We start from the raw sequence: 139,745 nt of genomic DNA, 5'->3' as shown, positions 1-139,745 counted from the left end.
AGAGCTGTTAGATAATGAATGGATTTTGGTGCCACACCCTTAAGGCGATAGAAAAATGACGGAAACTCGAATATTTCAAATCCAAACTTTAAGATAAAGAAGATAAAACGGTAAATAAAGTATATTTTTTGCATCATTTTGTTACTAGTTGCTACATAAAATGCTTTACTGAATCAAAGCAGAATTTACCGATTTACAAAAAAATATTGTGGAGTGGCGCACCCCCACATCCCCCTGGTAAGTTCATCCCTGAACCCAACCTTTCAGATTCTGCTGCTTTTTCGAAAATTTTAGCAGTTTAAGAAATTCCGAACTATTTGACTAGGGAAGATTTTTGTAAGTAGAAAGCATAATTTGTTGGGGAGACGAGCGAGCGTGAACCTTCAATTGAGTTATTCAATTGAGTTGTAGGTCTATGCTCGCTCGTCTCCCTGACAAATACTGCTTCCTACTAGGGGTCTGCAGATCCGCGGATTGTATTTCTGTACATGTACTGTGGATCCAGAGACCCTTGTGAATGTCAGATTTCGAAGATTTTGTGGAGCGGGTTTTGGGTTTTCGGAAAAAAGGCACATGCGTGCTGGATCAAGAAGATCACTGCAGAATTTTGAGAAGCTTTGATTGTCCTTATTGTATGGTTTTGAACAAATTTTATTCAATTTTCATAAGAATTGGCGCAGTCTGTGGTTTCTATTGAATAGCTGCGCAATTGATGGGAAAATATAACAGAATGGCAGAATATGCGATAAAACGTAGCGAGTTTGTGGATTTCATAATTCCCATACAGCCCCCTCTACTTTTGTTTGCATGAGCTCTGGATTTCGTTTCAGACCAATCCTTTGTTGATAAGAATCGAAATGAAAGCAGGTCACGGGGAAGGCAAACCGACTGCCATGCTCGTAAGTTTCTTTCCAAGATTTTGACTTGTTCACTAAGCATACGAAGGTAAGCCTAGGAGATTTACTCAGGTGGTCATCAAAGCTAATGCCCTGGGTACCAGAGACACATAAATTCGAGACTGAAAACAGAAGCAAGGAGTGGAGAAGCGGAGGAGCGCTGTGTACGCGCTCGAAATTTTATGGCTCTGGTACCCAGAGTAAAATGCTAAATGAAGACTAAAGATGCGGGGACTACTGAATCATTCAATAAGATCCAATTAGACTTGCTTCTGATATTGGCATACACAGAGTCAGGCAGTCTTTCTAAAAACCTAGCGGACTGTCCGTTTGAGTCTCCCATAATGACTCTCAGAGTATTTCACATTCGCTCAATCTAACTACAAGAGAACCTCTTCTACACAAAAGGGCGTAGCTATCCCCCGCAGCTAATTCACCATGAGCTGGTCAATAAATTTTCAGTTGGTCCACAAAATCCTGTTGGTAAAATCGTCCATCAGTAGGTTAAATGACACCTAAATCTTTTTTCAAGCTATGCCAAAGATTATACAACACCAAGCATAAAAGTTAAAGAAAGTTTAAGTAAGTATTTTATATTATAGATCATTTTGTCAGCGATTGCATTTACTCATTTAAAGATGTTCTTGTTGCTTTTAGATCGAGGAAGCGGCCGATTCATATGCATTTTTGGCAAAGAATATCGGGGCTGTTTGGAAGAACTAGGGTGCAACTACGCTGTCTAGGCCTGGTGAAGGGGGCGGCCAAACTGGCATTTGATTAGTTAGGGGGGAACAGAATCAATGGGTGGTGCATTAGCTAAATCGGCATGATTTTTTAGGTAGAGAAATTTTTTAAAATATGTGAGTTTTAATGTTTATCAAAAGTACGCTATGACAATTCTAGGTTTCTGTTCATATCTCTCTTTTGTGTTAACCAGAAATGAAGTCGTAAAATTTTAACAAGGGGGGCTCTATAAAATTTCTAAGTTGCTCTTGTCATGTAATAATTGCAATTTTAATATGGTGAGGTTTGATGTTTTCTCGAACATTGGTTGAGCAGCCAGGTACATTGACTGTGTTGAGTGGCAGCTGGGATGTGAGCTTCGATACTGTGGGAAGAGTAGGCCGGGGGAGGGGGGTCTTTTATTGCAAGTGAAGAGGCAAAACGTTTATATTGCTCATGGGTTCAAGAAAATCCGCCACCATGGTTGGCGGCGAGAAAAATTTCGAAATATGGCATTCTAAGAACGGCAAGAAATGCATCTAAAATATTTATGGCATCGATAAGGAAGCATCGATAACTTTTTTTTAATAATAATGACCCATTGGTTGATTTTTGAATTGAAACACTTCCTCTCGTGTTAACAAAACAGAGGCGATTTATCAGCTAATGAACTGTGCTACTAAAAATGTCATGCAGAACTGTTATTCAGTGGACTTTGAAATTATTCTTATATTCTTATTTAGTTTGCAGATATAGAAAGATCAATTTTGAAATAAATACAACTTTGAGAACAGCAAAGCCTAAAATTATCCAAAAAGTATCCAGTGTTGAACAAATTTGTATTGTTTTTATGAAAAAGGGTGTAGTGCATAGAATGTTAAAACTAGACAGGATAGAGTCAAATAATAGCACCGTTTGTTGATTCAGGCATTTCTAAATGCAATAAAAAACCAACTGTCTATATAAAACTATCTATTCATAAAGTTACGAACAGAGACCAAAATACAGAGGTTTCATGGGGAGAGAACCAATAAACATGCGGCGATATCTCTGCCATTTCGTAACACACTACCCTGGGTACCAGACTCACTATATAAAATAATAGAGAGTCTGGTCTAGTGCGCCCCATTCTCGTTCTGGTGAACTTACTTGAAAGAACTGAAGTCTATTTAACAGACTAGGCCTGTGAAACAAGACTGTCAGATAAATAACAAAGTACTCAGTAGTCAGAGGAGTTTTGGGAAATCTTGAAGCAAATGTATTTTATATAGTTCGGTAAAGTCGACATTATTAATACAGCGGTAATAGACTTTTCTGCCTCAAGATTCCAATCAAATCAGGTTTAAAACGCCATTTGGTAGCAAAAAACATATGCGAAGCATGAAATTAAAGTTAGCACAATGCAGTTATTTAATGTTAATCATTATTTAATTTCGTATACAGCTTAAAATAAGTCTTTTGTAAGTTTCCTCATAAATTGTGTGTACTTTCAAAGTCTACTTCCTCACTGTGAAGGCAGCGCGCTTGGACATCGCGGCGGTTAGAATCATCACGTTGGAAGTTCACCACAGGAAATATGGCCAATACGACAAGCGAAGCCCCGTATGCCGGGCGAAATATTAGCCATAACTGATTTACTTGTGTTTGTTGTTGTTTGTTCTCGGCGCCTTGCGGTGTTTCTTATTTACTGCCTTTCACTACAAGGCCTAATTTCTTTGCAACGAGAGGCACAGCCTGAAATATCAGAGACTTTCCAAAGCCAGTTGGCAATATGACAAAGGTGTCTCTTCTCTCTACAAACAAGGCTTTCAATGCTGTTCTGTGTTAAGTTCCACAACATGCGGAAAATATTCTTTGAGTACAGTTATAACAGCATCTTCAAACTAAATCGTTACAGTCGCTAGCATTTATTTATGTTCGGTTCTGTTCAATGTTTTACACCAGAGCTACGTTCATTGTTTCGCCGTGACCTTTGAACGTACAGAAATCTGTACACTCGCTCCTGATTGGTTAATATCAGCACACCAGAACGAGAATGGGGCGCACTAGACCAGACTCTCTATTTTATTTCATATATAGTGAGTCTGGTACCCAGGTAGTAACACACTTGCCTGATTTTGCACATTTAGAGGTATTTCATGATGCTTTCTCAGATTATGGGATCCAAATTAATTATGAGAGCTATTTTATACGTTCGTTGTAAAATTCGCATCTCATGTTTCTACAAGCCCCTACCCTCCACTCCCCCCTCCCCCTCCTCCCCCTCCCCCTCCCCCTCCCCCTCCCCCTTTTGTTAAAAATGTTGGACCCATACTTCCGCATATTTTCTGGTAAGTACCAAAGTCGAACCACTTTCTTTACGAGAAGCCTACTACTACCACCACCTTTTAGACAAGTGTATTTTAGAAATTGGGAAAATTTCCTATATTCTGATCTGAGAATGGGCCAGGAAGCAGAAGCTGTGTTGCAAAAGTCGGAAAATCACAAAGTGATTTGCACACGGAACTTTTATTTTGCACACGACACGATGCCTTGTTCTTTAAATGGCCGTGGCTTGATTGAACCTGTTTCATCAGACCCGTTGCAATTGTCAAAGTAGAATGAGCAGTAAGGACTTGTTAGAACTGGGAAAAATGAATCAAGACAACGATTTAACGATCAACAGTGGTTACGAAAATAAAGCTTTCCTGGAATTTTCCAATGAATTCCACGAAGGAATTGCCAAAAGGTAAGCAAGAATTCACTCGTTACTTCGATAGAAGAAGGAAGAGAAGCGATCCCCTCGCCTTGATGATAACATATTATAATTTATATACCTAGATGTAGATAAAATGTATTCATTTATTCACTTAGCTGAAAAGTAGCTTGTAATTCTTTGTGACGTAATCTCTTGGTTATTGTTATTTCTTTGAAGTTTTTTATCTAGACCATAATTTCACAATAATTCAAGATAATTCTTTGCAAAAGAGTTTCTTCCCAATTTAAGAAAAAGAAGTGACTCTGAAACAAGGGATTTTAGCGACTGAGCCTCCGTTGTGACATCCTGACGGCTGGTACCAGTTTGTGTTCAACCTGTTGCCTGTGTATCATATTATATTTTGTCAAATCGCACTTATCAACGCACCTGTGCCTGCAAAGCTTCAGTCTGATTGACTTCTTTTCATCGCCTGTTAATGCCGCTTGGGGAGACACGAACTTGTTGTTGTGAAATTAAAAAACATAAATGGAATGGAAGGTAGAAAAGAAGGGTGTAATAAGTTTTCATGCATTTGTTCCAGCTTCCCTGATCAATCTGAACACATATTAAATGCTTTGACCAACTCAACTTCGATGGATGTCGATGAAACGTTACCCCTGCTCCTGGATGGGCCTAGTGGTAAGAAAACGAAGTTGCCAAATGTGAGGATTAAGCGGGAGGGAAGTATGGTTAGTGTTATTTCTGATGAAGTCAGCTTCGTCCAGCGATCATTTGGAAATTCCTTTTCGTCTTATGGGGCCAATGAGAGTCATGAAGACCAAAAAAAGTTGCACTGCCACACGAAAAAGCCCGACAAGACTGGAACAAAGTCTGCCCAAAGAAAGCTTACGATAGCAAGCATCGTTTGTTTGGTGTTTCTAATCGGAGAATTTATCGGTGAGTCTAAAATCTAAAGTCGCAATTGCATTTTTCTGATTTGCAGTGTCTTAAAAATTTCTCCAACTATGGCTTGACGGCAAATTGCATTTATTTTTCCAAAATTTATGGCTTTTATTTTTTCATAATTTTCCTCCACAGATCATGTATTTAATTTAATTTTTTTATTTTATTTTCCTAGAGACAGACATTAAAATTTTTTCTAACATTATTCTTTAGTGCCAAAGTTTTACTTTTTTTCCCTAGAATGTCACAATTTCAGGGAGGCCAAAGCCATACTTTGCTGTTACCCCCTTCTTTAAGCTGAAGTATTTATACCAAGGTTGTGGTATCAAAGATAATGATGCCATAGGAGTTTGTCAACTGATCTAGAGCCCCCTCTCTTCAAAATGTGCTTCTGTTTCCCTGAACCTGGCCAAAGATACATGTGTTACATGCAGGCACAGAATAGGAAATAGGCAAAGGGTAACTCTCGTTGGTTCCTTTGTTGTTTTTGAAGCTGAGTCAACAATAGAATTCCTTAATTCCCCTTTAACCTCAATTTCATTAGATGAACTTAGCCACAGATTGACTTAGCCATGGCAAATTATCATTCATTAATCAAATATAAACAAATTATCATACATAATTGAATTTGTTCACTGTCATGAGGCATTTCGTCTCAAATAAAGTTGTCTACTTTCATTCTTTTTTAAAATTTCCCTGACAGATACATGCTAAGCATGGTATAAGTTAGCTTTTTCAGGCTTCACCTGATAGGCAGGAGTTCCCCCTTCTGCCTAATTCCTATTCTGTGATGCAGGCTTCAGTGGGGATGGGGGGGGGGACTAGACCCTCCACTTTTTCAGAAACTTGTTCCTTGAGATTCTCGGAAATCTGATGAGAAAAATTTGGAGGGGTGGGAGGGGGGCTTATGTACATAATCTAGATCGTTAGAAGCTTATTTTGGCATGAAGCCATAACATTCTTTTCCATGAACAATTATCACATTGTCAGTAATATTGTAGATTACCGTCGTTTGTTTCTTGATATTGTCTACAATGCTAGAAAATCTTCTTTTAATAAGCAGCGAGAGATATATTTCCAACATAATTGATTTATCAACTCTTCGAACCAATTTGCCATCAAATTGAGGAATGTGATCCTATAGTCCATTTATGAAACTGCTAAAAACTTGGTTAATTAATTAGAACTTTGTATCCTCTCAAAAACTTTCGAAAACTATTCATACCTTGAATAGATCCTTGAACAGATTGATTTTGTGACAGTGTAGCTTTTTAAAGTTTTTACTAGTAGCACTTGATTATAGGTCTTTCACTTTTACTCATGTGAAATTGCCAGTTTCAAAACTCTATAAATCAAAACATTGCCAATGGTAAATTAAGTGACATTTCTTGATTCTCACAGCTTAAAACAATACTTTAATTCAATTTCATATCAGTACTAGGGGACATTTTCCAGCCTTAAGTCCTCAGTCCCATCACAAATTAATGATGTTTAAACTTGTGTGTTTTTGAACATTCCAATTATTTGATGGAAGGCTATAAGCTCTTTGTCCACAATTATGTAACTCTTTATTGTATTACACCTATTTTGTTTCATAAATAAATCCTCTCAGGAATATAGAAACAGTCTAAAATCCCCACTACCTCAATATTTACTCTAGTCACAATAATTAATCTAATTAATCATAATAATTAATCTGCAAACAGTAGGCCTACCAAAGGTATTTAATGGCCTCTCACATGTAAAACGTTTGTTATTTCAATCCTATTAAACAGATTAAAACAATGTAACAGCTGCAAAATGTAATGTAAATCTGTTTATCAAAACAAAGGCAAGTAAGAACAAAACTAAATAAAAATGCATAGTCCATTTATTCTGTCCAAGAATTGTCTTGTTTTCTGTAGATAAAAGACTCAAATATTATTTTTAAATGAATTTATTTTACTGTACTAAAAATTTTGATGTTTCCTTACTGTCTTCACCAATGACTGTTATCGATATGTTTGTGGTGAGACTTTCTTGTAGGAATTTTTTCATGAATATTTTGCATAGATTAAAATATAAATGAAAATCCTTGTTCATGTTCATGATCAGTCTTGTTCATGTTTGCCCAGTTTGGAACGTTTGCCCACTGTGAGTTGTTGCCCAGACAGGTTCCTGTATATTTTCAGATCCAGAACTAAACTAAGTCCACCAACTACTTTATAGGCTATTGGTTTTGGTCAACAAATAGTATTATGCATTCACCCAAGTGTTAAAGCTGTCTGGATGTTGCTATGACTTGTGAGGCCTGTAACAATATATACAGTCTGTAAAGCTTCCCTTGTTTGAATAGGTCTTATTTTACATCTTATCGTCATATTATTTAAAAATGGCACAAATTCAAGAGGATCACTTCAAATAATTGGTAAAGAATGGACTGCAAACATCACTAGGGGCTATGACGTTAAAGAGACATTGTTAGCCCTGCTGAATAACAGTATTAAATGTCTGCATGAATTCTATCTAGCATCTATCTCAGTTGTGTTGTAGGCTAGTCCTCCTAATGTGCGTTCCTAATTAATTACCCCTATTAATATTGCTATGCAAGTAGCATGTTTTCAAAGCGGTTTTTTTTCTGTATTCATTGTGTGGATACATTTTGCAAATTGATGTTAATAACACTTTCAAACAAAATTCAAACAAATGTTATGTTTCTATCCTCTCATTTTTGGTTGATTTTATAAATACAGTTATTTTTTATAATTGGTTTCAATTCCTGTCTTTCATTAGTTACACATATTGTCCAACGTGTTGAGACACCAATATTTTATTTATTTGAAATCATGAAATCATTAGATAAGATATTAAATTTTTATCCCAAAACATTGTATTGGTAGGTAAATAGTGATGTAGCTTTCAATAGATAGTTCTTTCTTAATGCTGTTTCTTGCATTCTTTATGTTAGTATGTCCTGGAAATATTTAACATATTATGTTGGTACCTCACCCAAGAGCTATGTTTCTATTTTCATTGAAATGAAATATCTGAGAAGCCAGTTGTCCAACTTCACCTCTTAATACTTGGCTGATCTTTTTAAGGTGGATATATTGCAAATAGTTTGGCTGTCATGACGGATGCAGCTCATCTTCTGTCTGACTTTGCTGGCTTCATGATCAGTCTTTTTGCAATCTGGTTAGGATCTAGAAAGGCAACCAAGAAAATGTCATTTGGCTGGCATCGTGCTGGTAAGAACTCGAAAGCAACTTTATTTTTTAATTTTCATTACAGTTAGTTTCATTACATTTCATTTAGTTTTGCTACCGCCTATTTCAGTTACAGGGAAACATGCTTTAAACAATTGGTCTCCAGTGGTAATTTTTCTCTAGGCTCGTGGCACTGATTGGTCAACTATACCGGTTTTGTGCTTGCGTTTTTCTGATTGGCCTATTTCGATCCACAACTGGGTATATATTTTTCATCGTGTTCTTTCGGACCCTTATTCTGAAGTTTTATGCTCTGAAGAGTGTCAGACGAAAAAAGCTTTTAGTATGTTGTAAAATGTTTGTTTTTTTCAAAGCCATTTTCAAATTCTGTACCGCAAAAAATTGTTCAAATCATATTATCCTAAAATCTAACAGAAACTCATATTTGTTTTGATGTTTTTTTAGAGTATGGATGTTATTTTCATATTGATGATATTCTATTTGCTTTTGTTGTTCTCATGTTAACACATTGTTGTAAATTCCAGAGGTCATGGGTGCCCTGTTGTCAGTTCTAATAATTTGGATTTTGACTGGCATCTTGGTGTATGAAGCTGTTCAAAGACTTGTGGCAGGGCATTTGAAGATTGATGCAAAGGTTATGTTAATCACATCTGGCGTAGGAGTTGTCATTAATATTATGTAAGTATATATACTTTTATATATAATTCTATTAATTCTTGACAATTTACAATTCCTTTTTTATTTATTTGATTTTTTTATTTTATGCTTGGTTATTCTGAAAGAGTGTATAAAGGAGAAGCAATGTACTAAAATGATGTATGTACTACACTTGACTACACTCAGAGTTAGAAAGGAAAAGTTTGGAAACGATAGTCAAAACGACGGCTCACATTGGCCAAGGGCCTAAGCCGACAAATTTGCGAAACAATTTTACTAGGTGAAGGGGCCTTTGTTGCTAGTGACTTTGGCGGGAAAATAATGCCCCATTTCAATGGCTTTGGAATGAAAATAAATTTGAAGGTTTATTCTATTGTTTGAGAATAAAAACGTGGGAAAACATTGAACTAATATTCAGACATATACTGTAAAAAATGAAGCCTTGATAAAAAATCATGATAAAATGTAGGCAATTTTGATGAAGGACAACATACTAAGTTCATACTTAAATCTGGACATGTTTACCTTTGTTCTGACAGTAAGATTGTTACTGGTAAGATTCTTTTAGGTGAGATTTTAGCCTGTAGATTATTGATCATGAAACAGGTTACACACCGTTTAAAGGTGAACACCAATTTTTTTTTACTATTATCCTTACTTAACTGTTACATCCTTTTTCATAAAAGCTTCATTTCATTGTCACCTTTTGTGAATGCTTCAGAAATTTTTACAGGAACTGTTTTGAAGCAGTGCTTCAATTTTTTATTTGAATTCTTACTTAAAACAGCAAACTAATTATTTAATTTTGTTTTCAACTGAAACTCAGAAAGATGGTGAATGCCGTTTTGTGCCATTAACTATTGTTCCCAAGTCCCTTCACCTAGTAATTTTGTTTCAGAAATTTATTGCCTTAGGCCCAGGACCACTGTCAGCTGCCATTTTAAAATATCATTGCCATAATTTTTTTTATCCAAAGGGTATATAGTGTAAAGGTAAACACCAATTTTTATTACAAAACAGTTCTTCAAAAAGTGCTTCATTTTTTCGGGCATGGTGATTTAAAAAGAGCCATAGCTCTTACTCCCCTCCAGTTTCTCCTCAAATGCTGGAGAGGAGCTACATATTGCTCTTCTAATCTTATCTTTATCTACAAATAGCTTATTTAGAAATTACTAGGAGAGCTGCCCCCCTGTTAAAAGTCTTATAGCCAGGCCTAGTTTTTCATTTTCAACTTCATCTTGTTGCAATTGACTTCTGGAATGGGACAGTCTCGTGTTATCTAGAATTTCAGTGTATTTTAAGTGAGCCCTATAATCGCTGGACAGCCCTAGCAAAGCATTGTATAGCAAACTGTATCATTTTCAATCATGTTCTTGTGGCTGGTAGCTACAGCTTCATTATAGCAAATAATTTGTTTTATTTTCTATTGATGCTTAGACTTGGGCTTACTCTGCATGGGGAGCACGGACATTCACATGGGGGACATGGCCATAGTCATGGGAGTGACTCTAGCCTTGAATCCAGTCACAGTCACATGAACACAGGGAGTAAGGGAGCCAGTGATGATGTGGAGATTCAAGACCCCAAAAAGCACAAGAAACATAAGGACATCAATGTCAGGGCAGCTGCTATTCATGTTATTGGTGATCTCGTTCAATCTGTTGGAGTTTTTATTGCTGCCATTCTCATTTATTTCAAGGTACTTTTCTATAATGTGCTTGTATATAATTGCTTCCTGCATAAAGATTGAAATTACCTATGTGGTATGAAAATCAATCACCCAATTAGCTTGTGAGCTAAATATTTTTGACATATTCCCACTGCCCCCCCCCCAGGTGTCCACCACTGTGTATACTGCTTTGTCATAAATTCTTTTTTCAGCAACAGAATATAAGAAACAGCATCTTGCCTATTCCTTCTGTATTGCTGCCCATTCACCCTGTTTATTTTGATTTGGATGTCCTATCTATACCAGACCTCATCTATTCTTGACTTCAAAGAATACAGTTGCTTTGCGATTTTAATTGATTAGCATGCTTTTCTTGTTATTTTTTAGCCAGACTGGGGGATGGCAGATCCAATCTGCACTTTCTTGTTCTCTGTTTTGGTTTTAATAACAACTTTTACAATTATGAGGGACATCCTATTAGTTTTAATGGAAGGTAAGTGATTCACATTCTTTTTTTATTGTCTTTAAGATTTTATGGTAAGAAGTTATTAATTTTCCATTCACTTAATCTCCATTGATAAAAAACCTGCAAAAGATAGTATACCAGAAATGGCAGTTTGCAAAATTCTGCTGCAAATTCATTCAATACGTTATAAAACACATTTCAGAATGGCAGAAATGATGCATCAACTCTTTAAACTTGACCTTACAATGTCCTATTTATCCTTACGAATTTGCATGTTTTGTTATAAGTTGTCAAATTTGGTATTTGCACCAAAAAAGATTAGATTTGAAGAACATCAGAAGTGCAGTGTTTCTTGTTAACATCTGTTTGTTTGTTGTTGGCACTTTAAGGAAGTTTATGGAACTTGATGATTTATCTGGGAGAAATGCATCAGACACAACAATATCAAGCACGTTTAAAAGTTAATATATTTAAGAATTACTGTTCAAATATCCAAATTGTGATATTTTGGACAATACTGGAAATCCTTGCAGAGAGGAATTAACTTTTTAATAATTGTACTTTTTTTGAGTTTTGTATTTAATGTGCATATGGGAATGGCAGGGTCAAAGAATGTTCTTATGCAAAAGGCTATTTGATGATAAAATTATCTGGAGATCCTTGGCAATAGAGAATATCCCCGTAACAAAACAATAGACTGTTTAAGTGACAATGCTAGGCTAAAATTGGTTCTAAACAAAAGGTGCTTTTTCAACAAATATATGCTATACTAACTTTGCCTATACTAACATGACTTTTTACCCATGGCGGCTTGCAGTGGTACTAGTTGTACCAGTTTAGTACCATTTTTTTTAAAGCTTGAATATTTTTGTATTGTAATGATTTTGCTTTTTCTTATGATAATTGAATTAATGACAAAAAAGGGAAGATCAGCGGAATACACCATATCTTAATTCTGACTTTCTCATTGAAAGATTGGCATTGAATGTGTGTTAATGTACAACACGATACTAGACCTCATTCATCCAGTACTGCAGAAGTCTTTACCATTGTCATTTGTGACTCAACGTGACGTAAATCCGTTTGTCTTTCGACAATCCAACAATGAAAAAATCGTTCCCAGTACTAGATTCCTCTTCCTAGTGATAAAATACTGCGAGGCCATTTAACCTCTGCAGCTGGCAATATCACATGACGATATCAATGCCAATATCAAACAAACCGAGGTATTGTGTGAAAACTTCTGACCCGCCAAATGTTTTCCAGCGACCACGCCCCTGCACCACCCTCTCTAGCTGGTTCGCTCTTCTAATTTTTTTTGCTTTTCTACTACATCTTATTTTCGTGCCAGCCGCCACTGCTTTTTACTGTTGATTCATGTCATTATACTAAGAATTGGTTCTGTTTTTTTATTTGGTCACTTGAAGACCAAAATGTTTCCGAAAATAGTTCATCCATCCGCCAGTTACTTACTTGCAAAATGGAAGAATTTTCATTCTCTTCTCATATTGTCATTGAACCTTGATAATTGAAAGTTTGTTGTGTATTTTTCAGGAACACCAAGAGGCTTGGATTTCAAAGCAGTGATGAATGATTTAGAAGAAATCAGGGAGGTGAAGATGGTGCACAACCTGCATATCTGGTCACTTACGATGGGAAAACCAGCTTTATCAGTTCATTTGGCAGTTGGTATGTCATTTTCTGCCTTGCAGTAGCACAGCAAATTTTTTCTTTCAGTATGATGGGATAACTAATTATTGATAAAGCCATAAGTTTTTGGTGCCTTGACCTCCAATCATTTTTTTAAATTGCACGGAAAAGCGGAAAAGTGTCATACTAAAGTACTTTTCGTTTGACTCTCGTCAGAGTTCATTTTTGCTTCATCATGTGCAAAACTCAACTGTGGCCCAGTCCTCGAAATCCTTTTAATTTATTCATGCTTATGAAGAATTTTCTTGTAAAATAAAGCAAAAAACTGATTGGTCTAAAAGCAAATGTCCCCTGTGTTTGGTAGCTGCATCAAGGAGCCTGAGTTACTGATTTCCTGTCGAAAATCTTGCAATATTTTATTTTTTTGTTCATTCTTTATAGAATTACATATTCTTTATTATATCATATAAGTTGGACGAAAGACCGTAGAGCGGCTTTTTATTATGCCAGTGTTTTTCTTGTGAATGTTTTAAACGGACGACCATACATCTCTTTAACAGCAGATGGCAATTTTATTGTGACTTGCAGAGGCTCAAGAGATTTATTTAATATAGTTCACTGGCTCCTTTTTTGCTTTTATTCTAACCAAATATCCTTACAATTTCTTTTTTTCTTATTCAGTTTCCTACATACCCTACAATCTACAATGCCCTACATTTTCTTGCAATCTGTTTTATTCTATTTTATTTCAACAGGCGAGAACCGGTCCACGCAGAGTGTCTTGAAGGAAGCGTCTTTGTTAATCGCCAAAAAGTATGACATTCACCATACAACCATTCAAGTAGAGAGATTTCACGAGCAAATGGACAACTGTTCTCTTTGTAAAGAACCAAAAGATTAGGATTTGCTCAATGGAGGCCTAGCTTACGCTGGATTTGTAACAGAAAGAAGGACTTGATTCGCTTGCGCTGTTCTCACAATGGTATACTTCTTTCGAAAACGACGGTCTTTCAAAAGCAACCACTTCCATGAAATGACCAATTTGTGATTCACCCAAGCCAAACCTTACTTTTTAATCTCAAATCTAAATTCTCTTTAAACAGAAACTTTGTTATGAACTAGTCATTAGCATCAGCAGGTTGGATTAGGTTCTACATCTTCGAATCAAATAACAGATGAAATCTCACTCTTTGACTGCTAAAGTTGTACCAGTTCTTCTTTATACATTAAATCTCCCTTTTTACAACCGAAATAAACAATTAGTTATCAGATAAATCGTATTGAATTGCAAATATTTTATCAAAAGCGAAAATGTGCAAGAAACGTAGTTTTTAATGTATGCAGTTTTCAAACAAGTAGAAACGCAGAAACTTGTAATTTCGATGTGAAAAATCTTTTTTATAGCATGAAATTTTCCTGCAATACATTAAGCAATGTTGCATTTTACGAGTTTTATAACGAAATCGCGTAATAAATTTGAATAGTTTTTCACCATCATTTTTTTAAAGGCATTTGTAGATTATGGCACCGGGGGTCTGTCCTGTACGAACTAGTTTTTGCGATTTTTGCATTATATCATAAATGTCGCTTTGTGCTAATTTTTGCAATCTAAATTCTAATAGTTTTTATCCGCGTCCTTTGAAGTTGTCAGTAAACTATAAGCACATGCAAGACTTCCAAAAAATAAATTTTGCGATTTGGGGTTTTTGAAAAAATTGTCCAGATTTATTGTCAATGAAGTTATTTATATTCGTAAACTCTTTTCTAAATATCGTTGTTGTTTGTCGTTGTCTTCTCATCTGGTGGTCTTTAAAAATTCTTTTCTGCATTGTTTACAAGTAGAATACAAGTATGTAACCTCTTGGGAATGTGTGTGCCGCTTTACATTTATTTATGCATCGATAATTATCAAAAGGCCTCCAATTCAACTATTCACGTTCCTATGGGAAATGATATGTTTAGAGATTTGCGTTTGGTATGGTCGTTTTAAACAGTGAAGTTTTTTCGATTCACTTAACAGCTGTTGTTTTGGGATTTAGTTTGATTCCTTAGAGTATTGCTATCCTTGCTTGTTTATTTTGAATTGGTGCAAACCAAGCGACAGCAATGCCATGCCATAATTTTCGATTAGACAATACGAGAGAAATGAGTGCATATGACAGGATGCATGGAAATGCAAGGGGTGAAGAAATGGATAAGGAAAGAAATGGCAAAAACTCTTTCCAAAATAACACGGAAAGTAAATTTTTTGGAGTTAACGCTACTCTACATGAAAAGTGGAAGCACTCGATCGAAGGTTAGAAACTTCTGTTGCAGCGGCCTAAGGTAATGTTTTTGTTCTCACTTCCAAACAGTAACATTTCTTGCTAGCCGTTTTGGGAATAAAGAGGAAATTAATTTTAAAACCGGGTTTTCTAAACATTTACGGTTAGTTTGTCTGACTCGAGCCTACGTATCGTCAGCCAAGAGTAACCAGTTTATCATCAGATTTGAAACTAAATTCGTAAATGTTGAACGTGTTAGACTAAATAGACGCAGGGAAAATTGGAGGCTTAGAATCGAAGTGGCAATGTTAACTGTTGTTCCTAGTAAGTGGATTCTAAAAAACGGCAACTGCTCTGGAGGCAACAGGGAAAAATATGCTACATTATAATCATAAGAAAGTTGTGATATAAAATAACACATTTCATAAATAAAAATTATTGTTAATAATATATTCTCTTTCGTAACATTGATATAATCTCTCTGTTCAGCTTTGAGCCTTCTGTCTTCTCCATGCCTCGTTTACAAAAATTAGCATAGTCGTTTTTATTCATTACTTGGTTGCAGCTATTTCTGTTGGAGCCTCCTTTGCACGAGGCATAGTGCTCCATGTAACGCTTAATAAAAGTCAGCGTCGCGTGACTTTGTGACAGTATTTGAAAATGGAACTTCTTTATATCAAATTTATCTCCCAGCTTCTCTTCCAGATTCTTCCTTGCTTCAATAATAACTTGCTGGCCAACCAAATAAGAAGTAGCTTGACCTGGCGTACCTATCAAATAAAGTATTGAGGTAATGAAAATTTGTTAATACCTGTCATTGTTGCCAAAAAAGGTTTTGAATTGTTGCTTACGTTTTTAGCAAGTTTGAAACATTAAACTGCATGATGTAATTTGTTTTGGGATAAAATGCCTCTCCATTTCACAAAGGACCGGAGTAAAATAAATAGACTTTGATCCATTCAAGGGTCTCAAGGCCTTGGCGTTTCTTCTATCTGACTTGGAGTCAAAAAGAAAATCTCGTGTAACAACCATAAACGAATACACCCAAGCACTGGGCACGCACGAACAACGAACAAGAGTCACGTCCAAACATTTGACACGTCCGGACAATGTACACGTTCAATTAACAGACACGTAAAAGATACTGACATATACTAGAACCCGAAAAAAACTAAACAACGGAGATTTTCAAAAGAATGGACAAATAACGTTGTCCCAGAATGTCGTTCCTGCAATCAAAGCATGGTGAAAGATGCCTTCAGATAGCGGACATTCCCCAAAGTGAACAAAAGCTCATTAAATGCTTTCGCTTTTCATGCCCCTGTTCCTAATGTAAGCCTGTGAGATCTTAGGTGTCAGGAAAATTGGGTTGTTATCGTGAAGGTTAAAGAGTAGAACCAGTTTTGTTACAAAATATTTTGTCTTTTACCCTACCTTGGTACCGCGTTATCTCCTTCTTCACCATATCTGTAGAATCCCAAGCATATTTAGAGAACAGTGCCAATGCCTCATCCCTTGTCAGATTTTTGTAATGTAGGCCAATATCAACAATAACTCGAAGGGCCCTCCAAAGCTAAAGATCAAAATGTTAATACGATCATTAGAGTTTAAAGAAAATGTTTATATCACGAAAGATTTCCAATAAATAGGCGCTGAATACATTCAAGCCCCGTCTTCGCAATTCTTGATAGAGCTTAAAGACATTATTTCATTACTGTGCATATTTTAGCATGTATTAAGGAGCAGTCAATGGAACAAAAAAGGAATTTAGTTATGAAAATTTATGCTCTTGGTGACTCCATCAATTGATTCTCCAAGAATAGTTGAGTAATGACATTGAAGAAAATCAAAGAAAGTTCAGAAATGGCTGCCTAAAAGAAAATCTTCGTTGTATATTTTGTTTTCATTGATTTTAGGTCTTCACCTTTCGTTCATTTGAATAAAAACAAAACAAATGTATTAAAGATTTGCATCTCTAATAAAACATCTTAGACAAGCAAAGTGAGATAGGCACAAAACTGAGATGGGAAAAAAATTAATTTTAGCAAATCTATGCTCTCAGTGAAACAGCCAGCCTAAACTCGCTACACTTCACCAAATGTTGCGATTTGTATTTTCAAAGGTTATCGATAAAAGGAGGTTTTTAGCAAAATTCGCAATGGCCTTACCTGCCATTTTGTCATTCCAAACTCTTCTAGTTTATTGTCTTTATATAAGTCCAAGTCTTCCGGTAAAAGGGGGTTCTCTGCATACAGCCCCCATCCTTCTGCAAAAGCCGTGTTATGGCTTATCATGTCATCCAGCCAGGTTATGATGTCATCGCAGGGATCAGCAAAGTTTTCCAAATAACCTTGGCTCTGAAAAATCAATTTCGACTTCAGTGCAGTGTCGGCAAAACTAGTTACAGGGGCGTAACTAGGCCAGTAAGTTTGGGGCGGGGGTGAAAAGGGTTTCTGCTCTGCAGACCTCGAAGCAAAGTTATGTCTATAGGATGCTAATGAAAGCTTTACCGATGTACATTTTTTACCAAGGATAAATTTACAAGCAATAAAAACAAATTCAAAACTTAATTGTCTATTAAATATTTATTATGTTTTCGGCTACATGATAGCGACGACGCCACAAAATTTAACCTGGGGCCTGAGTATCAAGTTTAGTGAGGTGGGAGGACCCACCATGGTTGGGTCCGATGCAAAAGTAAATTTTGAAATTGTACCTTGTAGAAGGGCTAGAAATGCACCTCCCAGGCTAAAATTTAGCTAAATACTATACTACTTATGAAGGAAAATTCAACGCTTCTCAGAAAAAACTGATTATTGTTTATGATAAAACTTTTGTCATGCTAAAACTCAAGTGACAGACGTTGGGAAAGAAAAGAAATTGTGACCTTTCGTTTCTGATTGCACATCGACGTAAATAAGTTAGTTAGTAAACCAAACAAAATCGGTATCTAAACAGTTTGTTCTCCTTTTCTCATAAACTGTTTTAGAAAATAAAAGAAAATAACGGTAAAAATCCTTATCTTGAAAAAGTGGGGAATGTACAACTTAAATTGCTTTGTGTGGACTCAACCTTGCATTAAACATATGCGTCAATCATCGTTGCATTTTCCGTTAGCTTTAATGCAATGCCAAGAAGGGAAGAGCATCGCAAATATGATATATCTATTTCAAAATTCCTATACGGGCTTTTTACGAACTTCAGAGGTGGCGTTCCTGCGCTGCAAAAAATTATTTATCATGCCATGTGAAATCGACTATTTTTGAGATTGGGGGGGGGGAGGGGGTGTCACACCCTCCCACACCCCCGGGGTTTTCGCCTCTAGGCAGGAACAACGCCTGTTTTTGTCTAAACTGGTCAACATCTTTCCTTTTAACAAATGACCTGGAAAGAGGTTGGTCATATTCTTTAAAGGCTTGCTTTGGGGAAACACCACATTTAGAAGTTTATTGCACTTAAATGTTTCACAATTTGCTTATAGATTAGCTCTATTGAATCCCCACTCTGCCTGCCTCCACTCGTTCAATGATTGCTTTCTTATACTTGCAATATGTAAAACCACTGGCGCGCAGAACAGTCTTTCTTTAGTTGCATCTCCAGTGAGTAGCACAGGGTGCTTCTACGTTTCATGCCATCCATTCAGTGCTCAATTAACGGGGTAGGGGGATGCTTATCAATTATTCGAAAATATTCCCACCCCTAAACGCATTAGCTGATTGAATTCATATTTTTCATTTCAACAAGATGCCATCTTAACTTTATCCTGGGTACCACTGACCCACTTTTTCACCGACCCGCTGTTTCACTAAGGCTCTGGCACCCAGGGTATTATAACTCGCGTGAGTTGAAAACTACAATTAACTTTGTGGTTCATGTAGATGGTCTCAATTCCCATCCAACTCTAAATATTGAAATATCCAAATCTAAATATTGTAATATATAGCAAATCAAAAACTTCTGTAAACCTATTTTTGTATTTGGTAACCAATAGGAAACTTTTTGCTTGTAGAATATGTTGATAATAATAAAATGTATCGTTGCATGAGACAACTATCTCTTTCAAGACTACGTTCTTGTATACTTGTGGTTCAACGGAAAATGAGGCTTTTTTGGTTCTTGAAGTGGATGAGAATTTTATTGAGAATGAAATCAGCTTTGCTTTTGGGTCAGCATTTTCAGATATTTTTTGTGTTGAACATTATTTGAAATTTCAAAAAAACATCCAGTGCATATTGCATAGAAGCTTGTGTTTTCGATTTTTTTTATTTTTTTGGGTAAAGTACACAAGAATCTGCAAATAAGGTTCAAATTTTCAGGCTGGATTGGTTTCCTGACAGATAATAAACATATTTCAACTTGTGGGGGTATAAATCAACTAGCCTCTTATACGCTGGTGTATACTGTGTTTCCCCTTTCATAAACAATATCACTCAGATTAATAAAAAAGATTTCATTAACACTAGCTTTTTATTCAGAAAATGTGTTTACCTGAAGATGGTGCCCTGGCCTCGCCTCATGTCCGTTCGTTGTCGTGTCCTCGTGTTTTGGTCCGCTCTTTTCATTGAAAAAAGGAATAAAGTATTTTCCTGGGTCGATACAATCTTCGTCTCCTTCAATGTAGCTTGGTACCCCAGCAGACGGATTGAAGTCTGGTACGAGTTTGACGGGACACGATGGCACACTCCGGCGTTCACCCGAGTGGAAGAAGAGACTTGGCAACTTGCTGTTGATCTTTTGCATCACATCTCTAGAGAACTTGAACCATTTTTGCAGGGCCTCCCATCGTTTGGGGCAGTAAATCATTGCCGCTTGTGAATAAAAACACGGGTGAGTGATTTTGGAATATTTGCAAGATAAAGTACAAATTTGAAAATAGTATCCTGTTAACCTAAAGTTGTTTCTGTACCCGAAGATGAAAACGAAGTCAGTTTGCCGCAATTCGAGAAGGAATAAATAAGAGACATGCGATGAAATAGCATGGGGAACTATTCACCGCCCTTTCCTCAAAATCCAATGTTTACAAGTAACAATTTTTTTTCTTTTTCCTTACTTCTTTCACTTGAACATTTGCTTTGGGCCTCATCGCCAGTTTCATTTTTTGGAAACGGTCCTTCGTTGAAATATTCTTCTGGTGAAGCAGCAATTTCTTTGAACTTTTTAATGCTGGTTTCTCTTTCTGAAGCATTGGAAATTTCTTGTGCTAATTTCTCCATCTTGAATAAAAGTTTATTTTCTGTCATAAAATAGGTGGCATAAACACGAATGATAATTCAAATGTAATTTACTCAGAACAATCGTCATTACCCTGTTCTTTCATTAGATTTTTGGATTTATTAGTTAATTAATTAGCTAGTTCATTCACCCAGTTTTATCGGCCATTCATTTTTTTTTTCGTTCTTTCATTCATTCTTTTATTTACTAGCTCTTTCAATAATTATATTTGTCGTTTAAGAGCTTATATCTAATAGTGATGATGTATTCAAAAGGTTGACAAAAATCGATACCAACAAGATAAAATCTTTATACCAACTATAACAACATATTGATTCAATGAATAACAAATTACACTTTTAATAACAAGAATCTATAAATTATATGTGTATAACGTATAAGCTACCCCTGCAAGCCACAATCCTTGCCAAAACGTCATGAAAGAACGCAACATAACGCTCTCTTTACATCTCCCGACCACCCAACTTCCAACAACGCACAACTTCCACCTCCTCCTCCCCGTAAACAATGCTGATTAGCAAATTTTTTATTCGTTTTTGATTGCAGCGAAGCTTGGCACATCAGAACAGATATTTTTAAAGCACACACATAAATATAGTAAGCACTGTTACAGGCGAAGGAGGCGGAGAGCGGAGGGGAGGTTGGTGCTTGAAATATTAAGGAAGTTTTTCAAGTGATTGGCAAGGATTGTAGTAACGCAAGCTAGGGGGCCTCTTGCCACTTTAAAGTTACCTTGGGGTAAAAGATATCCAGCACTTTTTGTCCTTTTTGGTATATCTCCTCGACAGGCAAATTGGTAGTTGTGTAGTAATGGATCAGTTGTTCGTAAATTTTCTTCCCATCAATGATTTCGCCTGTTGGTAACTTCATTGTAGACCTGACAGAATTGAAAAATTGTCCTTATTATGAATATTTTGCATAAAAGCGGTCGAGAACATCAGTTTGGTTTGAGAGGGAAGAGATTGAATCCGGGTTCTTGCAAGAACTTGCATTACGAGGCCACTACACACGCGCCAGAGACGATTCTAGACTTAATAATCTTGGAAATCTCACGAATACACTCGTAAAATCATGCCTAAGTACAGCTTGTCAAACGCTCAGAAATAAAAGTATTATGCGAACCCCGGCTTCATCTAGCAACCGGCCTAAACGAATTTTTCAAAGTGTAAATCATAAAACTTAAGGCCACTGATCATTTTAAGCCCTGTGAACATTGTGACAAGTGACTGAAAGCTACGTTCCCGGTAGCGTGAAAAAAAACACGGTCAGTGAAATTCCGACCTTTGAATTTTTTTCTGATGATGAATAAGTAAAAGGTTGCAAAACTAAGTAAAAGTTAACATAAAATCAAAAGAATCTGACCCATAAGCAAAAAACTATGGTTGTTGAAACATTTCATTTTGTCAAACATCTTGCTTCTTTGAAGTTTTGATAGCACAGTTCAAACAGTTTTTAACACTTTTGTCAGGAAATTTTGACATTCGTCGCAAAATTTACTTGTTTGTGGGGTTTTCCCCCTTTCCCCTCCTGAAAAATGAATTTCCCCCTCTGTTGTCTTACGTCTTGTATTTATCAATAAATGACTTACTTCACATCCTTCTTCCCGTTATTGTACACATCGCTCAGAGGCAGAATGCTTAGGCCACTGGCAATGTCACTGGTGACGCAATGCTTCATGTGGTCATCTTTCAAATAATCGATGTATTCTTGCCACGGTTTGCCAAAACCCTTTACTAAAGCTTCTTCCAGAGATTGTCTTATGGTTAAGCCGTTTTTTTCTTTCCATTCCTTTTCAGCACTTTTCTCGACCATCGTCAAAAAACTTCCCTGTGTAATCATCCATCCAACAAAATCATCCAGTATGCCTTTAGGCCCATTCTCTAACAATTCAGGATAAGCTTGCTCTAGCGCATCTATGCTTGCGCGGCAAACTTCGCGCGGCTGCACCATGCCAGCAGCTACCCCTAGCTTCAAATTTTCTTTCAGCTGATCAAAGGTTTCACGAAATCCCATGATCCATTTGGTCACTGTTTCTATGTCACTCACAGTCTTTGGTTTAAATCTGCGCAGGACAGTCCTTAAATGTGTGCCTACGTCACAGCTAATGTGATTACAAAGATAGTCCGGGCCTAGCATCCAGGTCCCTTCATAGTAATGTTCCAATGGAAAATCAAAGTTATGTTGTAAAAAGTACTCTAATGAAGCTAGTGCTCTCGCTTCACGCGATTTCAATTTTGCATCCGATATTTTCAGCGTTTTCAGCTTTTTTAACAGCTCCGCTGCAGCATCCGTCCTTTCTTTGCGTTTTTCTGGCCTTGCATCGAACGGTTTAAATGTCTTACGAACGGTTTCGCGGTCAACGTTAGGCATTGTGCCAATAAGAAATGGATGAAGGTCGTAATACCGCTTTTTAACCTATAGAAACAAAAAGAAGTTTTAAAACATCAGCTATTTTTTTTGAAAATCTCATTGACACTAGAAGTCAGTAATTCACTGTTCACTGTCCTCAGAAAAGCAATCTGCTTAGATTGACAAAGTTACTGTGAATAAAGAATTTAAAAGAAAATAAAATGAAATCATTTAATTTCGAAAAAGATGAGAAAAATAAAGAGGAGGTTAGGAAACTGTCTGTGGTATAAGGTTAATCCCGTAAGGAATAACTGAATTTTTCAAGAATCAAACTGTACTTAATACATGCATTTAATGCGCATAAGGGAACGGCAGGGTCAGAGGACTCTACATTAGCTTCTAAGATCTTATATTAGCTATTTCTTTGAGATTTATTTAGGACTGAAAACATCAATTCAACACAAATTTTGCGGTAGCAAAAACTTGCATCCATTATTGAAAATCAAGATTCATCATGTCGTATAGTCTCAGCCAATGCTTCGGACCATTTTTCATTAAAAAATTAAAAATAAATTGATAGTAATAATAACCTTCAATACTTGCACTGTTTCTGTTCACGATTTCACAAACATTGATTGCATTTTGTTTAAAGAAGGAAAGTTTATTTCTTAGGAAAACCACAAACGTAGACAAGATGCAAGAATATTGCTCGACAGCAATTTACAAATATCTAAAAGCAGCAGAAATACTGAAGGTTAATCAAACATTGACATACCTCTTCTAAAAAGTCTATAAATTTGCTTTCTTTTGACTCTTTTGAGAAAACACAATATGCCTTCTTTGTACTCCTTTTATAGCTTGGATAATCAGAATTTTCTCCATTTTCTTCTTGCACTATGTATTCGCTAATAACCTTTGCATACGCTGCGAGAGCAACTTGAAAGAAAATCAAAGCAACAACAATGTTGTGTATCTCCATAATTCTTTTTAGGTTTGCTTTCGTTGCATCATTTCTCTAATCAATAAAACATTTTTCCGAGTTATTAATGTTAAATTTTCGTGTTATCTCTCCTGGTTTGTTTGTGATTTCTCCATTGGTTTAGCAAAGATTGATTTTGGTTTTGTGCTGACTTGTTTTAAGCTTCAATCGTACCAGTTTATCAGCGCTACGGCAATCGTTGGTGCCTTCACGCATGACTACACATCTGCTCCCATTGTTGTCGACTGCCCACGAAACATTTGAACCATGTTACAGAAATGACATCGCTACATTTATTCTTACTAAGGAAATTTTAAAAGTTTTTAACATTCTTCGTTTATTTCTATGAAGAGGTCCCAAGATTCCTATATTTTACCAAAATTGCCATTCTGGATGCATTAACCTAGGACTATGGTTTGTCAAACTATAGCATAATTCTTATCAGCACAAGCTAAGTATATGACAGCCAGCCAAAATAACTGCAATTAATTTATCTTAAAAGCATGAACATTTCAAGGTAGTTAAGATAAGCATGCGGTTTTTGGACGATTTCCTATTGAAAAACCTCCCATTATCAATTCAATGCTTCGTCTTGTCACTGAACAAATCTGTTATCGTTTTTCATTGAACTGAGTATTGCTAAAAATTGCAAAAAAACTGCAAATATAGCAATTGCTAAATTAACATTCGCTGAAACTTACGCTTTGTGAGCCTAAAAATTAGCCTTAAGTAAGCCTATTAGAAGACAATCGTAGAGACAAGAAAATGCGATGACAATCGTAAGGAACAGATACGATGATATCTTAGAGATATGTAAATTTAAAAGTAAAGGCAAAGTTAAAATGCTGACCAAAAATCGTACAAACCAACCAAAGGAGACAGAAGAGCAAGAAAAAGCCAGCTTTCTAAGCCATTTTGTCAAGTTGGCCTTCAACAAAAATAATACACGTATGTTTTTTATAAGAAGCTAAGGTCCGGTGCTGGTAGGCAGTTTCTTAAATTCTCTAGCCATTTTGCTATCAAACGTTCCTTAAATTTTTCTTAAATTTCTTAGGTAATGAATTACTTAAACGTACTTCCAGAGTAAAGTAAATAGTTCACTCAGAGTATACAGAGTTATCCATTAAATAGTATACAGAGTTATATTAACAAAGTGATCAAGGAATTTGGTTTTCCTAGAATGACTAACTCTGCTGAGATCTGTAAACAGTTAAGCTTATTGAGTTTCATCAATGTCAAGTTGAAGTCAAAACAAATTATTAAATGGAAACTTATTTAATGTGCAATTTACTGAGAATGGATGCAAACTGCATGTCAAGTGTAGGGTTGCAATATACAATGATGTTCAATGTCAAGACTGTTTCGAGTGTCAACTTGGAAAATTAAAACTGCAAATTATAAAAGATTCTTAGCTTTCTAAATTTGGGTAGGGTTGTTTCTTAACTTTCGAAAAATTGAGCCCACCGTTTCTTATAACCTGTTTCTTATAAAAAAGTGAGTGTACATCTATTATTAAAGACCAAGATGCAGCCCGACATTTAGGTCACTGAAGTCAATTAAAGAATTTGAATGCATCAAAGGAAATTCAACTATATACACTCTCGGATACTGAATAAACAATCAAATGAAAAGGCATACCCTATTTGTTTGATATTGCAATCGAATCGAGTTTTAGCTGTAGCCTTGTCCGACATGTATGGAAGCTTGCATAAATCATTCCTATTTCAAAAAAGAGCGACATACAAAAATAGAACGGCAGTTGAATAGGTCTAACGTCGAATATAATGAAAATTGCTGTTTACCGGTCTTTCACAAAGTGCTCGATGCCGTGGAAGCAGAAGAAGAGGACGGTTCTAAGTTGCAACTCGGAGTTTCATGCTCAATGTACTAATCAGGTAACTTGTGTTTAAAATTATGGAGAAAGTAATCAATATTAAGTCGTTGCTCAAAGAATCGTTTATTTTTATCAAATCAAGATGGATTTCGGCAATATTGGTTGTTCTTATAACACCATACCTTAAGCATCAGAGGATTTGACATTTTACCTCAGTAGTTTACTGAATGTGATGAGTCAGTCACTAATTCAATCGGGTAAATTCTACATTGCTTCCTGCTGATTCCGTGTTTTCTGCACGTTAAAGAAGACCTAAAAAACATCTCTTAATTCATAACAGGAAAAACAGACTAATAAAGGAATTAATGAACAACAACAGCCTTCCTATAGGGTAGTCGATGATTTATGGATAATAAATTCAATATGATGTATGAAAAATCTGTGATTGGTAAATTTCTCAGTTGTTGATTACTGGCAAAAATGTTAAAAAAATCGACTTTGCGATGGCAAAGACAGTGTAGAAGCTAATCAAAGAAACAAGCCCATGAAAAGTGGAGGAAAAGTCCATGGAATGGTAATGGACAGCAAGCTAAAGGTCGATAAACACATATATCTTGAATGCCTCATTGGAGTGCTTGCAATAATCCAGAGAATAACGATTTAATATGTTTTTAAGTTATATAGATGGAAATTGCACCAATCAGGCGTTAGCTTAAATCAACTGTCGCTGTGTTGTACCAATTTATGGCTTAAGCTGAACATTTACAAGCAGAATGAATGCGTGGTTGGTCTGACCATCTCCCATCAAAACTCTTCAGATAAAGGGTTATGAATTAAAAATAGATTGAATAAATGCAGACTGGGAGTGAAAAAGAATATCATTTGCCAGCAAATCACGAAGAAGTAGAACAACCAGCTTGCCAGTTAGCAACGTTGCTCCGAAGAGGGGTTCTTGACGAAAGTGAGGTTTATGATCAAAATTTTGAATTTTATGTGAAAAGGCGATTTTTAACCTTTTGTCACTTCACTCAGTTATTTTGTCATCAAAATACATAGACTGTTTGCAAGTTCAACAGGAAATTTGGTGTAAAGTTGGCCTCGCTGTTCCAGGAAATTTTCTAGCTATGACGATGAATACTAGGCAAGGAAACGTTGAACATGATTTAAATGATGAATTGAAAAAACTTAAAACAAAATTCACGCATTTTGAAGTTACGTATGAAGTGCCATATCTATCTCTCTACTCCTTCAAGGATTATTCCTATATTGCTTTTGATCGGTCAAAATTTTTTATAGGGAATAACACTTTTTTGAGAGAGGGCACTTTTTCAAGGGTGGGCGCTTTTTAAACTTTTGATGGTTACAGGGGGACGCCATTTCGAGGGCGGCGCTTTTCGTGGCTTGGTGCCTTTCACAAGAAATACGGTATTTGATAACAGGCCCTGCCAACATGATTTCAGCTTTTACCCATCCCCTCCCAGCCCAAAAACAATTTTCAGTCTCCTGCTATGTTTACCTGCTGTTAATTACGTCATACATAAATTTTGAACATTCCAGATTATGGGAATCATCAACAAATTATCAAATTTAAACGGCCATAAGGCAGAAAATATGCGAAAAATTTAGCTGTTTTTGCACTTTTAGAGGCAAATAAACGTGTTCCTTTTGCTTGTTTGCTCAAAATCGAAAAATTCTCAAAACAAATTTTATGCAATCATTTTACCCTTCTATTGCTCAAATTTGTTTCAATCGTCAAGAGAGACAAGTCACACAGCTTGCCTTGGCCAATAGTAGAAAAGAATGAACAATGTTTGAGAAAGTTGGGTTTGGTTTAAGGTAGTAATTCACACTTTTAAAAACTTGCACTGAGGCAGACACATATGGACATAAATAAAAGGTTCCTTCATGTAACACATTCAACTTTTCAAGAGTGAAAGTTGAAGATATGATGCAATTGAAAATTAAGATTTTTTTAAGAAAAATATTAATTATGCTAATTAATGCAAATTTTAACGACGCGCTCTTTTTTTCTTGGGAAGTCGATAACTTTTTAATGGAATCTCCTATTCAGCTCAAATTTTTACTGTGTATTCCACTTGAGTGCATGTGTGCAATGAATAGACAATTCCTGAATATTTTCACTTGGATCTATCTGGGGCCATAACTTCATATTTACCCCCAGTTTGGCTTAAAAAAGACTAAGCATTATTTTAATATACTTATTTTGCTAATAAGTTTTCAAATGTTCACTATATTCTCCAAAGGAACTGCAAATGTTATTGGGATGTCTGTTATTACGTCATCAGAAACAGATTGGTCAACTTTATTTTGTTTGTTGCAATCAGAGTACTGATTTCTCTTTCTTCTTTTAGTTGAGATTGGCTTTTCACCTCTACTGTCAAAGGCCCCAGGTTCATAATGTTCTTTTTCAGATCTTTTCATGTTAGTTTTGGTCCTTTTTCTACTTATTCGCCAACTTTTATACTTTGAAGTGACTTTCTGTGCTGCAGAAATTTGGCGAATGTGGTCTTCCTTCTGAAGAGACTTCAAAGATTCCTCTCCAATATCCTCAATTCCAGCTTCTTTTAACATTAGTGCCCTTGATCCAGCACCAGTGTTAAAACAGCAAACTGCTTCTGATACTGCAGACTCTATTCTAACTTTGCTACAGAAGGTTGCTTTGGGACACCTTTCCCAGATCATATGGTTTAGACTCTCATTTGCATTTTGCGTTACACCTTTCAGGCATCTCTCAAGCAAATCCTTTGATGTCAATCTTTTGAAGATAGGCTCTAAAATGTCAAAAAAGGAGCTTGGTAATCTTTTGCTTCCATCATAACTCTTCTTGCCAGTAATTAGCTCTGCATTAAATTTGCACCAAGAGTCTTTGCCTTTAGGGCAAAATTTGTGCTGATCATTAAGGGTAGATGCTGTTGCTGGCATGACTGAATGGTGAAAAATTGCCCAAACATCATTCTGCATCTGAACCAGGTTACCTCTGTTGGCTCTTATGGAATTACCAAAATACCTTTGGAAACTGTCAATTCTTTCTTTTGTCAATCTCCCTTTACCACCTATTGTTTTCCCATCTAACATCTTTTTACCTTTCATTTCTTTCAGAAGTGTTCTTAGGGCATTTCCCATACGCTTCTGTATATGTCCTATGCATTCCTCCTTTACAACCTGATACCTGCTTCCATAAGCTCTTTCCAATTCCTTACTCACAACCTTGAAGGTGTCACTGTCACCATCTCCAATAAAAGTTGTATATTTTAATCCCCTTCCTTCAATTGATCTTAGGAAAATTCTGGCTGCACCAATTCCTTCCATACCACCAGATGACCCTTCATAATTTATTTGACAAGAGGCATCGTGATTTGCTTTCCACCTTTTAAAAGCTTCACTATCTTTATTTTCATGTTGATGTTTTCTGCATTCATGGCAATGCATTGACAATACTTCAAAATCGACAACCTCGCCAGTTTCCATTAGAACCACAACAACGACTCCATACTTAGAAGAGTATCCTCGTTTTTGCCATGTTCCATCAACACTGACAGCAACAGAAATAGTATTATCCATATCATCTAGATAGGCATTGGGATTCTGTTCCAAAACACTTTTCTTAAGACGATTTGCTGCATCCTTCATCTGTTTTTCAGCAACTTCTCTTGAAATTTTGGCAGAAGACTTCAACTGCCTTGCATAGGAAGCACTAGTTAGTGGTGAAGGTAAATTCATCATTCCACAAAAATTTGAAAGAATTTTGCGTCCACCTTTCAAAGAATTGCATGCCATGACTGATCTTGTGTTTACTTCGAATTTACCTTTGTCTAACTTTTTGCTGGTGTGGAAGATTGTCTCTGCTGAGCAACAAGAACACTTAATGATCAATGTCTCAGCAAGCCCATGCTTCTTTCTGCTATCCTTCAAGATCTTCAACTGAGAATCTGATCTTTTACAAGCTCTACAATTGGTAGAGGATTGCAAAGCTTCTTGGAGCAGAGACAGATCAATAATAGTGAAACCATCAGCTTGTTCAATTTGCTTTTGCTTAGAAAGGCCCATTTTCTTCGATGATCTTCTTGTAAGCACCCTCATACTATCATTTAGTTCTTCAAACGATGAATTCAACAATTTTTGTGCTGTCCTAGATTGAACTGAGCTCATTGGTGTGAAAGACGAACTGGGCTCCACATCGTCACTAGGCCTAGGCCGAGTGTCAGATTCAAGTCTACTAGCAATATCCTGCTTGCGAATGCCAAAAAACCTCCTTTTCCTCTTAACTCTACTTGCTAGAGCCCTTCTTTTATTCGGTGGCATGTTTTACTTATAATATCGATTCAATAAAGGCATTATCAGAATAAATTTGTATTCCGTTTCGCAATCCAACATCTAAGTGACTGTAAAGTGTGCGAATTTGGCGTGTTTCTCAGCCTCTGATCGCAAAAGAGGCTACCACAGGGTGTTCATAAGATGTTTATCATTCCACAGGGAAAGCCTGCAGGCTTGGGGGTAATTTCTTACAAAAAGACACAAAAATGAGCTCCTTAGCAACGCTAAAAAGTCGTTGCTAAGGAATAAACTTCCGACTACTGTCGAAAAACAAGTTAATTGTGTCTAAACCTCAATGTGGTTGTCAAAATAACTATTTCTACCGAATTCTACGATAATTTTGGCGTAGAATGAAACAAAAAAATGAAAACTGAAAATTTTTAGAAAATGCTTTTTCAAAAGTGTGAACTACATCCTTAAGGTTTAAAATAACCTGGTGTCACTTTTCCGCTCAATTCTAGTGATGCTACAATTTTCGGCCAAAAAGTTTACTTTATTTAGCACAGGGCTCTAAAACCGTGGGGCCCTAGGCCCAGGGTGCATTCCATGTTAGACCCACGCCAGAGAAATTTCAACCTATTCTAGTTGCTACGCCAAGTGTAAAACATACAAGCTTTCGATTAATCTAAAGTTTGCATTGCTTTTACTGTCCATATCAATATAATCAGGCTGTCCACGTATTCTGTACAAGTACCGTTTTTGCTACGCCGATCGCGAAAATTTATCACCTACGCCAATGCGCCAAGGCACGCCGCTACGCCGAGGAAAAAGCTAAGTCCACGCCGGAGATCTCCGGCTTAAACTACATGGAATGCACCCTGGCCCTAGGCCAAGGCCATGGCCTTGGACTTGAGGTTAACCCGGTCCTGATTCCGCCTCCAACGGGACCAAGTCCTCCACTTTTTGCGAAGCCAGTAGTTTTAAAGCTGCAGTAAAAGAGGATAAGCCTTGCCCATACTTTCAAATTCGTGGCGTAGGCCTTGATGTGGGGCCCTTGCTGGCTACCATATTTGCTGGGCCTGAGGCGGTGGCCTTCCTAGACCCCTCCTAAAACCAGGGATCGTGGAAGCGAGGGAATTCAAGGGCTCTAGCCTACCATCCCCCCCCCCCCCCCCCTAAAAAATATTTTTTCTCAAAATATACTTAAAACCATTCAAAAAATAGCCCTGCTCTTGGTTTTAAGCATGTTTAGCCCCTCCCCCCAAGAAAACGTTCTTCCCCCTCAATCTGTAAAATGCTTTGTGATCCTTGCATAAAACCGCCAGCCACACTTTGTAATCAACTTGTTATGTTGAAAATAAGATGTTTGAGTTAGAGTAATCCACTGACCTCAAAAATGCAGTGAAAAAAGCCTACACAAGGTACCATTTTTTTATGACCTCTGCATGAAACTGAGACAAGGTTGTTTTGGGCACTTCGTTGCTGTTGGATTTGTTTTGAACTTAGCAGGGCCTTGCAGAGAATTCGTAACTAATAGAACTGTCTCTGCTGCAATGAATAATTTCGTGCAGAGATAATCACAGATCATTCGTTCAAGGCTATTCATTTATTAAAGGGACATCGTGAACAGCAGAGCCATGGAAAGTGACGCACCTGTCGAGCGGCCTGAAGTTGTCGAAGGAAATATGAGTTATGACGATGAAAACGAAGTAGAGCTAGAAGACAATGTTGATGTGGAAGAAGAAGAGCTGGAAGAAAATGTTAATTTGAAAGATGAAGAAACTGACGCGAATAGTTTTCGTCTAGAAGAGGAACAAGAGCTGACAGACGAAGAGAGGGTACTGCTTTACGATAAAGGAATGAGGTTTAAAATGAAGCAGAGTTATAAACATGCTTTGTTGTGCCTTCTTGGGTGCATCAAAGGAATTCAGCAAGACAATAAATTTTCATTTCTACCAAACTGTCTGCAAAACATTGCAAGCATATATGCAAAGTTTGAAGATTTCCCCAAAGCCGTCCAATTCATGCAAGCAGCTAAGTTATATTACGAGACTGCCCTTATTGGGACACAAGCAGATGAGGAAGAGGAAAGCTACAAAACAATGGATGATAATGCTGTAGAATCTGACGCCAAAAGAGCCAATGAATACGAGAAGCTGTCACATGATTGTTTGTTGGAAAAAAATGTTCCTTTAGCTCTTGAATATTGTGGCAAGGCAACTCAGCTGAGACGAAAAGTGTATGGTGAAAACCACCCTGTGACAATCAAAAGTCTGGACCTTTTTACAATGATTTATGCTGAAATGGGAAAGATGCAGTATTCAGATGCTGTCAAAAAGCTTGATGAGCAAATTAAAGATGATGTAAAGGAACCAATTGTGAAAAAGAAAGTGAGATTTGAAGATGAAGAAAGCAGCACAGATGAAGCCAGTGAAAAGGGCAATGCTGGAGTCAGTGTTTCTAAAAATTAACCTACTTCAAACATAAGATTTTGAAATTTTTCACATGTATTGCCCTTCATCAATTTTCTTTGCATGTGTATATTCAGCCTCACTGACAATGCAAATTGAATTTTACTTAAATATTTATACATAACTCTGGCTAGTGTCATGTTTGTACTCTATGCTCCCCTATTTGGTCTTAGATGTTTGCATGGGTTAGGTGTCCTATGTTATGGGTACTGCTCCTTTATACAGGACATGTATTTGACCCGTCCTTACCTTATCTAATATCACACGATGATAGCAGCATAAATCTTAAAGAAAAATGCCTAAAGATTAACCACACTTTGTATTCCTTTCCTCAATTTCAATACCCATGTAACTTCTCCAATTTCACTGCCTGAGTGTTTGGAGTATTAAAAATTTTGAATTAAGTCTTAATAACAAATTAAATGTACCTGTAAAATCTCTAAACAAGAGCAGGTTGTGCTCTCAAAGGATTGTCCATGAGAGACTAAGCAATATCATTAATTTATGGTTCAATGTAATACTTTTCTTTTAGGCCAAACGTAAATCTGATGAAACACCTAATGAGGAGAAATTTGCAGAAACTGAAGCAGAAGGAGAATTGAAGCATTCATCAAGCAAGTTCTTGTCTAGTAAGCAAATGGTTATCATTTTTCTAATTTCATCTTTGTTTGCAGTAATATCATCATTTGTTTATTGTAAGTACACAGAATATGAAGCTTGCCCATCATATGACTATCTATTTGAACGAGCAAAATTCCATTACTATTATTACATCAAATCTTTCTTCACTGATAACAATTACATTTAGTTAAATACTTTGAGAACTGGTTCATTACCATTTATTTCTTTCATTTATGAATAGCTGTGTTTTCTTCATTAGTCATTTAATTTTGAGTGTTTTTGAACCCCAAAGCTTCTGTGTCCAAAAGCCTGCTCATTTTCCCAGTCAGTTTAAATTCAATGACACAAAGTAGTGCAGACTTGACTAAATGCTGAACACCAGAGACTCGAATAGGCTAGGTTCAGAAGAGACTGTTTTCTAACATGGTTCTCCAACCCTGTTTATTATCAAGGACTTCCACCTCATCTAGTGTTCAAGGGGTGTTACATCTGTCCAATATAAATTAGTTTTGTCCTTGTTAACTTGTTGCTGTTGAGCCTAGACATTTTCTACTTTGTTATCTTTGTTGAACTTTGCGACATTTCAAAAGTATGCTAAGCTGCCATCTGTAGCATGGTTGGTTATAACTTTATATTCAAAGGAGTTCGGAAGATTAACCGCTAGAAATATTTGATGGATATGCCTACCAGCGTAAGACTGCTTAATAAGCTTTTTGAAGAGCATCTAATAAGAGGGGGATGACAATAAGAATCATCTTAAAAGGAAATAAATGTCCTTGAAGATTTAGGGTACTCGGGCTGATTGTCTCTACCTGGGTAAAATCGATTGTTTAGAGTGTAAAAAGTTTCTTTTTCTTTCACCAAAGTAGTTATAGACATGTTACATTTAATGGACTTTTGGTTTCTGATTTTTTACATATAATCAGTAGTGAATTTAATTTATACATGCATGCTTGTAGATAGATATTTTTTAGCTTTTCGCTTCTGTATCAAGGAATGTTTTCTTAAATAATTGTCTCAAAGTTTGCAGTCAAAACTTGTCTTTCAAAAGCTTCTGGTTTTCTCCTTCAGTACCCAAAATTGCCCAAGCCCCATTCAAGTCAGATTCTTCTCTGCACTCCTGCCTAAGACATGCCAGTCTTGACTGTATAATTTTCATCCCATGCCAAGATCAAGGGTTGCAAACTTGTTGCATGTATATTCATTAGTATCTGTTTCTATTGTCAGTGATTTTGATCATTTTGGTAAGTTTTTCTATTGAAATACTAGCAGTGCTGAATCTAGCCTTAAAAATCTGGGGGGGGGCTAACTGGGGGCCAAGCTTTCAGTTAAAGGGGTCAATGCTAGCTATTACTTTGTGAATTACTAGAATGTCAAGCAGTGGCGTTTTGGCTCTAAATTAGCGATAAGGCACCGATTTGTAATGCCCCCTAGATAAGTATGTCCTTGGTACAGCTCTATCAAGGCTGTTATCATTATGCCAAATAATTTTATTAGTGACGTAACAAGCAGCTGAGCTCAGGCCTGGCCGTTTGAGGCGAGCGATAGCTCGCGCTCGCCTCCACGCTCCCCTCGCAACCTGAGGCGAGCTATGAATCGCTCTAGTAAACAGAACATGAAGGGAGAATCGCTCCCCTAAAAATTTCATTCATTTGCCCTTTTCCTATTCAGAGAATCCTCAAAACTTACAAGGGTTAATTGGTTTATTTTTGTAACAGCGATTTCTCCCGTCATTGCATTTTTTGCAGTTAACTTTTTGCTTGTTGGGCGGTTTTTGTTATGATAGGCATGAACCTCGATCTATTTGGAAAAGGATAGTTAAGCGAAAGGTACGTTTTTAGCGATTAGAACCTTTCAATCTTAAGAAAACAGGCATGTTTTTGAAAGGAAAGTCGAAGAAATTGGTAGGAATTGTAGATTGGGGGATATAATAAAACAGCAAGTCCCTTCAAGCAATAGAAACAAAACTATCCCTCAAACAGAACAAAGTACTCTGTCTTGCAGATCAAAAACGACAACCAAAACATGGAATTCCACTATCCAGCAGCATTTAATGAAAAACCCAAATTGGATGAAAAACTATAACGGCGACATGTTTGGCATTAATGGCAAAGCCTGATCATCGTTCCATCTAGCAGTTTGTGAATCTATCTACTACATAAACATATGATCATCGTTCCATCTATGTTCTGACGTTTTATTCTCTGAAGAGTGCTAGACAAATAACTTAAGTTTGTTTCAAAATTTGTTTTTCAAAGCCATTTTCAAATTCTGTACAACAAAAAGATTGTTTGGCAAGATAATTGTTGTTTTTATGTTGTGCCCGCTTTACATGAAACTGAAAGAGTCTGCTCTTTTAAAAACTTCAAGTAAAGGGGGTGCCTAATTCATGGTTAAAGCAAATACAAATTGAAAGAAGTAAAACAGCATACTCAGGGGCGGATCCAGACTGACTTACCCGACTCACGGAAGTCAGTCAACAATTTTCAATCTGTAGAAACGAAATGAAAAAAATTAGCTCTCAAACACATTTTTCTCAAGTCCCACAACAGCACAAAGATTTTCTTTAATTTGTCATATTCTCTATAGCGCCTGTTCAAAATCATCAGATCTGTCAACTGTAGGTTCGAAAATTTTCTATAAAACTGTTCGACGAAATGATCTATCAATAAATTCTCCCATAGAAATTCACGGCTCAATGCATAAATCATTAGAACAAAGATGTTAGGGTTAAAACTCGCAATATCATTGGTAAGTCAGTCGAATAAATTAGGAATCTGCGCGGTCATCTTTTAACAAAGCTTTTCTGCACCATGCTAAAACGCTATTGTTCTCGTAAGTCAGTAGAGGCGATGTATGATCAATAAGGCAAATAATTTTTACAGGGGTCAGTATGAGAAATATTTTGGGGTCCAGGCGATGTATGGATTTTAAGACTGACTTCCACTGACTTACCACTAAGATTGCAGCTAAGACAATACCCTCCTGCACAGCAATTTTACCTCTCAGTCTCAGAGTCTCAGGTAAACAAATGCCTGGCAAAAGGATATCGCCGCTATGGAGTAGAGGGTCTGATAAACCAGGTTCCGGATGCAGTATGGATATTTTGAAGTCAATCAAGTCACTTATTGGCTCAAATTATAAAAAGATCCTAAAAAAACATCAAGGCCACTGAAAGGCAAAGATCGATTCTTGTTTTTACTGTTGTTGGCCTAAATAAAAAGGACAAGCAATTCAACATTTAATCCCCTGAAAATGGCTGGATCTAGCAGGAGAAAAATTAATTTTGCCGGAAGGTACGGTCTTACTTTCAAAGTAGCGATATTTATCAAGTAATGCTGGTAAAATTTAGAGAGATAGGTAGAATTTTATTTGCCATCGGAATGCTTGTGGCGGGAAATTTAAGTGTGGACAGCAGCAACAACAAAAGGAACGATTACTGTAAATTCCATTTCCAAACACGTATTACTGAATTGATCGGAAAAATTGGGAAAAGATCTTAAAACCTTTATCAATATAAATTTCTTGCTAGGTTTGCTGCCTAACTGACTGCTTAAAACACTATCCTAAGCTTCCTTTGGGGGGGGGGGTGCTTTTTGACACAAGTTGGAAGGTGGTTGGGTAAGGTTTAAAAATGAATCAAGAACAAAATATTTTGTAGAAAAGCTCGTTTACAGGTTTTGAGCTATACCTCAAAAGCCATTTTGTTATTTTTAACTTTGAAGAAATATCTGAATGGTCAAAATATTTTTAGGTTCCTATCCTTTTCTTTATAAAGGCTCAAACAACATTAAAGATTTATTCAATTGACAGGAAATATTTAATCAATAAACTGCAATCCTCAACTCTATATGCATAAGTCTACATTTACTCATCATCTCAAAAGCTATTCCTGCCAGAAAACTGTGTAGTCATAACTTTACTCTAGACAAGATAGCAAATACTTATGGAAGTCTGCAACTGATATATTTAGTGCCACAACTTAACTAAGATACGTCATGATCTAAGGGGCTACAGCAGCCCCAGGCTTCAGCATGCCTATGTAGAATGTAAAATATATATTGTTGGTTAGGTTCAGGGAAAATGAAAACTGCCTGTACAATGATTCTCTGTCATTAGAAAAGATGTGTCATCTACTGAGAGCATTAATATCTGCTGAATTTTATCTTCACTCTGAGTTTTATGCCTTCCACTCCCATCTTTCTTGCAGCATTTCTTGCCTTGCTTATGAGAGATCTTTTGCTCTGTTGGAAACTTTCTTTTCTCATTCAGTTTCTAATGAAGCTAGTGATATACTTACAGGTTCTTTCAAAAATGGTGCATTGGTTGTGTTGAACATGGTTTATCAAAAATTGTCAGGTTAGGAAGAGGATCCCAATCTATGTGTATCATAGAGTTATTAAATGTTCATGGTTTGCTTTTATTCAGAAACTGGGGTTTAAAAAGGCATGTTATAAATCTAAGCAGTGCAAAAATTAATCTAAAGCAAAGCAATCACAATATTGAACCTATAGTCTAAGGCAGGTGGTTGTGACCTTAACCCATCATTCAATGCAAACCACATTGTTCCTCTTCCTGGCAAAAAAGTTATTTGCAACAACCTTTAAAATGTTTTCAAGAAAGAACCAAAATGAAAAAAGGAAGCAACCAGAAAAGCAAGCCAAGATTTCCTCTATTAAAAATGTTTCCATTAAAATGACTTTAGAATCAGTGGAGAAAACAAATCTGATGAGCCAAATGCTTTATCAAAACCAAATCTTCCAGTTCTTATGGTCAATTTGACAAACATTGAAACTTTTAGCTAAAAGCTACCGGCATGACAGATATGCAGAATTATGAAATCATGCAAAATATCTGAGAGCCAGATACAAAACTTTATCATAAAAAAATCATTGAAAAAGTAAGGAAATTTGTATACTCTTGGCTCATTTATTATTTTTTGTGTAATGAGCCAAAAATTGATGCTGAATAAGACTTTTAACAGATATTTAGCTTTCCCATAATCATACACAAAGTGCATAAATCACCACGTGTATTAAGTGGAAAAGAAACTAGATATGCTTTTGCATAAATTTGAATACTGCTGTTCAAAGGAAACAACAATTTAATTGCACACTTAGAGCAGCTAGATGACACTGTTTGTCTACTTTGTGCTCTGTTTGGAAGAAAACTGGTCAGAATGCATTTTGAAAGTCTTTTGAAGAAAGTCTTTTGCAAGTATTGGAATTGATTAATACCAAAATGGATCAAAGATTCATGAATGAAACAACACTTACACAGGTTTAGCAATAAGCAGGTTTAATTATGCCATTGAAAAAAGATATACATGCAAAGGTCAAAGGATTCCTTCCTTGCAAAGTGTGTTCTTTTATCTGTAAGACTTAATTTGTATACCAAGTACCTACAAATTCATGGTTAAGGTTTTGCTTTACGAGTCGGTTAAATCTATGATACAAACATTCTTATATACTTATGCCATTTTGATATGCATTTTACAGAAAGACCTTTTTGTGACCACACCCTTTGACCCCGCCCGTTAATGCTTTTTTTCTTCTTTGTAAGTCAGTCAGATTTAACTCTGGATCCGCCCCTGCAGCATACTTCTGACTGAGGCTATTAAAGGCAACCAACATATACTAAAGGGGCTTATTAAGTCATCTGTTGATTGTCTTTAAAGTATATTCTATGTGTTACTAATTTATCTCTTCTCAGCAAATTAGAGGAGCGATTCAGAGCTCACCTATAAAAATACAAACGGCCAGGCCTACAGCTGCATCCGCTAGAAAAATTAATAAAGAAAAATTGTTGCTGGGGGCCCCTAAAGATTTGGGACTCTTTGTTATGTATCGGTAACTTTGGTCCGTCCCTCCACTGAATTTTATCTGTTTAACAGTAATGCATCGTGAACATTAGAATTTCAATACAAGAACTATCCTTCTTAAAATAAAAAGCTTAAAATTAATAGCTTTGTAAAGTTGATTGGTAAAATTTTTCCACAGTAGTTGTGTCTTATTCCCAACCTCCATGAGATCAAACAAATCATTCTGTTACACAGAATTTCAAATCATAGAATTTCAATGATCAATAGTAGATTGCCAAGGTATACTTGGGGATAATATTGGTATTTCCTTGCGCTGACTTCCAGAGCGAAAGGATTTTCAATGGAATGCGGATAATCTTGGTTTGGGCTTACCCTGTGCACCCCACCCCAAGAAGGTGTGTTTCGTGATGAGAATGAATTTTTCTTGGTGATTATAGAAATGAGCCAAAATTTCATTAATTTTCACCTCGTTTACAAACCAAAACGCTTATCAGGGCCCCTAGCTTGTTAAATGAATGCAATAAAGATTTCTTTGAGCAAAATAAGGAGAGCAACCCTAACAAAGACAAAAAAAGGTTGAGCAGCTTTGGAAGAAAACATTGAATTTTTGATAGAAACTTTTGAACAAACGGGGGGGGGGGGGCACACAAGGGTCATAGAAAATTTCTGGGGTCCTGGCAGAAATTTTCTTTGACCCTTGTGTGCTCCCCTCCCCCCCCCCCCAGAAAGCCACTGAATACTAGAGAGAACATAAAGCAGGGAGAATCTTCACAGTGTTATCTAAATGGGCCTGAACCATATTTATCTATCATACATCTAAGTTGGCGATTCCATCAATCCAGGTTAATTAACCAAAAAGAGCACTAGACTCCTCTGTCAGTTGACTTGTTAGGCTGGCAGAAGTTTGTTATGGATTACTTGTTGTAAAGTAAAAAATGATCTTGCATGTACATGTTTTTCTTTCATCTTCTATGATTTGACCATCCAGGATGACTTGGTGTATTCATTTTCCAAGCTTTTATGTACTCGATCTATCTCTTAAAGGTTCCTCCGATTAGGTTCTATCTCTTAAAGGTTCAATACAATTTATGATCTTCGAGGGGTATCAGGTGGCTGGCAGAATTGGTACAGCTTCCCAAAGTAACACCAATTAATGTTTATAAATTGGATTATGATTGTTATGGAAGGGGAAATAAAATGAAATGTTATGGAAATCAATAGCATAGCCTAAATGCATACCTTACATGTTTTTATACCATCATTAGGAATTGTTTAATCTAAATGCTTTGTTAAAAAACTCTGCCAAAAATAAAAAGAGTTTGATATTTGCTTTGTTGACTTTTGGAAAGCGTTTTTCAGTCCCACATTTTTGTTGCTAAAAATATGCTGCGATTGGTATTTCTGAATATTTCTGTGAGATAGTTGCTTCTACTATTAAAATGCTACTTTATATTCCATCCATTGCACTCAAAGTGTAAAAAAAAGATGCATTTATAGCCCAGTGTTTTTTGCCCGTTATTCCGCGATTTAGATTAAGGTGTTAATGCTGAATCTTATGGCGTTAAAAATTTAAATTATAACTTTTATATATATTGTTTTAAACGTAAGATATAGTACTTCTTGCAGAATCTTCTTGCGGAAGATTTGCCAAATGATATTCAAATGGAGGGAAATCTAAAAAATTGTTAAATCCAGCAAGCACTTAAACTCAGCTTTAGATTGCAAAAGGAAAACAATTCAAGTCTCATAAGCAGGGGCGGATCCAGACATTCGCAACATTCGCACTGGCGAATGTCAGATTTCCACATGCCTTTTTGTAATTGTCTGTTAATACATTTTAGCATTGTGAATATTGTACTAGAAATGGCCAGATAATAAAAAAAAGGTCCACAGAATACAAGAAATAAAAGTTTTGTTTCCTGCCCTAGTTGCTATGATGTCACCTTGTTGTTTACTTTTTAGGTTTTATTCCCTCGTTTTCGTGATTTAGAGATGATATATTCGAAAGAGGGCTCCCCCTTTTACGCATAAATTCACAGAGCACCAATAAGGTTTGATGCGAATGTCGAATGGAATTATAATATATTAGGCATGCGTGCGCAAATGAAGTAGTACTGAAAAATGTGTGCCAAAAATTTGTGCGAATGTCAGTCAAGCTATGTTATTTAGCCATCTGAAAACCAATAGGAAATGTATATGGGAAATTTTTTTGCGAATGTGGCGAAGGTAGATGCGAACTATGTTCGGTAGCCAGTTGAGCGAGAGAACCTTGGAAAGTGAGCAGATTGAAACCTCGTTTCCACATCAACGGCCATGATTGTTGTTGGAAAGCTGTGGAGACATTTGCTTGCAGAAGAGGAGCAATTGTACTTCAGAGTGAGTGAAAGGAGTCGAATATAAGATGTTTTTTAATTTGAATCAGCGGATTTCTTATGAAGATGTTCAAAGTTTGTCGAAGATTTTGGTTGATGGATGGAATTTGATAGATGGCAATATGCGAGGACAGTTCAGTTGGACCTAAAATTGTTGAACCAAAATTTTGCCTATGTTTTCATTTTCATGATGGAGGACGTTATTTAGACAGAGATTTAGACTCAAATAATATTTTGAAGAATACGTGATGCTTTTTTAGGTAAATAGCCATTTTTATGCAGGCTGTCAATCAGAACTTTTAGGGTTCAAGTCAGGTATATCTTGATAATGATGATGTAGCATTCTGACGAATGATGCTGTTGTATAAATATCTTGATGAATTCGAATATGCTGAATTTTAGAGTTCTAGATATTTTTATTGATAGATGTTGTTATTATCACAAACCTGTAAATAGTTTGACTGTGCTGGGGATTTGTTTTTGAATAAGATATTGCATTTTCTACGGCGTATTATTTTCTTGTTAGTTTTATGCTGTCAGTTTTGGAAAAATCTAGACTGCCATATTTGTAAATGAGAAATTGTAATAGTATTTTGATTTTATTTGTCTGGTCATGCCATAAATATGGTAACCCTTTTCACGAGTTTAACCTCTAAAACTAGTAAAATTATTTGTGGTTTCCACACTTTAAGAGTATACCATTTGAGACTTTTGGTTCTGAAATACCCTTAAGATTCATTAATTTTTGTTTATGAATTTGCAAGTGACTGACAGTTTTCTTTTCTATGTTATTGTGTGTGTAAATAAATGTAAATATGGGTAGTAAATAAGTGCAATCAATGGAATGATCCTAATGGGGGAATTACTACATTATTAATAAGAAATTCACAGCAAGTTGGTTCTGCCAAGTAAATATCTTATATAAATCCAAATAGTAAAAGTTACCATGTTTGCCTTATTTCTTTGCCATTACTGACTTTGTTTGATGTACATTTAAAATTTGTATATAATATATATTTATGATGTTCTTGTTATGGAAAGATAATGAATTGTTTTAAATTCTGTTACATTTGCTGTTTTACCAACACCTGAAAATACTAAAATTGTATGATGTGTATTGACCTAACTGGTATTTTTGGCCATGTTTAAGGCACAGCAGTTTAGATAGAAAGGTGAATGCACAAAATAAATAACAGAAAAGCTCTGGGCCCCTAAGGTATTTGGTGTTGAAGTCAAACATTTGGGTGGATATTGCATTGAAAATTTCTACACTAAACACAGTATTTGATTGTTAAATAATATCATTGTATAAATAGAACTAAGATTCCTTTCTTTAAATGGCTGTTTTTTAAGTGAGTGACATAAAATGTTTTTCATGAGTTTTTCTCCCTGAGAAGGGGTGATACACACATCTAATAATACCCTTATTTTAGCTCATCCTCTTTGTTCTTGACAATTTGTGGTTCTGTGCCTAGACTTGCCATTAAATCATTATTAAGAGGACATTTCAAATCTTTGCTGCTGTTTTTCCATCACAAAAGCCATGTAGGAAACAAAACATGCCAACACAACAAAAGCTTGATGAGTGTTTCTCAAAATTTTTCCAGAGATCTCTTTTCTTGTTCACTCAATAAGTAAAATGCCAAATTGTCAATGAAATCCAGACCTGGCTGTTATTCTTAATATTTATCCTTAAATTTCTCAACCTTTGAGCCTCAACATTTTCTGTTTCCTAATCAACTTAATATAAGGAAAAATACATCTTTAAGTGGAAAACTTCGATTCTGAGACTATAGTAAAATTTGACTGATTTTTTTGTCGTGGTCATATAGGCGTGGTCGAAACTTTGCGAATGTCAGATTTTTTTCTGCATCCGCCCCTGCTCATAAGTATCTAGGGTTGATAATTAAATCGAGGCTCTTTCCGTAAACACATTCAACATTCATTACCAAATGTGAAAGGTTTATGGCTTACGGCCAAAGGTTTGGGAGAATAAAACTCTTAGAGCTGAAAGATACCATCGATAATTTTTACACTTAAATTATCGACCCTTTTAGTATCTCAAATTAATTTACTTGGCTACTTAGTCAAGTTGATGTCAAATGCTTGAATTTGTTGTCCTTATTTATCGACAAATGTTGAAAGTGAAAACAACAAACCCACGTCTTGAAGTTGATAGATTCCCTTCATGTGATTTCTTCATTTCTTCTTTTTACGATATTGAATTGCTTTCGTATTTTATCACATTTGTTGCTGTTACCTATGTGTTATGTCTTTTCAAATTCTTTAATTTTTTTTCTAAGCTAATGTTTTTAGATAATTAGAACCGTTGTAGGTCTGTAAGGGGTCTTTGGTGTAGATAGCAATGACAGCGAGAATAAAATTTTAACTAGTGGTTGCCGAATATTGGCTTGTGTTGTGCACACTATTCAAAATTGTTATATCAAATCTAAACTGAAGGAGAATAAATAGTAAACTTTGCAAAAAAATTGAAATATGCAGTGTGACTTAAAGTAGAAATATGATTCAGCAATCTTCGGGGTTCCTTTCTTTACATTGAAGGCCGCACAGTGGACCCTTTAGCAGCAGTGTTTGAGGATAAACTGGACAGATTGTCAGCCAAAAATTTTCTTCCAAAAGGCAGCGGCGGTTTTAAGGGGGTTCCAGGGGGCCATAGCCCCAGGCCCCGCGCTTGTGGTAGCCAAAAGGGGTCCCACACCTAAGAAAAAGATAGAAATTGTAAAGAATAAGGTCGCCGCAGATGTTTTTAGGCCCCGGGCCTTGCAGTCCCTAAAACCGCTGCTGCCAAAAGTTGTTTTTTCGACAACGCTGTAATCAAATTGTAATGGAAAGGTCAAAGTTAGCCTAATTTTGCGAGAAGCTGGTTTCTCGTTAAAATCCTGTGTAATGATTGGCCACTGTGATGATTGGCAAATACCTTTGGGGAACAAAGGAAGAAGTCAGACTTCTCTGAGAATATTGTAGTTTTGCCAACAAACAGGGCTGGCGAAACGTAATTAAAAATAGGGGGGAATCGAAATGTTAAAATTTTGGAAGGGTTTAGTAAAAACCAAGAAAAAACCCTTTAATTATAGCGAGTAATCAATTTTTTGTATATTTGATAAGGAACTAAAGTAAGAATTAACTTTCGAATATGAATGAAACAAAGCTTAGCAATAAAACATAAACATAAGAATATCAACAGGAGAACTACATCCAATAAAATTGAAAGATTAGGCAATTTAGTAAAGTTGATGGGCTATTTTGCAAACTCTGATTTTAAACAATTTTCGGAAATAAAGTTATTCTTATAAAACGACTCTAGACTAGACTAGAGAATTTTCAATTTTTGCTGGTCAAAACGATTTTAAAAATGAATTTCAAAGTATATACATCGTTTGTGTTATTTTAGCCGGGAAGGACAGTATGCTTTGCCTTTGTTTAAATCTACATCTTCTACCACCGAGACTCGTTTACAGTTTGATAATTAGCGTTTCTTTGCTTCTTGGCAGGATAGAATCATCGATAAAATCATGCTTAAAAGTTTTTTGACAATACTTTAATAGAGAAAATCTGCCGATACTTGGTTTCTCATATTTTCAAACAGTTAATTCCTAGCGATTACCTTTCCTTATACAGCTGATTCTCTCTGTAACATTTTGGAGAGTTTGTTCATTAACAAATTGACCTTGCAAGTCAGGTTTAGGCCATAGTATATACTGAAATCCGTCACCAAGTTATTCTGGGTCGTGTCAGATTTCTCCATGTCCATGTCCTTAACCAAGCATGCATTCCACTAAAATGGTTTCTAGTTACAAACAGTGCACCGTGTAACGAACAGCTTGGACAATGATTTGGTTTCTTCAATAAAACTAACTAATTTCATTTTGTTCCACAGAAATGTGGGCGTGGTAAGGGTGGGGCATGGCCCTGATTACCTATTGGCTTTTCAATATTGCCAGCTTTGTGATCTGTTTAACTTTTAATGCACTTTCTGCAAATTTTTGAAACCGTCAATCATTTGGATAGCATTTGACACAGCTGTAACTTCTTCCATGGGCCGCTCTGCTATACCAAGGGTACCCGAGCCACAAACTTTCGAGCCCGTAAATAGAAAACCAAGCGGAGGAGCGTCTAGCCGGTCTCCATTCCTATCTTCTGTTTCTGCCCTCGAATTCATGTGGCTCCGGTACCCAGGGAGGCTCTGCGCTGCTTCATCCCCAGCTACACTGTTCGCTCTGTCGACTCGTATATCACCCTGGTCTACAATACCCTGAGCTGCACAAAAGGTACGATGCTATTAGCAGTTATAAAGATAAAGAAAATTGATCATCATTTTCATGGCAAATCGTTGCCGATGTCATATGCGTTTCGGTAACCTTATGCATTTCGGTCCGGGTACACAAACGCATGACCATTTTGGTTATGCAAAAACGTACCCAAGCACTTAAAAAATAGGGTACCAAAACGAATGATGGGATTTAGCATGTGAAATGGTCCGGGTACACAAACGCATGGTAATTTTGGTTATGCAAAAACGTACCCAAGAACCTAAATATTAGGGTACCAAAATGAATGGTGGAATTAAGCACGCAGAACGGTCCTGGTACACGAACGAATGGCGCTGACTACAGACCCAAGGGTCCGTGGTTCGAGTCCCTGGCATGACCAAATTTTCACAAGGTGTGGTCACGAGAGACAGGACCAGGACACTGCTCGATAAGCATAAGCTTCTCAGGGTCCTAACAACTACCTTCGGATGCTTGGTAGAAACAAATACAAATAACATCGCACTACGATTAAGTCACAGGATTTGAAACACATTGCGTTTCACAATGTTACACTTTTGCATAGGGTACCAAAACGCATATTACACCGGCCTAAGAAAGCTTCTACTCCCATTTAGTGTAATAATTGAAAATAGTATTTGGCAGAGATCTGCGAAAATTGTCCGCTTAGAGATGTCCGCTTAAAGAATGCAGTTTAGGGAATCTTAGTTGGATAGTTAAGGGCCCCCGACCAACGCGGGGCTCCCAAATTATTTCTGCATCGATGTTTTAAGAATTCTCTCAAGTTCACCTCATTTTTTAAAACTTTTATATTTATTAAAAAGGAAGCTTCTATAGTTCAACTCCCCCTAGTTAACAAAAATTATTATTTTGACATCTTGCTATTGTGTTTGACATGCTCTACCATGTTGGATGGTACTTTCTTGCAGTCCGTTAATAGGGTACTTTCTTGCAGATAGATCGACCATGCGGTCTGTGGTCATACATTGACCGTATCTCCACCAATTTGTAACAGATTCAAGTAACAGCTAACATTCAGAACGATGTTCTTTCAGAGAAGATGGACTAATTCAAAAATTCCAAAAATAGATTTTATGCCGTCATATGCCTGAAAAAGAAGTAGACTCTGTGACCGTGTGGTGATGTCCTATTATCTATCGGAATTTCTTAAGATCTTAAATCTTGTGACAAAAATTTATCCTTGATCAAAGTGTTAACTAATTATTAAGATGGTGTTTCACTTTAATCTGCATTTTGTAAGTCGGCACCATCTTCCATACCGTCCATGTGTACTTAAATTTATTTACTTATCTTCTGAAACTTTTGTCTATCCTAGGAAACAGCTGACTCACGCTGTCAGTAATTTCTGTCGAAACTGAATGTATTTGATCTCCATTGTCCTGCAACGAGCACATGTTCTCTTTTTGAGGTCGCTGGGGATCGGACCCTTAACATATCTATGGTCCATCAAATACGAAACTTTCCACAGGTCAATCTTTTTTCTGTTATGGTAGATATACTTGTGAAACAAAGTGATGGTTTGATAAATTCTAGTCTTAACGCTGTTGTAAATCTAGTTTGCCCAATAAAGCTGGGAAATGGTTGTTATGCAATGAATCTCTTTTGTATTGTAATTGATTATCATTGTAAATTTTATGAGAATATAAAAAAAAAGCAAGCTGGGAAATGCCAAACTGACACATAATAATACAATGTCTGCTATTTTGGACCAAATGATAAGCAACAAACATTTTCCACTTGTTTTAAGGGATCACTATTTTTGGCGATCCTGGATATTTCCTTCTTCGTTCTTTTCTAATTGCTCCGAATCACAAGACCGCGGGCTTTAGTGTATTTTTGGAGAAAGGGGAACGTTTTTCAACCAAATAATGACAGTAAATAAAGGAAAGATTGCACGAAAAACCGGAAACAGCATAGCATGCTTATTTGGTTATAATAAGTAAATAATTTAAGTACTAATAATGAATAAGACTGTATAAAAACACGACGTGTTGTGCATGTTCTCGTTGTATTTTAAGTTACCACACGTTACCAACATTTGCAGAAACTAACGTGTTTTTGTTTCTGCTGCTAAAAATGGCAAATCCACCACCAATTTCGATGCTCAATATTTGAGTTTGAAACTTTATGCAAAAAGCTAGAAAAAACTGAAAGAACTTTTTGAATGATACTCAGGAATTATTCTAACTTTCCTGTAAATACAGTATCAATCTCTATTTCTTTCATGAAAATTGAAGCCTTGTTGCTTTATAAAGCTTTTGAATCAAGGCAAGTATCGCCATAATTGTAGCCTTGTTATAAAGTCAAGCACAGTACTCTATACGCAGATCTTCAGTACTACTTTTACATACTTTAAGAGATAAGACTTTTGTAGTTAATTTGCCAAAGTATTTTCCAATGCTCGTCTTTTGCAATTATCCAATTTTAGGAAACGTTACAATGATATTTTTCCATTTCTGGTATTTTTCTTTGTTTGTTGTTGTTGATACCTTGATAAGCAAAAGGTAACTAGATTAATATCACCAACTAATACATTCATGTATTTTATGTATCGTCAAGGAAAGTTGATATGTATATTAGAAATATGAGAGTAGATAAATTGATATGCGATAAGGAGTATGCAAGGACCGAGATACCGGGGGGCCTGGCCCCCAAAAAACTTCAGTAGTGCGAATAAAATACTTTTATTTTGTAAAATATAGCTGTTTTTATACTTATTTATCAGGGCTGCCCCCCCCTTCCCAAACAAAAAGTTGTATCTCGGTCTTTGTCTATATGTAACGATAGGCGTAGGAACAGGGAAGTACAGGGGGCACGTATAAGAAACAAAGGTTAAGTACCTATCTGCAGGTACCCCTTTGTTGCCTACATGTAGCCCCCCCCTACTTTTGAAATGCTTCCTACGTCAAAGGATGTAGCCAATGTGTTGAAGGTGGGCACCATTTGCCTTTCATTTCATAATACACCTACTTGGTCTTTCATTTCATAAGTCTCCTTCTGAAGGAGCTTATGTTGTTTCCTATGTTGTTGATTTCTTGTGGAATGCTGTTGCAGATCTGTCTAAATGCAAGGGAAATTAATTCCTAAGTCATCTATTACTTTATTAAACATATTTGTTATAAATGAGTCAGTCAGACCATAGGATATATGAAGTTTGAGAACAATATTTGTCAAGATTGTCCTTTTTCAACGTTGTTCGATTGCAAGTTGTTGAATGCTATTGTGATGTGTAGTTATTTTAAGCTATTCTCGGTGTTCCGTTATAGGTTTATTCTATTGTTATCCTTACAAGTTCCTCAGCATACTTAGTGTAGCTCGATAGCCGTAGCAAGTCACATTGAAGAAAATATCGCTTTTGTTTTCTTTGCTTCATTCAATCAGTTTAGTCGTATCAGTTATATTGTGTTGAACTGGAATACACCACTGATCTATAAAAAAGAGGAAAAAGAAAAAAGTTGAATAATGGTATTATTTTATTATTCTTGCTTGTGTTCCGATGAAGAATTTTTCAAAAAATGATCTTATCACCTCATTTTCCCATTGTTAGAATATTCTTTTCAAGAGACAATAAACTCTCTCTGATCTATTTATATGGTAGTGGGCGCTGTGTCGATTCCAGCCTGTGTGGTTGGTTAGGTCTACCTTCAGACAATATCCATAAGCTTTGGAAACTTTCCCAAAAAATATATGGCAGGGCTCGAGAATGGCTCTTTAATTCATTTTCTCTTGGCCTTCCTCACAAACATTGATCATACGACCGCCATGTTTTCCGGGCTATATGTAAGAGGAACTTACAACAACGTCTTGAACTTGAACGTAATAAATGCAAGTTGGGGCTACATTTTTTGCAATTCTTTCTGCAAGAATATTCAATTGTTGCGCAACTTGCATACCAAAGCACAGAAAAGGGTTCACATCCGCTTTTCCATTGTCTGAATATTCTTCAAGTCAGTATAAAATCAAACTGGTTTGAATTAATTCACCTCGACAATAATATTCGAACATTAGGACATTGACACAAATGGATTTGGTCTTGGACCCACCAAAAAATCACGTCCTTGTGTATTTTACGGACCAGAATGCCACTCCCATAGGTACAAACATTATAATGTCAAAATACATTTTTGTATGCATAATTAGAAGGATCATAAATAGTTGCATGGTAAAAAGTTATAGGGCTTCAAGTTTTCTCAAACCAGGGGGTAAAAACCATGATTTCACTACGATTTTTTGGCTAAAAAAGACAAAAATTTGACTTTCTTAGTTTACACCAGGGCCTTATTTAAGAAAGCATACTATATAATGTATCTTGTTCAACACAATAAACATTCAGGCATTCTAAAGCTAATTCTAAAGACAAATGACGTCATAAAATGATTTTCATTGATGAAGAAAGTGATAAAGAATAATATCTTATAGCTCGTAATTTTACTTTCTTTACGGGAAAACAGCACAAAGCATTTGGAGCCCCTTAAAGTCTAGCAAATTCATTTAGAATACATTCTAGTCGCATTTTCCCTAAGAAATGTTTGAAAAATACAAATTTGTAGGTTTTCCTTCACACAAGATGAAGTGTTAAAAGTTGATAGGCCCCCCAAAAATAGGGACTAGTTTTAAAATGACCAAATTCATTAATATAGAGCTAATTATAAGTAATAGTATGTTTTAACTGACATTAAAAATCATCACAAGCAATCAGTGCTTGACAGACCAATTACCCAGATTTTTTGGGGTTTGACCCCCTGTTTCTCTGAAACGCCCCCTCAAAAACTTGATCAACATTAAAATTCGTAACCTAATCCGTAACTACATTAGAAAATGTTGGTGTCGTAAGTTCTCCGCTCCCCCTTCCAGCCTCTTGATTACGAACTTAGGCTACGAAATATTGCATTCAAATTCGTCCACGATTTATTATTTCCCGGCTTGATGCAGATTTTTAAAGTGAAAAGGAAAGGAAAGCTAAACCTTACATGACGTCATATGTCGTTCTGGTTCACTATAAGGAAAAAACCCCTAGTTAAAACCTATTTACACTGCTGTGCAGAAAAGCGCTTTTCTGCAACCTGAAAGTTCTCTGAAGCTCTGGTAAGGGGTCCGCAAACTGCCGATTAATCCTGGGAATCCTCTGATTGTTTTCATTGAGTTTTTTCGCATGCTTCAGTGGAGATTCGCCCGCGACCGTAGTACTACATACTACACGCAGCAAGATGAAAGGATTAATGGGAAATACTTTGCCGAGGACCCCTGGAGGCACAAAGGCACCAGCCAAAGTCGAGCCGGGGTTTTGGTGCTAAATTGACACTTGATTTACTAAGATGAATGTTAGTTTTTAACCAATGCTCTTTTCTCTTTTGGTTTCAACAGCTCTATTCTGTTCAGTTTCGTCCTTCTAGGACAATAGGGACAAAATACGCCTTCGCAAACTGTTTATCTCTTCAATGTTTCTATCAATAGGCAGGGCATTCCTCTGAACCATCGACCGCATTGCCTAACCTTTGTTTTCTCGGCTGATTATGGAACAATATGGTATAACGAATAATTTAAGCCCTTACAACATTTTCAAAAATTCATCAAAGTCACGTTACCGATGACGTCAAAAAAGTTATGTTTCCTAGACTCAAAACCATTGTAACTTCTCAAGTATACGTCTGACTTCAATATAAATGCTAGATTCGGGCTCGCCTGAAGAAAAGCTTTCCAATGATATATACACATCAGTATTTTAACGATGTCAGCAATTTTCAATGATGACGTCATCACTCTCAAAATGGCCGTCGAACAGTACATTTTTAGACAAAAGCTCTGATCTAATCAACTGCATTTCTGGATCGTTTTGTGGCAATGTTTTGTCAGGTAATTATTCTGCATCACTCAATTTAACGTTTAAATCCTCGAATTGCCCCCTCCCCCTCGAAAAAGCCCCCACCCTAGCACTACAAAATGTCAATAAGCCCCCCTCGAATAAGCCCCCACTGCTACCATAAATTCTCGAATGGAACCCCTCAATTTGATGATTTTTGCCATCTGAGGTTGCCTACGGCGTTTTATTGAATTACCACAACAATTCATACGTTTGGTAGTAATTAATTAAATGCTCATAAAGAAACTCCTATTTAAATAAATGACGTCTTTTACTAATGTCTTCTTAATGTTTACAATAATTTTATAACCCCCCTCGTATCAGCCCCCCCCCCACGAATATGCCCCCATCCAAAAATATAAGAAATAAATAAGCCCCCAGGGGCTTATTCGAGGATTTACGTTATATATTTGCCTCAAATCCATTTACCGCCAGAATCCTCCGACGAACTGAAGTCATAAACTTCCCGTTCACTCTCTAGTTCATCAGAAAATTCAGTGCTACTTAGGTTAGAGTCTACCTGGTCTGTTGTTTCCTTGTATTCGTTACTAGCACCAATTTCGTCGACACTACGGGCCTATTTCGGTACCTCAGTACATCTCTTGTATTTCTTTGGAGCAGGGAGATTTTCAATGCCACTTTCGACATCTGCCCCAACGTTTTCTGAAAGTCGGCTCTTGTTTTTCCGTCTTGACTTCAAAGAAGGAGGCAGCAAGATTTTAAGGAAGACTCTTCAGAAGACCCTTCCAGCCACAACTTTCGAAAGAAAGTCTTGACGGATGGTTCTACGCAACGCAATCAGCAGTAGGCTATCTTCTAGGAATGTGAATCAGAAGGGAGTTAAATGTTACTTTCATTTTGTTATACATTTTTAGTCTTGTTTCCACATAGCTTCTCTTGACCTTGTCAGAATACACTACCATTTGAACAAACTTCTGAAAATCTTCTTTATCGCTATCACTAACCACTTTTCCTTCTCCAAGGCTGTCAAGCAGTTCAAGGTATCGCGGGCACTTGATGACTGTCTTCAGCAACCTTACCTTTCCTACGTTGCGGAAATAGGATTTAGAATTACACCTAGATAAAGCATGTAAAGCCTGTAGATTAAGGCAAACATCTCTTCCGAAATTGGAACTATTTGCGTTTTACATGGAGAAAAGCAAAAGCCCAACGTGTCTTCCTTCAGAAATCAGTCTTATGATATCAATTTGCTTCTAATTTTGATATAGGAGCTCGTGGCATTTATATCCTTGCAACATGTTATGGTAGTACACTTCTAAATGACCTCTTGGCCCTGGTTCACCAACTTATACCCAGCTTCAGGAGCAACAAATTTGATAAGGTTGCGCGTCCGCGCTCGGTACGTTGGCATCGGCTTGATGGAGCGAACTGCTACCACTCCGTCTACTATTCAAACGGCAGACTTCGGAGGCATGTCTTTTATCCATTGCCACTCTTCGAGCAAGAGTCGTTGCAAAGTTACTTTGTCTGACTGACACAAAGTTAAACCAGCTGTAGCGATAGCAATTGAAAGAGGAACGCTTGTCATGGGATGAGTGAATGCCTCTTGCAGACCTCCTGTCTTCAAAATGAGTACTTAAAGGCCTGTTTTTGTGTTCCTTGGCCACGGTAGGTGTCCCCTTGACCTTTTCCAGATCTGCCTTCAGCTTTGGTTTTTTTGATCGGCGTGAAGAATTAAACGCTGCCATTAATCGGGCGATCATTTGTGAAGCGATGCATATTCCCTTCTCCTATGATCGACGCTGCAAGGAGGTCAGTAGAACTTTATTGTTCTAGTTCTTCACCAGTTAAAGTCGATTTCGCAGGTGTAACAAAAAAACCGATTGGTGCCATAGCTTCGAAGAGTTCTCTAAGGCTACCATTATGCTTCTGAAGGAGCTTTGTTCTACCTGGAATGCTGTACTTGTGAATTGATGATGACTTTACGAAAAAGTATTTTTTTAGAGCCTCTCTAAACTTGCTATGAATGTGGGACGTAGCAATCCAAGTGTTAACCGCATTAACCTTTGCTGAAGCCAGACCTGTTTGGACCTGCAGTCCCTTTAGCTTCTTGATTAAATAGCTCTGTATGTAAATCGCAATGAATTGCAGAGAATTTGTTTTGAAATTTCCGCCAAATTCTTATTTGTTCCAATCTTGGAATGCTGTAGTTTGTTCACCCTCACCCTGTAATGATTAAAGTGCAATGGAGAAGCAGGTGTTGGTATGTCCAGTAGCGGGCATAGTTGATGTGATTCAATGCAAATGTAAGCAGAATCATATTTCGCACTGCTTGCAAAAGTAGCTTAGTGTTGCTTTTCTGCAAAGCTGCTACCATGCTCAACAAAGCAGACAAATCCTCCAGCTTAGTGATTTCAAGAGACTTTTCAGTTTTTTTGACGATTTTCAAGAATCAACAGTTTTTGCATCAATCTGCCATTGCTTATGGGCATTGACTGTGTGTGTTTTTTTGGAAAAGACGTTGGCGAACCCATGAGTTGATGAAAGCAACCCATCAGCACCTTGATCTGACTATACAAGTCAGCATTCGTTCACATAATTTGGTTCATCTTTCCCATTTCATCCGCATGAACAAAAACATGAAATATGTCAAGATCATATCTAAGAAAGAATCAAGGTATATTCCTTGCATACTGGATAGACAGGCACCTTATGAGTGATTGGCAAGGTATCTAGCCCTGTCAGGGGTATTAAATAAAGGCTTTAAAGTAATAAATCATATAATGACTGTTTCCTCCTGTCTCCTGGCAATGCCAATAATATAAGCCCTTGGCCTTTGTGCAAAGCTCGGTTTCGTACCAACGGCTTCAGGTCCGGTCTTCGGAAACAATTATTTTAGATTTAATTAATAAAATTAAAAGAATAATAATAAAAAACTGTGGATGGCGAAGGAGCAGCTTTTTCTCCGTTATAAGAAAGTGTCAAGCAAAACCATGCATGATGTCAAATTGCGATAATGCCAAATTGTGCCTAGCAAAATCAGAGTCAGCTCGCTGGTCGACGGCCATTTTGAAAGTGATGACGTCATCATTGAAAATTGCTGACATCGTTAAAATAGTGATGTGTATATATCATTAGAAAGCTTTCGTTCAGGCGAGCCCGAATCTAGCATTTATATTGAAGTCAGACGTATACTTGAGAAGTTACAATGATTTTCAGTCTAGGAAACAGAGCTTTTTGACGTCATCGGTAACGTGACTTTGATGAATTTTTGAAAATGTTGTAAGGGCTTAAGTTATTCGTTATACCATATTGTTCCATAATCAGCCGAGAAAACAAAGGTTAGGCAATGCGGTCGATGGTTCAGAGGAATGCCCTGCCTACAATGTCCATGGTCCATAAAGATAAATCACAGCTGACTGTAAAACCATGGGCGGTGTCGTAAAATTAAAGAGCCTTTGCTGAAGTTCTGCTTGTGACTTCCTGATCTGGTCTAAGGCCCCGTTTACAGAAGCCTGGCTAAACGGAGAGATGGCCGAGTTATTTGTTATTTTCTCTCTCATGCTTTCGTAGAAACAGCCAGGTCACTCCGGTCTTTCTTTTTTGTTGGTTTTTATATTCCGTTAAACTACTCCCAGGCATTTTACCCATTCCGATGTCTAAAAGCCACCTTTTGACAATACACCTACTTGGTTCCAGCGCCTCAGTGAAAGACTGGGTCGGTGAAGGAGTGGGTAGTAAGACGAGAGGCACTGAGGATCTGGTGTCCAAACCTAGGTAAACTCTTTATGCTTACTACTAAAATAAGAAAATTCCACATTTGAACAGAAAATCAAGCTACAAGATAAGGTAGTTTACAGCTGAATATAATGGGAAATGTAGGCTTACAGTTCAGAACCAAACAGGGTGTTTCTAAATTTTTTGTTGGCTTACAAGCTTCGTTAGACAGCACAGGGCCTCCGAGAATGGGGGACCATGGCCCCTCCCTCCACGTTTTGGCAAAACAATAGAAATATTTTCAAAATCTTTGTTATGGGTGTTAAATCCCAATTTCCAACCTGTATCGGAGCCTATGCAGCACATCATTACAAAAATGAATAATTCTGCAGAAGGGATCATTTTAATTGTTCCACAAAATCTGGCATCCAAATTGGTATTGGTGCATTGTCAATCAAAATTTGCCCCCTAACGGGACACCCTATTTTTATCGCTCTATGAGCCACTCAGGTTGCGGGTATGTGTGTTCATCTTATCTAATATAGCTCATCTTATATTTGCTCGTTGATTACTCGCTCTTTCAATTAGTTTATTGGTTGATCCCAGTTTCCGAATAAATAGTTGTGAGTTGAAATAGTTTGTTGCAGCTTGCCTTTCTGCTTTGACAGGGTACTGGATTTTGAAATTATCAAATCAATACAAAAAATGAGATTACTGCTTAAACTTTTTGACATTAGAAAAGGGATCATTCGCAATGTGAAAAGAAACCTAGGATCCATTGCCAGAGTGGGGAGAGTCGCCAGCTCTCTGTAATTCCAGGCGTAGGAATCACGAGGTGTGGTCACATCGAGAGGAAGGACCAGGACACTGCTCGATAAGTATAGCTTCTCAGTGTCCTAGAAACTACCTTCGGATGCTAGGTAGAAACAAATATAAATACAAATACAAATTGGTTGCATCGCCAAGCCTTGGGGCGGGGATCTTTTAGAACTATCGTGCAGGTCTGAGAATTCTACAAAGTGATCAATCGAAAAATCAATCGTGCAAATATTCGCACATGTCTGCTTAAGCATCTTGGCTGTTGAAAATATATTTATTTCTACTCTTCGGGCTTTCCTTTATGCCGATTTTGGTAACATTTGCAGTAAGGGTGACATACCTGTTTCTGTTCCAAGGGTCAGACCAATGGCGGCGCCAGCCACTAAGCTCTGGGGGGAACAAATCAATCAAATTTAAGCCACGCCCTTTAAACCACCAGAAAACGCCCTTTTACCAACAAAGAACACCAATTTTATCCGAAGGGAACGCCTATGGCAAACTTTTGTTTGAAAATTGGCAGTTTGAAAATCATAGGATTACATCACAAAAAGTACGGTGTCAAAATATTACCTCTCCCCCAACATTTTCTCATCGAATTTAGACGAAATACAAAATCGATTCTGCTGAGAACTGGGGGGGGGACGTGTCCCCCCAGTCCCCCCCGTGGCGCCGCTATTGGGTCAGACGGTGCAGAATAGGGGACAGGGTACAAGAATAAGAAAAGTGGTTCGTTCATTGTTAGTTCTGAAAGTTCTGGCTTTATAGCCATTTAGACTAGGTATTATTATGTAGCAGTATTATTATTTAGATTAGGTATTTTTATGTAGCATAGCCAGTGTCATTTTTTGCAAGAATCCAATGCTCTATGATTTAAACCCGTCTAAAAGAATTAGATTTAATCTCCTAAATCCTCCTTGATGCCGCTATTTTCCATTCACTTATTTCAATATGCCATTCTTTAACATTTCAATTACCATCAAGCACCTCTGCTCTTTTTAGTATTTAACCAAGTTTGCATATAGCATACATTGTTCGTAAACAGTGAAAAGCTTACGAAACCTTTTGTACGTTAAATGAAGAGATCTATACCTCTGAAAGTGAGACAGATAATCAAATAAAGCGAAAGCGAAATTTGTGTTATAAATGATAAGCGTTTGTTCACTACTGAATGGAGAACGTATTGAAATTACCCACTAATATTATTTCTACATTATAGCTATGCTTATAATTTTTTAATAAAAAGCTGAGAATCCTGTGTATATATTTATATGGTTTTATACACCAATTCCACTGACGGCCTCGTTTCGGAAATTACTCAGAACTTCATAGAATTCTTAAATATGACGTGATAAAAAATGTATTTCTTGAATTTTTAAATTTTGTGCACATTTTTGTAAAGTTTATATTGCCATTAAATCAATATTGCGAACACTAAAATTCATCAAGAAAATTCACCTTTGCACTGAACTTCTAGTCCTAAATCCTAATCTGTAGTAAGAAAAATGTTGCTAAGATATGTCAATAATTTTTCAAAACGAGGCCCCAAAGTTGAATTGGTGTATACTGAGTGGTGCCATAGTCTTTTAAACCTAGAGAGAACAAGCACGAAACTCCATAGGTATTGTTAGAGCAGGTATTATAAGGCCAAATTCTCAGCGTTTGTGGAATACGGAGCCCTACCTGTGTCTGCGTTGCCCTACTCTAAGTTCAGAACCGAATAAGATCATGAAATTGCAGCTTTGACCGTCATGGACCCTTATTTTGTCTTATCGAGGTTCTTGAAGCTTTGTGCCGTAATGCTTCGAATAAGCACCCGGGCGCTTATTTAATTTTTGAGGCTCCAGTGTGGGCACTTATTCGAAGCAGGTGCTTAATCGAAGGGCCTTCCAATTATGTTTTCGTTGAAAATTCGAATAAGCGCCCATTTCTGAAGGTTGAAAGATGGACGGTCATTACGGTGAAAGATAGCAATAAACGATCATTTTTTTAATTCTAATCTGTTAGGACAGTTTTTATACTTTATTATTGTCATACTAAACACGAAGTGTCTTTTGACAATGCACCCACGCAACCACAATCTACTTAGCTGGGAAGTCTCAAAATGTTTGTCTGATGATGGCTTCCTTTCCTTCTCCCTATTTTCAATTTCAACTTGAGGCTAACATTTTAATTAGTTTGAGGCAAGTATTATTTAAGGTATTTTGAGTCCAATCTGGACCGTACTGTAAAAGTTGAAGAACCTAACAAAGTAAGTTCATTTGGGTACATTGTTTTCGAGGTACCTCTCATTTAATTCAAGAGTGTGCGCTTACTTTAGGTTAGGGCATAGGCGTAAACTTAGGGGAGGGGGGGCTCTGAGGCTTCAGCCCCTCCTGACAAAAGCCGAGCAGGGCTGAGCTGGAAAAACCTGCTTCCGGGAGTGCTCCTCCCCTGGGATTGGAGTCCGTAGAGCAGCCTGCTACCGTGATCTTTCCTTTATCCACATTCAAGATAAGATAGCATTTTTGGATAAAAAGCAACATAAATGGTAACTGCAAAATTATTGCTGTTCAAATGTACGAGGACAGTAAAGATCTTGCATTGTTGTCGTGGCCAAGGGGACATTGGTTTACGCAAAATCTTGGCAACAATTTGTTCGCCTTTCTTGCAGAGATCTAGTGAATAAATACTTTTTGGATTCTGATATTGTTTTTAAAGCTAAGGGTTGTCGCAAGCATTCCAAAGTAGGAAAGGCTTGGGTAGGCAGGGCAATGTGTTTTAGAAAAGGAGGAAAGGAGGAAAGGAAATTGGCATAAGAATAATTCTTTCAAATGTTGTGGAGGACAATATCCCTGAGCTGTTGGGTAGAGATCATTCAGCCAGCACAAAACTGTTTTGAACAAGGGAATTTGGCTGAAGGGACTTCACTTCTGTATAAGGGGTTGCCAATCTGGTATTTCTAGACAAAACAAGTTCAGAAAATGAAAGCAGCTAACAACAGTTGAAGCAAGGAAGGAGAAAGGAAAGGTTGAGATTCAGATGATAACTCCTTGTACATGAACTGTGAAAGTAAAACGTAAAACGATAGGTTATTGTTTTTTGATCAAATCTTTTAGCATAAAGGTGACAGCCTAACACAGGCGTGGTGTCTACAGCAAACTAGATTGGCCTTCCAACTTCTCAAATCCCAATTTTCTCAGAAACCTCGTTCCCTTAAAGGCGATTCCACAGTAATTTGTTAGGTTGTTTGGTTATCACGAGAAGAATGTGGTGACACGCCCACTGCTTTTCCAAGTAAAGTAACTTGATACAATAACAGAAGGCAAACAGATTTGATTCATTAGGCTAAAACAAAAGAATAATTTGAATTAAAGGATCTCTTAGAGCCTATTGGTGTGGTGAATACAACGTTTACGAAAAGTTTAAGCTGGATTGTTTCTTTTTTTTTAATTTATGTGGTGTTAGCAGTGCAGTTGCTAACTAGTGTGCTGTAGGGGGTGCTCAAGTCTTGTTTTCCCACGAAGTGAACAAGACATCCTTTTTTGAGACAAGTTTGACAATTCACTTTTGAGATGAAGCTACTTACTTTTGAGATGAAGTTTTTTAAGGAGATTTCACAACTTTGCTCAAAATCCCGGCTTACCGTAGCTCAACCACAGCTTGCTTTTAATTTCTTCGCACCCTTTGACTTATTTTAAGGCTCGTGTTCTTATCAAATTGTTCTTATAAAAAGGGAGTGTATGTGTAAGAAGCGAAAATTTGCAACTTTGATAAGAAAGGATTCGATTCTGTACTTGGCCGCGGTGTCGAAGATGGCATTGTTCTTGTTGATGTTTTACAAAATCATACTTTGTGCCAGTCAATCTTTCTAAATAAAGAAATAATCAACAGATGCCTTTTTATTCTTTTTCGTCAAACAGACATGGAAAACTGCTACAATTTACTTTGTGACTGAGGAATAAGACCCTTAGAAATGCTAGTGGCCTTACTTCCTCTTTGCAGCAGGAAAGGTATTATCTTTGGCAGCAGATATCCTTGAAATTCAGTTCAAATTTGAGATTGGGTCTAGATTGTATCGTATTGTATTGTATTGCATTGCATTGCATTGCATTGCTTTGCATTGCATTGCATTGCATTGCATTGCATTGCATTGTATTGCATTGCTTTGCATTGTATTGTATTGCATTGCATTGTATTGTATTGTAGATCATTTAATATTCGTTTTTACAATAGTGAATATACACTAATTAAGACTAACATGAAGCAATTTTAAGAATTGCATAAGACAGTTCATTTACTGCAAAATGAGCATGCGCACTTGTTTTCAAGGAACCAAGTTTTGATCAAATTTTTAAATTGTCTAGTATTTTGTGCAGTCTTGATTGATTCCGGGAGTGAATTCCAGATTTTAGGCCCTTGAAAACTAGATCTACATAAATACTGTTTGAGAAAACCAATTCATTGTTTTATTCGAAACCCTCTGATGAACCCCCCCCCCCCACTTCCATGGTCTTTGTGAGTGATTGTTCCTTTTCCCTCCTCAGGTGTTTTCCTTTACATATGTTTGTTTAAAACTCATATCGAAATTTCAAATTTCGTATTCAAATTGAAGACACAAAAAACGTTCTTCTGGACTTTCTGCGCTTTTGTTGAAGTTAGTGCAGTTTTCTCCTCCTCAAGAGAAAACTGCCTAAAACAAGTGTTTTAGTCCAAATCTTAAAATCTCCCGTGCAAATTGCTATTCATGTTTACTAATTATATACTTCCACGTTCGCAATCAAATATCGTTTTGATTTTCCCAGCCAGATCCTGGAAATGACCTCATCGAGTTCCTCTCCACCAAACGCTTTGTTTTACCCAGAATGTCCTGCCCTGTTCTGTTACCCGGCCTTTGCCATGTGACTTGATTGAGGATTAGTGCGTGTAAGGACTATTTTTAACTTGAACTGAGAAATGGGGAAGTCCCGAGCCTATCGAGGAAACTGATGGGCTCTTCCATTCAGTGATATAAAGCTTGGAATAAGACTTACTCTTGCATATTTTGAAGAAGTGTGTTAAGAGAGCACATCGGCGTACTTGTTGGTCTAGGAAGCAGGTTTGAAAAGTTAGCGTGGTAAGAGAACTTACAGACAGCGAACAGAAAGAAGAAGAACTAGTTCCTCTACAAACAAGGTCAGTGAAGCATTTACATTCACGTCCATTCTTGCAGTAGCGGATCTATCGAGAGGCTGAATATTTTGATTTTAAAATTTTACGCTTTAGCGAAATGTTTAAGACAATTTTGCTTTTCCTATGCATTATCTTTTTCACAGAGCTGAGCAGGCCTTGATCAGAAACAACAATAATTTTGAAGTCCAATATGATCACAGGCAAACATTGGTTTGATGTTCTTGAATTAAAGATTTCGTTAACGTAATACTTTTCTTGAAAGATGCCAAATTTTGTGAAGTGGTTTGAGATATTAAACCAAAAAGCATATCTGAGAATCATTATATAATGAATACTGAATCATTATATTTTAGAATTTATTTTGGGGCTTTGAAAAGGTGGTTTTTGTCTTTGATAGGGAAATTTAAATTTGAATCTATTGGCTATGCTTTAAATTTAAATTTGAATACATCAAGATTTAGGAAAAGTCAGATATTAAAGGTTGTAATAGAATATTTGGAAATAGCCATGGGCACAGCCAAAGGGTAAAAAGTGGGGGCAAGGGAAAATTGAACACCCACAACAAAAGATTTTATAAAATGCTCTATTGTCTTGCAAAAAACTGGAGGGGCCATGGCCCCCCGGCCCCCCTTCATCAGAGGCCCTGATAACTGAAAGAGGCCCAGGCAAGATGCTAATTTTCTTATATTTTAAGGGAGCTAAATTTTGCAAGCTGTATATAAGACATCATTTTGCACAATTTTTCAGAGAAGTACACCCCATACCCCCATTTTCCAGGCCTTTTATAGGCAACTGCATAGTTTTATAAAGGAGAACTCATTTTCTTAGTGTTCTCCACGAACTGCATTTACTTTTCATAATATTATTGGCATTCCTTGCTTATGGCTTTTTAGTATCAGTATTTAAACAGAAAGGAAGCATGTTCAGTTGTTCACAACAAAATTCTACTTATATGTCTCAAGATCAACTCTTATTAATGCTGTTTCATTGAAACTAGTTAAATCAGTCGCATAGCCAGAGTGAATAAATCGGTTGGGCTGGCACTCATGAAATTATCTTAGGACACGCCCTTTTCTTTGGCATAGAGACAATTGCCCCACTACACCATAGTGGTCAAGAAACCTATCCAGAAAAATAATTTTGGCACATTAGAGTCACCTTCTTGGGTTTCATGGGTTTCCTTCCTCTAATGACCATGTGACTTCATTACCAAGAAAGGAAAACCTCGCATTCAGTTTGAATTCAAATCTTCTTGTGATTTAGGATTCTTCAAAATTCAAGAATTATTACACGATGGAGGATGTACGTAATGGAGAGCGCTTAAAAATGCGACATTGGTTGAAGAAAGTTATTGATAGTGGGGAATACCATGGAGTAGAGTGGACTGACAGAGATGCAGGCAAATTCCGCGTGCCCTGGAAGCATGCCTCTAGACATGGATGGGACATAGACCGAGACGCAAGCATTTTCAAGATGTGGGCGGTGTACACTGGGAAGTATTCGAAGGAAACAAGCAACCTAAGCGAAAAACAGAAGAGAGCACTTGCAAAGCACTGGAAGGCGAATTTTCGATGTGCTTTGAATGCATTGAATGATATCGAAGTTGTGCACAAGGAGGGGAAAACAAAAGGACGCGATGCGTACAAAGTTTTTAGGCTTCTTCCGCAGTGCAGGACGAAAAGCAAAATTACTAAAATTCGATCGAATTCAACCGGTAAGCCAGATTCCTTCTGTTTAAATAAATCAATTGCCAATATATGTCAGTTAGTTGCGTTGATAAAAGTCATGGTCCTCTTTTAATTTCAAATTTTCATTCTCCAGTGTTAATCATTGTGGTAAGTTTCATTTCCAAATTATTTATCGCTAACGCATTTCGTTTGATGATTTTCGTTTCAAAAACAAAAAGTCTTATATAAAATATACACGTTACAACTTATCACTGTTTATTCATTTTACCAGGCTCTGTGGATGAAAAGGAGCCGATGATAACACGGGGTCTGCATCGGGTAAGTAAGCTTGACCCATGTCCTCGCAGTATAAATGCCATTTTCCCCATACCAGTCGTTTCTATAAATCGTTTATTACATACGAATTATTCCCAAAAGTATGTAGTTTATACTTTTTTTACCAATTTCTTTATCTCCACGAGAGAACCTGCTATTTCTAGTTGATTCGTCTGTTGTAAATACCGCTATGTGTTCTTAGTTCTTAGAAACAATTATATCATATGATGTAAGGGAGATTCCCCAAAGTACTTCCTCTTTGTAAAACCAAAATGAATCGGAGGCCACGGACCAAATCAAGAAAAGGAAGTTAGTTATAATTGCGTTGAATATAATATATATTTTGATTGTTAAAGGCCAGACCAAAAATTTCAAGAGTATCACTCTTCTTATCTCTTCTCGAAAAAGTGGTGGGGGGGGGGGGGGGGGGTTAATGTGCATGTCAGTTAAAGATGGCTTGTTAAAGCCGGGCCTGCACCAATTGGAGAAGATGCCACGACCCTCCAACTTTTTTGCTAAATTAAAGATGTAAGTTTGCCGATATTTTCATACTAAAAAGGCTGTACATTAAAGCAAATAAATTGAGCCAAAATCCACGAGTAAACAAATGCAAGCAAAAATTTTGCCAAAAAGAGAGCTAGCAGGGGTCTAAGAGGACAATTTATTTACATTAATGCACCCTAGTTAAAGACTCATTGCTAACAGTGAGCCATTGCGCTACGTAAGCATCCCATAATGCATTTTTAGACAGTCTGAAATCAATTTTGGTTAATTCCAATTTTCAGCTAACAGGGTTTTGATTTCCCTACAGACCAAATCTGCTCCAGTTTATCAACCTACTCTCATGGAAAGTGATGAACAAGAATTTTCAAGCCAGATGTTGCATTTGAACAGTGGTACGCTAACATATTAACTCTGTTATGATCACGTGTTCAGAGAGCGTTTCATTGTGCTGTAACTAAAAGCAAAAAAAACAATTGCTTCTCAAGTATCAAACAAAAATGCTCAAAAAGACAACTTTTATCACTTAAAATTGTGATCGAATTATTTGTGATCTACCAATTTATGTATTTCAGTAAATTGCAGAAAATTACCTTTGTAGGGATTGTGAGGCCATGGCTTTTTAGTCTTCGTTGGGTGCTGTCACAATGAACTATGAACATTCTGTCAAGTGATCACACTGCTTATTGTTAGGGAAACTAACCACATGTATTTCATAATCATATACTTTTAATAAGTAATTGTGTTAAAATTTTTTTTTTAGATCATACGTATTCCCAAGTGAAATCTGAAGAGCAATCAATTGATATTTCTCAAGCAGAAGATGCCACTCAGTTCTACCCACTTACTGTAAGCAGTTATGATAGAGCCTAATATTTTTTTCAAAATAAAAAAAAACTACTGTACCGTAGAGAATTTAGAGAATGATTTTACTTGTAGTATAAAGTAGAGAATGATTTTAAAGCTTCAATTTCAAGATTCTGATTGTAAGTAACTCCTTTTTAACAGGGCCCTTATTGATAACAGCACCTTTGTTGCTGAAAAAGCAACCCTGTATGAATAATTATATTATTATTATTATCATTATTATTACCCTCTTCTTTTCTCCCCCTGCTCTTTCTTAAATCAAGAACTCTCACCCTTCTTTATACAGACAAAGGGGGGGGGGGGGGGGGGAATACAGAAGGAGATCTTAAATATATATAGATAGTATCTCTGTTTTACGTTTGTTTTCAGCTGCACTAGCTTCCTTTGCTCAAACCCTCGGTTCTTTCTTTCTTTCACAGAATTCTCTCAATAATTACCAATTTGGAGATCTGGAATTGTCTCCAAGCAGTAACTGCAGCTCAGATTCCTGCTCTAGCGATGTCTCCAAGCTCGTCGAGGTTGGTTTAATTTTTTTCTTTTTTTGTACTTGTAATCGTTAAGTAGGTAAAAGACATCTTTAAATATTCAGACGGGCGGGCAACTGCCCCACCAGAACCAACTTGCTGCCCTACTACTGAATAGGAAAGCAGCTGGTTTGTCCCATAACTGGCAGCCTCTTTGACCTAGCATCCAATCTTTTTATAAAGCACGCTTAGAACATAGGCCCCTTTAATGGTTTGTCCCATCACTGGTTGCCTCCTTGACCTAGCATCCAATCTTTTTATAAAGCACGCTTAGAACATAGGCCCCTTTAATGGTTTGCTTCAGCCAGTCAAAACTCCTCAGTCAATGCTCTGAATATGAAAAATTATTGATCTTTGAGCTAATTGCCCGATAATTGCAATAAGCGTGAAACTTGGAGTAGCAACTTAGAACCGCCCTGTTCTATAAACAAAATAGCGTTGATCTGTGAACCAAATAGACACTGTTCGTTATCTCAAAACGTTAACTTTTGATTCAAGAATTTTATGGTCAAATGCTATCATTTTTCAATTTCGGTTTGATGATCGAATGAATACTATCTACAACGAGGATTATAAATGTTTAACGCTAGTTTTCTTTCTGTATACAAAACAAAAAGTATTGAATTATCAAGTTCAAAAGTTTGAGAATCTCTCAATTGTCCTAGGCCTGAGTGAATTTCATTTTCTTTTCTTTTCAGCTTCTTAGCCCTAGTGTTTGCAGTCAGGATAGTTCACAAGATATCAGCGAAAAAATAGGAGCTGGTAAGTGCTTCACTTTGTAAACTTGCCTTTATTTTCGTATTTTTCTTATTTTTTGTCTGCGCCTGATTTTTCTGCTGCTACTTCAAGTGGGGAAATTCAGTGTTCCCACTTATAACCAACGCTATATATGTTTGATATCGGGGCTGACAATCAGTTTTCAAGAATCCTCAGTCAACTATAATTTTATGCATATGTGGTAATCATAGGTAGAGGTTATCACAGGGGCCAGAAACTCAAGCCGAGTAGGATTGGTCCAATTCGGCAGTCCTAAGTTTAAGTTTTCTGGCGACTGGTCTTATGAAACAACGTTGCAAAGAACCCCCCCCCCCCTTCCACTTGCCCATCGAAGCTGTAATTGCGCCAACGTGACTTCAAACCTTTGGAAGAATGAAACTATGCTTGTAAAACTAATGCTATGCTGATGTACATTATGCTATTCTTGGTGGATTAAAAACCATTATATTCTAATCAAGGTGAAAATAAAATTTATAAATATTTCGCATTTTCAACGAGGTAAAGCGATAAAATTTCAGAGGCCGCAATCCTACGATGATATCGTGAAATCTGCAAAGAGCAGTTGAAAACAGTGCCGCAAATCTGCAACTCCCCCAATCGCCCAAAAGCTATAGCAAGTGGATATCGCTAAAAAGCCTTAACCCAAAACATCAAACATACAATGTTTTTTATATGTAATATTTCTGTTACAAGTATAAGCAAAATTAGAAGTTGCTTCAAGTATGAATACCATAAAATGTTATAGGTATCATAAACTTAGCTCAACCCTTGATTTCCTTGGTGGCGATTTCCCTAATGTATGCGTAAGACATTATTGCATTATAATTGCGAAGAATCATCTCTAAATAAATCTTCAGAGCGTTCATAGGTCTGATAATTTATATTCTCTTTCAGTTTTAACAGAATTAGTAAACAGCAGTGCTGCGTTCAGCTATGAACAAGATTCACTCTCAACCGGAGTGTCAAGCAAATCCCAATATTTAAGGCAAGACATCTTCTTTTCTCCTCCAAGCTACGATTTTCAGGATTATTCGTTGTCATTACCTTATTGAACTCAAAGAAATGCAGTGCATCAGTTGGAAGGACAATACAATGACATCATAGAGAGTAAAGATATTTGAAATGTTAAGGCATTTATCATGTCTTATTGTAGATACCTATTTATCTCCTCCTGGCTAATGACTTTTGTTCCAAGGTCTTGTCAGAGTTACAAGTAATCGACAGATATAGAAATGGCTTAAGCAATCTGTCAATCAATATTAGCCAATCAATGAGCGTAAAAGTGGAATCACAGTCACTGATTGGTCAATTTCTTATTAAAAGATGACTTGACCCCCTTCAGTATCTGGCGATTGCCTTAAAAGTATTAAACAAGACAGAACGAGAAACAAACGACAAAGAAAGCATATAAAAACAGAAATCGTAACAATATGTAGATCATACTTAGAATACATGGCAAGAGAGAGATTCCTGTCGGCCTACCAAGTAGATTCCCTGGGCCTGCGATATTGCTCTGACTTGGCGTTGCCATCTGTAAAGTTGTAAAAACAAAGTGCATTTTGTATCATAAACTATCAGTAACAGCTAACGATTTTACCAAATCCTTTTTGCAAAATGTTGCATTTGCCATAAACATTTCTATTTATGTATTGTTTTAAAGGATACATTTACCATAAAACTTCCCCATACACAAGCACCTTAAACAGGATTGGGACGACAAAGAAGTTATAACAACAACCTCTATTTGAAATTTTTCAATGAGTAGAAATTATTAGACAAAATCATAGTATTTTATTTTTTTCTCCATAGAACATAACTTAAAAGATTGTTAGTAAATCTGAATATATATCGTGTCAAAGAAGAGGTTGTGTTGCACGCAACTTTCCTTATGTAAATGGTCCTTAGATTAGTTTCTTTGTCAATGAAAACACCTTTCTGTATTATCTATTATCAATAATTTGTAGACTTTGTTTTAAATGTTGTAAACATGGCTGTACGTAGTTTTAGTTTTTATATGACATATCTATCACTTTTAGAAAGTATTCTTATCATAAGTGATATGCTTTTTGCTAAAAGGGTGTTGTATTCTGGAAAGAGCTAAATATAAGAAGTATGCTTCAGTAAGTTCATTATAATTTAAAGATAAATGAAATAGATCGGCAGCAATCATCATGGATTCCGACACAGTTTGGATTTTGTGGGGGGGTTGGAGAGAGAATTCAACATCTATAACAAAATGTTTTAAAAAGCTTTATTGTTTTCCCAAAAGTTGGGGCATGACCATCTTTGTAGGAGGCCCTAAACACTGCTTGCTCTTAAAATCACATTAAATCTATCAAAATAGAATATATCCTGATGTATTGAAAACTTGTAGCAAGAGATGTGATTCCATGCCAACTTTTTGAAAAGATTCTATTAGCTGTGTAATATATTGGTTTGGAAGGAGGAGGGTGGTTGTTCAAATGCAAAGTTTCTATTCACAGCAGCAAGTTTATATCTTTTGCTTACAGATAAAATATTTCTTCTTCACATCTCTACCAAATTTGAAAATATTCAGAGATTCTTATTGAATTAGTCTGGGCTTCTAAAACGCGAGTGGCAAATGAGTGGCTTCATTTGTTGTTTTAATTATTTCTCTAACATTTCGCCTTTTTGTATATTGAATTAAGTGACAATCACTGACTTTAAAATGGCTGTCTTGGATTGTCCAGTACTAGAAGTGAGCTGTGTGTTTCACGAATCTCGTCGACGAACCTCATTGTCTTAAGTTGCTTCTTTTCGGATTGGCCGGAACTAAACAAAAGCCTTGCAAAAAAAATAACCAGGTGTCCCAAGATGATACAGTGTAAAAGAAAGATCATCCAAAGGTGTTCTTCTTCGTGCATGTGATATGCTTGGCTGCCGTTGATTTGTTCTTCCTCGGCTTCGTTCAAAATGACACATGCTTAAACTTTGTTTGGACAATATTAGCAAAACATTTTCGGTCGAGGTTGCACTGTTTGTGCCAAAAGCTGTTTGCATATTTCTTCGGAATTTGATGACTTTCTAGCTGCTTTTTGTACAAAGGTTAGTTTATGACAGTTTTGGTTTTATGTTCACCTGTGCTTTAATTTATCATATGCAACTTTATTTACGTTTTCGCCAAAGCTGTCCTTTGAATAAGAAAATATGTTTACTTTGTCCTTACTGCAAATTACTATCCTTCTGTAAAATAAGAAACCTGTCCTTTACTCAGTCTGGAGCTTTCTCTCTGCTCTGGAGAAAGAAGAAATTGTCTTGTCTTTGGTTATGTCAACTTTTTCAGAAAGTTCGAATCAGCCCTAATTTGCTTTTCCCGCCATACACAATTTGCATATGTCGAGTATTCCAGTTTTTAACTCCTCGGGAAATTCCAATACTCATGGTTTCTTAAGAGTTCCTCAATTATAATGTCTTTAATTTCAACATTCGTCCTTCATTTTAATTTAATGATAGACAATTTTCAAACAGAAACTTGCTAGGGAGGGTTTTTCTACAGCTGTAAACAAATTCATTGCTGAGCTTTTTTATTTGTTTCAAATGCTAGTGACATTTCTATTCAATTATCAAATTTGAGTCACTTTCGCCGAAAAAATGTTGCGGTCATCATCGTGTAAACGTGCTAAAATTTGCATCATATCTAGCTTGTAGCACTTATATTTTAATCAAAGTTATAACTTTTTTACTTTTGGTCTAAATTTTTTCCATTATTTATTTATTTTATTTTTAAAATCCTTTATGCAGGGTTACAATTCAGTTTGAATAACTGTTTTACAGTATTCACTGCAACTGAAAACAAAAATAGCCTATCACAACAATCGTCTAAGCCTATAAATATACGAAACACCTTGTAGTTAAAAATTGAATAGAAAAACGAAAAATTTCAACCAGCTTTCCTTGAATATTTTCAAATATGAGCTTTGAGTTTGGTTTCAAATGACTGGATGGAAGGAGTTAACTTGATATCAGAATGGAGTTTGTTCCATGTATCAACTCCGCGGAAAGCAAACGACTTTTGACCACAAGCTTTTCTCTCATATAATATTTTTAAATGCCAATTAAATTTGCAACCTGCAGAAAAGTTTCATATAGCATGATTTTTGGCTCAAGGTTGATTTTGAATGATTGATTGAGGCACGTAAAAAGTATATGGTCTATATGTACATGTAAGCTTTTGCAAAGCTACGTTTTATTATGAAAAAGAAGTCCATAAAACAACAGTTTAACATCAGCTACACTGATAGGAAGAAAGATGGAAAATTAATCTTTCAAAGGTGCTCTGACAGATGTCATCTGAAAACATCTCGACACGACACGACACTGACAACTGACAACTCGTGAAACACACAGCTCACTTCTAGTACAGCTCACAACTCGCAGCTGACAACTCGCAACTGACAACTGACAACTAGCAACTCGCAGCTGACAACTCGCAACTGACAACTCGCAACTCGCAAGTCGCAGCTGACAACTCGCAACTCGCAGCTGACAACTCGCAACTGACAACTCGCAGCTCGCAAGTCGCAGCTGACAACTCGCAACTCGCAGCTGACAACTCGCAACTGACAACTCGCAACTCGCAAGTCGCAGCTGACAACTCGCAACTCGCAGCTGACAACTCGTAACTGACAACTCGCAACTCGCAAGTCGCAGCTGACAACTCGCAACTCGCAGCTGACAACTCGCAACTGACAACTCGCAACTCGCAACTGACAACTGACAACTCGCACCTCGCAGCTGACAAATCGCAACTGACATCTGACAACTCGCAACTCGCAGTTGACAACTGACAACTCGCAACTCGCAGCTGACAACTCGCAACTGACAACTCACAACTCGCAACTCGCAGCTGACAACTCGCGACGTCGCAAAATATAATCCCTCTCGCGACACGCCCACAACGGACACTTCCTGTTGATGCTGGCAAATCAGTAAATTCAATTCCTTCTCCTGTATAGAAATTTGATGGAACATTCGTAGAAATCGGGAAAATCTCCATGACTAAGAACTAAATTGAAACTGCTGTAAGGGCGTGTTTAGACAGAACATGACAAGAACTTAATGATATATTTCCTGAAACTGATTTATTTACCGAGAGTACAAATTATAAGAGTTGTGCTGGGAACCAGAAAATGTTACAGGCTTTGGCAAAAAATTGGGGAACCTTAGAGGGAGCCAGTTTATCAAGAAGTTGTAAAGAAAAGTTTAAACATTTCGAAATTTACTCTTAGAAAAGCACCTTTTGGTTGTTTTAGACTCTCGAATAGTTCAAGTAAACTTCAGGGCAAGGAATCAGGTTTCCACTTTTCTGGCTAAACTTATTCGTTCGAAGATGGTAGCCTTGGCTAGACCAAAGTCTTTAAAATTATACCCTGGCTAGACTAGCCAGGGCCCGCGCCACAGGGGGCGGCGGAGGGGGCCATTCCCCCCACTTTTTGCTAACTATAGGTATTTAATCCCACTTTTAAGCATTAAATAGGAAGCCCCCCTTTTGGCCCCCCTCCACTTTAGAATCTATGGCGCGGGCCCTGCTAGCAGCAAAAAACGATTCCCTTGGCTAAAAATCGTTGTTTTAGTCTCAGAAATATGCAAATTTATCTCATATTTAGGGTTCACAGCTGGTTGATCTGTCAATGGTTTCCAAAAAATGGATTGTGATCGGAAAAAGCCACAGTCTAGTAAATTCTCTGCAAAAAATGCTTTTTAACTCTCTTTTATTAAACTTTGTTCCGGTACTTACATTTTAATGTCAATATATCCTTGTACAATTAAAGACTTACCATTTACCGTTCATACCATTTGTTGCATTGGAAATTGTTCTTCGAAAAAAAAATTGTTTTTCTGAGTTTTTTCAAGAATGAGATCATGTACAATCGAAAACACTCTAGATTTACGAAAAAGATTTGTAGCGAGAATGAATTGGCCAATTCAACCAAGTAAACAAGTCTGCGATCTTAATTAAGCTTCAAATAAATAACATTTTCTTGAGGCAATAAAGTAGCCATTGGTTAATGAAAATGGTTAAAAATACTCAACATTTCGTGATGGAAACAATGAGATCGTAAAATTTGTGTTAGAGGGATTAAGATAACAGTGACTTTGAGCAAAAACCAGCAGAACATAAAACCAATTCATTAGGAAACGATGACCATCCAATTAATGTCTTTATTAAGCAACATAAGTTGATTGTATATATAAATCATCTTTAACATAAACCATATGAAATCTGAACAGTATATCGGATGTTTTGCCGTAAAAGGAGATTAAGTTAGGTTGCGTTCTCTGTCTGAATAAGGTTTGCTAGAACAGGGAAATAATGAATAGATATGAGTCATGTACATTCTGAGAAAGGTATGAGGTCATACCAAAAATATAGAATGGAATGCTAACTATTCAAGTTTTTATGCTTGCTTCAAAATTTGTTACTTCTAGCATGAGGCCAAAACAGGGGGCATTTAGGGGCTGCTTACATGGAGCAAGCTGGCCTGGTTAACCGAGGAGGGAGCAGACTTTGTGTTTAGCAAAATTTCGATTACACGGGGAACGGGGAGCCCGGTTAGACGGATACTGTCTTCTTCCTACAGGCTAGCCCGGTAAAGTGAGCTGCAATTTAATGTTTTTGCTCATGTAATCGATTAAAGTCGGGCCAGCCATTCTCAATATAATCGATTCAAGCCATATATGTTAGAAAGTCGTAGCTCGGATGACCGGGTAAGCCCTGGCAACCGGGCCAGCACGTTCGATGTATAAGCACCTTAGAAAAGGGTAAGAAGAGTCTTAAGCCCCATAAAATGGGTAAACATTTCTGGCATGAAATATCGGAATAAACTTTAATCGGACTTTTTTTGACGGATCAGCTGTCATTGGCTTTGGCAAATATGAAATTCTAAGCATACAGTGTGCAGACGGGAAATATTATATGCAGTCACTGAAGTTTGAAAGTCCTTCATTTGCTCACCATAAACAACATACAGATCTATAACAGAATAATTACAGAATATTCTGGTGCCTGTCGTTTTTACTCTGGGACTCCATTAGGAATATTTCCAATAGCTCGAGGAGGCCAAAGCGGGCCTAAGAAGGGCCTAAGTAGGGCCTAAGAAGGGCCTAAGAAGGGCCTAAGAAGGGCCTAAGAAGGGCCTAAAAATGGCCTAAAAAGGGACTAAGAAGGGCCTAAAAAAGGCCTAAGCGGGCCTTATTGGCCAGCTTATCTGTCATATGAGGGTGTCTCTCGTCGGCACTTTTCAATCCACTCGGTATACATTTTCTATCCCTTTAATCGCATTTCTTACTCTCTATCCGATATTTCATATTCTGAGGACTGTTTGATGAAAAGTTTTGGGACCATCCAACCAAACCGTCTTGGCAGGGTTCAATGTATATATATATATCAAGGCTCAGGATATTTTTGCTGTTAAAATCTAGCATCTTGGTGTATAAACATCTATAAAAATTTTAAACAATAGTTAAGACGTACATATAAAAAGCTATAATCTTACTCTGGCTAGCAAAAACAATTAACATGTTTAGAATGGATAAAAAGGTGAAAGACTATGAAATGTTCGTATATAAGAAACAGTTATTACCCGGAGAACCTATGTACGTTGGACACCTTCAATGTAAAACCATATTATTCTAAAAACTCTATGAATTATATAATTAAAGTTTCGATCATTAATCATCATCATCCCCATCGCTCAATATTTCACTTTCTTTCCGTGAATCTCTTTCAGTTTTGTCTTGTCTCATCGTCTCAAATTCACGCAGCTCAGCCTGCAAATGAAATTTATCTCAGGTTTACTCCAGAACATTCGTTTAATAGCCTCACTAGAGGCTGGAGGGTTTAAGAATTATGTCGAACAATATAAAAACATATTTTAAAACTAGAAGAGTAACGACTTCCTCAATAAACCATGTAAAATAATCTTTCAAACAATTTTTAATAAACCACCATAAAGCCTTGTGCAAATAATGTTTAGCAGAAAATGAAAATGTCCGATTAATTGTACAACTGTTGGAATAATTTTCTCTTTTTTTTCTGAATGATTTCAGAATAATACAAAATGGAATTCCAAATAATAACGTCACAAGTAGATTCTGAAAGAACACAATGAAATTCCTCCGCAAGTGAGAAAATTAGTTAGTTTTTTTGCAAATTTGCTAAGATACTGTTAGTGGCACTGGGGCACTTTGTGAGACAAAGAGTTATACCACGTTAAAATTTTGGAACTCTACGTTTCCTTACATTCCCTGAACCTTGTTATCCACCATCAGAGAAACCCAAGACACAACTCAACCCAATAGAACAACTTTGATTACTTGAAAAACAACGTACCTCTAATTTCGGTTTGTGGTATGCTCTTTTGGTCATAATGTTTTTCTTTGGGAAAGGGTTCATTTGATGAAATGCAATCTGTGACACCCGATGGGGGCTTGTCCGATGAGAAGGCAGCCGACGGAAATAAGCGAACACCTCTGAACAGTCTCTAAACTTGAGTAGGTCTTCCTCACAGCTTTTGAATATGGCAAGGGCATATCGGAAAAGTACCTGCGATTTAGAACATGCGGAGGTGAGAATACAGACTTTGACATGATTTTTAAACTGAACTGTGCAAGAATAGATGAGGAATGCGGAGCTTATTACAGATTGTGGGGGCTAAAATGTTTTTTTGGGGCTAAACATGCTAAAAATCACGAGCAAGGGGATTTTGTATGGGTTTAAGTACATTTAAAAAATTATTGGGGGGAGATAAAGCCCCTCGGCCCCCTCTCTTTCACGTTCCCTGAGAAACAGCACGGCCTATATCATTAAATTTACGTTATCATCTATACTGGAGATAATCGAACTTATGTTAAAAAACTAAAATCAAAATGAATCCGGAAACCAGGGGCAAAGCTAAAGAAATTTGTTAGGGGAGGGGGCAGATCCCCAGATTTGCCCGAAAACATTACGTTTTCGACGGAGACAAATGTCCACACTAGCCTATGATATCGCAAATGTTTGTTCGGAGTGAATTTACTTGCATTCGGGTAATTTTGAAAGTTTTCATTTTCTTGCTCTCGCAGAACGGATTGCCATTCTGTTTTTTATGCCAGACAAGATTTATGCCAAACAAGCAAAACTGCTAAGGGATACTTCACATACAATGCCTTCTCTAAGGGAGCGGTCATAAAGTTTGACCGGTAATAAGGTGGAAGCAAACTTACAAGGGCATGAAATTTTCTGAGGATAATTGGGGGGGGGGGTGTGGTAGAATTTTTTTGGGAAAAAGATTTCGGTTATGAAATCGAATTATTGTTTTTGAAAAGTGATCTCGAATTGTCAGGAAGCGACATCATTTATGTGCTATAGCTCCTCAAAATCAGAAGAATCAGATTCGATTTCATATCAAATCAGAAGACATTTCTTTGCAAAAAAGGTGTCCCATGTTTTCTGGCAAAAAGACATTAAATGATAAAGTTCAATATTATTTTACCCAATTTCTTGTTAAAATGATAAACTTCAGCTTGGGACAGTTGTCAATAGGACAGAATAATAAACAATTCTCGAGAAGATTTAAAAGTAGGAGTATGAAATAATTTTGCATATTTTCATGGGTTTTTGGAAATTTTTTTACAGTTTTTCCGTAGGATTTAAAATTTTTGGGGCTTTAAATGATTTAAATGATTTGCTTCTGCCCTTGAACCCGTCAGACATAGTTAAAGCTCCCTAAAACATTGCTGAAACCAAGCCAAAACAAAAGACTTATTTTTCTCAAAACTGTAGTTGAACTTTGCTCCCTATGAAACTAAAACCACAGTGCCTCTAGTCGGGAAGTCCCTTCAATTACAATCAAATCTTTACCAATGCCACTCTTCGCTTAAATGGTTTCCACTTTCTGTTTTACAAAGACATGAACACGCCGTCAACATTAACCCAGTGTTCTCTCCAGCCCTGAATAATTACTTATACAACGTTGATGCATTTTCGTTTTTGTAGTTAATACAAAGCAATGGCCAAAGAAAACCATGCAGGCGTCGGAGTCAGACAAATTCAAAGCTATCGTACAGAAACTGAAACAAAATAAATGGTAATTGAATGATATATACTAGGGAATCAATAAACTTATTGTAATGCAAGATATTGTAAAGCTATCATCGGCATTTCAGAGCAATACCATGATTTAATTACTGCTAAAAAATGGCTATTACTCAGTCCACTTCAAAATAAACTCGATCTATTGAATTATTATATCATGGTAACAAAATATCCTCACATTTTTCATTAGAAAGCAGCAAGCTAAATCTGCCCTTACGACACAACACATTGCTACTTTAGAAAAAACACCAAACGATCATCGCAATACAACACAAGAAAGACTTCCAGAAAACGCATCAGCTCATTTACTTCTCTCTGTTATCCTCTTTCTTTGAATGACTCAAAGCTTTCTACAGTAAAAAATACATTAGGCCATTTTAACTATTGAGCTTATCATCAAGAATTGATTTTGCATCAATCAGTAGTCCTATATTTGTATTTACCTTGTTTCCTTCGAATAGAAATGTGTCCCAGACGCGAAGAACGAACTGATAAAAACAAGTATTCAGTCAATCAATCTGCTCGTGGTAAAGAATTTGAAAATGGCTTTGCAAAAAGCAATTATTTTTAAACATTTTAATGAAGCTTTCGTCTGACACCTTTCATATGTGCTCGCGTTTCTGATTGGCCTATTTCGATCCACAAGTGGGTATATATATTTCCTAGCGTAGAGTTTCGTCAATGTCCTGACGTTTTATACTCTGAAGAGTGTCAGACGAAAAGTTTTAATAGCATGCTTCAAAATGTTTGCTTTTTTCAAAGCCATTTATATATTCATATAGAATAAAAATAAAATCAATTTATAGTGTGAAGCTGTTAATGCAAGTTGCAAGATTCTGACACAGAAGGTGGAAACGATTTATTCAAAAGATAATACTATTTGATATAGATTTTGATTCTAAACACGAAAAATTAAATGTCTTTTATAATGAAGCGCTAATGGAGGGTGAAGCATTTAAGGCAAAGCGGGGTGTTTGGCAATTACTAAACTCGAGTGCATGAATGCAGATAGAAAGTTCATAAATTGAAAAAACCTTTCCTCAAACTAAAAGGCATTTGACTCGGGTAAAAATGGCAGAGAAAAACATGTGAACAGTTTCCGCCGTTCTGCAAATCGGCGAAATCCTAGATCCGCGCACAGTGGTTTCACGTGAGCAGTTTCCCATTCCTTTCATACGCACGTGCTCTGATGAATTTGGCCTAAGTTATTTTTTGATTCGCTGTACTTATGCATGTCAACTGCCGTTAAGTTTCAAAGGTAAAACAGTTATAGAAAGGGAAATTTCTACTTCTTGACGCTTGATAGATAGAAATGGCGTTTGGACGCCCACCAGTCTTGGGTATTTCTTTTTATGTATGAGAGGTCGACAAGGAATCTTTTTAGAGAATTAAAGGTCGGATTGGGCTTACCTCAATGCGGAAAATATCACCATAAACGACCAGAAACCAATTAAAGGAGAGTAACGACAGATCCACCCTAGAAGGCGATGAGTATTAAGTCAAAAGAAGACAAAGGAGTAATCCAATTGTAGCTAAAATATATGCTCACAGAAGCTACTAGAATAAATAAAGATATGAAGAGGATGTACCCGAAAGATAACTGTATTTCATGCAGAATCGATTGGGACTGTGGGTTTCGGAACACTACAGTCTTGGAAAGAACAAGACAAAGAGGAAATCCAAAATAAGGCGATTCCTGTGGTATTAACCAGATGTATTTGTGAAAAAGAGCGGGATTTTCGCACAGCCCTCGCTATGGGAAAAAACACGATAAACTCATTGAGCCGAGATAAATATTGAAACTGTGCCAAAAAAATAAAATATATGTTATTTCTTGTAAGGTCACCTGTAGGGTTCAGTTTGAAACGGCAGCAAATCGCGGTTGAATTACAAAAAAACGTCGAATTAGTCTTGAGTACTAGCAGAGTACGGGGGATTAACTCTCAATTATATTTGTTGGATTTTGGCTTAGCTTTTTTTAATGAAACCAACATGAAATCCAAAATATTTACAATACTTGATTATTATTCCAAATAAAGGGAATGTCTAGGCTATGACAATTATTTGTTCATGCAGCAAAGTGTTTCATTGCTCGAAAAATTTGTACACTAGCTAAATCTTTGATTCTGTGAAAAAGTTTCTAAAACAATCTTGTCTTAAAATTGGTATGCTTCATGACAAAATGGAAACATCCCTTGCCGCAAAGGGAAGATAAATTTCGGTGAACATGGTGGTATACAGACTCGGAATATCGTTGTTTGAAATATTTGGCACTAGGGTAGGGTTTCTTTGCTAGTTTCTTGATCACTGACAACTGCTTTTTTTAATAAGAATACTGTATAATTTTTCCAGCCTCGATATTCCTACGATTTTACGCTGCAATATTTCTATAAACAATATTCTTATAAAATAAAAAAGAGTGTACAATAACTAGAGTTGCTGACCCTGACCAAACTTGCGATTAGCTTACCCAACGATATGCTTGTGATTGGTTTGCGAGAAAATTCCCCAAATTTGCGATTAACTTACGCGATTAACTTACCATAGCCATACTTTCACTCTTGAACTATGCCTTTAAAGCTATATAAATGCATTGTCTTTGATTTGATAACAATGTTATATTCTTAAATAACATTTTAAACTCTGATTTTACGACAAAGAGCTACCGTGGTTTTATGCACAACTATCCTTTAATGAACAGCACACCTTACTCAATTTAGAAACAAATACCATTTCTCTTGGCTACAGTTAAAAGAAGCTTTGTACGTTCAATCATCGAGCCAGAGCTAGTTGAGAAATAATATAATATTGAAACGAATTGAACGGAATTTGATTGACAGTTGGTTTATGGTTTTGAATTGAATAACACACTTAAGCATTTAATAACACTCACCCTAAAGTCTGGAACATCTGTGATAACTTTGGCAATTTTTCGTCAAGTAAATCTTTTAACACTCTCTGCAAATAAATCGAGTTGCTACGTTTAAACATTTAGGTTAAATATCACTCGAGTCAAATATGTTTTTTCGTAAAAAATTTGCGCAGCGGACAAATTTTAATCGTAAATACAACTCTTTATCATCTGTTCAGCTTTGTACTCAGACACATTTATAACACATTAAAAGCTTATATTTGTTGATGCCCTATCTATAAATAAAATCGTTATTCGTAGAATGCTAAAAGAAATGCTCAAGGAGAAATTGCTAAAAGAAAGTTTACCAAAATATCAGAAATACGTACGCAGCCTATGTTAGTTGTATATGACATACGTGTAAGAATATATATAATTTTCTGTAATTAAGCTCCAAGTCACCTGATCAATTTGTGCGCCAATGAGAGTGCTTCCGTAGTAGTCCGGAGGCATCAAATGCTCTACGATGGCTACTAGGCACCTGATTCAACAAAACAGTAATTCTTTGATGTATCATATTCAGAGAAATACACACGCAAATGCTAGAAAAGATCTGATAACATGCTACCTGGATTATCCTTGTCTATTGAAAGGGTTAGTTATTTGATTCTGATCAACGGCTTGTTTGGGTCCTGAGACAACTGCTTGAGCCAATCAAGGATGTACGAAGCAATCGAAATAACAGTGTGCTTTGGAGGCACTTAGGAGGGGCATTGACATAGAAGGGTAGGGGGAGGGGTATTGGTATAGAAGGGTATTGGCAACAGCTTTTTGAAATCACTTGGTCAGCTCAAGTATTCCCAAGAGAACTAACGTTCCTAGCAAAAAACCAGATATGGTTCATAAAAGGAAATTAGGGACACAACAATGTATTTTATGTGAAGAGTCACTTTCAAAAGCATTCCAGCTTGGTAGTGGTGTAGTGACCGGTTTTGGCGCCCTGGGCCAAAGAAAGCGCCACTTTTACCCTCTTCTCCCAGAATTCTCCATAAATTTTCTCTAAATATGTTGAGCTCCTCAGAATTTTTAATTTTTAGTGATGCTAGAAAGTTTTCCATATTTTATCCATGAATTTGCCCCGAAAATCTAATTGCACTTTTTGAACCCTACCTCCAAAATGCTTGTGGGCATTAACTGTACTATGTTAGCTACTGTATCTTGTGGCTTTTATGCTAAAAATATTGTTGCAAAGGGCAATAGGGTGCTTTAACTAGTCAAAGAAGCTCCACTTGAAGAGTCTGCATATGAGAAAAATTTCATATTGAATGACTAACCAAAATGCATCTTCTTCGTTCAGGTAAAGCAACGCAATGGCTCCAAGACGATTCAGCCCCTGCATAGAGAAATGACCGCACGAGTTGCAAAGAGTATTGGTGTGACTACTTACAATAAACAGCAAAGTGATGTCCAGAGAAAAAAGGTATGAGAACAATTTTGATTAAACATAGGAATCCCATTATGATTGGTCGATGCCCTGCCTAAAATTCAGCAATCACCTCTGATAATGAACGAACAAAAATGACGGAAGTAAAAACGTTTTTCTACGTTTCCAATGTAACACCACGCTCATAACTCTGATGTAAAAAGTCTGGGTGTCAGTTCCTGAAAATCCCATATTGAAATTAGTAAAAAATAAAATGTCATTTTAAAATCTGCCCAAAATTAGAAAAGCAACCGTTTTTTGAAAATAATTTTCTATGTTGTTGCTTGCAATCTCTGCCGTCTCAAACATGACGTATTCATGGTGAATGAGAAATTATACTACAATCCAGAAAAAAACATTCCGGTCACTTAGTTGTGTTCAAGTGAAAAAATTACAAGGTTGAAATACCTGAACAAAATGACATCTAAAAAAGTACCTGACAATATCCAACATTGGGGTTATGCCAACTGAAAGCCAAAAGAACATTTCGCAATTTGGCAATCTAAGACAAAATCAAGAAGAATTGTCATGTACTGCATAAGTGAGATAGTAACATGAGACAATCTAACTAGCTTCAGGTGAGCAAGTTTCTTAGTCGGAAAAGTCAGGGAAAGGCCAGAGAGCCTATAGCAAAACCCAAACAAAGGGAAAGTGGGAGGAACAAAAAAGAGGGGGGAGTAGAATCAGGTTTATTGGTTTATTTTGAAAAAATACAGGCTTTAAGAAGCTAGGGAGCATGAAGAAGGTAGAATGATCTCGAAGAAGAAGATTGAAGAGAGTGAATTTGACAAGGAACTTTGGAATAGTGAGCAATTGAAAAGCCTAATATTAATAGCATGCCAAACATCAAGGTCCTTATACAGTAGAAATTACCAAAACCCCTGGTAACTGAAGGCAAATAGGCATCTATGGGACTCTGAGTCAACAACAGATTAGCAAAAAACTTTGAATACTTACTATGTATAAACTCATATCGTATGGAAAAATTTTCATAGGGTGAAATTATTGTTATAAAATAAAACCGAAATTTGACTCCCTACAGCACTATGTCCAATACTTTCAATCGAGTTATAAATTCTCAAGAATATTCCTAGGCTCTGAATGGGAGACAACGAGTTTTGAAAATTATTGAAATCTTACCCCCGGTGAGTCCATGTTGACATAGAATTTGTTATTCGGCAATGTTCGCAGCAAGTCAAGCTCTATTTGCTTGGCAGCGGGGGTGTAACTACTCTGCTTGTCTTTTAAAAGAGAGTGGAAGTATCCGGGTCCAGCAACCTTACGTTCATGCCTGACGTAATGATTAACCAAACCAAGCCAGACTCTCGCCCTGTATTCATGAGGTATGCCTTGTCGCACAAGACCTTTTACTTCTTCCTATAAACAACAAGATATGAGTTACGAAAAATCAATAATGTACTTTCACCTTCAGCTTAAATCTACCCCATGCTACCGCCAATTTATTGAAATATATCTGGATAAGATGAAGAATCCTTAATGAAAAAGATATCTTTAACGCTGGATATTGGGCTGTGCACTAATTCTGTATTTTAGGATAACATCATGTCAAAAACATGACTCAAACTAAGCCTTTTCCTTTAAAAGACAAATTTGCTATTTCATCTTCTTCACCAAAGGCTCAATACAAACTCTTTTACAATACATGAACGTACTTATCAAGGACATGAATATATTTCGCTTTACATGCTGCCTCCTTTGCAACCATATAATCTCTGTTACATTTGGACCCAACTGTTGGCGATTTTTTTATGATTGCAAAAAAATCGCCTTCGCAACGTTTACATCTCAATAAAGCAAGTTAACAAAAACAAAACTTTGAAGACCCATTTTGATGTTGCGTCACTTGGACCCAGTCCTCGCTAATTGTGATGATAAAAATAAAACATTACAGAAAATGATGATTCGGTCTCTTCCATACCGTTTTCTCAATCGGTTTTGTGCCTTGTGCAAGAAGAAAGGCTTCCCATCTATCTCCAACAGAAACCTCATTCAAACCAGTCTAAAATGAAGCATAAATCATTGATCAATTCGAGCATATTCTTCAGTTTTACGTAAAAACGGAATCTGAAAGGTGCTCAGTCTCATTACCCTGGGTACCGGAGCCACGTAAATTCGAGCACGGGAATAGAAGATAGGAGTGGAGACCGGCTAGACACTCCTCCGCAGATCCGCTTGGTTTTCTATTTGCGTGCTCGAAACTTTATGGCTCTGGTACACAGGTTATATTTTCATATAAACAATTAACATATCTAAACCTGACAAAAGCTAATACACAAAATACTGCAGAATTCTAACTAAGATAGGTTTCTGAATAAAATGAATGATTTTTATTTCTGACATTAAGTTCATAATATTTTAACTTCGTCAAATAAAATTGGGCCTACTCTTGTCTCTAACAACTTGTCAAAGAGCCCCTCCTCGGTCTCTGTGTCGCTGCCTTCGTAAAAACCATATCTATCAGCAAGCCTAGAATACAACGTAGTGTAGGTGAATAACTGAAACTTGTATTCCATTATATGCCACACACTTGGCAGGGAAGGGAGAGGAGGAGGTTTCTAAGGGTTTATGTAGCCTGTAAACGTCCAAAATCGTTATCTGTTAGCACATAATGGTAAAAAAATTCCGTCAGAAATAAATTATGAATTCAAAAATTTTTTTGCAAAGCTTTTTGACACCTTGTATCGCTTCTTCAGTGCTACGATGTGACAAAATAGCTATCGTAGTTAGATTTTTACTCACCCTAAGGTCAGTGCCTAACATTTTATAAGCATAGCAGAGTCGGATGAAAAGAATTTTATTATACAGACCAGTCAGAATCGGGTTTCGTAAGATGCCAGCTGATTATAGCAAAAAATTGGAATTCTAGCTCGAGAATACAAAATGAGATGAAAGAAACTAGAAGCTAAAGATAGGGCATGTAGCTACAAAGGGGGGTGTTAATTGAAATAGCAAGGGAATACAAGCATCACAAATTCATATTGCATGAGAACAAGAAAACAAGTTTGTACTTAGGAGAAGTTGGGGATTTCTGCTGTCCATCAGCCGCGTAGGTTTGGTTTATCAGATTATCCAGCGCGTCTTGGTAAATAAAAATAGATAGAAATAAAAATACATTAAAGCAATTTGAAATCGTGCAGATCAAAGTAAACTTTCAGCTCATATGTCAAAATTGAACTCAGAGAAAAACAGGGAATAACGAGAGATTTATCTCCGTGGCAAGACAGAGCTATTTAATAATTTCATTCTTCAGAATTGCTGTTTGCAATTTCGCGAATACTGAAGAGATTGAAAAATTGTCAGAATTGCTAATACCTCCTGAAAATGCCGATCGCTCATTCAGCAAAACAGAATAACGACTTCTAATCTTGCACAATTGTGCTTCCAGCTCAACGATCCTCCTGTCATAACAAAACAAATTCTCTTTTAATACATTCAGGGTTTCAAAACTTGATTTTTAATATGAATCTTCAGAAAAAGGGTAAGTGAAACCGAATCTCTGTGAGGGAATCTAATTCTTCTACTTTGTTCTGTAATTGCACTAGAAGGAAAGAAAAACTCGCTATAGTTGACCCAACCCTAACTCATACCTGCTTCCTTAAGAATTACACCCCACCCTTGCAATTGTACCTAGGCTCAGATTGTTATGATGAATTGTTACATACTTCTTCTTCAATTTCTAAAGTCTCATATTCTATCTTTTCATACCAATCGTAATACCCTTTCGTGAATGCGAATTAACTTTGAATTAGTTGCCTTGTCATTAAATATCCATATAAGAGCACAATAATTAAAAATGCAAACTGATGAAGGAATTCATTAAGAATTCTCGTTTGAACTACTGATTTCCAATTAAAAAACAAGTAGTTTCTGTACACAAAGCATATATCTTACGCTTCTCTATCCTTGATGATGTCATTGTCAAGCTTTCTCAAGCGTGTCAGCTCCAAAATCTCACTATTGAGCAGTTTGTTTTGTTCCACATACGCGTTGCACTTCTCCTGTAATGAAAGCACAAAACAGCCTTAACACACATGTTTAGGAAAGCAGTAAAATAAACTACATTGACATGCAAAAGAAACAATGCATGAACATCAATCACTCGCTGCTTAGCAAAAATAAGTGGAGCAAGAGATTTAAAACAAAAGATTTAAAGATTTTCAAAATATCAGGAAAATAAATCTCGGTGATTTTCTGCACCAGCTGTGGAACAATTCTCGATAAACCTCTTAGAAACTGCAAACTTTCTCAATCAATCCAAATAGAGAACATGATTGCGGTAAAATCTATCATCTTCCTAATTCAGGGGTGTCTGACATACGGCCTTCGGGTCAGTTCTGGCCAGCGATGGAATTTTCTGTGGCCCTTGCTAAGTCAATAATTTTTTAAATAAATTGACCCTTTAGTTATGTCTTTGGAGTGCCATCCCGCTAAAATTTTTATGATTCATTTAAGGCATACTTTCTCATTATTAGACATTTTTTCTCATAATTATAAGCAGTAGTAGTTTCTATTACGAAGCTGAACAGAACAAATCGAAGCTACAATCTAAGCATACAGAGAGACATGTCCGCGACTCTTTTAGCCCATCTCTTTAAGTTTAATGTGTGAAGTGGAAAAACTTTCTGCAAAATGTAGTATTTCGCATTGATAGGTTTCTCATGTAACAGTTTTTATAACTTTTCAGGTAATTTTTCATGTAAGTGTTATTACTAATCCATTTACTGTTTATTACAAAATTTACCGATGTTTCATATGATTATTCATCTGGCCTGCCTACGCACGGCTATATCAGAGTCCTACATTAAATGTATGCGAAGAGAACTAGCCATCCTAACACGTCATACTCTGAATAAGTGGCCTTTATAAGAGTGGATTTTGTGTATATCGAAATATCAGAGATGTCTTATTTTGTAATATAAGACAAATCTCATTTTGTACTATCAGAAACATTTTTTAAGTATATGATATCTACTTTCAATTGGTCTTCAGTTTCTTCTTGTTTCAAGGGACTCTGCATTTCACTGCAACAAACAAACGTTGAAATAAGATCAGCAATCATATTCAGAAATATTGAGCAAAATAAATGAGATGTCAACATTTTGCAAAGAAGTTTCGAATGATAGATTAGGACCAACTAATGTTGTTTTTGTGTTTTGAAACACTTGCTGGTAAGGAATCGAAGCATCTTTTAAACATTATTCGTGATACATAAACCGACATATGGGCTGGAAAATTGACTTAATTTCGGAAAAAGAATGTGAAAGCATGAAATTTATTTTCCAAACAAAATGGAACAATCGCAATGCAGATCATCCTACCTGACCACTGGAGTCTCTTCGGAGGCGTCCTCCGCAGTTTCAGGATGCTCGATTGTAAAAATCTATCAAAAATCAAATATCTGAGTAAATTCAATCATCGCATTTGAAGATGGTGGAATGTGTAAATCTTGTATTTATAAAGTATCATACTTCATTTAAATTTCAAAAACCCACGATTGTGGTTACGGGATATAAATTCAAAGGACACTGTGAAAACAAAGCTTTTGCAAGTTTTCCAGCTCTTAATTTTGTCTATTTAATGCCAATTGTTGTGCCAAGAAGCTTCATCAAAATATTTATGTTCAAAATAGGTCGTCTATTTATTTCATTAACCACATAGTGATACATAAATATATACCGTATTTCCTCTAAAGAACGCCGTGACGCTTATTACAAAATCCAGCCTTTTTGGTTCGGCGTTTATCGGAGGGCGGCGTTTAAAACAAACGGTTAGGTGACGGCGCGGCGCTCAATAGAGGGCGGCGTTTATCAAAGGGCGGCGTTCATTAGAGGAAAAACGGTAAGCAGTTTTACATTTAAAAAGAAACGAAATATATGCCAACGTACCTGATTTGTTAAGGCTACTATTTCACTGTCTTTATTTGTAATCATTTCTTCTAAAACATTATTCTTTTCCACCATTTCATCAATTTTATTATTCTTGTCACTAAAATGAAGCTTTTTGATAAGAATTCCGGCGACTTGATTCACAAAAACAATAATTATGACAGAAAATGAAAAGAATATAATAAGCTACGATAAAATAAAGAAAAATATACTATAATAGATCGTGATAAAAATATGGCTTAAAATATCATATATTGTACAGTATTTTATCACAATAATACTGATTAAACTTACTCTAGTCTTATTTGCAAGTCTTCGTTTTCTTGTTTCAATTTTTTTAAAATGTTCGACAGCTAAAATAGAAAAAAATTATGGATGAGCTTCTCTGAAGAATCGAGATAACAGAATATACTGCAGCTCGTATGAGAAGAATAAAAGACTAAATTGAATCATAGTCCCACAAGAAAAATTTCCCCTTAACAAGCCTTAACAGTAAAATTTATTTCATCACAAAATAGTCTTTTAGATTTGTAAAACTTATTAACGCGACAATGGCGTACCTTTTCGATATAAAGGTCTTTTTCTTCAAGAGAATCGGGATCCATTTCAGCTCTTAAATTTGAAAAGAAAAGAAAAATACACAACACAGTAAAGAGAAAAAAAGAACTTTTCATTTAGAATTGAAAATCATATCAAATAATTAAAAGAAATAATGTCAAAGTAACGAGAAAATAACAATTGGGAAAATATTTTGAAAGGCACTCATTAACACATAATTTCCGCAAGGAATATCGCGTTAGATTAAGATTGAAGTGAAATCGGCATTTTAAACTATTATTTTTTAAAATTGTAACTTTATTTAACTAACCCCGCTAAAAGGGAATTCATGTGTGTAATGAACTATTAAAATAACGAGTGATCCATGTCGTATAGGCAGAACTGAAAAAGTTTAGGTTGCAGAATAGGACAACAAAGATGATCAGGCAACAGTATGAAGTGTACTATATATTTATATGACTACGTGTCTGCTCCATGAAATCTGCTTAACGAATTCTAAGTAAACACAATCGTTTGAACACGTTCTCAGTCTAATAAACTACCAAAAAAGAGAGCAACGTTCTAGTTTTCTTGATAGGTTGCTATACTGAACCTTACTCTAATAAATATCAAATCTACATCATTGTGAATATTTCAAATCATGTAGAAAATATCACTACAACCCTTCAACAAAATCAAAGATTTCTCTACATACTTTGTTCCCGTCGGTGATTTATTGGTGACCTCATATCTACAGATGAAAGAAGCGAGAACATTTTAGCCAAAACTAAAGCAACAATCAGTTTACACTAGGTTTAAAATTTGAAAACAACAGAACTTCACAACTTCAAGCACTGATGTATAGTAAAGTATATTCTGTGCGCTTGTCACCCTTCTTTCGAAGATCAGAGGAAAGAAAGGCCATAAAAAGAAAGAAAGAAAGAAAGAAAAGAAGGAAGAAAAAAAGAAAGAAAGAAAGAAAGAAAGAAAGAAAGAAAGAAAGAAAGAAAGAAAGAAAGAAAGAAAGAAAGAAAGAAAGAAAGAAAGAAAGAAAGAAAGAAAGAAAGAAAGAAAGAAAGAAAGAAAGAAAGAAAGAAAGAAAGAAAGAAAGAAAGAAAGAAAGAAAAAAAAGGCCATAAATGAAATAGGGAGAAATCTTGAAAGTAGACAAAATAACGAAGCAATATAATATAAAGAATAATAAGTGTGAAAGCCATTCGTTTCAAGAAGAACGTTTGAAGCAGAAAATTGACTAGATTATGAAAATATTTTACTTCCACCGTGTACATAGGAAACTAGATAAATCCCAAAGAGCTTGCATTTTAAACCGTCAGTGACCAAATTTAGATGTTGAATAGGCATTTGATTAATACCATACATGCGAGGACACATTTTTTCTACATGTAAAATGTAATGCTTCATGCAGTTTATCGGTTTCAAATCTTCCAAACGACTTACGTTAAAGTCGGGCTTCATATACACCGCACAACTTCGTATGGTCTGACGAGACCCGCCTTATAAGAGTTTTAATGTATAGGGAAAAATATCAAAAATATTCTATCTATTTCCTTGAAAATTGAAAAAAATAGACTTTAATAGAACCTTGAGCCTCTTTAATTGAAACGCAAACGTTTTAGCAAAATTGTATATTTTCGTTTCAAAAAGTCATATTAAAATGAAAAGGATAATCAGAAGAAATATTACCGAATCTGTTCGTGCAAACTCTCTATGACGTCGTCACGTGTTCGAATCTCTCTATGAAAACGAGATTTTCTTTATATAAACTTTTGAAAATGAGTAAGTTATTCGGGGGATAACGGTATGAGATACAAAGAGACTTTATCTCAATGCATAAAATCGTACAGCAATTTGTAGAAAAGTGACACTGGACGAGCACATTATACACTTCAAAATATAAAGTAATTTGCAAACTATCACAAATAATCGAGAAAAACTAGAGAAACATATATGAGAAGAATCAGCTTCTAGAATAGGCAATCAAGAGCAACTTCAACGGAATAAAGAAAAGATTTTTACATTACAGGAAAGTATTACTATCTAAGCTAGCAATAACATTTCAAAGTACCAGAGGCATGTTGTGCAAAATAGTACATTATTTCTCATTATTTTCCCATTATTTCTCATTTGCAAGACCTTAACTTTCAGTAATGCTGTTTTGCGTAGCAAAACCATGTTTTCAGATCTGATCAATTTAGGGATGATTTCCTGTAAAAACTTGACCTAAAAAGCAATCTTTCATAAATAAAAAGTTCGTTTGCTTACGTTTCTGTTTCTATGGTTAAAAGCAATACATACATGTATTTATATAGCGTATATGAAAACAGTTTTAATAGATCGCCTTGGCTATATAAAATCCACGAAAAATAGCAAAGTTCTAAACAATTAGCTTGGAAAATGTTTTACTTTTCGGCTATTTGTATTGCTTCCTTCAGAGTTGAGAGAATTTGTTTGAACTGCAAAGGAAAGTTGATAAAAGATTATCCTGTCGCATATACAATGACGCAACGCTGCTAGGCTACAAAATGTTCATAGCAATATTAAGAAAGTACAAAATAGCTAGAAATGTTTATGTTTTATTAGCCAAACCCCATCCAAGCGTATACGGCAAGCATATTTTTAGGCCTTCCTGTAAACCAAACGCCACGTTTACAGAAACTGAAAATCACTTTGAAGATATCGATGAACTTTTCAGATAAGAAAAATGAATAATATGAAGTTAGATTTGTGAATTCTCGATAACTTTGGCAATCCTCTGGCTATCCTACCTCTTCGCAGTCTTGACATGTTTCTTTAATGTTCTGCTGATCCACGGAAACTGATTGTGTTCCCCAAAAAGTACGTCTACAGAAAATGAAAGACAGAAATACCTAATTCCTGTTATGATATCTCTAAGAATTGGGGAATTATGGGCGTTGTGCCTGTAGTATTATCTCCAAACTATTAGACAGTCAGTATATAGTACACAAATAATACCTAAAGATCGAGAGCACAACATTAAAATAAAGATAAAACATGATGTTTCAAGAAAAATGTTGCTATGAATTCTATAAATGGGCCTAAACGCGTGGTCAGTCTTCGATTATGTAAGTGTTTCTCGGCTTACCAAGATTACCTAACAGTTCAAAACAGAATATTATGAGGAAAAACGTATCAAAAATAAAACACTACCTCTTCAAAGCAGCCGACATTTTTAAGAATCCGAAGTCAACTCTGTGTATAAAGATAAAATGGTTATATAGGAACTAAAAGCTTTAGAATATCAAAATATATTGAAGACATGCGGGGTAAGTAAAAAACACAAGAAGATATACGAAAGTTAACTGGCGAGAATTAGCTTAGTACATGTTTGATTGATGCACGACCAAATTACATAGTAATCTTCAACCAATCAGATAAACTGCTCTTAAACCCACTTGCAGTTTGATTCTTATTGAATTATTTGCTGTTTGAATATAAAATATTACACGGGTACTCCACTACATATGACGAAAATGTCTTTAGGCGTCCAACAGATGAGGGAGATTACACACGTGTTAATTAGACACAATTACATGGAACGAAGCGAATTGGCAGTTTTAACGCAACAAAATATGAACCATATGAAGCATAAAGCAGTATGAAATGGTAACGTACCCTCGACTGCTAGCTTTAGGTTCTCTCAGCTTCACTAAAATGTAACATAATCTAGTGAAAATCTTTTATCTTGCTTACTGGTAAAAACAAAGAAAGATTATTTGTAGGAGGGCGTCTTGAATTGACTGGACTAGAAATAAAAAAAAAAGTCTTTAGGTAAACAAAAAAATGAGTGCAGAACAAGTATGCTCTGCTGGTAGAGCAACGAAATACAGTGTTGCTGATCCAGGGTTCAAGTCCTTCCCTGTTCAAGTCAATCACTCACAATTACTCTCAATGCAAAAAGTAATGTCACAAAACGCCTTTGGAAAAATCATATTAACATATCAGAATAGTAATCAAAAACAATAAAATAACCATTTTCTAGAAATCGCAGTGTATATGGTATGCTTGTTAAACAGCGAGATTGTGCTAGTGTAACACATAGAAACCAAGAACTAACTAAACAATAAAAATGTTGTATAAACAATCTTGTGGCAAATGATAAGAACAGACTGCTAGCTTGGATCTACCTGGTTTTTGGTTTCCATTGCCTTCATTAATGGGAGAAAGAGATCTAAAAATGAAGAGTATGATATCTTTCACAGCAATCGACGGCAAACTTTTGGCTATGAAAGCTGTTAATAACCCTCAGCATTGTCTCGGAAAACCTGCATGTACCGCAGACTGTACGGAGGAGAGAGGAAAGAAAAGGAGAGTCGCTACCTCACTCCATCGCCTTTCCATAGAGTTAACACGCAGACTTCCATTTGACAATCAAATTAAGAATGACATAATAATTAACGGTAGTGAAAACGATGATGAGATCCAACAATACAAACGCACTTTTAATTTGCACATTTACAACGTACATTCGTATATTTGCTATTGATTTCGGTTAATCTTGATTATCACCAGTTAAAAATGTTGTGGTACAAAAACGATTACAATTATTGGGCAAGTGACGTGCAAAAATTAACTTTCTCGTTTGAGCCACGGCGATGACGTGTCAATCTTCTATCTAAAAGCTCTTGCGCAACCGGCATGCTTCGCGGCAATAATCTCGAGAAATTGATTGTGTTTTGTATTTTCATGCAATACGATATTAGGCTTGTCTTTTGAATTATTGTCGCAAAGCATGCCGGTTGCGCAAGAGCTTTTAACGCAGCGCCCTTACTTTCTTAACATAAACATCTATTTCATCCCCAAAGTCAAGTCAAACGTACTTCCCTTTTTCTGCACTTCATTTCGAGAGCAAACGTTTTCCGAACGACCGATACGTTATATAGAAAGAGGTATTACAGTATAAGCGAACTGTCATTCAACTCATCTACAACCAAATTGCACTTTCACAAGAAGACAATGCTTTCGTATAGAATTTTCTTTATGTACGTTTCAAGAAATTTAGATTTTTACCTCTCATCGGCTTCAGGTTTTGGTTGGTTGTACAAGGGATCACCTGCTGCAGTTGAGTTAAATAGCCCAGATTTTCTGTGAAAAATATTTCACGACTTTAGATAATGTCGAGTTGCGTTGATAACAAGAAATACCCAAGAAAAGTATCTTACTAAAGATTATTTATGAAAAAATGGCAGAAACATCGGTAGAAGTATCGATCAAAGTTTGTTTCAAGCCTTGTTTGTTTTGCTCATATCTTAGCCGACTATTCTTCAAGCAATTTTGGGCTTTTTGCAGAAGCATTCTGTCACTCTGATGTTCTGCTACTGCTTTGAAAGCGGTAGGACTAATTTTTTAATAAAAAGGTTCTCTTACCTCCAGTTTTTGAGTTCCGTTCTTATGTTAGATAAAGAGAGATTCGAAATCGATTGGCTGCTCTCCGATTTGGATGCTTCGCCAACTGTGGCCGGTTTCTTAATTGGCTCAGAAAACGACACCAAGTCATCTGTCACATCTGAGATCAAAATATAATTTGTGTTAGAAAAATGGAAGCTCATAGGCTCAGCACCGTAGCGAGAGGGAGGCAAGAGGATTCGCCAAGAAATAGCAAAAATCTCTTTGAAAAAAGGCATTTTCTCGCGTTCAAAAGGATGTGGACCCCCAATTTTCCCTTGCTCAACTCGTTTTTGCCTCCAATCTTACCATCCTGGCTACGCTAATACATAGGCTATGCAAGCTCCTATCACTATATATAAAAAGAAGGTTAGAGTCGTTAGAAAATATAAACAACATGACATCATGCTTGTACCTTCGCCGTTCTCAGGCCCACTTGGGCTTGCTAACAGTCCACTCGTTGGTCTCTACAAAGACAAAAAACAGAGCCTTTACAACAAACTTTCGTTTCTTAGGTCAGGGCTTTTACAGTCAGTTGCGAAAACAGAGAAATATAAAGATAATTCATTAAGACGTGATTTAATGGCAACCACAGCAGAATCATTGGAACGAAAGCTTTATTGCAAGAAATGCGATAGGTCAGCAATTTATCATTGGAAAGCCTGCCATGGAAATAAAGAAGGAAAGTCATTTAAATTATACAGGTTTAAATTGCTATATATGGATTTTGTTTTCTACTTTCGTTTTACAAATCGTTGCCTCGTGAACCGCAATAATAACGGGCATTGTAAGTGCTTTTCTAAAATCAATGCCAATTGAGAAAAATTCAAAGACTTACTAAACCAGAAGAAGAGGAACGTGTTTCCCCACACATACTAGACTGACGCCTTGTGAACTTCGCCCTTTCAGCCTTCGAAAGAATATCAAAAGAGACTTTAAGCAGAGTTATGAAGATATCATCCAAAAAAGTTCAAGCATTTAGAAAAACTATGAATTTTACTGCAGTCTTCCTTTAGTTGAAATTTGCATCTAATTCAATTCCGAATCTTTTCATCGCAGATTTTATCCAAAAGAACCGCTAGTATGTCTCTGATATGATGCTAATATCATTATCAAAGCTTTCAGTCACTATTTTCTTCTTAAAACACAGTCAAGTAAAACTGACAAAATTTGAAAAATGCCTTCAATTGCTGTAGCCAAAATTGCACAGTTTCTTTGTCAGGGGCCTTTAGCTGGTAGGCCCTTTCTCCTGCCCTAAAAATAAACAAGTAAAGTTGATAATGCTCAATTGGTAAAAGAGCAGGGCTTTGGTATACAAGCATTTCTTAGAAGCCACACCCAAGATCATTTCATAGAAGCCACACCCATGATTACAAAAGACCAATATGAAGTTGCTCATTCGCAGAAAATCTTTAGCATAATAAAGGGTTGCTAACACAGGCAACATCCAACCAACCACGGAGTTGCTTGTTTAGGGGGCTAAGCCCCCTGCCCCTGAATGAGCACTTCCAAAATCTCCCTGAAGGAGCATTTCCAAAATATCTCTGGATTTCAACAAAAGGGCTGATCCCCCTAAGCCCCCTCCATGGTACCCCTCCAAAAGGGTGTTTCCCTCAGTAAAAAAGGTGTGGCCTCAATGTGTTTGCTTTCTCCCCCCCCCCCCCAAATACCTAGTGGGTGCCGCCACTCATTATAGAGTTCTAGGATTCATACTACAAGAAAAACTTACTACAAGTTCTAGGATTCTCAATTTTCCCTGTTTAATTTTGAAGGAACATTTGCAAGGAAAGGCAAAATGATTGCCATTACTTATCTAAATTCAGTACAATTCAAAGCATGATAAAAATTATGATGGAAAAGGTAATTCCTTTTAATCAAATAAAAGCAGTGCTCATATTTCTAATCAGAAAAATTATTGGATTACAAAATTAAAGCCTCATACCTAATTTCAAACTCTTTGAGTGATGGATTTGTGCTCAGGGAGAAGGTAGCACTGGCAATATCAATATTCCTACAACAAGCATATCATAAACTGAAGGCTTAAGAAATCAAATCAAAAAGAAAAGAACAAGAAAATTAAATAATTGTGGTGAAATTTATCTTGTTTTCAGCTGAAAACAGATATGAAAAATGATATTCTTCTTTAGTTCATTTTAAAGGTCATTAAAACACAAGACAATGAAATAAAAGGCACAACATGAGAAGACAAGGCATGTCAGGACACAACACAAAACAAGTCAGGACATGGTAACAAAGCACAAAAACTTTTGGCTTAAAATTGGTTAAATAAGAAGTAAACAAACTTATAAGAGACTGTTTATAAAAGACAGACATGAAATAAAATAAAATTGTCTTCATGAAACTGGCCTTACTGTCAACAAGCTACTTGACTATAGAAGCTTTATAAATGTGTCACATATTGAATTATTTCTTGTCTTACCCCAAGGGATCTGTGCAGTTTCTTGTTCTATAGTAATAGAGTGTACATTTTCGTGGTTCAAAAACAAACCACCTTTCTTTCCATGTCTTTAACCCTTTGGCTGAAAAATTTGAAATTCTCTACTAAATGTGCATAAAACCTCATATCATATTTATATCTTGCTACTGGAAGAAATATAAAAAGTAACCCAGACACATAATTATCAAAACTTTCATTTTTTGCTTAAACAATATAAACTTGGCTAACTATTGTACATATATTTAAAATTCCTTGTGAATTTCCTGTCTTAATGAGCATCATTACCAACAAAAGACATTAAAAACAAGCTTTGTAAAGTATAAATGGTCCATGAGTCTATGAATCAAATGTTCTTTGCACCAAAAACAAAAAAAATTATTAACATCATTGACACAAAGATCAAAACTTAACACTGAGCAAAAAAGATCTAGCTTGCAGAAATTAAAGCCAAAGCACGGGTAATTTCTCTGAAAAATTTCAGGGAGATGTTAATTGAGGTGAATTTGCCTTGAAAAGCAAAGTTAGCCAGAAATGTTAATGATATATGGTCATACCTCCAAGTTTACTGAGGTACCCACAAAGCCTTTCTTGTGTAGCCTGAAATTCAATCATATTCTAATTACAGTGAGATATATTCACTTTAGTATAAATTTATACTCCTCAATGTAATGTATATTTAGCTAGAGCTTAGCTGAGTACCAACATCAAAGACAGGGCCCACAAGGCTACTTTCACTTTTGATTGTAGCTTTGAAATTACCTGCTTCACAAAAAAGTGGGAGGACCATGGCTCAAACATACCTAAGTGCATCATTTGTTGTCTAACATTAACAATTTTGTGTACCAAGGGGGCTTAAATAACAATACCAATTTTTTTAGGTACCTAGGCCTTCTTGGCTTCTAACCTATATATAATTAATTTCTCGTGTTTTCCAAAAGCTTATGAGACTCTGAGGCCTCAAACCAGTTTATGTATGCTCTTGGTGGAGTCAGGCAACAGTGTTAATCACTTTGCCATATTTTAGTGATCATTTTATAGCCTAGTACCTTTATTCAGCTAATATGCCCATCTTTATGAGGAAAAGTCAAAAGATTCAAAACAGATTCAAATTACAAAGGAAAAGTTTTCTAATATTTCTTGAATAAGTAGAAATGCATATGTTTTAAGTCGTAAAATTGCAATGAATGTTTCAAGATAACCCCTGATGGATCAATCTTTTTAGAAATAATATTTATCCTTTGCATTCCTTGAGGGTAGATATATAATAATATAGATAATAATATATACTTTTCATATTTAGTTTAAGTTCAAGGGCCTAACATTTTGCATCTGTCCTTTAGAATGACAATTTCTATTTCGACACATCTGCATAAATGCTAAGAGACAAGGACCTTTTACTATGCTCAGTACTTTCGTCCAAAAAATAAGTACTATGTCGCCTTTGAGCTCCATTTATCTTTTTGCCAACTGCTCATTAAAAGTATCTGAGACGTTGCAGTTTGACATCTTTTTTATTAAGAGGGGAAAATGGGAGATTATTTCCCATTCACAGAAACTTATGACAAGGTGGGGTCAAGAATTAGTTTTCAGTGGCAAAAAAGTCTGTTTTGGACCGAAATTAGCTAACTCTACGTTATTTTGCATGATATTTGCATCTGCATATGTTAATTTCAGGTTCCCCAAACCTCAAAAACATTTTTTAAAAAATTGAAAATCAAATGATCAAATGGCCAATGAGATTGAAAGATAATAATCTACATCTATTCAAATCCTTTACAGGACCAATTGATATCACTATAAAGGGGACAATGTAATCATAACCAATGCCATTAATATCACATTCCTTTACATTTTATGGTTCAATCAATCACAAAGAGAAAACTTTATTTGGGTAAACAATAAGATCAATCTAATTAAATGAGTAAAACTCTGCATTTCCTATAGGCTGTCGTTGCTTCAGCCTTGATCTTGGTTGTTGTGCAAAAAGCCACAAAGCGACCATTAGATCAGGAAGTCATGTCCCTAAAATATACCTTGATTCGTTTATTATCGATATAATTGAAAAACGTAGAGGAACATACATCTTTTGCATAGTTCTCTTGAACTACACCAGTAGCTGACTCCGCTGTGTTCATGGCAAATTCTACTTCAGGGGGAGGCTCCACATACTCCCACTCAGGATCTTCCGCCATATTTCTTCCTTGTTGACCTTGTTCTGTATTTCCACATGGGTTCGAGGGAGAACAATGCATAGACAGGGTAGTGTATAATTTCGATGTTGACATTTTTAAATTCAGTAGAAAAAGACTTCCGAAATTAAAATGAATTGTGAAAATCTTAATGAAACTGGATTTCAAAAGAGATGATGCTAGGTTTTCGAAATCTTAATAAAATGAGTATCTTTCAAAACTGAGCTGCGGAATTCAAAATCAATACTGGTTTGATTTTGAAAAGGATGGCCAAAAAATCAGAAGCTTAAAGTACTAGGCTCAAGAAAAATTAAAACACTGTAAATTTTACCATAGATCGCTTAAATAAACTTCGTTGCCGTAGTTTTTCTAAGCTTTTTTGTTGATTTTCTCTGGAAGGATAGCGCACTTTTGATTTTGATCTTTTTAGGTTTTTCGTGTGGACCTGCATTTAAATTTTTCCAGAAATGCTCAACTACAAAAATAAGGCAATTTTAGGTCCTGAAAATAAGAAGCCAACTAAGAATCTAAAGCACTAAAATTTGGATGCCAAATTAAGAAACTTTCAAGTAAGAAGATGACTTAAACATAAAATTTTATAGCTTTCAAAAAAAAATTCCACAGAGGCCAACAAATTTACGTGTTCAAGTGGTGATGGAAAGGGGTGAATGACAAGGGGGACTTAATTGTTCAAATATAAAAGTAAGAAAATTAAAATCATTATTCGAATGGGCATTTGATAATTATAGAGATTGAAACTTCGCTTTGAAAAGGAGAGGGACTGGAATTGGCATTAAAGTACATAGAGACTAAGAATTTGAAATTTCCATTCAGGCTATATCTTGGGTTGGATTCGTTGGTATGTTGCAATAAATCTCAACTTTTGTTGAGTATATTGCGCCTGCCATAAGTATGAAAGAAGGGTGTGTGTCTTCTTCTTACCCGGGGCCAATTCCACTTAAAATGCAAATTATAAGGAAAGTAAGTACAGCATATTGTAATAGAGGTATAAATCATACATGGAAGAAAGACTTATACTCTCAAAAAACTTTGATTGTCATGAGATGGGAAGATATACAATTAACTATGATCAAGAGTGCGTGGTCCCTAAATAAAGTACATAGCCATTTATCTACTTTCAGTGAAGATAGTTCTTACTATGTCCAGCGTGCTTCAATATTTTTATAAATGTCTAAATTACCATGAAATCTTACTAATGTTTCAGATAAAAATTATTCGTGCCCTTTTAATTCATGTTGCCCCCCCCCTTATTCAAACCTGCGCCCGGCGGCCCTGACATTGGCATTCTCCGTGGCTCCTATTTCAACCATGATCGCTTAAAATATCTTTGGGTAACACCATTTTTTCAAAGTAAGCAATATAAGTGAAGTTATTTTGTATTTTTGCCACAAATTCATTCGTCTTTGGGAAAAATGAAATGATCTCTCTGTATAAAGATTTGATAATATATCATTATGGTTTTACTCTTAGTTACAAGCAAAAAGCAAGAGAGGAAAATATATTTATATTTTACCTCAAAAAATCTCAATTATTTCATATATAGGGCCTCATTAAAGAATACCTTTGCTTTCGGGGAACACGGAAAAATTAGAGGGTGAAAACAGAAAAAAAAATCAGGATTCCAATTGCTAAGGCAACAAGGCTTAGTTAAGATCAAATATGAATCTGACATGCTATTCAAGTGCAAAAGTTCTGAAGAAATCTGCAACTGATTTTTTTTCAAACTGAGAGAATCACCCCTGCGAGGGCAGTTGGTGCATGTTATCGTATCGTGATGTATCATGGGATATCAAGTGTCTGGTTATCTTCAGTGTTGCTATTGCAAACGAAGTTGCAAAACTCTAGACAAATCGCGTGCAATATTTTCAGCATTCGATAAGGAACAGGCTTTAAATAGGCAAACTTAAAAGACTCGATAGCTTTTGCCAGAAAACACTCTTTAACGTGGATTTATAGCCAAGAGAAGGACTTGCATTTCACTGGCCTAACCAGTGGGGAGAAAATGGACGAGCCAGTGCAAGGACACCATGATTCGGAAAGAGGGTATTATGATCAAGAGGAAGCTGCTCACAAGTCAGAATGGTCAAGGTATGACAGAGGAAGTGAAAGAAGCCCCGTCAGGCGTTCGAGAAGCAGAAGCCCAAGACCTAGAAGTTTGGAAAGAAGAGACGAAAGGGGAAGGAGAAGCAGTGAACGGGATCGAGATGGAAGAAGGCTAGGAAGAGAGAGGGATTCCTTCAGAAACCGTGAACGAACAGGGCGCAACTTCGCTAGTAAAGAGTGCAGAGTTTATGTAACAAATATTCCTTATGAACTGAAATGGCAAGAGCTTAAAGATATAATGAGGAAAGGTAAGAAGCATTAAACGACAATTCTTATCAATCTCAGGTCACGTCACCACAGGTTGGACATGATTTTGGCTAGGCATTAGCTGCAGACTTCAAGCGAGGGCATTTGACCTGCAAAACGAAATTGGATGAATCAGAAGGTGACAATGATGCCTACCAAATCAGATAAAACGTTTTTGATTCTCTCAATCACACTTGATAATCAATAATGACATAATCATTATCAGATATTGACTGATTTATAAGCTAATGACATTATGGCTGAAAATAGCCAAAATTCTGCGCCATGCATTCAGACTCTTTTGGTGCGAAAGTCAACCTAAAAAGACTCTAGGTGCTAAAATTCAACACCAACGATTGTCTGCCTGGTACTCTGCTCCAAAAGGCTTCTGAATATAGCCACTCAGATTCATTTTGGCCAGCAACAAATGTGCTAGTGTGTGTAAGATATCCAGGCAGTACAAATTATGTCTATCTGAAGCATACCTGCAAGTGATGCAATTTTTCAACCAAGGGTTTGGGCATGCACATAGAAAGAAACATGCTGCATGCAAACTGCGGTGTAAGGAGCTTAAAATTTGCCCTTTCAAACCAACGCGAAGCATTACCAGACCATGACATTTAACATTGATTGACTTTTATCTGGACTTTGTTGATTTTCAGTTAAAAAACTTGTATTTCTTTCTCTAAAGAAAGCCAAACGTTTCAAGCAAGTTTGGAACTGTGACAAAACGGTCACTGTTTGCCCTTTCGTTTACGCTAGCACTCTGGAACCAAGCTAATTTTGCGAAAGAGAACAAATATTGTACCATCGCGGTTCTGTTTTTGAACAGGACTGTGTAAACAGTGTCCGAAATAGCCTGATTTTCAAGAGTGTTAATCGCACGCATGAAAGAAGTAATGCGTGTGGTTTGCCACACGCATGGTGATTTCCTTATGATGAAGAATGGTGTTATAAGGTTTAAATATGTAATCTTGAGATGAATTCTAATTTCACAAAAGCAGGCCATTGCAATATGTGTTTAATCTTGCATCATGACTTTAGATTGCTATGGGAGTTGTAACTGCTCCAAAAGAGGAAAAATGTCTGCATATAAAATTTAAGAGTAAAATTTAGGTAAAATTTAGAATTTTGCTCAACATATCACCATGTTGTTTACACATGTAACAAGTAATATATATATATACAAAAAGTAATATTTATTTACCTTTGAATATGTTCTGAATTTACTGGATTTGTTTTCAGTTGGGGATGTACAATATGTTGAAATGATATCTGATAATCAAGGCCATCCAAGGGTGAGTGCTTAATAAGTATTTTCTTGAATTTAAGCTGTGTAATGATTTTGTAAACAAACCAGAAACATGGCATATTGTGGGTTTTTTGCTAATTTGCACTATTGCTTCAATAAGCTATACTTTCTGAGTATAGTTACTGAGCATGAAAGTTGCTCATGTAATTGTAAAGGATATAGTGAAAAATTTGTGAAAAAAATGACTCAAACAATTTGGCTCAAAACAAGAGAACAATATGTATTTTTAGAAACATTGAAATTCCAAAAGAAAAACTTCAATTCTTTGAAAACAATCTATCTTGTTTGTTTACTTTGCCACTTTGTCAGCTTTTTCTACTTTCTGTCTACTTAGTGTAGTACCCTTGTAATTGTTGTTGTGTTTTGACAACTTTTGGCACCATCATTGGGTAGAGAAAGATTATTATCCAATGTCTGCAAATTTTTGTGGTGAATGTCTAAGGTATGAGGATGTATCAGTGGTCAGGGTCACAGGTTAAATATAGAAAAGTATGAAGTTCGAGTCTCTGCCATCAGCAGTTCCCTGTAGTTCCAGGCACAGAAATCGCAAAGTGTGTTCGCGTTAGGAGGAAGGACAAGGATATTTCTTGATAAGCATAACTTTTCATGGTCCTGAAACCTACCTTTGAAAACTAGCAAACTTAAATACATTCACAGTTTTGGCAGAAATACTGCTGATACCCTTTAGCAACTCATTCTACATTCTTATAACATGTGTTGAACTTCTGATAGCATTTAATATTTTGTAAGTAATGGAAAATGTATTAAATGTCATATTCATGATGTCTTTTTTCTTTTCATGAATTTGTCATTCAGGGAAGTGCGTAAGTACAAAGTTTATATCAGTTTAACCCTTGATGTGTTTTATTGAATTAAATGAAACATTGGATAACTAAGTACCTCAAAGTGTTTTGCCTAAACTGTTGTTGCTACCATGATTTCTAAGATTTCCTTTTAAAGAAATTGCTCAATTTGGTTCAAAATAGTTTTTAAGATTGAAGACAAGGTACTTTTATCTGTGATTTCTAAAACTATTGACATATCAGGCCTTGCTCCAAGCAAAATGAAGGTACTCTATAGAAAGAGCTTCTTAGAAACTCTAGGTGCTCTATTTCGCACCTCTAAATAAAATTACCTTGAGAGCATCTTTCGAGAGATTGAATCAAATGATGCCAACTTACTTATCTAGCAAAAGTTGATGAGCTTTTATCACTGTCAGTATCACAACTGCTTTGTTCAGCTTCACATATTACTTCATCAAAACGCATGGCTTTAAGTCAAATATTTAACTTTGTTTCCTCTTTTATGTTATCCATTCTGTAAGACACCCAAAACATCTACTACTCACAAAAGCAAATTAATGCAATAAGCAATGCATAAATTGAGCGGAAATATGATCCCTGATTTGCACAGGTGATTTCAAGTTATTAAGGAAAAACAGAAAATAATACTTAATACAGAATATTAACACTTGCTTGAAAATTAAAAAAATCTGCCAGAGAATATGCTTGATGGCCTGTGTCCTTGGTTGAGCACCTATCCAGGCAAGGCCTGCATATGCTAGTTAAGTCTGTATTTTAGCATTTTTATAAATTATTTCCTGTTCTGAAATTTAGACTGGTAGATGCCTTGTTAATCTGATCTCTTTTTTTAAAGTGTTGTGGAATTTACAAGAGGAGAAGATGCTACAACTGCAGTTAAAGAGTTAGATGATTTTGAAATTCTTGGAAGAAAACTTAAAGTCAGAGAGGTAGTTTGAAATTATATTCTTGGAATTATGATCTGTTTTGGTGTTTTGTATTTTTTTTAAAATCATTCCTAAAACTTACTTATTATATTTAATAGAGTATTGTGAATTGCTGATGACTGCTAATATAATGAAGTATTGTTTCAGGACAAAGTTGATGATGATAAATATCAGCGACAGTTAAAACAGCATAAAGAGAATGAGCAATCGAGAAAACAGCAAAACATCATGAGTGGTGGTGGAAACATGTCATTTTTGAATTCGAAGAATGCAGACCCTGTCAACTCAACAGTGTTTATAAGCAATGTATGTCCTAATTGTAATTTTTAATCCTTTTTTAAGCAAACTTGCTTGAAATGTTTTTAGGCCAGAATAAACTGTTTTTACCAGGTGCATTGAAGTGGAAAGCTTTTTGCTTTTGTACCTTGTATTTCACTTTTTAAAGTAAATTCAATTAAATGTATTTAATATTTCATAAATTGTTTGCAGCTTGACTATAAAACAACATGGCAAAAAGTGAAAGATGTGTTCAGGAGAGCTGGTAAGCAAGAAGACTTTTGAAAATCATCACCTTTTTTAAATCTATCCCTAACAAAACTTTAAGCAACACTATTTCAGATGTTATATTACAAATAGTTTATGGGCAATTTTTATTTTAGGAAATGTTGTCAGAGTTGATATTGCTGCAGATACAGACAAAAAGTCAAAGGGGTTTGGTACAGTTGTCTATGAAACACCTGGAGAAGCTTTGCAAGCTGTCTGTATCATTTCGAAAATAATTAAGAAATTTGATTAAGTTATTTCAGGCAGAAGTTTTTATAATGACAGTTGAATCTGGACGTTCCAGGGAAGTATTGCAAAAGTTTAATGTGCAAAGTAATGAAAAATGTTTTTTGTTTTTGAATTTTTAGACCAAAGAGCTGGTGACATTATTAATATTTTATAAAATTTTGCACTTAATGAAAACTGTGTAAGAACGCTGTGGTCACCATTACAAGAACAATATTACAAAGCAAGAATTGCTATGGTTCCTATCCTGTATATACATATCTAAAATTAACACATATTATATTGAAAAATGATCGGAAGGGCGAGTTATAAGATGATAAGTAAAATTAATAGCATGATAATGAAAAGTAAACAATGGGGATTAGTGAATGGAGTGACGTATAGGATGCCTGTGCTGCGATGTGAGAAAGTGATGGAATAAATGAGAAGGAAAAATTAATGTAAACAGACCTTAGCAGAGTCGCAGCATTCCTAAAGTCAAACTTGAATACTTAAAATTTGTATATCTTTGTCTATCAACCATCTTCCTTAATTGTCTAAAGCAATGTTCAATGGTTATGTATTTGGTGAAAGGCCCATTGTTGCTCGACTGGTGAGTAAATAGCTGAATTTAACCTTTATTGACAAACTCTCCATCCTGCAGCTAGATAGATTTTAACAATTTTATACAATTGCAATTTTTATTTTGCAACTTTCTGCTTTTCTTTACTTAACTTGCAGCTACAGATTAAATTTATTTTCTTAGCAAGTTATGTGTATAACTATGTTAAATCTGTAGCATAGCCAATTCCAAAATTAACCAATGTTTTAATCGTTGCCAGGCTACTGTTGCAAATTTGTTATGTTTTCTCCGCTCCTACATCAGATGTAACAAGATAAAGCAAGAGTTCTTTGCTGTTTATTTTATTGCTTATGCTACTGACCATTGCCCATCCTGTACCCTGTCATTAAAGTTTTGCTCGTTAACTACTGTTTTCTTTGTGTTTAAAAATGTTTTGGTATATTGCAAGGTAAAGCTATTTTTTGGAAATGTATTGGACTCTTTTTATGTGGTTATCTTATTGTCAAGCAATTTAATTTGATTGACAATTATCTAGTCATATGTTTGTAAGATTAGTTTTTCCTCCAAACAAAGTATTTTCTTCCATTCTATCGTCCGTTGTAGTTTTTTATTTTATCAATTGTGAAATTGGATTTAGTGACTGAGAGAGCAGAGGTATGCAAGCTGTTTGGGCCACAATCGTCCACCATTCACAGTATATTGTTGATGCTTTGCTCTAAGCAGATTGAAAATTTTGTAATTCCTGTCTCTCCAGTAAAAAATGCTGAAGAACTTTTTTTCTTATCCTTTTATTTATTCACAGGATCGAGACTCCACGCTGGCCAAAGTTATGGGAACAACTGGCAACAGCAACCAACCTGGTGGGAATATGGGTGGTGGGATTGCAAACCAAGCTCCCACTTCTCAGCAACAACCAAATTCCCTTGCTTTATTGCAATTGCAGTCTCTTGCTGCTTTAAGTGCTCTTGCATCTGGTGCCTTCAGCAATTTGGGTGGTCTTGGCAACCAAGGAGCAGGTATGTCATGTGTAACATTTTCAGTCTACTGGCCTGACCGGACCATGAGCCATATGTATAAAGGAGACGTGGATGTATATATTTTTGCATTTTCCACTTTCATTTGCAAGAGCAAGAGCATTGCTCAGTTCGATGTTCTGAATAAGCAAGAGCTTACGCAGTTTGATGGTTTTAGCGAGATAGTATGTGCTAGTAAGTAAGTGAATAATAATCGTTAGTATGTTATTAAACTCACTTTAATCTGCATGCAAGAGATGGTTTGATCTCATTGGTGTTACCATTGAGAATTTTGGCTTTTTGGTTTGGGTATATGTAGTGGCTCGATATTGTGAATTTCAGGAGGCCTAAATAGATTAGGTGTCAGCTCTGTTGCTAACTCTTTGTATGATTTTTACGGAAAAGTGCCCGCAAAGAAAGTACATATAATATTCCAGCTGTTGCTTTGTATTGCTGTATGGTTGCATACAGGAATTGTAGGGAAAGATGTACTCAAATCTTGTCTTATCAACAAAGATGAAAACTGTTTGAAGCCAATCAGATTGTTTGTTTACATTTTCAACAAGCCAATGATAATACATAACAGTAACGCTTGTTTCTCCTATACAAAGCTGTAGGGAAAAACCGCTGCCACAGAAGTTATCGCTTAACGTGAAAATTGTCATTATCGAAGAGCTTTACAAATATGTTGGTCTTATCTAGAACTGTATTTTAGTAGTGAAATTGTTCAGGGCTGCTTTGCAGTAAGGGGATACTAACGTAACAATGACAGTGTTTGGAGGACAACACAATTTTAATATATGTTAGAATCATTCTGTTTTTTGGTTTTGTTTAAAGTTTGCATTTGGAAATGGTAGGCTCTTTGGTTCCCTCTTTGAGTGGGCTAACTAAGACAACATTTGTTGGTACACACTTATACTCTTTGTAACCATTAAGTCAGACAATGAGTTCATGGGGTGAGCATTATATCTGCTTTGGTGGTTCGGTTTGGACAGCAAATAACAGCTCAAAAGCTCTTAGTGTCTAAGAAAAGAGATGACGAGTTTTTCACTTTGTCCACTGTCTATTGAGTTCTATCTTCTACTCAAAGAAACTGATCTAGAACTTCTTTTTGGTCCTTTGTGCAAGAACTTTTCAGGCAGTTGAATGACTGTTGTTTGAGGATCGTTAGTACATGATTGATAGAATAATCATAACGAAATTTATCAGGGACGTTTTTGTAAATATTAGCTGCAATGACCTTTTTTGATTTTGTAGAATTTTTGCCAAGTTGCCTTTTTCTTCAGCAGGATCTTAAAGATAAGTGACTGGCTGTAAGTAGAGCCTAGCAATGCAGCTTCGTGTTTCGTCTAGCTTGGATGGAGATATTAGTAAATATTGTTGCTTTGACAGGCCTTTCTGGTGGTGCAGCAGCTGGTGGTGGTCTCGAAGCACTCGGTATTTCAGGGCTTGGTGCAGGCATAGGTGGCCTTGGCAGTTTGTTAGGTGGGCTCGGAGGTGGGCTGGGAGGCGGGCTTGGAGGCGGGCTCGGAGGCGGGTTCGGTGGTGGTCTGGCTGGAGCATTAGCTGGTGGAATAGCAGGCAGCGGTGCGATTGGAGGACATCATGGAGGAGGAATGGGAAATAGTGGAAGTAGTGCGGCACCAAAGATTGGCTCAGGCAACAGTCGCGATGACAGTGGTAAACAGATATTCGTTCGCAACGTAAGTATGTGCAGATGGTTGGTATGGCATGGTTTTTAGTGTGGCTATTCGATTTGTGCAATGATTGTCGTAAACATGTCAAATTTGATTCTGAAGTTTTTTCACACGTATCGTTGTAAAACTGGCTTGCTTTTTTTGTTTCGTTGAAAATCGTTCTGAATGCAAAATTCAAAGTATAATGGCCGCCAGCATGATTTGGGTAGCTGTTTTTTTTAAATCGATATCAGAGTTTTAGAAAGTGTTTCTTACAGAGGTTCTGGCTGGGGAATAGAGTTTGATGGAAAACTCATAAAGAAGGAGAGATGAATTTGAAAATAAATGTTGGCGAAAGTATTTTGGGTTTTAATTTGCATTACATGTCGTATTCACCCAGCCATGTAGTCTGATAGCAAATTTCATGAAAAATTTAGTGTGAAGATGTTGAAGATTGTTGTTGGCGAAAACCATTTTCATGCAACATGAATGAACCTGTCGATTTATTAATATTGGCTTTATGATCACTTCGATTAAAAGTTCCTATTTTTGTTTGGTTTTATCAATTTCAATGCTTGACAATTTTGTGCTTTGTACGGCAATTCAAAGGTGCTCAACGTATTTTCAAAACACGTTGATCTATTATAAGTGTTACCTTTTCGCCTTGAATTTTCGACTACTTTTTCTTCAAACTTGTTATTTTGGATTGCATCAATATTCAAAATAGAATAAGCTTGTTCTTATTGTCCATATTGTCTATGTTGAGTCTCCATATTGAAGAAATCTGCAAGTGCTTTTCGATCTTTGCTCTATCTGATTGCTTTGCTTTTTGAAAAGGCCTTCAATAGTTTGAAAATCAACGGTTTCCTTGGAGTTCCCCTGTTTGCTACTTCTAGCAGCTTGATATCTCAGGGCAACCTCTAAGCATAAAGAGTTATCTACAATCTCCATTCAAGTAGTCCTGATTTGCTTTTCTTCATGTCAGATGAATAGATTTAAATTATTTTGCGTGAATGCATCCGCGTAGTAATAATTTTCTTCGTGTGTTTTATCTCGCCCTTGAATTTTGATATTTGAGTAATTCTTTACCTTAAGGACGCCCCTGTTTCTTAACATATTATACCCATACAAGTAGCCTTCAATTTCACCAGCTGCCTCTAACCTTCCCTGTTTACTTTTTCATATGTTTCTTGTTTGCCACGGCACTCTATTTCTTTATTTAGAGAATTCTCGCTCTCTATTCTAGCTTCCCTGGAAAGTAAACTGGCAAGAGCTTAAAGATCGTTTTAGAAATTGTGGTAAGATCCCTCTTAATATTTTCTTTTCATGCAATTTCTGCTACGTACCTCCTAAAATCATATCTCTATTTCTTCTTGTTGTCATGGTTGCCATCTTTTTCTCGCCCCAGCCCCTCTTTTCATTAACTTCTTATCTTGCAATTGTACCGATGCTTTTTAGGTCACGTGGTTCGAGCTGATATCATTACTGATGAGCGTGGTCGATCTCGAGGATGTGGTACAGTGCTGTTTGAGCAAGCGGACGAAGCGCGTATTGCTGTCTGTATCCTTTCCGTTGTTATTGGAAGAACGATGATTTTTTGCTGCTTTAACATAGTAGCTGAATCCATTTCCTATGTTGATACACGGTTGTCGCTATTTGAAGTCCTTCTTATTGATAAAACAAAAAAGTAATGCATAATAGGAAGTTAGAATAATAGATTTAGAACAGTCGAAAGTAAAAATCTTGCCTCTCTATGAATTGCCCGAATGATTTTTGGGAGTGCTAGATCTCCAGAATAACTGGAATCTTTTGGATATATAGAGATCACTCCCGTCAAATCATGATTCAAATAAAGGTTTAAGTAAAGATGAACACCAAAAAATTTTAAAGTTTTATTCTTAGCGTATGTAAACAAAAAATTTAAACTTTGCTTAAATTGTATTTGCCGTTATCACATCTTATCTTATTAAGCAGGAATGCCGTTCTAAGTAATGAGGGGTTCTGTGCTGTAGGCCACTTCTAGAAGCCTCAACAGTGACCACACCCACGACCACACCAAATATAATTCTATTTTTATTCATGTTTCTTTGTTTGGATAAATGAAATCATTTAAACTATTCACCGACTCAAAACTACGAGTGGGAAATCATTGGGAATCTACACCACAATAGATGATTGCCATCTCGGAATTCCTCCAACCAAACCCATGCTTGCTCTTTAAGGGGGGCCTAAGCTCCCTTTAAATTTCACTGGATTTTAACAAGGGTTCTGAGCTCCCAAGAGCCCCTCCACCACACCACTGCTTGTTTATTATCAAAACTCTTGCTAAACTTTAAGAGGTCCTTATGACTGTTTTCCTTGACAGTTTCTAGCTGTAATGAATGGCACAAAGATTGATGGCAGAGAAATTGAAGTTCGCATGGATCGAAAATGAGCTCACATAAAGCTCGATGCTTTTCACAAACAGAATGAACACCCTTGCCGCGTTATTTTATATATATTTTGTTTTCAAACATACAAATCTTGTTGGGGATGATTAAAGCTAAACCTGGATCTCTAAAAGCTCGGAGATGATAAATTCGATAACTGTTGATTATCGAAGAATTTATGGCTTTGATATTGGATGTGAAGCAGTTTCTGAATCGAATCAAATGCTAGGCTAATTTGAGGTGGAGCACGAGTAGCTAGTACCAGAAGTAAGTCGACTAGTATCCCAGAAGGTCTGATAAAGCTAGTACACAAGAGCATCGATGTTTCTGAAGAGATTTTCAAAAGAAGGAGGCCTCATGTAAATCTAATGTATTTTAATTAAAAATGGTTCCCGCCAATGTGGAAAGGGAATCTCCGTTGATGTTATTGAACCTTCGTTGATATTATACATTTCTTGCGCGTGCTGACCTTTAGATACGTGTAATTATCAAAGCATTATGAGATTGCTATCATACTCATACTTGGTGAAATAGTTAAATTCTCTTTTGTTATACTCCTATTATAACAAGTTATTATCAAGATAACATATTATTAAGAGACCATTTGCCAGTGTTGAATCTAGTTTCCTTTTTAATGGAGAGCTGTCAGGTACACCTTTTTATACCAGTTGATTGTTTTGATGCCGGTCGATTGATACCGGCTGGTGGATGCCAATTTATCTAAGATTATTCCTTTCAAACAATAGTTTTATATAAACAGCTAACAACTGAGGATGCATTGATCGTGTCTTAAGCTGTATTAAGGACATGGTTATAATGCTGCTAAATCAGCCTTGGTACCATGGCAAAGTCCACCTCATGGTAGACTTGACATATGATTTCTTGCAAATCATAGCTCTTCACAGCCATAGTTTTGCAGTAAAATTCGTCGGGATGATAAAGTGGTGTTGGCATACAAATCTATTTCAATAATATTTGAATTTTTACCATATTTGCAGAGAAGCACCTCTAAATGTACAAAATCTTTTACAGAAATCAAAATATCTACATATTAACAGACAATATTACGCTATTTGGTCTATAGAACAGGACTGGTCTAAGTTGCTAGTCTGAGTTTTCTAAAATTACTGTTTGCTGGTCTGTAATGAAGTGCTCGGTGCCGTATAGGCAGGGTTGTGCACGCTATTTGGTATATAGAACAGGACGGTTCTAAGTTGCTATTCTGAGTTTCGTTTCTATACCTAGAACATTCAAATATATTATTTTTGATTGAATAAGACACATTATTTGAATACTGTTTTATAACTTCACAAAAACCATATTGATAGTTTTGGTTTTACCAAGTTTGTTTTTCTTTGAAAAGCTGTTTATGCTTTCATGTTTTGTAGTCCTTTCGATCCCAAAGATTTTTTATCTATGTGTTTGACAATTTTTCTTACATGTTGAATGGTTTCCTTGTAATAAATTCATGAAGTATTTTATGAACTTTGTATTATCGGTCAAAACTATCCCAAGATCGCTTCAAAGATTGAGTAAGGGATTTTTAGATTTTTGTAGGCCTAGCAAAGAATCTTGTTTTTATTTGTTTTTTGTCTGTAATGTCAGCTGTAATAAAGATAATTCTTTTCTCTCGACAAGAGTTACTTTGTCAGATAAAATGTTTCGGTCGAATTAACGCATTTTTAGGTCATGCCGTGAACTTGAGCATCCCAAATTAAGGAGACTAACTAGAACGAAGGGCAAATCACTCTAAGAAAATCTCGTACACCTTTTGTGAAAATCCTATTGTTTTATCTAAAAATTCCCAGAAATCCTCTTGTTTTAGGCAAAATCTCGTACGCTATTTGCAAGAGTGAATCGCCCCTCAGACTAAAACGATTTTGCCAAGGGGCAAACAAGCAATTTTTTAACTTTTTTATAGTACATTTTTGGCAGTTTTAAGTGAGGGTTTAACAATCATGATTTCTTTGCAATACTATCCTACTGTTAATGAACAAAAGTGGCAACGAGAAAGAACATATAACTAGAGTGTCTGTAGAAATAACAAGTTACCCGTAAATAGTTTGCGCTTTTCGTTTACGATCAAGCCAATGCTTGTTCAGGGAAGAAAGACAATTCAACCTGCCTCTCGTGTCGATGTAGCTTTTATGAAAAGTAACGAGAAGCGATTTTCGGAAATATAAACTTGAAAGGCCTCGCACAAATGGCGCCAAACAGAGGGAGCAAGGTGTTGTCGCTCTTTGTTGTTGCATCAATTTTGCTGTTATCAGCAGTAGGAAAGGAATTAGAAGGAGTAATGAGTGATGCTGACCAAGATAAATTGCGACAGATAGGTATGCGAGACATTTCGTTGCTTTGATTAATTGAATCTTGTCACTGGTAAGACGTTTTTTAAATTCTTACCAACTCTTTCAAATTGTTTTCTTTAACAAGTCTATTCAATACGATATTTATTTAATTTTGTTACAAGTTTAGTATGTAAATATCTATGAGAAACGTCCCTACGAAGAATATGAATTTGATACTGTCGATAACAAGGTGTGGCTTCCAACAATCTAACGACAATACATTTATCATTAATAGGTAATTAAAGATTACCTTCTTATCTCCATCGTCAGAATGCAGGCATTTTCAGGTGGGCTGAAGGGACGGCCTTGTTAAGTGAACAAGGCCAAACAGTACAAGTTTGTCAAACTGGCAAAATTCTTTAACGATATCCAAAGTAAAAAGCTTCTATCGATAGCCACATCATACAATATGTCAGGGTTGTTCTTCTAAATGTTTTTCCACAGGACCCTTAGGTAAGATCTCGGCTGAAGTAGGACTTTTGCTATCCCAACGTAACGCTACAGCAGCTTCTGGAACTTGTAAAACTAGCCTTGTAAACTTGTAAAAATACTGGTAATACTTTGTAAAGGCAACCAAGCTGTTGCACCTTTCACGACTTCTATCCAACAGTTCCAATTTTGTATCACTGTTGTCTTGCTGGCTGCTCGTTTCTGAAACCTCTATTCCTTGCAGTATCACCACTTCAGTCTCGGAAAGATGTACCTGGAAAGTCAGATAATAAAGCCCAGGCTTCAAAAGTCGTACCCGATTCTCTTCCGCTAACGGCGGTTTTCAGTAGAAGCGAGAATGCATTTATGCATCTTATCGACGCCAATCGAGGTGAGTTTAATTTTAATAGATGTTTCAGAATTTTTTCCTCGCTTACACGAGAGAAATTGGCTCTATTTGGTGCAAGTTCTGTTCCAAAGGTGAGCCAGTAATAACCCGATTTATACGAGAAGCTGGATCTGTTTGGCAATGATGATACTTTCTGAATTTCATCTAAAGGTTTCGATATGACCAGTTTTTTCGGGAAAGGAATGAAAGATATCAAATGCAATGCAAATTGCTGGGTGTTCCAAGTACTTTTGGCAGGCATTGTTGTTTGAAATGTCACCCAGTGATATTAACATATTGTATGGTCTGAACATTTCATCATTATGCTTAATTTACCTTTCTTTGCACAAACAGTGAGTGGAGTTGAACCATATCAAGGAGATATGCTGTTGGACAAAGTCGACAAGGAGCAAATTAACCAAACGAGAGAGGACGAGAAGGCACGGAAATCGCTTACACCAGATGAATACAAAAAAAGAATGCAACAGAGCTCAAAGAAAAATATTGTGAGAAGAGCAGAGAAATTATGGGTATCCAAAGTTATTCCGTTTGAAATTGACCAAAGTAGAGGTAATGGCTTTTCTCTTTTTGAAGGAGTTTTATGGAGTACGGTGGAAAAGTTTTTTAATCCATCGTTTTGCATCAGACCATCAAACCTTTTGATTTCCAGAAACTAGCAAAGAAAATTCTTGGGGGTGTAAACTTTGCCAGCTATTTGTTGGCAAATAAATCTTATAACTGCCATAAAAGCTACACTCTTTACCAACCGGATTGATCTGAAACGTTGTTGAAAATTCAACATGAATCATAATGGGTTGAATTTAAAAATGCGCCTTATTAAGGAATTGTTTTACCACATTGACTAAACATACAGGTTTTTCGTCTCAGCTTTTATATTTGGAAATATATTGTAAGTTGTTGTCGTTGTATACACACCATATAGTATTGTGAGAAGGTTTGGATGCCTATGTGCTTCCTTAAACACAACCTTTTGTTTACATTTCCTAAAATTGGATGATTCCTTGCCTGCTTTGATCCTTTTTGATACTCTCGAAAGAAGAAGATTAAAGACATCTGCTTAATGTTTCCCATATAGCTGCAGCTAGACCGAAAATAGAGGAAGCCATGAGAGAACTCGAATCTGTCAGCTGTCTAAAATTTCGCAACAGACAACCGCAAGACCGAAATTGGATAAGAATATACCAAGGAATCGGGTGAGATTTAATTTTTCAACTTCAAAGCAGTACTTTGAACAAAAAAGTAGTACAAAATAAAGCCTAAAGATTGATGGTGTTTTGTTGTTTGCTGGCCATTTTTGTTATAGTTTCGTGGTCGAACACTTTTGATAGGCACCTAATCAACACACTTAAAAAATGTTCATGTGAATAACTGAACAACGTATTTATTCGGTCAAGAGTTGATGAACGCTGTTAAGATGAAACTACAGGCTATCTTTATTTTCTTAGATAAAATCGGGATTAAAAGGCTCCGATTATTTAAAATATTTGCACCTAAATTTGCTTTAAAATTCTGCGCAGTAGCCTATGTAAGGTAACAAAGATTAGCTGCAGGATACACAAGTTTAAAAACAGAGGGACACATTGATGACGTCAATAGTATCTTTTTCGGACTTTATATTTTAATTATGTTTAATTAAAATCATATATAACTCAGTCACGATGGAATGCCTCACTTATTTGGTATTCACTTATATGTTCATATGGTTCATATGAATAAAAATTTGTTATTTTGACGCCACCTCTATTGTGCTGCATTTCAGAAGACCGTCCAAAGACACATGAATTGATACGGCCCCCTTTTAAAGAGAGTCTGCTAATTAAGCTCTAAGACGATAGTTAACTGCTACTCTTGCCTTAATTATATCTCTCTTTTACTGAAACAAATTCCCTTTAAAATTTTCCAGGTGTTTCTCGGACATTGGAAGAAGTTTTATGGCCAACCGGGCAACTGAGCTTTCCCTCGGTCAAATGTGCCTTTCCAAGAGTCTTATTATACACGAGCTGATGCATGCTCTTGGTATGTTTGAATTCGATATTGCTTGTCAAAGCATGCCTTTCAGTGCTTTGTGATTGGATAACATTCTGTGCTGCATAACAGCAAACATTTTGTGCTCTTTTCTAAAACTTGTATCTCATTTACATATTTCAGTATAACTGTGCTTAAGAAATTGACAATGAAGATTTATATTTATAAAGAAAGATAAAGAAACTCTTCGAAGGTTTGATGTCTTTGCTATGCAAGATATCACGAACAAGAGAGTTTCATGACCACAGTCCTGCAGCTTCCATTTCCATGTTCTGTGGAGCCAGCTTCAATCCCGGACAAAAATGTTGAAGCAAAATGCAATTTTTGTAATTTTCTACTTTATCTTGCCCCTGTAAATTCGAATCACCCCTTTTACCCCCGAAGCAATGTTGGATTTGTAGTTCTATCATTTCTTCTTCAAAATCATGCATTTAACATTGAATTGGGGGAGGAGGGAAAGTTATTTTTAAAAGGAAAGTAAAAATATAAACTTTTCTTGAAAAGTCTCAACCATTTTTGTCCGGGATTGTAGTTTTATCATGTTTTGTCTCGTCCAATTGCCACTTAAATCAATTTGAAGCCAGTAAAGTTTCTCTGTTGCCGGATTTTACTTGTGCTCAATGTCTTCTTTGCAATGCACCAAGAAATCAAGGTTTAAGGAGGATAAAAAATATTCTAAAACACGTTTGAAAAGTTAATCCTTGCAGTATTCAGATGGTGAAGCATCCATTATCGCAGTTAGCTGCATGCTGAAAATGCTACCTTTGTCACGTGAAATAATAAAATTTAGCTGTTACGTGAGAGACAATGTTAAGCTGTGAAATTTGTTTTCAGTTTTAATTGAGCAATCAGTATTCATTAAGGCAGCTTCAAGAATGCAGCCTATTATTATGATCTTAGAACTCTGATAAAGTCTTTTGACTGTTTAAGTTAGCAACGGTCTTGCAGTACATTTTTAAAATTTCACCCACTCTCTTTCTTTTGACAGGATTTTTTCACGAGCAGAGTCGTATAGACCGAGACAGTTTTGTCAACATTTACAACGAAAACGTCAGAGCAGGTATCGTACTTTTGCTGAAAATTTTGCTGATTTTCACAATCCTTTGAAAGACTTGAAATAATTGAAAAAGCAGAATTTCAGGAAGGAAAAAGTTGCATCTTGCTTGGCTTTGAATTTTTTCATTGAATATTGAATATAGGCCACAGGTTTTGAAATATTCTCAAAATATCCGAGCGTTAACCCGAGCTACGCTAGCAATCTTAGTTCCTGGACTTGATTCATATGCATTTGTAAGCTTCCGTGAACACAAAATGCTCGATAAGAATAGGCTTGAGCCACGTGAACAGATTACAGACGTTTTCACTACCACATGGTGCACAGAAATGAGGTTCGAAATTAACATACTGCTGGGAAACGAGGATGATGATTCTATAATGATAAACCTTTTTTTCAAGATGCGTTGTTTTCCAAGTCGAAAAGATTGTTTAGTGTGATGTCAAGTTTTATTTTTCTTTCACCATTTCAAAAATGAAGTGTTTACAAGACATTGGTTCCTCGTAATATTTTTAACGATATTTTTTAGATCTTACAGTTTAAATAAACCATATTGTTTGTGATAATTAGTATAACGACATCTGAAATTTTGTTGCGGTTCCAGACTAAATTTGTAAGTACTCATTTCCTTAGTTTCAAAAGTAGAATTGAGTTAGGACAGAGTTAAATTTTTATAGATTAAAGTTAGATGGCCATGTTTGGCAAGACAATTTTGCCAACCTTCAGAAATGACGAACTGAAGATTTGTATGTGTAAAACTCCATCTACCAGTTCGTAACTAAATTACCTTGAATTAAAAAACGAAATCTGAAAATCTCCAAGCCTTTTTATATAGGTACGCCACGTTGTATTGTAGACAGACTTTATCAAGCTGCTTTTAAACAGGACCAGCTTTGTTAATTGATATTCCAAGACCTCGTTTGTTAAAATTCACAAAATCTTTGTCATGTCGACGTCGTGATTTTGTAGCGTGTGGACGAGGTGAGATTCTAAAATGGACCTTGAGTTGAAATGGTTGATATACTGCAGTGTCATAGACTTACGTTTAGATTTGGTTATTCACAAACTAGTTTGAATTTTCAACTTTAAGGATTTGATTCTAGACTTGAGAAATCTAATTCGGATAAGCTATCGGCTTTGCTTTATATATATTTTTCAGAAGCATGGCAATGATAGTTTTGAAATTGCAGATAATTTTCACGTTTTTCGACACTGATAAACGCAGTTATTGCACCGATGATGTCGCGTTCTTATCTTATCTTCTTATCTCATAGTACTTAATATTGATTTGTCAATTTCAATATGATTAGATAGTTGTGTAGTATTGATTCCTTGGGTCTTTATAGGTGATAACCCTATAGGTCATTGTAGGTGATAAGAAGGGTGTAGGCAATAGAAATAACTCAACATATCAAAAATAGTTGAAATCTGATTGAGTTATCAAGTATGTATGATTTTTACACCAGTCAATTCCATAATATAGTCTAGCGCTTTCAAAATATCTTTTTTTAAGTGGTTTTTTGTATTTGTATTTGTTTTTGTATTGTTTCTACCTAGCATCCGAAGGTAGTTTTTAGGACACTGAGAAGCTATGCTTATCGAGCAGTGTCCTGGTCCTTCCTCTCGATGTGACCACACCTCGTGATTCCTACGCCTGGAATTACAGAGAGCTGGCGACTCTCCCCACTCTGGGTGAAAGTTTGGTCATGCCAGGGACTCTAACCATGGACCCTTGGGTCTGTAGTCAGCGCCTCTAACAACTGAGCCATCCTCGTACCTAGGGTTTCATCGATCGTCCAATGATAATAGAGTTCCAAAAATTCTTGTTACATTGCAGTTTTTTTATTTCTCTTCTACTAATGATAATGTCTCTCTCTCCCTCTATAAATGTCTTTCTAATGTTCACATCCAAAACCCTCAGAGATTAAACGTCAGATAATGAATAAAGATCAATAAAAATTCATATCCGATTCAGATAGAACGTAAGAGGAAGAATAACGAGTGTGTCGAGTTCCCTGTTTAAAATCAACCGCCGATTGCTAGCTGACGATCTCCAAGCTGAAAAGTCCAAGAGAGAAAACGAACTCCTCTCCATTTCAACACAAGTCGGGATCTTTTACTTTTATATAGACAGATTTTAAATGCTTTTATAAGAAGGCAACCTTGCTTCTCCAATTATTCTAAAATTTTCTTGAAAAAAGTTCTAGAAAAATATCAATAACGTTTAGAAGATAAGCATTTATATAGAAGATACACTATTTTTATATTCTGTATATGATGTTTTGGATATAAATTTGGTTACTTTTGGTAACCATAAAGCCATGTAGTTCTGACGGATGATGGAAAAAGAAAACGCTTTTTTCTTTGTTTTTGAACCGTTTCTCATTTTAATCCCATCCAAAACATCCTTTATAATCTTATCCAGAACATCCTTTATAATCCCATCCAGAACATCCTTTATAATCCCACCCAGAACATCCTTTATAATCCCATCAAGAACATCCTTTATAGTCCCATCCAGAAAATCCTTTATAATCCCATCCAGAACATCCTTTATAATCCCATTCAGACCCTCCTTTATAATCCCATCCAGAGCTTCCTTCTTTTCCCATCCAGAAGTTTTATTTTCCGTGAAGCACCCTTTTTACAACATAGTGTCATTATGTTCTGTAACAAATTTGATTTAATGATTGATGGTTGAGAAGTTTGGATATTTTGTTAATTTGTCACGTACAGTCTTAAATGTTTAATTAAATGTTTAAATGTGTATCTAATTTTCGGATATCTCTTGTAATAGCAAAATTACCTTTTTCTAAGGAATGGAAAGCAACTTTGAGAAAATAGAGTCATACGAAGCGGATGTGCAGGACACAGATTACGATTTTGATTCAATCATGCAATATGGCAATACAGCCTTCACAACTAATGGCATGGACACGATGAGAGACAAATTTGATTTGAACCATCAGCTGGGTGGAAAGAACCTAAGCACTATCGATATCATTGAACTGAACAAAGCCTATCAGTGTCACTGTAAGTCTACGGCCTCGCTCTCACGTATATAGAATACCGAAGTGTGACGTCATAAGAAATATGTTTTTAAAATTTGACCACATAATCTGAAAAAACAGCATAAAATAATTCTCAAAATGCAAAATCAGTTAGATATCCTCAAAATTGGGTGAGATATGGCCAATGGAAGGTTTAAAGTTTGCTAACGGATTACTGTTATTCTGGCCTGATTCATAAAGTTGTGAACCAAGACCAAATAACAGAGATTTGACGGGGCAAGAGCCTGGGCTCATGTGGCCATTTCTCAGCCAATTTGTAATGCCTTCAACTGAATTTGCAAATTTAGAGGTATTTCACGATGCTCTTTCAGGTTCTGGGATCAAAATTAAAAAATTCTAAAAGTAGATTTTTATGACGTCATCACTTTGGTACTCTATATTTACCATTGTTTATGATTGTAAACCCAAAGAGAACATGCTGTCTACGGCGGTCTCTGATTGACTGAACTGGGAAAACTTTAACAAATCTTTTGAGTCAATCGCTACAGAAAATAGAAAAGTACAAATCGACTCACCTTTTGTATTAGTTAAAGTAGCAAAGTAAAAATTGTTCAGCTTCAGGAAATTTCTAGTCTATTTTTAACTGGGCCTATTTTCAACTCGCATCAATAACAACCACCTTAATCCGGCCTTGCATCTTTTACAAAATGGGGCTGGCTCGAGCGAAGAGTAAGCGCTGCAAAAGTGAGGCCAAAATTTCTCTAATACTGTTGAATTTTGACAAAAAAGTTCTGATTTGCTTGATAAAGGAATTTCCTCCCACAAGCCTGTACATTGAAACTCAATTGAAATGTTCCGATCAAGAGCCCTAGCAACTTTGAAAGTGCAGATCCTGATCACTTGCGGGATCCGCCATACTGTCAAATGTTTTGATTCTTTTACATTCTGTACATTTTAGCCAACAAGAAAATCTGGAGTGACTGGGGCGCGTGGTCTCCTTGTATGCTAGACTGGTCGCAGAAATGTACACACAGTCGTCAGAGATACTGCTTCTCGGAAGTGGAGGCGCAATGTGGCAAGGCAGATGAATATGGGGTCGAAACAATAGATGAAGTTTGCGATGCAAAGGAATGCGAACGTAAATTATTTTCTTGTATCATATTTTCTTATGATCAGGCTGGTATGATTGGGGGGGGGGGCAAAGGCAAGTTGAGCGAGGGAACAATGGGGGTCCACACCCTTTGGAACGCTTGAAACCCCCCTTTTTCAAAAGGATTTTTGCCATTTGGGAAGGGGGAATCCGCTACTTTTAGAATTTAAATACTATTTGCCACGGGTTTTATGCTCAAGAATTCCTGATGCAATATTTTTGGCTCTGTTTTTTCGGTGAATTTTTGACAGTAGAGATAAATACTTAATTTTCCCCCAAGGGGTTATTGGCATTAAGGATTCCCTGTTTCTCATTTTCAAGCTGCCTCTTGAGAAAACGTTTTTATTTGTGAACTTTAGCGGAGAAAAATTAGTGATACAAGCAAATGCGAGTCTGAGATCAGTTTTGCCGATGCGTAACCAATCCTTTGTGTTACTTTTGTACCTTATTCGACCAGCTAGATATTTCTCGATTGTGTATGTTTTCTTTGCTGCGATGTGCTGTGTGTTTGGATGTCGTGGTTTTGCGCAGTCATGTCGTGGCCTATCCTCCAAATTCTAATCTTAATAGACAGCTATTTAGCTCCACAAAAAGCCGGAACAATTTCATTCTAGAAAAGGTGAACGGACACTGGGGTGCTTGGGCCAATTGGGGCCAATGCTCAACGTCATGTGATGAGGGTAAGCGGAAAAGAACCCGACAATGCGATAATCCGAAGCCGGAGAAGGGTGGAACACCATGCAAGGGAAAGGCTACGGAAGCAGACACCTGTAGACTCATGAGATGCCATAAAGGTATTCTTTACAGCCTGTGAAATTCCCTCTTTATAAATGATATTTCTACCTTATAGTGTACAACAAGGTACAATGTTTTATTATTTCAGTTCTTATAATTTCTTGTTTACGTGGGAACTTTTTTTGAGTTTTGGTATCTATACTCAAGATGGATTAACTTATCTTTGTGAACTTTTTACCTGCAATATTATCTCTTCTGTTTGAGGACTAAATAGACTTATTCAACGATCCCTCTCAAAGGCTCCATTATTGTTCTATTTTACATTACTTCGGCTTGTTTTGTGTCCTGCTCTACAACGAGTTACTTTTATTGGACAGTGTCTTTCCTTCTGTGTTCTGTGTTCATCACTTTCTGTGATCATTTCTAGCTTTTTTAGGCCGAATTTAGGTTTTTTTGAGCTCTATCAGAAATATTATCCATCCCTCTTCTCCAGAACCAGATGATACAAATTTTGAAGATGGCTGGGGAATGTGGGAGCAAGACAAAGACGACGACTTTGACTGGGAACTAAGAACCGGGGGCACACCCACACTTATGACCGGACCAGATAAGGATCATACAACCGGGGACGGTAAGTTCAACAATATTTCTATGATAGTGAAAGTAGACTTTTTTAACACCATCAATTGTACCATCAGTTTCATGCTATTTCATACCTTTGTCTCTCTCTCAGGTTGGTGTACTGTTATGGCCTAAGAACACTATATTCTATAAGAACACTGTATTAGCTATTAAACAGATTTTGCCAAAATGTTTTTGTGCCACCAATTTTCTGCAAAAGACTACATTCAAAGAAGGGTGATGACTACAAGATACTTTGAAAGATAAACAATACTTATCACTTTTCTTAGCTTTATCTTCAACCACTGACTAATATCATTCTTGCTTGTAGGCTACTATGCATACATCGAAGGCTCACCGCCTCGTTATCCCGACGAGGTAGCCCGGCTTGTCAGCAAGGAGTTTTACCCAAGTTTCGACGAGCATTGCTTTACATTCTATTACCTGATGAATGGAAAGCATGTTGGATACTTGGATCTTCATGTAAAATCGAAGTCGAACAAAATAATCGATCTGTTCAGGAAAAATGGCCATCAAGGGCCTGACTGGCTAAACGCAGCCGTGAATATACCTGACATGAAAGAACCTTTCAGGGTAAATAAATTTGTGTGGCTTCCTTAAAAAATTGTTTTCCTGAAGGTAGCTGTGAATTCGTGAAGGCAGGGTGTATACCTTCTTGCCTTCTTTACAACAAACTAAAAATCTTAGCCTAGCAAGCAAACCCAAGTTAAAGAATTTACGCTTGCAGAAGAAATTGTTTTATCCAATTCGATAGAAAATTAGTGAAAATCATTCCGAATAGCATTGTTAATCGAAACTCATCATTATTGCCGAAATCACATAACAATTTTACATTAGCTGTTCGTTGTTAAGTGAACATTCTTTGCAGTATCTCTTAATGCTGACACTGTCGCAAAGCACATTCAATATGAATTAATTTACAAAATTACGGACTACTTTTCTTGCTCGCTGAGCTTTCAAATAAATCAGGTTTTTAATTTTTAGATAGAACTTAACAAACTTTAGCGATTTTTTTAAAGTTTAACGTAACTACCCTCAAATATAACAGGAATCTCTTCTCGTCTAAATGTGGTTATAATCGCTACGAAGATTTTCTTTATTTCTCGAATGTCTATCAAATTTTCTTTGATTTCAGTTGGTTTTTGAAGCAAAAAGAGGTAACGGCGAACTGTCTGACATAGCCATAGACGATCTTTACTTCGACGAAAGACGTTGTTTGCTTCATGAACAAGGTATTATTTCAACGTCAACCTAAAACCATTTCAACTTGATTCTCATGTACACTTTTTGCGATTTTCGTCATTTAGTTACTCATTGGGCGAAGCCCCGTTACCGTTCTTAAAGATTCCTTCAGTGTGCTGCTCCGCAGAGCATAAAACATCTAACAATAGCTGAAAGAAAAGGCCTAAATACAAAGTTTGGTGTAGAGAAAACATTTCACTCTTTCAAATCATTTAAGCGTTATTTAGCTCAATTTGAATTATAATGGGGAAAATGAAAGTTTTTTTGGATTCTTTTTTACAGAAGTATTTAGGGATTCATATCCTTTCCTCACCATCCGCGATCTCCATTACCCACCTCAAGTTTGCTATTTGGTCTCTCGTCCTTTCCTGAATCCAGCCTGTTCTACAGGCATTTTTCACTTCATGGGTATTTGCATTCGGTGTTGTATGATTTTGAGCAACAAGAACCCCTAGCGAAATCAAATTCCAAAACATCCTTCGTGAAATTAACTTTAACGTGAAATTAGCATATGTTGGCTCAATATTTTACAGGTTGTCAAGATCACAACCCGAGCTGCGGAGACTGGACTGCAGTTGGTGAATGCCAGTTGAACAAAGCATGGATGAAGAAGCACTGCTGTAAATCATGTTATGGTGAGTTGCTACTGTGCATTGAGGGAAAGGATTTGTTAGCACAGAAGTACTTGGTAACGTTGTCTGCTTTGTGAAGAGTGTAGGAGACTGAGAACCTATTTACACTACAGAAAGAAGAACTCTTGGTTCCGTTCTTTTTTTGACACGATCCACTTTTTTCATCGCGTTTACACTGAAGCAAAAAGGAACGGAATCAAATTTGACCCCGTTTACAATTGAGTAAAAAGAACGGAACTTTCAGGTGAAGCATGCGCAGTGACGCGGTAATGACGTCTGAAATTATCAGAAAGCTTCGCCTCAACCCTAGTTTAAGCCCCGTTTTCAATCGTAACGAAAACGTTCCGTTCCTGACCGTTTACACTAGAAAAATAAGCCCGATTTGGGAACGGAACCCAGGAGTTTCGCATTTTAGCAAAACCAAAGAAGAACGGAACCGTTCCCAAACTAGCACGGAACCAAGTGTAAACGCAAGGCCTGTCATCGCTTTCCAGGCACGGAACCAAATAGTTCCGTTCTTTTTTTGTAGTGTTCACGGGGTCTCAATCCTTTTTATTAATAGACATTTGTGTACACAAATTGACCCAGGAAGCTTGATTTACTCCAAGAAGCCCCTCTTGTATGGAATTATCTGCGTCAAATTGCAATCCCGTCCAAAATCTTGGAACACTGACATAAGTTTTCAAAGGCAAATTCAGCCAACCCCTCTCCTCCTAGGGACAATGTTTATTTACTTTGAAAAACGAAAAAGGTTATGGAGTTCTCTTGTGGTTTCTATCATCTTTTTCTAGATTATTAGGATAGTTTGAGGAGGGATGGGTGGAAAGTAGTGCTCCTCGGGGAAAAATGGAAAAATGATAAGCATATTGGTAAAGTATTCCATAGCATTTTGACAGGAATTGTGGGTTGTTATATTTTCTAACAATATGGGATTAGTATGATCGAGTAAAATGCCAAGTTTTCTTAACACAGGCTAGGCTTCCAAAAGAATGCTCTTTACAATATATTCTAATTGATGTTATCTATACGTTGGGAAATTTTTTTGACAATATGTCTTTTTTATTTTTGTAGATATTGGAGAATGCACCAACAAGCACCAGAAATGCAAGTATTGGGCAAAGAGAGCACAGTGTGTGGCAAACAAAGAATGGATGTGGAAAAACTGCTGTCGCTCCTGTCGCAGTAATTATGGCTTTCAATTATTTTCCTTGGCTTAATCAATTTTCTAGTGCAACTAGCTTTTATTCATGCAAATCTTAGCTTAGTTCCTTATGATTACTGAGGCGTTTAACATCTGTCAAATTGGCACCAAATTCGCGACCAAGTATCTTTAACCAGATAAGTTCATGCTGATAAAATGAATCAGCATGAGAAACTTTAAGGGCTCTATGTACCGCTGCTGATTTTAGTTTCTGTTGCAATGCTTCTAGATGCTGATTGATGAAGTTAGCCCGTAAGGAAAAACTTTCTAGGGATTCAAGGGGAAGGCAAAGTTGTCTATGGTTTCAAAGGGAAGGCAAAGTAGTCTAGGGATTCAAGGATCTTGTCTTGTCTTGTCTTGTCTCGTCTCGTCTCGTCTCGTCTCGTCTTGTCTTGTCTTGTCTTGTCTTGTCTTGTCTTGTCTTGTCTTGTCTTGTCTTGTCTTGTCTTGTCTTGTCTTGTCTCGTCTCGTCTCGTCTCGTCTCGTCTCGTCTCGTCTCGTCTCGTCTCGTCTCGTCTCGTCTCGTCTCGTCTTCTCACATAACTGGAGCTTCGTCTTCATGACTTGGACCTAGCATTTCTACCATTCGTTGAACATATATTCATTTCTATAACGAATGCCGAGAAATAGGTACCAGGAGTTTCTTGCCTTTAGCAAGAGTCTAATTCCTAAAATTGCTTAACTATTTTACTGCCACACAAAAGCTGAATGCAATTTGGTATTATCGTATAATTCAGCATTAGATTTACAAAATCACATATCACTCGTTGAAATACTTGAAATGGAAGAAATTGTTTAGGCATACAGTTGTTTTTCTGACCGGATAATGCGGGCATCTCAAATCTCAAAGGAGTAGAAGTATATTAGCGGTGCTAAGCAAGTGGTGAGAGTTTCCTAGCTGCGCAGAATCCTCATCACTATAATGATAACACGAATATTTTAACAGGACAAAAGCTTCAACAAAGTCATTGCTGTTATCACTGTTTAGAAGAGAGAAAATAAAATATTTAAAACCCAGATAAAGATATCGTATTAAAAGTCCACAATAATGTAAAACTTACTTTTTTTCTTAACTTTTCCCTCTTCAAAGCAAATCCACTTTTTCCTTAGATATCGTGTCAGTTACCGAGTTCCTTGAGAGAATATCGATTTGTGCACACCAAGTTTTGCTCCACTTTTTCAACTTAGCATCAAACAGCAATTAGACGTCGAAGTTTTTCTGCTTTCTGTCTAGAAGTAGTTGATCTTTATTTTGCCAGCAAACTTTCCAAAAATAAAAGAAAAAAGCTCTCAGTCACGCTCTGATCTCAGCCACGCTCTAATTCCAGCCTCGCTCTAATTAGAGCCTCGTTCTATTTTCAGCCTCGCTTTAATTTGAGCCTCGTTGCTCCTTCAAATGGCACTAAATTATATACCTTCCACTTTTAGAGCTGTTCCATGTTTCCATATTCCTGTAAATCATGATTTTCAATTACTTTTGTTTCATTCAGTATTGTGACTTTGTGCTGTAACGCTGACATTTTAGATTCATTGTATTCTTGCATTCTGATTTCTCACTACCAGTGCTCATATATCTTTTGCCATGCTTTCTAAGCGAACTCTACATATGGCGTCATTATTTAAAGGCTTTGAATTGCTAGTTTTGACATGAACCCTTCAGAGCCTCACGATCGCTTGCAAAAACACAATTCTTCTATTATGTCCAAGCTCTGAATATTTTGAAAAGAGAATCTTCCTGTCAATATATGCATAACTGGTGACAGACCTCTACCGACGCTCTAAAAAAATCCAAATGTAGTTTGATAGAAATGTTTATGTGAATTCCTAGAAAACGCTTAAGTAATTAAGCCTTTTTTATGTACATCTTTCTCAAAGCACTGAAAACGATTCTAGCAACAAACGAGTGAAAAACTTTCCTTGTCTTGATTGAAAATGCATTTTTAATGCTCCATCTTGCTATCTTCCCAGGCTTTTCAGGTTAAGACAGTGAAGTGTTTTGTAGCAGTTTTTTGCAATCTTTCTACTAAAGTGTATGGTTTCTTGCGAATCATCCCTCATTTGATATCCATAATTGATTCTGTTCTCTAGTTCCTTTAACAAATAAATGTGCCTAGTAGCTATAGGTAAAATTAACCAAATAAAATTATTTTTTTTGAAAAAAAAGAAAAGATAGACGCCTCTTGGTTTTCAGTACTGAACAGGACTATTAAAAGACCTTTACATCATATTTTAGATGAACTTTCCATAAATTAGAGTTAAATGAAACATTTTTTTTCTGAATTCACTAAAGGTTTCTGTAAATGTCCACTAGCTGCAGGAATAAGATATTTATCAATAGCTAAGTAAGCTGACCTCTGTAGTCACTCGATAGCCTGTTTTGTGGAGGAAGGAATCCTTTGAAAGTTTTGTTAAACCCAAAATTAAACCCAAAGATATTAAATGCTTAATAAAATGTAATTTTATATTTTGTTATTTAAAAGCAACTTAATCACGTCTCTCCTAGATAGTTCACCCGTGCAGTCCATTTTTGTCAGTTCTAGGGAACGTTTTCACCAACCCCAACCTTGGTTTTTAGGCCCTATAGATGTATGGATAATTTCAAAAGTGAGGGAAGGGGGGTACATGTATGCCCAAAAACAGCTTGTGAGTTAAAAAACAGCCACTTTACCTTTCTTTTTGCAAAAAGTGAGGGGACAAATGTCGTGATGGCTCCAGATTTCCATCGTCTATTTACCATTGGTCTTAATAAAACTGGCCATTCGTTTGATATTGTATTACAATGCAAAACATAATTTAAGTAAATTTTCATTAGAGATTGATAGATAGATAAACTTTATTCATAGAGGATAAGTCGGGTTAGTCTTACACCTAACTGTTTGAGAAGTTTGTTTTCTTATGCGAGTTTTGAATGATTTTATAGAATGTCAAAACACGCATCCAGACTGTGAGCCATGGAGTGAATCCGGGGAATGCAAGAACAATCCAAAATGGATGGCAGAGAACTGTCCTGCAAGTTGTAAATCGTGTAACCTTCCAATGGCATAATATGATTAGTTCGCTTGTTTTTCTGTAAATTAAAAATGCATAGAAATTCTAGCATGTCAAGTGAATTATTTAATTTAAGATTCAACTATGTTGATTATATTAAATTATAAGTCAACAGTAGCTATTACTTTAATGGAATTAAAATTCTATCACAAGTAAACGGATGATGAAACTACAATTTTGCATAATTTTAGCTAAAATTTTGTGCATAAATCCTTACGTAACCTAATTTGTCTTAGTGACTGTTTGCAAAATTTGTAACTTCCTTAACCAATGCCTGTTTTAAAGAAATATACAGGTGCCATAAGTTGGTAATGTCAGTGGGATGTCGTTTTCATCGTGTTGTTTTGGTATCTGTTGCTATCAACCTCAGCCAACATCTGCTTGCAAAAGAAATTTTAGACACCAAAATATTTCAAAAGTCCACTATATCTATAATGTAACTTTTCAATATGGTTACAACTTCTGTAGCTTTGCTTAGGCCACCAAATCTATGGCCGGAACTCCTGTAAAGTTTTGGCGACAGAAACCAAAGCTAAGAAATTCAATTTATAAATTTGCTTTCTAAAATTCCTACCTGCATTTAACGATCTCAATTCTACGGTCAAATTACATACAAATTTCATACAATCGCTGACACAGCTTTGTAACAAAATATATTATAGTAAAGGTCATATCGTGTTGACATGCTAGTATTGCAACTAAAACCTGTGCAAAAAGAGTTTGATAATAACATCAAATTTGAAGGTCGAATTTGGCCATCCTCGTCTCCCCATTAAAACAACGCTGACCTGCAACAGAGTGGCTTATGAGATTAGGAAGAATGTAGGTTCATGCGAATTGTATGGTATTTTCCTAGGCTAAATTTTTTGTTTTATCACGGAAGGGGAAGCCGAAATCGTAGCGTTAGGGAAAGACACGACCTTATATAGACTCAAGCTAACGGAGGGGTTCTAAGTTTTTTGCCAGGCATTGTCGAAGCTGGAAAAATATTAATATATTGTTTTATTAAACAATTCACAATAGGTAACTGTTTTAAAAAGTAGTCTTGGACCTTTAACAGAGCTAGAATGTTTGCGACATAAATGGTGTGCGACAAGGATCGCATCTCGTAAACAAAATTTCATGGTAAATGGCTACTATTGCGAAATGTAAACATGAAATCGTGCTTTCTTGTGGGATTTGATGTTGCTTTTCATTTCTTTCGTAACATTTTCTCCTTTTTTGTTACTTTTCTTGAACGCGAGTCTTCAAGTTTCAAGTGCTAACTGTAATAAAGATCTTATTGAGTGACCCTTTGATCTGGCGTAGTGGCTTCAAAGGCGCGGGTAAGGGCAACTCTTACCTTTGATCGCATAGCTGAGTGTTACTCTCCGGGTGGTTGGGTAGAAGCTTGAAGATATCTTAGTATTTCATGACAGGTATGGATTAAAAGAGCAATTGATTAGCAAAAGTTATTGAACCTGTTGGAACCAAGGTAATACGGATGCTCAGAAATCGAAAATAAACACTTACTAATCTGGATCAAGCCATTGCAGAAAATGTTGCAGGGAAAATGAAGAATATTTTTGTGTTTCTATGGACCTTATTGACTTTCAGCCTAATATTACACATTAATGGGAATATATACTTTCCGGAGCTGTACGAGGATGACTTATACAAGCCGGCCAATCTAGGCCCATTTCCCATGTCCTACGAAACAACAACGAAATCGAATACTACATTGGTGCAATGGAGTATTACCGGCGATCACTTGCTTGCGACTGCCGGATTTTCTGAAGACAGTGGCCCGAATAATTGCGTCATTGCTAAACTGAACTTCAATGAATTGAAAGATCAATGTAAAACAATTCATAATGCAATCCTGATTGACGATTTTAAGTACATTTTATCCTTACAATGTAAATCACGGAACAGAGCGCTACTCGTGCGCCTAGCCGATAGCTGTAGCACTGAAGCATCCGATACCAAATGGGAGCTTGTGTTTACGTCTTTTGATAATAAAAGGGAATTGCGTTTAAATCGCATTGGAAACCGGACCGCCTCCGTTGTTGTTTGGTTGAGAAACTCTCCGTTTTATTCAATCATTCACGCTAACAAATGGCCTCAGTCAAAGATTTCTCTGGAGAGCAACCTTGTTATGGGGGATCTTCAAAGTGATATCAAGATAACTGACGTGCAAGCCTCATTCAGCACATTGTATATATTTTCAGAGAGTTGCCTTTACTTTTGCCCGCTTGGAGCTTGTCGTGAGATTGAAGCCGTTTCAGATAGCTGTGTCCTTACACCAAATAACGAAACTATCAGTGGCCAAATGCATGTGGTTCTAGACGGCGAGCGATTGATTGTCCTGGATAAATTCGTACCGTTATCAACAGAAGCACATTCATTTCGGGGCTACTTTTCAATATATTGCACCGGAAAGCTTTCTCTACGTATGTTTAAATGTGGTGGCTTTCAAGTCCAGGATATTGTCATGACTTTCAATATGATAACAAGGAACCCTGCATTCTATTTTCCCTGCAGTGTATCAACGGAAGGGACGCTTATTGCTTGCCTGATTCTCGGGGAGCCGCGCATTTTCGATATCAGTGATCGAAAGTCGGCCTATCCCATATCTGCATTTACTGTTTCCGCGTGGAGGCTTGGTGTTGCTATAAATCGCTTCGGCTTTGCCTCTCCAGACATATTCTTCTTTGAAATTGTGCCTACGCAAACGGCAGACCCTCGTGGATTTATATTCAATGTACGTTCAGAACTGCAACCAGCTCTTATTGCGTCGAGACTCTTATACCCCTCGCTCGCTACGAGCATTACGCCTGCCGAATCATTTCTCCTCGTCAATCATCAAAACAAAGATATATGGCTCTTTTCGCATGGCGGTCGTATCTTTCACCGAGATGGAAGCAAAGAAAGCTCACTCAGCAGCGATTTTGAATATGCCGACACATACAGCTTCTTTATTGCCGATAGTTTCTCAGCAGCAGGAATAAACCACAACTTCGAACACCCTTTTGCGTTCTTTTCGCCTAACCGAGACTATTTTGCGTACCTTTCGTACTATCGTTCACCCTACGGCGCATTTTCGGCTTCAGCAATTACAGTGACAAAGTCGAATGTCGCTGATCTACATTCTATTGTCAGTATTTCGGATAAGGTGTTCGTCATTCAAGCTGGTATTGATCCGAAAAACGAGCTGTTGCTTGTTGTCCAGGAACTGTCTACCAATTACTTAACTCTTCAGCTGTTTAAAATATCAAGCATGGCCCATTTGTCGTATAATATGAGTGGGATTTTGGCTCAAGCAGAAATCAAAGGAAGCTGGTCCTGGGACGATTTCGATGCCACCGAATCTACGCGAATATGGGTGATCTATTTTACGAGTGACAACACTTTCTTCGTTGCTAGTCACAATGACGGAAATATTACGACGACTCTTATTCATTACAAAATAAAAGAAGATTATAGTCTGGAAGAAAAGGAAAAAATTGAAATTCCAAATTGTCTTGTTGTTACAAATTATAACGATTATTTAAGCTCGCAAATTTTTATACTTTGCGCTGAAACACCGCTGAAGAATATTGTAAACCAGACGTATCACATCCATGTCATGTCTGCATTGACTCACAAAACAGTTTGCACATTGAGTATCGATCACAAGTTTGGAAGTTTGCTATCCAAATATGACGATCTTTTCGTTACGAATATTCCGCTATTCGACTACAGCGAGATCGCGCAACGTCTCGTAATTTCGTTCGAGAAGACAGTACTTATGTATGCTACAGAGAGCTGCCCTTTTCGCCTGTTGTACCGGTTTGACCACACCGATCTCATTGCTGGCATCGGGACTATTCACATGGGGCAAAGCCAAAAGCCTTTTGGGATAACATTTGTAACCTACTTGCAAAAAGTTGATTTAATCGGCGATTGCATTAATGGATATGGAGTAGATGCTGTCTTACCGAGAAACTACTTTTGCTCTCGTTGTACGCCCGGTCATGTAGGTCTCGGTTGCAGCCCATGTCCGGCAGGGTTTTATTGCAGTGACTACAGCATGTTGCAGCCTAGCGGCGCATGCCCAGAAGGATTCTTCTGTTTAGAAGGAACATCCACCTCAAATCCAATGGCTGATGTCCTCGACAAAACCGCCACTCCACCTCATTTGTGTCCTGCAGGTGCTTATTGCCCAGCAGGGACTGCCTTGTCAGAAACTAACGACGAGGCAGCAAATGCTCCGCAGTCTTGTATTTCTGGGTACTACTGTCCGCTTGGGTCAGTTAGGCCTACGCAGGGAAGGTGTCCAGAGAATGCAACCTCGCGTCCGGGTAGTAAGATACTAAGGGACTGCTTTTGCAAGCCACATTTTTACGGAGATGCAATGACCAGGTGCATACCTTGTTTGCAACAGGGTATTTGCATTGGCGGTGGAGGCAATTCTACTAATAGTTCAGCCATGGTTGTTCCACCTGGTTATTGGCCGGACAGTCCGGAAAATTCAAGGATTCTCATCAAGTGTTACACAAGTATAACAAGGTTTACCCCTTGCAAAGGCTCGTTATGCAAATTGACTTGTAGAAACAAAACCAGCCCGGACGAAGAGAGGCAATGTGTTGCAATATGTACGGATCCGTGTGTCGTTGGACATGGAGGTCGCTTATGCTCCAAATGTGAAGAAGGGTATTACAGAAAAAGTCCCTACCATTGTGCACCATGTGTAATGGGACTTAAGCAGACAATATGTCTCGTGATTGCTGTGTCAGCCTCGATACTGGTGCTTACATTCTATTTCATGCGCAAGCACAAGGCAAGCGGTAACCAAGAGCTGATTCATACAATCGCCGACAGTCAAGTACTTGAAGTGCTTATTACGTTTTTGTTAGTTCTGCTCGGGATATCTTCAACAGCAACAGTTGTTTTCATGGTTTTTATTGTATTGATCGTTTATCTGCAGCAGCTCCGCTCTCCACCCTACGCGACAATGATATTTATTTTCTACATACAAACTACACAAGCTCTTCTGCAAGGTAACTTCGTATGGCCGTCGTTTCTCGCGTACCTTCTGCAGTTATTCGAGATTATGTACGCCCCGGTTCCCGGCCTAGCCTGCTTGCCAAATATATTCACCGGGAAGCAGTTGGGTTGGGAAGGCGCCTTTGTGCTTATATTTACATTTCCATTGTTTCTCGGTAGCCTTATACTGTTCTACATAATAGTAACTGGTACTGTACAGAAGAAGCCTGTTTGGAAGAAAGCATTTCTTTCTTATTGGCTTCTACTTTCTGTTCTGCAGTTCCCACTGGGCAATATGAGTCTTGGCACCTTGAGCTGCAGGATAGACCCCGTGACAAGATTACGTTATATGTCATCGCAACCTTGGAAGGAATGCCGTATCACGTCTTTTATACAAATTTTTGGAGTATTTGGACTTGTGTTATATTTTCTTGGAATACCATTCACCTTGCATTACTGGTTTTGGAACAAAGTCTTTCCTGATCCCCTAAACAAGGAAATCGGCCACTTATTATTACCTGGTGGTGTTCCAACGCACACTGTACCACATGTTATGTTCATCATCTTTTTAACTATTCGTTGGATGATGTTGTCTGTCATATTATCATTTATACCAATAGACTGGGGCTTGCAAAGACCATTAATTGTGACATTGCTTGCTGTAAATATTCTTCTGGTTGTCCAGGTTAACCCATATGAAAATTACTATCCACGACAGCCGGATGATCTTGACTTAATAGAAAAAAAATGGTTCGATCGGCTTTGCTGCACTCTCACGGGCAACTTTCTCGATCTGACGTCACTAGTTGCCATTCTCATATCATACACCTCACTAGACAATCGGGACAACTACGCCATTCTGCAACTGAAATCCTTTGTCATTGGACTGGCGAACCTTCTTATCTGCCTCTATTTCATTGTGTTTGTTTTGCTTGAAGATCGACTATCTTTGTTTCCTAAGACTTCAAGATTTCTTGGCTGGATTGAAAAACTATTAATGTGCAAACAGCTTTGTCTGAAAAACGATTTATCTGACAATAAAGATAAACAAAATCAACCAGCTGCCAGCACGGTTCTTAGTAAAGCTGGCGTTCCGCAAGATGTTAAAATGAAACTTGAACCTTAAGCAATTTTTGTATTGTTGTTTAAAGTTTTACATTAAAATGTAATCTAAAATCCAAGAATCAATATTTTTGGTCATGTATAAAGCTTTTTTATAGTTGTTATTAGTACATCTCTACCTGGTAGACTGCTTATTTACCATCGAAGCGTTGTTGCCATGCAACCTTCCTGTTAACCTGTTAATATCTGTGTTTTCAGGCCGTTGGTAGTTTAGACACACCTGAATATTAATCTTGGTAGGCTTTTCTTTAGCAGCGTGCTGATTCTAAGGTTAACTGCATTTCAAAGAGACATTTTTTTAAAGGCATTGAGTCATGATAAAACGGATTGGGTATACCTAAGGACCAAAATCCGCTGAGTCATGATTTTCATGACTGCGATGCTATTGGTTGATCTGGAACTGGTCACATGAACTCAGCTCGTACTGATGGACAAAACAATTTTCATCAATAGCAAGTTGTTAACAATGGATGCAAATATCACATGAAACAGCAGCGATCACGCCGTAACCAAATGACCCCTTATAGAGAAGGCCTATTTACCATGACTCAATGCCTTTAATGTTCAAAATGTCCGCAATCTATATCTGCACAGTGATGCTTAAAGTTCATAGATGTTTTCTCACAACCCGCCATAAAAAATTTAAGCTTTCCTGGGTTTACTATTTGGAGGTTTATTTAGCATTGCTTATAAGAACACGAATAATCAAATTTCAACTATAATGGTTTTTTGGTTTTTCATATTTATCGTAGGGCAGGATTTGCATCGTTGAATCTGAGTCTCTTTTAACTTCTATGTTTCTTCTTAATCAGCGAATTATTTTAGCAGTAAGAGCCGTCTGTGTCCATCGATACATAGCTTGAACCATGTTTTACGATAAATTAATAATTGGTATGGAATAAAAATAACACACTCAATTAGTTAAAGCCTGGAAAAGGCATAGCGAGAAAAAGTTAATTTTCTAACATTTTCGTTTTTAAAAATGCGTGGGTTGTTTCACATCAATGTTAAGACTTTCACAAAATTCAAAGCATTTGTTGATTGTCACTATGCACAAGACATATGTTGTTTTCGGAGGCCTTTGGTTCTCAAACTTTTCTTTCTTGTAAAATTTCCTTACCTAATGAATAACGACGTGATTGACAATATTCAGTCTCCATTATACTGTCTCATCTAACGTATCATAAAGGGAACGCAGCAGTTGTCAGAGTGAAAATATAGTTTGCCTCTTATTATATTATATATGTATGCAGCAAAACTAGATGATTAGTTAAAACAGCAAATATCTAAGGAAATTGCTTATTATCCTGTCTAGCTGGTTATAAGCCTGTCAACATGGCTTTATCTTCTCTGGTTTCTAAGTTAAATTCAAAAAGTAAATCCAGTTTACAATTTATTTTAGCTTAAGTTAGCACAAGTTTAGCAATCTGTAAAATAATGTCCTAGGAATGTGACAAAGGTAACGTTAAAATACTCTCTCTAACGTCTCTTTTCACCAAAACCTTATTCACCTTCATTTTCAGTAATGTTGACTTGAAAAGGGCTACCAGCTACTGGCTCCCCTTTCCAGAGAGCCTCGATTGAGTGTAAGCCTGATGTACTGGGAAAATATGTTGCTTTGTGGACGTTGCCTTCGACGCTTTCGATTTCAACAGCAACCTCATTTCCATTGGCATCTTGAACTTTGCATGTAAAACTGAAAACGTCTTCGTTATTTGAGGTTATTTGAAATGATGTTGCTTTTCCTTTGACACCCTTAACTAGGCCATCTCCTTTAATGCAATATTGGTCTTTTGCTTCTACATTTGTCTCGATATGGTGTGCTTCCTCTACAACGGCCTCGCTCTCAGTCACAAAAACAACAACTTCTTCGTTCATAATGGTTTCTTCCTTTTTGCCTTCGGATGTTGCCTTTTCTTCGTTATCTTCCTTTTTTTCTTCTGAGTCCTTCCCATTTCCTTCTTCTTGACCTTCTTCTTCATCTCCATTTATAAGCTTTTTCTCATTTTCAGTTAGTCCATCTTTATCTCCCTCTTCACTACTTTCATTTTTACTTTTTTTGGATTTCTTTTCTTCCTTTTTTTTCTTTTCTGGTTTTTCTTTGCTTGACTTTTTTCCAAGCCCACATATCCAGCGACTTCCCTCTTTCTTTTTACTCTTCTTTTCGTTCCTTTCCTTCGTCTTCTCGCTGTCTTCCTTTAATAAATTTTCTCCTTCCTCTGCCTCCTGTTCATCTTCTTCTGCTGCTGCATCACAGTGATTTTCATCATTTTCTTCTTCCACTTCTTCTACTTTTTCTTCCGACTTTTTCTCTACTTCTTCCTCATTCTTCACTGAATTCTCGTCTTCTACATGATTCTGATCTTGACCTATGACGTCACTGCTGGCCTTCTCTGTCTTGGTATTATCCACCGGCTCTTCCTCAATCAGTTGCTTCTTTTCCTCTTCTTGCCTATCTCTTTCGATTTCATTAGAACCATTTTGGTCTTCTTCTGTTTCGCTATCTTTCGGCTCTTCGTAAGTATCACTAGCCCTCTTTGCAGCCGCCGATGTGCCTCCCCCACATCTAAGATATAAAACGCAACAATGAAACTGCTTCTACTTACTTAGCAGTTAGATTCATTTAAACCAAAATTATTATTTCAAGCTTGCAAGCTTCTAGCACTGATGATTTTTAAAAATATTTCTCGAAACAATTGCCAACCAAATATGGTTAGCGTTGGTATTCCTGGCTCCGTCGTACGTCTACAAGGCATTCCTTCAACTAACATCTGTGGAAGTAAAGAATTGCTGTTCCTGCATTTTCTAAAATTCTCTTATAAAGCTATTCAACGACTATCTGTATTGTAAAGCATATGATTGCGAAAGATAGTCAAAAACAAAGCAATACGACGACGAGAATCTAATGTAATTTTCAAAAGAAATTAAATTTAAAAGGCTCTTTATAATGTTTTAAGTGTTTTCAAGCGCTTTTTGTGGATAGTTTCTATTTCCTTTTTATACCTGAAATAACCCCTTAAAAAGTGTTTTGAAAATGAAATTACGCCCCTTAATACTCTTCATCCAATTCATTTTATAAAGTGAAAAGAAATGATAAAGATTCGTAGAAAGAAACACTTTCTTTAAAACATTCGAAGTTCGTAAACTCACATAGCTCTTCACTAGCGTTATCTTTAGTGTGAGAAGTTGATTAAATATATTATATTAATAATTACAGAAGTAAAGATTAAATTAAGTATATCATATTAGTTTTACAGAAGCATGGATGTCACAGACCTATCTATCTCCAAAGAACTCAATAAGAACAAAGATCTAGCTGTTTTATCCTGACATCCAAAGTCTAGATGGAAACGCCCTGAACGAGGATAATGCTTTTGAGTCCGTATGTATTCTTTGCCATGCTAAATTCTTTATTGACGAAAACACAATTGTTGTGTACGCAAAAGATGGAAAAAAATCTTTAAATCTAAGTCTGTGTAAAACAAACGTTGTGTTAATCTTCTTGTACATGCCAAAAGAAAAACTTGTGTTCTTTGATTAAAGAATGCAAAATGAGCTGTTTGGAAAGAGGTATTTGAATGTAGAGTTGTTTGTGAAGCGAAAAAGGGCATGGCCATGTAAAAGTTCATTAGTAGACATTCTGTAGCTTTTTTATAATCAACGACAATGATGTTGTCATGAGAGGAATTGGATCTGCAGGACCTCTGTAAAAAACACTCAATCGTTCTTCAGTCACCTTTCAGTTCAGCAATGAGGCGCATGATAGTTTTTCAATTGTAAACATGAAATATGCTAAACCTATTATAATTATGGCTGTAACACGTCAAGTTTAATCTTCCAAAAGCGTCTCTTCTACAGCCAGTCTACACAAATTTGAACAATAATGATCTACCGAACCTGAAACCAAGTAAAAGGTTTATAGACCTTTTTCTAAGTGGGTTTGATACTCATTCACCCAATTGCAGAGCGAAGTTGAATCATGATTATTTTTTTCGATAAAGTAGCTTGTGGTTTAAAAAACTTATTCACACTAAATTCCAAAACTTGAATTCAAAGCGTGCGCCGTGAAATGCGGCAGCATAAAATAAAGCTTTTGTGACCTGAAAACTATGTCGACGATCTATTAACAACAATATAAAATGTCTTCTCACCTTAGTTTCTTTAGGATGTCTCTCATTTTAAATCCCAAATCAGAGCATTACATTTACACAGATCAATAGTAACCCAAACTTTCCGTCAAGATTACGAGAATCTGTTAGCAGTCCTGCAGCTTGTATTAGTCTTAAGGCGTTCCCCGAATGACTAACGGTTGTTGCACTGCTTAAAACCGGGGGTCCTGTTCATCCGACTTCAGAATAATGATTTCGCTGAAAACCAATATCAAACAAATACAATACTTAGTACAAGTTTTCTGATGGTTTCTTTTTATTGCTTAACAATAAGGATTCTAAACATGTGCTCAAAGCCAGTCGCCTTAAATTGAAAACACACATGATGCTCGCGTATTAAGCATTATACTGTATTGCATAAATCAAAAGAAGAAATTCCGACACATGTCTTTGTGTTTGGATTTAAACAATTGATGATTAAAACGCAATTGGATGTTTTAGAAGTGTAATGAAAGATCTAGTGGATCGTATAGATTGTTTTGTACAACATAATGCAAAATGAATGAGTTTTGCAATCAAACATTGCAATTTCCTCAACTTCCAATAGTACACATAATTAATGTATCATGAATAATCAAAATGACGTTGATGCTGTTAAGCTTTATCTCTTTCAAGCAGGTGATCTTTTTTTGACATAAGTATATACAAATATCAATAAGAGAGTAGTCAAACAATGTCGAGCCTTCATAATCGCTCAGTATGGCACAAAACAGCACTTGCGTTTCCAATTTTTAAAGATGAAGTTTTCACGGATCGTAAATCAGATTAAATGCTAAATGATACGAGTTGCCATCTCGGTGCCACATTTGAATGTTTCAGAGATCTCAAGAACAACTAACGGCAATAATCTTCAGAAACACTAAATGTCTTCATGGAATAAGTATCTCTTTCCATACAATCGAGATTTCTCTCCAGTACTGCATGAATCAAGCCGAAGAGAATCAGAGTGTGTGCTGTCGATGGGATGGGTTTAATCATGAAAATGATGTGCGTGGGTATTTATAGAGTAACGAAGTGTGACGTCATCAAAGATATTTTTTCAGAATTTCTTAATTTTGACCACATAATCTGAAAGAACGAGATAAAATACCTCTCATTGTGCAAAATCAGCTAGATATGTTCAAAATTGGGCGAGATATGGCCAATGAAAGATTTCAAGTTTGCTAACGGATTACTGTTATTCTGGCCTGGTTCATTAAGTTATGAACCTAGATCAAATTACAGAGGTTTGATGAGGCAAGAGCCTGTTCTAATGTGGCCATATCCTAGCCAATTTGTATCACCTTGCACTGGTTTTGCATATTTTGAGGTATTTCATGATGCTCTTTAAGGTTTCGGGATCAAAAGTGAAAAATTCTAAAAATATATTTTTGTTACGTCATCACTTCGGTAGTCTATGGAATGTCAAATTGATAAAGACTTATTGGTTAAGCTAGTTTTTGACCCTATTTTGGTCAATACGAATCAATCAAGTGGGATAATTCCCTTTCATTGGTTTGTGACATCAGCAGTTTTTTACTTCACTTACAATCTTCAATCACCACTAGCCAATGGCAGAAAGAGCCTACATAACCTAAACAAATAACATACAAAATAGACAATTTGCTCGTGACCAGTTGGCGATCGATTCTCCTAACTCTTGTTACAGGTACTCCTTTGAAAGACGCCGTTAAGTTCTGACATTTTACTTGTAAAACGCTTTTAAATAGCAAATTTAATTCATCAATTTCGATCACAAATAACGAAGAACTATCTAAGTCCTATCTTGTATTCCAATTTATACTGTTTGTTGCACAAGCCTCTTTCTTAGGGAGATTCTTTTTGAAATACCGATCGCCGGAACTTTGCATACATATTTGTTTAATCAGCGCCATTCTCAGTTAATTACATTAACACGAAAGCTTATGAAATCGGACACAAATTGACAAAAGAATTTGATCCAGTGACATTGTTGAGCATTGTTTGGTATATGTGGTATCACGACCCCCGGTATTGCACGTATGCTCAACACGAGGAACATCTGGTAAATTCTATGCATAAACCTTAAAGAAAACAATACCACGACACGACTGATGTTCACCATTGTAATGATGCAGTGAATAAAACCGTAGAAATATCAAAAGAAACGTCCAAGATTTGCTTTTAAGCCGCTCTGTTCTGAAAACAAAGACCTTGCAAAACTGAGTGTTTTAGCATTCTACCTCGTGAATTATTAATCATTTTCATGGGCCTTTATCGCAATCAGCAAACTACATTGGATTGTTTCTACGCCAGGTTTGATGAAATGAGATTTTGTTTTGGAAATCCATGTTTAGAATCAGCAGGTTTCAAGATAATTTGACGGAGAAAGGTCGACTCCGTTTTTTCTGCGCACATTATCGGCACAATGTGGTGTCATTGTTACCTCAGTGAATGAATACTTTTTGACCGTCAGCCTTTGCATGTGCACATGCCCTAATATAGTGTTATTTTCGCAGTCAAATGTGCCTAATTATAGCCAGTGCAATAAAAGGAATCGCAGCTTTAACCTTGTTTTATTCGATGTGAGTCTGCGAATGTGTGGATGTGAGACCTTTACAGACGCGTTACAAATTGCAGCAACATGCTAAAACACGTTAAACCTCATCCAGAATTCTAACTACCGCCCTGGTGTTTTAATCTTTTATTGCAAAAAGAATAATATATTTTGATGTGAAGGCTGAAAAGTTTTTCGCACTCCAGTCATCTCCCTGAACAACATTTGCTGTTTGACTCTTTATGAGCTAGGACCAATCCAGGGTTGCCCTGCTGCCCCTCCTGCCATTTTCCAGGAGGGGCAGAGGGGGCAAGCAATGCCCTTAAATATTCACCCCGAAGAAAAGATTATAGAATCTTGTAGATAACTAGTTGATGACTGGTTTAGCCACTCTCATGATGTTAATTTTCATTAAAAATTCAAAAAATAGGAAAATCTATATTTTTTCTGTCAGTCTTCGATAAGGGAAAATTTTTTGGGCAGAAGACGATATAAACTTCAATGGCATCTTATAGGATACTGACTATTTAGCCCACTGTCAGAACGAGGATG

At 36.5% G+C, this 139,745-nt stretch overlaps 11 protein-coding genes across 13 annotated transcripts in view; 8 read left to right on the top strand and 3 right to left on the bottom strand.

Moving 5' to 3' along the window:
* LOC135690156 (prolyl endopeptidase) overlaps positions 1 to 3,860 on the top strand; it is a 30,858-nt gene extending 26,998 nt beyond the window's left edge. The window contains exons 19-20 of one of the 2 annotated variants that reach the window (XM_065207634.2): positions 831 to 899; positions 1,554 to 3,860. In XM_065207634.2, the coding sequence (XP_065063706.2) occupies positions 831 to 899; positions 1,554 to 1,619 (135 nt within the window). In that variant the 3' untranslated portion in view covers positions 1,620 to 3,860. The remainder of the gene's footprint in view (positions 1 to 830; positions 900 to 1,553) is intronic. The other variant, XM_089108621.1, reaches the window with a different exon arrangement.
* Positions 3,861 to 4,068: 208 nt separating this feature from the next.
* Positions 4,069 to 14,676, top strand: LOC135690155 (proton-coupled zinc antiporter SLC30A2). Its single transcript, XM_065207633.2, has 8 exons — positions 4,069 to 4,347; positions 4,898 to 5,253; positions 8,340 to 8,486; positions 8,990 to 9,143; positions 10,560 to 10,821; positions 11,179 to 11,284; positions 12,812 to 12,946; positions 13,663 to 14,676. Exons 1-8 carry the CDS (start codon positions 4,220 to 4,222, stop codon positions 13,806 to 13,808), a joined length of 1,434 nt encoding a protein of 477 aa, XP_065063705.2. The 5' UTR covers positions 4,069 to 4,219; the 3' UTR covers positions 13,809 to 14,676.
* LOC135690152 (uncharacterized) lies at positions 14,419 to 23,914 on the bottom strand. Its single transcript, XM_065207630.2, has 8 exons — positions 23,528 to 23,914; positions 21,992 to 22,818; positions 21,136 to 21,280; positions 20,222 to 20,384; positions 19,660 to 19,979; positions 17,340 to 17,528; positions 16,606 to 16,744; positions 14,419 to 15,941 (listed from the first exon to the last, which is right to left on the bottom strand). The coding sequence occupies exons 1-8, from the start codon at positions 23,729 to 23,731 to the stop codon at positions 15,613 to 15,615; spliced, it is 2,316 nt and encodes a 771-aa protein (XP_065063702.2). The 5' UTR covers positions 23,732 to 23,914; the 3' UTR covers positions 14,419 to 15,612.
* Positions 23,915 to 31,294: 7,380 nt separating this feature from the next.
* LOC135689758 (uncharacterized) lies at positions 31,295 to 33,968 on the top strand. Its single transcript, XM_065207091.2, has 2 exons — positions 31,295 to 32,290; positions 32,844 to 33,968. The coding sequence occupies exons 1-2, from the start codon at positions 31,478 to 31,480 to the stop codon at positions 33,117 to 33,119; spliced, it is 1,089 nt and encodes a 362-aa protein (XP_065063163.2). The 5' UTR covers positions 31,295 to 31,477; the 3' UTR covers positions 33,120 to 33,968.
* A 26,740-nt stretch (positions 33,969 to 60,708) lies between these two features.
* LOC135689607 (interferon regulatory factor 1) lies at positions 60,709 to 67,651 on the top strand. Its single transcript, XM_065206895.2, has 8 exons — positions 60,709 to 60,943; positions 62,204 to 62,654; positions 62,900 to 62,946; positions 63,755 to 63,839; positions 64,208 to 64,293; positions 64,731 to 64,829; positions 65,534 to 65,597; positions 66,507 to 67,651. Exons 2-8 carry the CDS (start codon positions 62,234 to 62,236, stop codon positions 66,662 to 66,664), a joined length of 960 nt encoding a protein of 319 aa, XP_065062967.1. The 5' UTR covers positions 60,709 to 60,943; positions 62,204 to 62,233; the 3' UTR covers positions 66,665 to 67,651.
* Positions 67,652 to 71,775: 4,124 nt separating this feature from the next.
* Positions 71,776 to 96,581, bottom strand: LOC135689606 (TBC1 domain family member 2B). 2 transcript variants are annotated; one of them, XM_065206893.2, is made up of 35 exons: positions 96,449 to 96,581; positions 94,922 to 94,964; positions 94,350 to 94,449; positions 93,852 to 93,920; positions 93,091 to 93,163; positions 92,748 to 92,819; positions 92,325 to 92,376; positions 91,892 to 92,030; positions 91,535 to 91,609; positions 90,652 to 90,695; positions 90,140 to 90,173; positions 89,675 to 89,716; positions 89,272 to 89,347; positions 88,910 to 88,959; positions 88,190 to 88,240; positions 87,201 to 87,236; positions 86,509 to 86,560; positions 86,243 to 86,301; positions 85,949 to 86,048; positions 85,382 to 85,443; positions 85,036 to 85,084; positions 83,955 to 84,061; positions 83,376 to 83,461; positions 83,072 to 83,141; positions 82,448 to 82,529; positions 81,982 to 82,062; positions 81,183 to 81,419; positions 80,479 to 80,544; positions 79,894 to 79,952; positions 79,022 to 79,100; positions 78,602 to 78,666; positions 77,119 to 77,185; positions 76,152 to 76,196; positions 73,966 to 74,178; positions 71,776 to 73,403 (listed from the first exon to the last, which is right to left on the bottom strand). In XM_065206893.2, exons 1-35 carry the CDS (start codon positions 96,557 to 96,559, stop codon positions 73,305 to 73,307), a joined length of 2,745 nt encoding a protein of 914 aa, XP_065062965.2. In that variant the 5' UTR covers positions 96,560 to 96,581; the 3' UTR covers positions 71,776 to 73,304. The 2 variants fall into 2 exon arrangements, with proteins under 2 accessions (XP_065062965.2, XP_065062966.2); XM_065206894.2 differs by lacking the exon at positions 91,535 to 91,609.
* Positions 96,582 to 98,216: 1,635 nt separating this feature from the next.
* On the top strand, positions 98,217 to 100,481 carry LOC148960268 (uncharacterized). The gene is made up of 2 exons (XM_089116197.1): positions 98,217 to 98,928; positions 100,172 to 100,481. The coding sequence occupies exons 1-2, from the start codon at positions 98,580 to 98,582 to the stop codon at positions 100,234 to 100,236; spliced, it is 414 nt and encodes a 137-aa protein (XP_088972323.1). The 5' UTR covers positions 98,217 to 98,579; the 3' UTR covers positions 100,237 to 100,481.
* Positions 100,482 to 100,613: 132 nt separating this feature from the next.
* LOC135689877 (myelin expression factor 2) lies at positions 100,614 to 108,587 on the top strand. Its single transcript, XM_065207237.2, has 11 exons — positions 100,614 to 101,062; positions 101,895 to 101,988; positions 102,133 to 102,291; positions 102,475 to 102,526; positions 102,645 to 102,746; positions 103,317 to 103,366; positions 104,139 to 104,352; positions 105,742 to 106,052; positions 107,272 to 107,323; positions 107,484 to 107,585; positions 108,398 to 108,587. Exons 3-11 carry the CDS (start codon positions 102,214 to 102,216, stop codon positions 108,457 to 108,459), a joined length of 1,023 nt encoding a protein of 340 aa, XP_065063309.2. The 5' UTR covers positions 100,614 to 101,062; positions 101,895 to 101,988; positions 102,133 to 102,213; the 3' UTR covers positions 108,460 to 108,587.
* A 149-nt stretch (positions 108,588 to 108,736) lies between these two features.
* Positions 108,737 to 127,587, top strand: LOC135689472 (uncharacterized). Its single transcript, XM_065206709.2, has 15 exons — positions 108,737 to 110,787; positions 111,476 to 111,622; positions 111,974 to 112,189; positions 112,716 to 112,833; positions 113,544 to 113,656; positions 114,654 to 114,725; positions 117,537 to 117,752; positions 118,689 to 118,868; positions 119,495 to 119,674; positions 120,109 to 120,246; positions 120,568 to 120,830; positions 121,393 to 121,489; positions 122,033 to 122,134; positions 123,203 to 123,313; positions 126,253 to 127,587. The coding sequence occupies exons 1-15, from the start codon at positions 110,658 to 110,660 to the stop codon at positions 126,375 to 126,377; spliced, it is 2,208 nt and encodes a 735-aa protein (XP_065062781.2). The 5' UTR covers positions 108,737 to 110,657; the 3' UTR covers positions 126,378 to 127,587.
* A 144-nt stretch (positions 127,588 to 127,731) lies between these two features.
* LOC148960267 (uncharacterized) lies at positions 127,732 to 133,594 on the top strand. Its single transcript, XM_089116194.1, has one exon. The coding sequence runs from the start codon at positions 127,933 to 127,935 to the stop codon at positions 132,511 to 132,513; it is 4,581 nt and encodes a 1,526-aa protein (XP_088972320.1). The 5' UTR covers positions 127,732 to 127,932; the 3' UTR covers positions 132,514 to 133,594.
* Positions 133,595 to 133,730: 136 nt separating this feature from the next.
* LOC135689473 (uncharacterized) lies at positions 133,731 to 136,802 on the bottom strand. Its single transcript, XM_065206710.2, has 2 exons — positions 136,661 to 136,802; positions 133,731 to 135,075 (listed from the first exon to the last, which is right to left on the bottom strand). The coding sequence occupies exons 1-2, from the start codon at positions 136,684 to 136,686 to the stop codon at positions 134,013 to 134,015; spliced, it is 1,089 nt and encodes a 362-aa protein (XP_065062782.2). The 5' UTR covers positions 136,687 to 136,802; the 3' UTR covers positions 133,731 to 134,012.
* Between the last annotated feature and the right edge of the window lie 2,943 nt (positions 136,803 to 139,745).

The sequence above is a fragment of the Rhopilema esculentum genome, chromosome 5 (genome assembly GCF_057945365.1).
Source record: "Rhopilema esculentum isolate cy_ngs chromosome 5, ASM5794536v1, whole genome shotgun sequence".
Lineage (NCBI taxonomy): Eukaryota > Metazoa > Cnidaria > Scyphozoa > Rhizostomeae > Rhizostomatidae > Rhopilema > Rhopilema esculentum.
The sequence above is the reverse complement of the archived record's forward strand: the minus strand, read 5'-3'. Positions and strand labels throughout refer to the sequence as shown.

Excerpts from the sequence above, each read along its gene's own strand:
- LOC135689758 (XM_065207091.2), top strand. The coding sequence starts at position 31,478 with ATGGAAAGTGACGCACCTGTCGAGCGGCCTGAAGTTGTCGAAGGAAAT. Across the intron at positions 32,291-32,843 it reads GTGAAAAGGGCAATGCTGGA|GCCAAACGTAAATCTGATGA; the intron begins GTCAGTGTTTCT and ends CTTTTCTTTTAG.
- LOC135689473 (XM_065206710.2), bottom strand. The coding sequence starts at position 136,686 with ATGAGAGACATCCTAAAGAAACTAAG. Across the intron at positions 135,076-136,660 it reads GACATCCTAAAGAAACTAAG|ATGTGGGGGAGGCACATCGG; the intron begins GTGAGAAGACAT and ends TTTATATCTTAG.
- LOC148960267 (XM_089116194.1), top strand. The coding sequence starts at position 127,933 with ATGAAGAATATTTTTGTGTTTCTATGGACCTTATTGACTTTCAGCCTA.
- LOC148960268 (XM_089116197.1), top strand. The coding sequence starts at position 98,580 with ATGGACGAGCCAGTGCAAGGACACCATGATTCGGAAAGAGGGTATTAT. Across the intron at positions 98,929-100,171 it reads TAAAGATATAATGAGGAAAG|TTGGGGATGTACAATATGTT; the intron begins GTAAGAAGCATT and ends ATTTGTTTTCAG.
- LOC135690152 (XM_065207630.2), bottom strand. The coding sequence starts at position 23,731 with ATGGAGATACACAACATTGTTGTTGCTTTGATTTTCTTTCAAGTTGCT. Across the intron at positions 22,819-23,527 it reads TTATAGACTTTTTAGAAGAG|GTTAAAAAGCGGTATTACGA; the intron begins GTATGTCAATGT and ends TTGTTTCTATAG. Across the intron at positions 20,385-21,135 it reads TGGATATCTTTTACCCCAAG|ATGGAGAAATTAGCACAAGA; the intron begins GTAACTTTAAAG and ends CTTTTATTCAAG.
- LOC135690155 (XM_065207633.2), top strand. The coding sequence starts at position 4,220 with ATGAGCAGTAAGGACTTGTTAGAACTGGGAAAAATGAATCAAGACAAC. Across the intron at positions 5,254-8,339 it reads TCTAATCGGAGAATTTATCG|GTGGATATATTGCAAATAGT; the intron begins GTGAGTCTAAAA and ends GATCTTTTTAAG. Across the intron at positions 8,487-8,989 it reads ATTTGGCTGGCATCGTGCTG|AGGTCATGGGTGCCCTGTTG; the intron begins GTAAGAACTCGA and ends TGTAAATTCCAG.
- LOC135689472 (XM_065206709.2), top strand. The coding sequence starts at position 110,658 with ATGGCGCCAAACAGAGGGAGCAAGGTGTTGTCGCTCTTTGTTGTTGCA. Across the intron at positions 112,834-113,543 it reads AGAATATACCAAGGAATCGG|GTGTTTCTCGGACATTGGAA; the intron begins GTGAGATTTAAT and ends AAAATTTTCCAG. Across the intron at positions 122,135-123,202 it reads CTGCTGTAAATCATGTTATG|ATATTGGAGAATGCACCAAC; the intron begins GTGAGTTGCTAC and ends TTATTTTTGTAG.
- LOC135689877 (XM_065207237.2), top strand. The coding sequence starts at position 102,214 with ATGAGTGGTGGTGGAAACATGTCATTTTTGAATTCGAAGAATGCAGAC. Across the intron at positions 106,053-107,271 it reads AACAGATATTCGTTCGCAAC|CTTCCCTGGAAAGTAAACTG; the intron begins GTAAGTATGTGC and ends TCTCTATTCTAG. Across the intron at positions 107,586-108,397 it reads CGAAGCGCGTATTGCTGTCT|CTGTAATGAATGGCACAAAG; the intron begins GTATCCTTTCCG and ends GACAGTTTCTAG.
- LOC135689607 (XM_065206895.2), top strand. The coding sequence starts at position 62,234 with ATGGAGGATGTACGTAATGGAGAGCGCTTAAAAATGCGACATTGGTTG. Across the intron at positions 64,830-65,533 it reads ATGTCTCCAAGCTCGTCGAG|CTTCTTAGCCCTAGTGTTTG; the intron begins GTTGGTTTAATT and ends TTTTCTTTTCAG. Across the intron at positions 65,598-66,506 it reads CAGCGAAAAAATAGGAGCTG|TTTTAACAGAATTAGTAAAC; the intron begins GTAAGTGCTTCA and ends ATTCTCTTTCAG.
- LOC135689606 (XM_065206893.2), bottom strand. The coding sequence starts at position 96,559 with ATGGCGGAAGATCCTGAGTGGGAGTATGTGGAGCCTCCCCCTGAAGTA. Across the intron at positions 89,348-89,674 it reads ATGTCGGCTGCTTTGAAGAG|ACGTACTTTTTGGGGAACAC; the intron begins GTAGTGTTTTAT and ends CATTTTCTGTAG. Across the intron at positions 79,101-79,893 it reads AACGAAGAAGATGCATTTTG|GTGCCTAGTAGCCATCGTAG; the intron begins GTTAGTCATTCA and ends TTGTTGAATCAG.